This window comes from Delphinus delphis, chromosome 3, assembly GCF_949987515.2.
Source record: "Delphinus delphis chromosome 3, mDelDel1.2, whole genome shotgun sequence".
In the NCBI taxonomy this organism is placed as follows: domain Eukaryota; kingdom Metazoa; phylum Chordata; class Mammalia; order Artiodactyla; family Delphinidae; genus Delphinus; species Delphinus delphis.
The window spans coordinates 49,083,334-49,227,512 of record NC_082685.1 but is presented as its reverse complement, the minus strand read 5'-3'; the positions used below and the strand labels follow the sequence as shown (position 1 = coordinate 49,227,512).

General features: G+C 37.4%; 1 protein-coding gene and 1 long non-coding RNA gene across 3 annotated transcripts; one reads left to right on the top strand and one right to left on the bottom strand.

The window, feature by feature from the left end:
• Positions 1 to 70,463: 70,463 nt before the first annotated feature.
• SPINK5 (serine peptidase inhibitor Kazal type 5) lies at positions 70,464 to 140,319 on the top strand. 2 transcript variants are annotated; one of them, XM_060006858.1, is made up of 25 exons: positions 70,464 to 70,589; positions 71,896 to 71,921; positions 77,141 to 77,268; positions 79,122 to 79,191; positions 90,070 to 90,197; positions 91,919 to 91,985; positions 95,471 to 95,598; positions 96,986 to 97,067; positions 99,199 to 99,326; positions 100,800 to 100,881; positions 101,995 to 102,119; positions 102,557 to 102,638; positions 102,985 to 103,112; positions 106,090 to 106,138; positions 113,936 to 114,063; positions 114,714 to 114,774; positions 117,105 to 117,232; positions 118,797 to 118,908; positions 120,370 to 120,497; positions 124,338 to 124,410; positions 125,311 to 125,438; positions 125,592 to 125,670; positions 131,954 to 132,084; positions 134,529 to 134,616; positions 140,016 to 140,319. In XM_060006858.1, the coding sequence occupies exons 1-25, from the start codon at positions 70,535 to 70,537 to the stop codon at positions 140,022 to 140,024; spliced, it is 2,343 nt and encodes a 780-aa protein (XP_059862841.1). In that variant the 5' UTR covers positions 70,464 to 70,534; the 3' UTR covers positions 140,025 to 140,319. The 2 variants fall into 2 exon arrangements, with proteins under 2 accessions (XP_059862841.1, XP_059862842.1); XM_060006859.1 differs by lacking the exons at positions 77,141 to 77,268; positions 79,122 to 79,191 and having other exon boundaries at positions 70,465 to 70,589.
• On the bottom strand, positions 117,123 to 120,243 carry LOC132422017 (uncharacterized). The gene is made up of 3 exons (XR_009518802.1): positions 120,182 to 120,243; positions 118,544 to 118,659; positions 117,123 to 117,256 (listed from the first exon to the last, which is right to left on the bottom strand). It is a non-coding gene; the product is annotated as an uncharacterized lncRNA (long non-coding RNA).
• Positions 140,320 to 144,179: the final 3,860 nt, after the last annotated feature.

Below are 144,179 nucleotides of genomic sequence, written 5' to 3'. Positions count from 1 at the left end.
GAGTCTCAGTAATCGTCAGTATGGTTGTATTACTTTATTTGGGTCTAGGAAAGTTACTTAAACATTCTGTGCCTCAGCATCCTCATCTCTAATACAGGAATCACAATGTACCTACTTTATAGAGTTGAGGCGATGTATGGAAGGTACTGCACATTCTGTGTAACTGTTCGCTATTTTTATTGTGCTCCCACCAACAATGTACACTAATGCCATTTTTCTTTTTTTTTCTTTTTTTTTTTTTTTCCGTACGCGGGCCTGTCACTGTTGTGGCCTCTCCCGTTGCGGAGCACAGGCTCCGGACGCGCAGGCTCAGCGGCCATGGCTCACGGGCCCAGCCGCTCCGCGGCATGTGGGATCTTCCCGGACCGGGACACGAACCCGTGTTCCCTGCATCGGCAGGCGGACTCAACCACTGCGCCACCAGGGAAACCCATTAATGCCATTTTTGTGGCAAGTTTGACAGCTCTTCCTTTTGTTATATATTAAAGAATACTAGCTTAATGGGTAAAAGTTATCCCTTTTGTTTGCACTTTGATTACTAGCAAAGGTTGACATTTTATTTTGTATTTGTTTAGCCCCTGTAGTTCTTTTTCAAGAATTTTATTTATTTGTTAACTGGATTCTCATTTTTTTTCCCCATCAATTTTATGAGCTCTTTTTATGGTGACCCTTTCCTATCTGTCATCTATGTTACAGGTATTTTTCTGGTTTGTAAGATACCATTGTTTTCCTCTAGTTATATTTGATTGTGGGTCAAAAAGGACTGAGAAGCCCTCAGGAAAAAAGTCACACTTGGTCTGCCTGTTGAGCAGAGACAAATGGGTTTTGCAAACTGCAGGGGCAGTGACAGTAGTTGAGGAGAAAAAGTCCTGCACTAGGGATCAGAGACCATAGTTTTACTCCAGATTCTGTCCCTTGGACAAGCCAGTTAACAAGTCTGAACTCACATACTGATCTATAAAATGGCTCTTATTAATGATTACAGAGTTCCCATCAAGATCAAATGAGTTAGCATATATTGTTTCTGCATAAATTAAAGGAACGCCAAGTAACTGAGCTTAATGCCATTTAAAAAATTTTTGATATCTACATATATAAGAAGTCAACTTTGCATTTTAAACCTCCTCTGTTTTGTCACAATGGGCTTTCTAGCCCCTCTGGCCTGGTTAGCTTGTTATGCAGGTATCAGATCAATTGACCTTCTGCTGGAATCCGCCCCCCAACCCTCCTCAAATAGGTCAAATCTCACATTATTCTCTTATGGTGTTACCGGACTCTTTCCAGATTCTTGGACAGCAATACCATAGAAATGAATATTGCTTCCAAAATACACTTAAGCAAGCAACCTTTTTTTTTTTTAACATCTTTATTGGAGTATAATTGCTTTACAATGGTGTGTTAGTTTCTGCTTTATAACAAAGTGAATCAGTTAAACATATACATATGTTCCCATATCTCTTCCCTCTTGCGTCTCCCTCCCTCCAACCCTCCCTATCCCACCCCTCTAGGTGGTCACAGACCACCAAGCTGATCTCCCTGTGCTATGCGGTTGCTTCCCAGTAGCTATCTATTTTACGTTTGGTAGAGTATATATGTCCATGCCACTCTCTCACTTTGTCACAGCTTACCCTTCCCCCTTCCCATAGCCTCAAGTCCATTCTCTAGTAGGTCTGTGTCTTGATTCCTGTCCTACCCCTAGGTTCTTCATGACATTTTTTTTCCCCCTAGATTCCATATATAGGTGTTACCATACAGTATTTGTTTTACTCTTTCTGACTTACTTCACTCTGTGTGACAGACTCTAGGTCAATCCACCTCACTAAAAATAGTTCAATTTCGTTTATTTTTATGGCTGAGTAATATTCCATTGTATATATGTGCTGCACCTTCTTTATCCATTTTTCTGTCAATGGACACTTAGGTTGCTTCAATGTCCAGGCTACTGTAAATAGAGCTGCAATGAACATTTTGGTACATGACTCTTTTTGAATTATGGTTTCCTCAGGGTATATGTCCAGTAGTGGGATTGCTGGGTTGTATGGTAGTTCTAGTTTTAGTTTTTTAAGGAATCTCCATACTGTTCTCCATAGTGGCTGTATCAATTTACATTCCCACCAACAGTGCAAGACGGTTCCCTTTTCTCCACGCCCTCTCCAGCATTTACTGTTTGCATATTTTCTGATGATGGCCATTCTGACCGGTGTGAGGTGATACCTCAATGTAGTTTTGATTTGCATTTCTCTAATGATTAGTGATGTTGAGTATTCTTTCATGTGTTTGTTGGCAATCTGTATATCTTCTTTGGAGAAATGTCTATTTAGGGCTTCTGCACATTTTTGGATTGGGTTGTTTGTTTTTTTGTTATTGAGTTGCATGAGCTGCTTGTAAATCTTGGAGATTAATCCTTTGTCAGTTGCTTCATTTGCAAATATTTTCTCCCATTCTGAGGGTTGTCTTTTGGTCTTGTTTATGGTTTCCTTTGCTGTGCAAAAGCTTTGACGTTTCATTAGGTCCCATTTGTTTATTTTTGTTTTTATTTCCATTTCTCTAGGAGGTGGGTCAGAAAGGATCTTGCTGTGATTTATGTCATAGAGTGTTCTGCCTATGTTTTCCTCTAAGAGTTTGATAGTTTCTGCCCTTACATTTAGGTCTTTAATCCATTTTGAGCTTATTTTTGTGTATGGTGTTAGGGAGTGTTCTAATTTCATACTTTTACATGTAGCTGTCCAGTTTTCCCAGCACCACTTATTGAAGAGGCTGTCTTTTCTCCACTGTATATTTTTGCCTCCTTTATCAAAGATAAGGTGACCATATGTGTGTGGGTTTATCTCTGGGCTGTCTATCCTGTTCCATTTGTCTATATTTCTGTTTTTGTGCCAGTACCATACTGTCTTCATTACTGTAACTTTGTAGTATAGTCTGAAGTCAGGGAGCCTGATTCCTCCAGCTCCGTTTTTCGTTCTCCAGATTGCTTTGGCTATTTGGGGTCTTTTGTGTTTCCATACAAATTGTGAAATTTTTTGTTCTACTTCTGTGAAAAATGCCAGTGGTAGTTTGATAGGGATTGCATTGAATCTGTAGATTGCTTTGGGTAGTAGAGTCATTTTCACAATGTTGATTCTTCCAATCCAAGAACATGGTATATCTCTCCATCTATTTGTATCATCTTTAATTTCTTTCATCAGTGTCTTATAATTTTCTGCATACAGGTCTTTTGTCTCCTTAGGTAGGTATATTCCTAGATATTTTATTCTTTATGTTGCAGTGGTAAGTGGGAGTGTTTGCTTAATTTCACTTTCAGATTTTTCATCATTAGTGTATAGGAATGCCAGAGATTTCTGTGCATTAATTTTGTATCCTGCTACTTTACCAAATTCACTGATTATCTCTAGTAGTTTTCTGGTAGCATCTTTAGGATTCTCTATGTAGACTATCATGTCATCTGAAAACAGTGACAGCTTTACTTGTTCTTTTCCAATTTGGATTCCTTTTATTTCTTTTTCTTCTCTGATTACTGTGGCTAAAACTTCAAAAACTATGTTGAATAATAGTGGTGAGAGTGGGCAACCTTGTCTTGTCGTGATCTTAGTGGAAATGGTTTCAGTTTTTCACCATTGAGGATGATGTTGGCTGTGGGTTTGTCATATGTGGCCTTTATTATGTTGAGGAAAGTTCCCTCTATGCCTAATTTCTGCAGGGTTTTATCATAAATGGGTGTTGAATTTTGTCAAAAGCTTTCTCTGCATCTAATGAGATGATCATATGGCTTTTCTTGTTCAATTTGTGAATATGGTATATCACGTTGATTGATCTGCATATATTGAGAATCCTTGCATTCCTGGAATAAACCCCACTTGATCATGATGTATGATCCTTTTCATGTGCTGTTGGATTCTGTTTGCTAGTATTTTGTTGAGGATTTTTGCATCTATGTTCATCAGTGATATTGGCCTGTAGTTTTCTTTCTTTGTGACATCTTGGTCTGGTTTTGGTATCAGTGTGATGGTGGCCTCGTAGAATGAATTTGGGAGTGTTCCTCCCTTTGCTATGTTTTGGAAGAGTTTGAGAAGGATAGGTGTTAGCTCTTCTCTAAATGTTTGATAGAATTCGCCTGTGAAGCCATCTGGTTTGGGCTTTTGTTTGTTGTAAGATTTTTAATCGCAGTTTCAATTTCAGTGCTGTGATTGGTCTGTTCATATTTTCTGTTTCTTCCTGGTTCAGTCTCGGCAGTTTGTGCATTTCTAAGAATTTGTCCATTTCTTCCAGGTTGTCCATTTTATTGTCATAGAGTTGCTTGTAGTAATCCCTCATGATCCTTTGTATTTCAGTAGTGTCAGTTGTTACTTCTCCTTTTTCATTTCTAATTCTATTTGAGACTTATCCCTTGTTTTCTTGATAAGTCTGGCTAATGGTTTTTCAATTTTGTTTATCTTCTCAAAGAACAAGCTTTTAGTTTTATTGATCTTTGCTATCGTTACCTTCACTTATTTCTGATCTGATCTTTATGATTTCTTTCCTTCTGCTAACTTCGGGATTTTTTGTTCTTCTTTCTCTAATTGCTTTAGGTGCAAGGTTAGGTTATTTATTTGAGTTATTTCCTGTTTCTTAAGGTGGGATTGTATTGCTATAAACTTCCCTTTTAGAACTGCTTTTGCTGCATCCCTTAGGTTTTGGGTTGTCGTGTCTCCATTGTCATTTGTTTCTAGGTATTTTTTAATTTCCTCTTTGATTTCTTCAGTGATCACTTCGTTATTAAGAAGTGTATTGTTTAGCCTCCATGTGTTTGTAATTTTTACAGATCTTTTCCTCTAATTGATATCTACTCTTACAGTGTTGTGGTCAGAAAAGATACTTGATACAATTTCAATTTTCTTAAATTTACCAAGGCTTGATTTGTGACCCAGGATATGATCTATCCTGGAGAATGTTCCATGACCACCTGAGAAAAATGTGTATTCTGTTGTTTTTGGATGGAATGTCCTATAAATATCAATTAAGTCCAATTTTTTTAATGTATCAATTAAAGCTTGTGTTTCCGTATTTATTTTCATTTTGGATGATCTGTCCATTGGTGAAAGTGGCGTGTTAAAGTCCCCTACTATGATTGTGTTACTGTCAATTTCCCCTTTTATGACTGTTAGTATTTGCTTTATGTATTGAGGTGTTCCTATGTTGGGTGCATAAATATTTACTATGGTTATATCTTCTTCTTGGATCGATCCCTTGATCATTATGTAGTGTCCTTCTTTGTCTCTTGTAATAGTCTTTATTTTAAAGTCTATTTTGTCTGATATGAAAATTTCTACTCCAGCTTTATTTTGATTTCCATTTGCATGGAATATCTTTTTCCATCTCCTCACTTTCAGTCTTTATGTGTCCCTAGGTCTGAAGAGGGTCTCTTGTAGACAGCATATATATGGGTTTTGTTTGTGTATCCATTCAGCCAGTCTGTGTCTTTTGATGGGAGCATTTAATCCATTTACATTTGAGGTAATTATCAATATGTATGTTCCTATTCCCATTTTCCTAATTGTTTTGGCTTTGTTATTGTAGGTCTTTTCCTTCTCTCGTGTTTCTTGCCTAGAAAAGTTCCTTTCGCATTTGTTGTAAAGCTAGTTTGGTGGTGCTGAACTCTCTCAGCTATTACTTGTCTGTGAAGGTTTTAATTTCTCCATCAAATCTGAATGAGATCCTTGCTGGGTAGAGTAATATTGGTTGTAGGTTTTTCTCCTTCATCACTTTAAATATGTCCTGCCAGTCCCTTCTGGCTTGCAGAGTTTCTGCTGAAAGATCAGCTGTTAACCTTATGGGGATTCCCTTGTGTGTTATTTGTTGTTTTTCCCTTGCTGCTTTTAATATGTGTTCTTTGTATTTAATTTTTAATTGTTTGATTAATATGTGTCTTGGTGTGTTTCTCCTTGTATTTATCCTCATGGAACTCTCTGTGCTTCCTGGACTTGATTAACTATTTCCTTTCCCAATTAGGGAAGTTTTCAACTATAATCTCTTCAAATATTTTCTCAGTCCCTTTCTTTTTCTCTTCTTCTTCTGGGACCCCTATAATTCGAATGTTGGTGCATTTAATATTGTCCCAGAGGTCTCTGAGACTGTCCTCAGTTCTTTTCATTCTTTTTTCTTTATTCTGCTCTGCAGTAGTTATTTCCACTATTTTATCTTCCAGGTCACTTATCTGTTCTTCTGCCTCAGTTATTCTGCTATTGATCCCATCTAGAGTATTTTTAATTTCATTTATTGTGTTGTTCATCATTGCTTGTTTCCTCTTTAGTTCTTCTAGGTCCTTGTTAAATGTTTCTTGCATTTTCTCTATTCTATTTCCAAGATTTTGGATCATCTTCACTATCATTATTCTGAATTCTTTTTCAGGTAGACTGCCTATTTCCTCTTCATTTGTTGGTCTGGTGGGTTTTTGCCTTGCTCCTTCATTTGCTGTGTGTTTTTCTGTCTTCTCATTTTGCATATCTTACTGTGGTTGAGGTCTCCTTTTCGCAGGCTGCAGGTTCGTAGTTCCCATTGTTTTTGGTGTCTGTCCCCAGTGGCTAAGGTTGGTTCAGTGGGTTGTGTAAGTTTCCTGGTGGAGGGGACTAGTGCTTGTGTTCTGGTGGATGAGGCTGGATCTTGTCTTTTTGGTGGGCAGGTCCACGTCTGGAGGTGTGTTTTGGGGTGTCTGTGGACTTATTATGACTTTTGGTAGCCTCTCTGCTAATGGGTGGGGTTGTGTTCCTGTCTTGCTAGTTGTTTGACATAGGGTGTCCAGCACTGTAGCTTGCTGGTCATTGAGTGAAGCTGGGTCTTGGTGTTGAGATGGAGATCTCTGAGAGATTTTCCCCATTTGATATTACGTGGAGCTGGGAGGTCTCTTGTGGACCAGTGTCCTGAAGTTGGCTCTCCCACCTCAGAGGCACAGCACTGAGTCCTGGCTGCAGCACCAAGAGCCTTTCATCTACACATCTCAGAATAAAAGGGAGAAAAAATAGAAAGAAAGAAAGAGGATAAAATAAAATAAAGTAAGATAAAATAAAGTTATTAACATAAAAATAATTATTAAGAAAAAAAATTGTTTAAGTAAAAAAACAAACAAAAAAACCGGACGGACAGAACCCTAGGACAAATGTAAAAGCAAAGCTATACAGACAAAATCTCACACAGAAGCATACACATACAGACTCACAAAAAGAGGAAAAGGGGAAAAAATAATATATCTTGCTCCCAAAGTCCACCTCAATTTGGGATGATTTGTTTTCTATTCAGGTATTCCACAGATGCAGGGTAGTCAAGTTGATTGTGGAGATTTAATCCGCTTCTCTTGAGGCTGCTGGGAGGGTTTCCCTTTCTCTTTGTTCTCATAGCTCCAGGGTTTCAGTTTTGGATTTGGCCCCGCCTCTGTGTATGGGTCCCTGAGGGCATCTGTTCTCCGCTCAGACAGGACGTGGTTAAAGGAGCCGCTGATTCGGGGGCTTTGGCTCACTCAGGCCCGGGCAGGGGAGGGGAGGGGGGAGGGGCACGCAGTGCGGGGCGGGCCTGCGGCAGAGGCCGGCGTGACGTTGCACCAGCCTGAGGCGCGCCGTGTGTTCTCCTGGGTAAGTTGTCCCTGGATCAGGGGACGCTGGCAGTGGTGGGCTGCACAGGCTCCCCGGAAGGGGGGTGTGGATAGTGACCTGTGCTCGCACACAGGCTTCTTGGTAGTGGCAGCACCAGCCTTAGCGTCTCATGCCCGTCTCTGGGGTCCGCGCTGTTAGCCGCGGCTCGCGCCCGTCTCTGGAGCTCCTTTAAGCAGCGCTCTTAATCCCCTCTCCTCGCGCACCAGGTAACAAAGAGGGAAGAAAAAGTCTCTTGCCTCTTCGGCAGGTCCAGACTTTTCCCCGGACTCCCTCCTGGCTAGACGTGGTGCACTAACCCCCTGCATGCTGTGTACACGCCGCCAACCCCAGTCCTCTCCCTGCGCTCCGACCGAAGCCCGAGCCTCAGCTCCCAGTCCCTGCCCGCCCGGGCTGGTGAGTACTGGTCGGCACCGATCCTCTGTGCAGGAATCTCTCCGCTTTGGTCTCCGCACTCCTGTTGCTGTGCTCTCCTCCGCGGCTCCGAAGCTTCCCCGCTCCGCCACCCGCAGTCTCTGCCCGCGAAGGGGCTCCTAGTGTGTGGAAATCGTTCCTCCTTCACAGCTCCCTCCCACTGGTGCAGGTACCGTCCCTATTCTTTTGTCTCTGTGTTTTTCTTTTGCCCTACCCAGGTACATGCGGGAGTTTCTTGCCTTTTGGGAGGTCTTAGGTCTTCTGCAAGCGTTCAGTGGGTGTTCTATAGGAGCAGTTCAACGTGTAGATGTATTTCTAATGTATCTGTGGGGAGGAAGGTGATCTCCGCGTCTTACTCTTCCGCCATCTTTCTCTCTAGCCGCAAGCAAGCTTTTTATTAAAAGCGATCGCTTGTGCACAAGGGAGAAATGCCAGTTCCCTGAATAGGAGGGACGAGTTGCTTTAATACCAGTAGGGAGGGTTTCTCTCATTGATCACTGATAATTTTCAGAAATCATCAAACGTTTTTGATCAGCAGCCTGTGGCTCCATGGTAGCTATCAGGAATAGGGACTGATTTTCCTTGGGAAAAGAAATGCATGAGAATTTTCTTCTAGAGAGCATAGGAATGGATAAAGTTAAAATCTGTAGTTGAGCTTATTGTCTTGTGGCAATTAGGTATACTCCTTATTGCAACAGAGGTAAAGTTAATCTTTTACTCCTTCGAGCCCGTTTTTTTTTTCCTCTGGGGCTCAGGCCCCGTGGGCCTTTGTTTTTTTAGCTTCCAGGGCCTATTTTGTCCAAGGCCATTCCCTGGTCCTTTTCTAAAATGGCTGCATTCTTGTCTGCCTGTCTCAATAGCACAATGTGCCTCTTAGTTAGAGTACTCGACAGAGCTACAATTTCACATTTACTTATGGGACTACTTGAGAAATGTCCATTTCTCCCTCTAGGCTGCCAGCTCTGTAAGGGCAGAAACCATGCTTTTTTTTTGCTCACTATAGTGTTCTATGTGTTTGCTATGTCTGAGTGGGCCTTTGATTAATATTTCCGAATGATTTGTGGGATGGTTGGATATGCATAAAAGCATTTCAGAGGGCATAACAATGTAAGAAACATGTAAGGAATGAATATGTCATGCTAGAGTGTTGATGAGGAGAAAAGAATGTCTGGATCAGAGAGTAGTATATGGAGGAGAGCCATAGGAGATGAGACTGGAAAGGGGGACGGGTTTGATCATGGAGCGCCTTGGGTACCAGGTGGAAGCGTTTTAGTGAATGACTCATGTGGTTGGGAGCCATCAGAGCATTCTGAGCAGGTGTGGAGCATAAATGATTTGTGTAAAGAGGATGCATGTGGCATGTAGAGTGGATTGGAAAAGAAAGGCTGGAGGGGGGAAACCCAGTTAGGAATTTGTTGCAATATTACCTTTTAAAAACCATCAAGCACCTGCTTCGGTCTGCTTCCATTGGGACAGGGGAAGAGTGGGCAGATGTGAGTGATATTTCCAGAAAAGAATTGACATTACTGTTGGCATTATCTGGCAGAGAGAGAGAGAGAGAGAGAGAGAGAGAAAGAAAGAAAGTAAGTCTCACTACAAGTGATAAAATATTAGTTCTGGAAGGAGCCTATAGGATCATCTCAGGTAACATTCTCAACTTTACAGTTGGGAAGTTGAGGCCAAGAAAAGAAACAGAACTGCTAATGCTGCACAGCATACACCATATTAGTAACAGACAGGAATCATGAAGACAGTTTTCCTGAATCACACTCATTGTCTTTCTTTTAACTCAGTAACTAAGGGAATGTGTCTTTGCTACAAACAATGAGGTGAGTTAGTAAGGGGATTATGAGTTATATTTTATATAGGTTTGGTTTGGAAAAATGGTGAGACAATCAAATGAAAATGGCAGGCATGTGGTGGGAAGGGAGTCTGGTAGGGAGGTCAGAACTGAGGTTACATATTTTAGACTTGGTAGCAGAGATGGTGACTTCAGATGAGCTGAAATTTTTCATTGTGAATTCATTTATTGTCCCTTCAGTTTCCCATTTTTGAAAAAAAAACTGATGATATTCAATAGAGGTTTATTAAACACTTACCATATGATAAATAGTTAACCAGCATCTTTTTTTTTTTTTGCGGTACGCGGGCCTCTCACTGTTGTGGCCTCTCCCATTGCGGAGCACAGGCTCTGGACGCGCAGGCTCAGCGGCCATGGCTCACGGGCCCAGCCGCTCCGTGGCATGTGGGATCTTCCCGGACCGGGACACGAACCTGTGTTCCCTGCATTGGCAGGCTGACTCTCAACCACTGCGCCACCAGGGAAGCCCCAGCATCTTTTTTAAAGTTGTCATGAACCCTATGAAGGAGATACTGTTGCTCTTATTGCTCCATTTTACAATGAGGAAGCAGGGTCAACTTTCCCAGTGTCTATCAAATTCCTGGCAATCATTTAAAGCAGGCTTTCTCAATCTCAGCACTATAGACATTTTTGGCTGGGTAATTGTTTTGTTGGGTAAGGGTTGAGGGAAGCTGTCCTGTGCTTTTTAAGATGTTTGGCAGCATCCCTGGCCTCTATGCATTAGGTGTCAGTAGGACTCCCCCTCTAGCTGTGACAATCAAATAGGTCTACAGACACTGTCAAAGTTTCCCTGGTTAAGTTCAATTTACCTCCTCTATTAAAAATGTTGCCCAGAAGTTTCAACCTTAGGTGATATATTCTTCCACTGTATTCTTGTACCACTTACTGCCAAATTTTAAATAATTTGATTTTGTTTTTTATACACCTTTTCTTCCCAAGAAGCTTATGAAGTTTTTGAAGACAAAGTCTTTTATATTTAATACAATGTTGGAAGCAAGCATCTTTCATCTTTGTTCTCTCTTCTCCATTCCTAATGTCATCCACTCCCACCCCACCCCAGTTTAGATCCTCATAAGTCTTACCCAAACTGTTGAAATAACTTAGCTCATCTCCCAGCCTATATTCTCCCCTCTTCAAACTACATCATTCATTCCCTAGTTGAAGACTCTCCCTGAAACACAAATATGATAATATGATAATGCATTTCTTTCCTGCGTAAAACTTTACTCAGAAGCCATCCTTAGCCTAATATTAAAGGTATCCCACATTCTGGTCCCAGTATTTCTTTCAAAAGTGTTTTTTCATCAATTATTTATGGGTAAGCTTGGCTCCAGTCAAAAATAAAGATGTTCACTTTATATGTCCTATGGCTTCCTATCTCCATGATGTCCCTGCTCTTTTTTCTGTCCTAGTCCTTTGATTTCTCTCCATCCTTCAAAGCTAAGCTCAAATACCAAAGATGCACATTCCCACTTTCTCCCTTTAAGCGGGAAGGTGTTTCATTCTTCTTTAGACACCTACAAACTTCTACCAATACTACTCTTATGCCTCTTAGTAATACCTATCTATGTCAGAATTAGGCATGTGCGTGTGTGTTTTTTCCTTTTTCTTTGTGGGTTTTAAAGTCAAACAGAACAGTGTTTGAATCCTAGTACTCACTAACTAGCCGTGTTACCTTGGGTGAATTAATTTCACTAATTTAACTCACTAGCCCTCTGTTTTATTTCTTCACTCTTAAAATGGGGATAAAGTGGTAGCTACTGCCTAGTGTTACTTGAGAATTAAATGAAAATGAAGGAAAAGGGCTTGACATAGAGCTTGGCAGATTGGAAAATAGTGAGTGTTTATAAGTATTACCTACTAATTTTCAACATAACCGTTATCATTATTGTCAACTTTCTCTGAAATAGGCAGGCTAGATCAATTTGTTTTATACTTTGCTTGGTGATGATGAATAAGAGATTTACTCGTGAAGACTGACAAGGGAAGTGTCAGGAATTTAAAGTTACTGATTATAGAACTAATACAGAAATGATACATGCCAGTTCTAACCCCTCAGAGGGAAGTAGCTTCTGAAAGGATTTTTTGCAATAGAAATTAGGGGACTTAGTGTATAATGAGGCCAGCCCTACTGAGAGCACTCATAGGAGCTCATTGGAAGTTTCCCATGACACAGAGAGAATGCTGTGTGCTAAAGCAGACGGCACAACATCAGAGAGCAGTGGGTAGATGAAGAGCATGGAGCTGAAATGCAAAAGACTGAATGGGAATGCGCGGTTCAGGGAACGTGAACTAAAACCCTGCTCTTTCAGTCTGAAGTAAACAGTTCCACTTGGCTGCCAGAACCTGTTTCGGTACAAAGCCCAGTTTGTCAGATAGATGATGTCAATTTGTGGTCAAAGTCATTACCAGGAGCCCAGCTGATGGATTCATCACAGACTTATGTCAGAACCAAGGCTAATGCTCTCAGTGAAACAGGGTAGAGCAGGAAGAGGTGAGATTTTGAGACTTAATATACCTGTGATGAGTTGGGCACACAATCTAGGAGGGCCGCAAAGGTAGTTTAAAAGAGGGCTCTGATATGTCTAGGTGCTCTGGCCACATACAGGGTGTAGAACTATACTGAGGTTTGTGGGTAGCTTCAGAAGACAGGGCTAACCAATATGAGTTGACATGTGGGGGAAAACCCTGGAGAACAGGTAGTCATAATATTAATAATGGCCAACATTTATTGAGCAAATACTATACACCAGCCGCTGTGCTAAGAGCTGTGTATGCATTGTGTCTTTTAACCTATATAGTAACTCTATGAAACAGGTGCTATTGTTATCCTCATTTTAAAGATGTATGAAGCAAGGTGCAGATGTTAAATAATTTGCTCATCAACACATTTGAGTAAGTAAGTAGCAGAGGTGAGGTTTGAATCCAGGTTGTTTTTATTTTACTGTAGCACATCTACTCTTAACTATTAGAAATGTTGCAGTTCAGAAGAGACTGAAAGACCATGTGGTACAATTTTCTGATTCTATAGAAAAGCTAACTAAAGTTCAAATGCAGGAGTTACTCATTAAGTTCCATGGGGAAGCAAGCAATGGCAGAACTGGAGTGGAAGGCTCAGACTTCCCTTATATTATGCTCTACTAGAAATGAGCCTAGGGTTGTAGGAGCAGGACGGCTCCCTTGGTCCCTTAGCCTTATACTTCTCTTGACTAGGACAATGACTGGCCCAGAACCTGGGCAGGATAAGCCTGAAAGAGCACCTGTGTGACCACTACATACAGATTCAAGGGCTGCATGTGCAGAAAGCCAGATAGCTTGCCCCTCTGCGATGGCCAGCCCAACAGAAGTGAGACAGAGGGGCAGACATGCCACTTGCCCCTGTGATCCTTTCATTCTTTTTCCTTACTTGAGCAGATTGCCTCATGAATGATCAATCAGACCTTATTTTACAAGAAAATGGATGCATTGCAAACTTTAAATGTGCCGTCATTTCCCAATTGGAGAGAAATTTGAGTGCCCTTTGCAGGTGGATCCCCGTCAGATATGGGAAAAACGTACTGATTTAAAATGCAAAATACACTTATATGAGAAATCATCCATCAGAAAGAAAGAAAGTAAAAGATTATCATAAGGCGTGATAAATGAGATTAAAACTTTTGTTTTTTCAACTTCATGTTCAAGAAATGCTCAACGAGCATCTTCCTGAGAATGTGATGCCTATTAAAATCATTTTCACGGAATAATTATTGCAATTACAGTGAAAGAATTGTATATCACGTGGTTAAAAGCAGGAACTCACCAGATGCCTGTGTTATTTTGGTGGGTTGGACAAGAAGTGAAGGAAGCTCAGCAAAAGTCTAATGATTAATTTCTGTTGCTAGCATTGTATGTTTCCCAGTGCACTGTATTCCCCAAATGTCTCCACAGATGGGATAACATTTCTTAATATTTAGTTTCAATGGTGGATACCAGATATAGGACTTGGATGTCTACTTTCTGAATGTCTATATGAATGGTCATAGAGAAGTATGCCTTATAATATTTTTGTTCTTATTGACCTTTTTCTTTAAAATGTCTCCTGTCCCAACCAGCACTGATATTGTCATTATTACACTGCATTATAATTCCAATGACATTTCTGTTTAATTACCTATATCCAACTCTGAGCAACTGCAAGCCCTGTGGGGACAGAACCAGGTCCCTTTTGTCTCCTACAAAAATGAATTTACTTTTCAAACTCCAGCTCTAACTTAACCTGCACTGTGAAGTTCTCATCAGATTTGATTTGATTTAATTGTTACCTCCCTTTGTTTCTATTGCACTCTAAGCTGTTAGAGTAATATTTATTACATGGTATTATAGGTAATTGGATGTGTCATGCTTTTTGCCATATGTTGAATTCATTTTTGAACAAAAACCTTCCTTATTCATATTCCTAGTATAGCACTTGTAATATTTTGGTGTTGTGACTTAGTAACTAGGCCTATCTCAGAAATCTCTCATTCAACCTTTCCAAAACTGATAATTTTACCCCTAAAATATGCCCTTCCTTGTATATCCCTGGTGTTGTTGTGGATCTTTATCTACTCATTCTAACTTGCCAGAACTCTGGAATTTAATCTTTTCTGCCTTTTCACTCCCCACTCTCTACATCCAATTAATCACTAAATTCTATTAAATTTACCTTCTGAATAACCATTGTCTCTATTCCTTCCATTTCCATGGTTACTTGACTTAATTGAAAGTGGTCTGATCTATTGCTTTTCGCCTGGGTCTCCAGCCTCACCCTTCCTCTTTAATCCATATTTGGCAAAGTTGTCAAAGTTAAATTCTAAAGAAAATAAATAAAATCAGGTATTTTTCTTGCTTAGATTTCTTAAATACTCCAAATCCCAACCCATTACCTATAGAATGCACCTAGGATTTCAAATAAAGATCTTTATGGTTCAGGTACTTCTTTGGATTAATGCCATGGACCCCATTTTTTCATTCCACAAACATTCACTGGATGTTTTGCTTGTATCCATTCATTACGAGCCACTGGGCAAGGCACTGTGTATAATATATAGGAAACATATTATAACACATATACTGCATATCATATATATGGGTATCACATATATTGGGCAAGATGATGAAAAGGACATAGTGAAGACTTTGAGAAGCTAATACTAGTAAAGAAGACCTCTATATACACTCACACATGTGACTAGGTGTCATATCACTAATATCATGTTAGAGAAAACACACAATTTTATGGGCATGAGAAGAGAGATGTCTCTACTTCAGAAAGTCAAGAGGCATCAAAGAAGACGTTTGAGTAGTTAAGCAGGAAATGGACAATTTGTCAAATGGACAGAGGGGAGGGAATCATTCCAAGCACAGGTGATAGCACAAACAAAGACAAGGAGACCTGTAAGAAATTACTGGATTTGGGGAAAGACTAGTGTGAGGGTGTAGCTTGTTGTTGTGAGGGACAGTTACTGGAGAGGAGACTGGCAGGGTCTCCTGGACTAGATTAAGAGGAACATTTATGCAATCATAATGATTGTGAACTTTCCCTTACTTCAAGACCTTTACAGTTCTTTATTACTCAGAAAATAGTGAAACAATAATATTTTCATGTCAAATAGATGACCCTGTGTGTGCTTCTGTGTGTGATGAGAAGGGGGAGAGAGACTGGAAGCACAGAAATCAGTATAGACACAATTGAAATGACCCGGGTTTGAGAAGAATGAGGATGTGAACTAACGTGGTGTTGATGGCAGTAAAGAGTAGGTGCTGGATTCCAAAGAGAATCTTAAGTTTGAGTTAACAGGACTTTGTTAAATTGAGGTGTGCTCAAAGTGAAAGAAAGGAAAGAATGTTATATGGTAGGTGAATGAAACTGGTGACCAACATGAAAGGGAGGCATGATTCTTCATCAGTATACACTAACCCTGAAGGTCCCTGACATTCAGTTCAATAAATGAGAATTTTAGTTTTTGAACAGTGAAGCTAAACATAATGAAAAACAAAACACAGCAAACAAACAAAAACAGAAGGCTATCTTCTCTTTGCAGTACTCCTTTATCATGACAGATAAATGAGGATTATTGTGAACTATTTCAAGAGCAGTCCAAAAATATTAAATGGAAAATTCCATAAATAAATCATAAGTTTAAAATTGCAGGCTCTTCTGAGTTGTGTGATGAAACCTCACAGTCCTGCTCTGTCACGCTCTGGGTGTGAATCAGCCCTTGAACTTGAGTGGGACCTTACGCCTTAGCTCCTCTGTCTAAAGAGTTTCGAGTGGAGATGAGCTTTGTCATTTCTGGGCTGAGCATTTCACTGTAAGTTCCCTCCAGAGCACCCTGCCTGGGCATTACCTGGCAGCATTCAGTATTGTGAGTCCTCTTCAGCCTGGGTCACTGAGTCATAAAATAAGTGGAGTCCCTGATCCACAATGGCCATGTGATGTTTTAAAAAATAACTTTTATAGTTCAAAGATACTGAGATTTTAGGATTGTTTGCAATGCAGCATCACCTGCCATATCCGCATTGATACATGTGGTTTCTATATAATCTAAAAAGTGAGAATGGTAGTAACAGATATATGAAACAAGGTCTAATTTTGACATGAGTCATAAATTATTTTTAAAATTTTATCTGTTTTTATAGGTGTTCCTTGACAGCCAAAAAATGAGGATCTTCTTGATCCTCTGCAATAAAAATGAAAGGCTTTTTAACTGGCACTGGATCAATTGTTTTATTTTTTAAAAACTTGATTGAGGCATAATTGATAGACAATAACCTGCACATAGTTAAGAGTACATAATTTGGTAGATTTTGACACATGCATACACCCATCAAACTGTCACCTCAATCAAAACAATGAATATTTCCATAACTTTCAAACTTTTCTGTAAGGCCCTTGTAACTTATCTCTCCCACTCCTCCCTCCCTCCCCAGACTACTGATACATTCCGTCAGATGTTGTTGGACATTTGAGTAGATTCCAGTATTTGGCTATTACAGTAAAACTGCTTTGAGCAGTCCAGCACAAGTCTTTACATAAAAGTATGCTTTCATTTGTCTTGAGTACCTAGGAGGAGAATGGCTAGAAATAGTAGGTGTAAGCTTAACTATTTAAAGAAACTGCCAAATTATTATTATTATTATTATTTGCGGTACGTGGGCCTCTCACTGTTGTGGCCTCTCCCATTGCGGAGCACAGGCTCCGGACGCGCAGACTCAGCGGCCATGGCTCACGGGCCTAGCTGCTCCGAGGCATGTGGGATCTTCCCACACTGGGGCACGAACCTGTGTCCCCTGCATCGGCAGGCGGACTCTCAACCACTGCGCCACCAGGGAAGCCCCCAAATTATTTTTTTTAAGTGGTGTTCCACTCTGCAGTACCACTGTGCATCATGAAGCTGTATATGAGAGTTCCAATTCCTTCACATCTTCTCCAACACTTAGTATGGTCAATCTTTTTAATTACAGTAAGTCCTATACATACGAATGAGTTCCGTTCGGAGAGTGCGTTTGTAAGTCCAATTTGTTGGTAAGTCCAACAAAGTTAGCCTAGATACACACCTAACACAATCAGCTATATAGCACTGTACTGTAATAGGTTTATAGTACTTTTCACACAAATAATACATAAAAAACAAACAAACACAAACAGTAAAGAAAACATTTTTAATCTTATAGTACAGTACCTTGAAAAGTACAATACAGTACCAGCTACATCACTGCTGCTTTTACACTTGCTTCCAGACATCCTGGGCTTGAAATAAAGATACTATATTATTGCACTCTATACAGTATGTACAGTAAAGTACACAAAAGCACAACCATTTGTAGAGGATGCACACATGTGACAATGTACACCAGACACATGAACCAACTTATGTGATTGGACATGTGAACGCACGTTCGCATCTTTGAAAGTTCACAACTTGAAGGTTCGTGTGTAGGGGACTTACTGTATAGTCACTCGATTAGGTGTGTGAGAGTATCTAATTGTGGTTGTACTTTTCATTTCCCCAGTTACTAATGATGCCAAACATTTTTTCATGTGCTTATGTGCTAATTGTTTCTTTCTGGTCGAATATCTGTTCAAATCTTTTCCCCACTTTTCAGTTTGGCTTGAAATCCTGTTTCTATTATTGAGTTTTGAGAATTCTTTACAAAGAGGCACGAGAAAATTTGGGGAGTGATGGACATGTTTATTTCATTGATTGTGGTAATGGCTTTACATATGTATACATATGTCCAAAATTATGAAATTGTACATTTAAAATATTTAGGGTATGCCAGTTACATCTCAAAAGAAAGAGTAGGGTGTGCATATTTGTAATTTCATATATTTATAATAAACAAGGAAGTTTAGTTAATTGAAATTATAACCTCATAAATAGATTTGAAATGGTTAATTGAATAATTGATTTACATTTATCCCTTCATGTTGATATTTTGCTATATTATTCTCAGAATTGCAATATCTAAGACAGATAAGTTTATCAATTTTGCTAAATTTATGAAAATTCATTAGTACTGAAAAATTATTTATTTGTTAAATCAAACAATTAAAATACTTGAAAGGGAAATTAAGTTTGTAAATGTAGTTTTAAAAATTTTAGGGTATTTAATTGACTACATTTTAAAAAGTTATCAATCAAGTATTTTTCAGAGGCTGTTTTAAAGCTGTAAAATAAAGAATGTTGCCCACCATCCAGTTCTGCAAGGATTAAGTCATAAGCTATTGCAGTCACTGACAGACAGTGCACCCTGAAAGGAATTCAAAATGAAAAGCAGAATGAGGCACTCCGTGCTTTGGAAAAACAGGCCCCTTAGATAGTTAGATGTATATCTCAGGAAGAATTTTAATAAACCCAAATTCATTCATCTTCCCATACATAGAAAAGAACTGAAATCATTGACTGAGATATCTGTTCCTTGTGACTAGCAGTTTTCTTTTACCAAGATGTGTGCTTGACTGAGTGTATTCCCTAGCCAGAGATCATATATATACTGGCTTCTCCCCCTACCTTTTTGGAGCAATTCCCTCAGAGCTACTGAGAGGCTGTTTCCCAGCCTGTTGTCCTCAGTAAGCTCCTTGAATAAAGCTGAAACCTACAGCTCTTAATATTGTGCATTTTTCCTTCAGTTGACAAAGTGATTTTTAAAATATGGGTAATTTAAAATGTTTTATAAATGGAACAACAGATTTGCAAATTAATTGCTTCAAAGGTAACCTCTAAGATTTTACTGCCTGAGGCAATTTTAATTTAGAGAGAAAAGCTATTATTCTGTGGCCTCTATAGCAGATCTCAAGGTACTGCCAATCAAGGTTTAGTGACAGAACAAATAACTTCAGGACTTGTGGTATTGATCAGGAAAAGCACAAATCTAATAGCACCAAAGACAGATGGTTTTTCCTCACTTCTCACTATGTCCATCTCCTCCAATTGTCCCTGTAGGAGAACCAAATTTGCCAGCCCAAATTGTGCCTCTTTGGCATGAGGATTGATTTAGGCTGATTATTTTTAAGAACCAGAAGACTAAGGAGGCCTTTCTTTCTACCTCCCCCTTGGCTGCCTAACTAATTTAGATAAAAGGCCTGTTCCAGGAATAGAGCTATCATCAGAGATGTCTGCAAAGAATATGGGCTAGGTGTGGTGAGGGGGAAACTCAGGCAAGACCTAGATATCAGAGTCCAGTCTGTGTCCAATTGTCTCTGCACGGCCAGCAAACATTTTTTTACTTAACATTTGCTTTTCCATGTAAATTACCTTCCTCCCCTTTGAAGTCCCAAACTACAACCCCGAACATCCTCTTTTGCCTTTAGCTAAAGATGATATTTAAGGTGCGGTCTTTGACCATTTGGGCAAGTTACTCATTTTACCTGGGTCTCTCCTGTATATTCATGTTTTTCGACTTTTGTTTGATGTTTCTCCTGTTAATCTATCTCATGTCAATTTAATTTTTAGACCAGCCAAAAGAATCTAGAAGGGAAAATTTCTTCTTCCCCAACACATGCAGACATATGAAACGCAGGCTATTCCTCCTTGTTTTCAAAGAGGAAAACAAAATCCTAGAAATGGGATTGGAAAGAATGTTGCTTGAATGCCTGATTAAAAGTTTGGACTTTAAAGGAGATATATTGTAGGTATTTAAGCAGGAGAGGTACCTGATCAAAATTGTTTTTAGGAATATTGGTTTGGTGGTAGTTTGACAGGATTAGAATTAGGAGGGACCACACGCAGATGAGAAATAACGTGACATGAACTACTGGTAGTCTGAACTGGAGTGATATCATAGAAATAGAAAGCGGAGGATAGGTTTAAGAAATAACTCAGAGGGAAACACTAAAAAGATTTGGTCACTGATTGAATCTGGATACCAGAGACAGGAGAGATTCTCAAGTGTTCATGCTTTGTTGATTGACCCTAAGAGAGCTCAGGAGTCAGAGGAGGACCTGACTGGGATGATGAACAATTATATCATCACTATAAAATTGATAGCCTAGTGGACATATAGATGTGAATATGTTATTGTATATCCACAGACCGGTGAATCACAGAGAAAGCAATCAATCCATCAGCCCTGCAGAATATATGACAGTGCCTTTTGTCAATAATGAGGGGGGGAGTGGTTGAGGGGCTGGAGTTTAAAGTCCCAACTAAAGATATATCCTTAATAAATACATTTAACCCTTGAACAATGCAGGGGCTGGGGTGCCAACCCTTCACACTGTCAAAAATCCATGTGTAACTTTACCGTTGGCCCTCTGTATTCGTGGTTCTGCATATGCACATTCAACTAACCTCAGATTATGTAGTATAATTTGTATGGAGTACAAATTTAGTGAAAAAAATCTGCATATAAGTGGACCCATGCAGTTCACACTCTTGCAGTTCAAGGGTCAAATGTAATGTAACCCTTTTATAGATCATAATTTTTTTTCCAGATAAATTCACCATTTCTTCCAAATGTATATTAGCAACATTTCCAAGGACCTCTTTGAATTTTGCTGCTCATGGCTGCATGGACCTCCTTCCTCTCCCTTTTCCCAGTGTCATGCGGTCTCCTTTACTTTTGAGTCCATTAGGGCCTCTTCTCACCTCTTGGCGAAAAAGGCAATCTCAGAGGAATATTTATAATTGTGTGTGAAAGTAAGTCTGTAACTTTAATATTTTAAGGAACTCAAATAAGGTGGTTGGTTCTCATCCCTGGCTGGTGAGCACTGACTTTCATTCTCCCAGCAAAGCAGTTAAAAAATAATTTAATAGGAATTCCTTGGTGGTCCAATGGTTAGGACTCGGTGCTTTCACTACCCAGGCAGGGTTCAATCCCTGGCAGGGGAAATAAGATCCTGCAAGTTGCACAGTGCGGCCAAAAAAAAAAATTAATAAAGGATACAATTCTTACTGTAAAATTCTAAATCTGTGATCTTACTTGCCACCACTGAAACTCTGAATAGTTGAGCAACATAAAGTAAATCATGGGGGAAGTTTTAGTTTAATGAAAAAAAAAAAAAAAACACTGTGCTTGGGATCTGTGACAAGAGAGTGTCCCTGTCTGGACATCAGTTTCTCCATCTGGGCAAAGAGGGTGCTAAGGACAGATTTAGCACTGTCATTCCTTGACCCTGATAAAGAAAACATAGCTGCATGGGGAGGAGGGGTGCCTATAAATTTTAACTGCATTTAGAGATTCTCAAATTGGTAGAGAGCAAAATAGGGTAGAAATTTGAGATTTGCATGGAATTGGAAGACCTGAATGAGGAACTCTGAACACCCTTTTGAATCTGAAGTCTATTCATTACAGGAAACAAATTACTCTCCTGCTTGTTTTATTTTTGTTTTTGGTTTAAGCTACCAAAACTAAGACTTGGGAAGGTAAGAATTCACCACTAAACCTTTACCTTTTTGACTAAGACCGCTAAGGGTAGAGGAAGGATTATAGTAAAGCTAACTCAGTCTCCCTAAGTGATCTAGACTTGAAATCAAGTCCTAGTCACAAGGCTCAGCAAACTTTTTTGTGAAGGATTTTTGGTAAATATTTTTGGCTCTGCAGTTTACAGCTACTCAACTCTGCCATGTTGGCACTGGAGCAACCATCAACAGTACCTAACTGAATGAGTGTGGCTCTTGTCAAAATCAGACAAGAGGCCAGATTTGGCCCGTGGGCCATAGTTTAATGATCTCAGGAAATTGAAAGAGCATTGACATAAAAATCAATTTGACAGTGAGCTGGCCTTAAACTTGCTCTTCGACAAGTATGTGACTTCAAGAAATACCCTTTCCTTCTCTGGAACTTATAGTTAATATTGATTGAACATTTCTTATGTTGCCATACCTTTATGAGCCTCACCTATTTAATGCTTAGAGCAACCTGATATTCAGGTGTTATTATTATCTTAGAACACAGGTTGTGAGTTTCTGAGTGACAATTTAAACCCAAGTCTTTTTATCTCTAAAGCTCATATTTTTAATTATAACCAAAGTGTTTCCTAGTAAAGTGGAGGATTTGGACTTAATGTTCCCTAATTGCTCTTCTGTCGTAAGTTTTTGGTGGAAATAAGAGAGTTCTCTGTAGGATGTTTCCGTTTTTTTCTGGTCTGGTAACTGGGGATTTTCTTAAGAGATTTGCTGAATTTCTTTTGTTTGTTAGCTCTAAGCTTGTTTTTGCACTTGGTCAGCCACTGGAATGACAGACTTTGAGGAAACACTGATGCCTCTCTACTAAAACAAGGTTAACCAAGCTTCTCCACCCTCTGCAGAATGCCTTGCCTATGATGACCTGCGTCTTCCTAGTTATGACACTTCTATTAACTCAGAATTTTTGTGTTCCATTTTGTAAGAAAGAGCATTACATTTTTTTCAGTATTACATTTTTATATTCCTAAACTAATGAGAGATAAGGCACAGATATTCATTAAGAAAGGAGGTCACACATAATTCTTCTATCCAAGAACTACAGGTAGTCAAGGTTCCCTAACAGGTAGTAAAAATGTAAATGCTCTAATCAGCCTGCGCTCACTTAAAAACAATATTTCCCATGAAACATCTTTAGAAATCAGATTACGTGTAAAGATAGATAGGAAAATCAAAGGCTTTAGAATTTGAGTAATATATTGAACGATGTGTACATAGTAAATGCTCAAGAAATGACAAGATTAATTTTCTTTTTGTGCCACTGCTTGTTAGGCTTTAATTTAAAGAGAACTATGTTTGATGAAATTATCCATTTAGAATATATGCAAAATTTATAAAGCCAGCTGGAAAATAATTTGCAAGATTACATTACTATGTATGTGGTACAATTTGTTTTTTAATCTATTACCTTTAGATGAAATAAAATATTTTGCTATTTAGTTGAAAGATCTATTAGGGGGAAAAATGTGCTCTAAATAAATTTTTTCCTTTATAAAAATTAAAGGGAATGGATGTCAGAAAGTAAGTGATACAGAAGGTAAAACTTGAAGGATAAGCAGAAGTAGGACCAGGGAAAGAGGAGGAAAATGGTGTCCAAAATAAAGGTAATTAATTCTTCTAGAATCTAGTTGACAAAGAGAGAGAGGGAAATGAGACAGAAGAAAAAAAATTCAGAGAGAGATACTGGAACCTGTTAAAAGGCAGGAGGAAGGGTAAGAAACAAAAGTTGAGAAAGAAGGAAGATGGTAGAGGAGAAAGGGAGATGGGGAGGTCAGAAAAGGGAACAGAGAAGAAATGAGAAGCTGCTGCAGAGAGAAAAGGTAAACAAAGACTCAAAAGCTGGAATGAGATGGGCAGAAGGGAAAACAATCACAGAGAGAATTAGTAAGAAGGAAAAAGAAGAAACTCAAGGGAAGAAAGGAAAGGGGAGGAGGAATGTGAGAACAGGTTACAGGGGGCCCTCCCTAACATCCTCTTTTTGAAGTTTCCCCTTCCATGCAGCTTCCTTACTTCCTCCTCCTACGCCTCTTCACTTCTCTTAGTTTCAATCCTGACTCCAAAAGGGAGGAAGCAACCTGGTGAGATACTTGAAAGTACGGCAGAAAGGCTTCTAGGAGGAAGGCAGTATTCGTTGTGTCACATGACCTCCTCTGGGTTGGCAAATGCGTTTCACTTTAGATGCTGGCTTTGATTGATGACAGTGGCGCTGGCGTGGAGGAGTCTCCTGGGCCCAGCAGAAAAGGGTGCAGAGATCAAACGGGGATCTCATGCCCTTGGTAATAGGTAGTGGTGCCGTCTAAATAACTGTCATCCTTGGGCTAGAACCAGAAATAAACTGACATCCCTGTTTCTTAAGACCCTCATTTTGTCTTTTTCTTCCCTTGGGTTCTTTTATGGTTTGAGAATGATTTTCCCAATTCCTGATATCACACATCTGAATATAAATAAGTTACAAGTCCTGTTTTTCAGGGATTTTGTCCCTGGGGACCTTCTTAACTCTGTCATTCACCATGTTTATTTACCAAATATTGATCTTTCAGTAGATGTCAGACACATGGTAGAGAATGGTATTAAAATAAAAAAATAAGGAGTTTCTGCACCTGAGTAGTTTGTAGTCAAGTGACATAATCTGGCCAGTAGTAGGGTAATTACAGCACTGCCTTGGGAGGGGAAAGCCTAGTGTGCTATGGGGATGGGGTGTTGGGGTGGGATATCTCACCCAGCCTTGCAGGGATGAAAGTTAGAAGGCAATGAAGGTCAGGAAGAAAGCCATACAAAAATTAAAACTTGAAACATTCATAGGATTAGAGCCAGGGAAAGAGAAGAAGGAAAATAGTGTTCTAGGCAAAGAAATAGCATGGCTTATTAGGGAACAGAAAGTAATTCAGCATGGATGAAAATAAGAGGGGGGGTGTGTGTTCAAATGATGTGTGCTACAGAGCAGAGGTGTGTTGGTAAATTTCTTCTCAAAAAAAAAAAAAAAAAAGAGAGCCTTCGTTTGTAACTTTTGCCAATTTCTGTGGTGTAAATATTCTCACCAAGGCCAAATTCAAGCTACCAACAGTTTATCAACTGACTTGGAAATTCGTGAGTATTTAACAATCATTTCTCAAAGGCCAGTGGAGCCAGCTGTAGCACAGCAGAAGTAAGCAGTAGCCAGATCAAGATGGATCTCTTAAGCCCTGGACTTTTTTGCAAAGGTTCTGAAAAGATAATGAATCTGAAAGTGGCATGATCAGATCTTTCCTTTAGAAAGACTGTGCCACCAGCTCTGTAAGGGGATGGATTGAGGCAGGGCAAGGACAAAGTCAGAGGCAGCCTCTTAACTAGCCTTCCTGAGCTCAAACCTTGACTCTGCTCCTTTTGGCTTCATGAATTTGAACAAATCACTTAATTTTTCTGGTCTTTTATTTCTTTAACAAAAAAGTATTGATAATATTACACAGGGTTTGGGGGGAAGCATGAAAAGCTATTCTATGGAAATCGTTTGTTAAATGTAAAATTATTAATTTATTCTTCCTTTTCTGTCTCTTCTTCCGTCTACCTCCTGTTCCCCAAATCCTCTTCTCTGGTCCTGAGTGCTAGAGAGAGCATTCGATTGGAAGCAAAAATGCCTTGGATCTGCACATTGCTTGACCACCAACCTAACTCTCTTGTCCTTTGTTATGTCATGAATTAGGTAACTGCCTCCTAATTTTGAAAAGAGAAAAACATTTGTTGAAAAAATAAAATTGATTTAATTAGCTACATGTCTTTTGCAGAGAAGGTGTGTTAGTTAAGATGATTGAAAGCTGATGCTCCCCCCACACCGCTTTCTTCTTGTCGTTAGCAATACAAGTGATGTGTGAGCAACAGTGAAGCAGTATTCGTTCTGACTTAGTAGATAAGTGGCTTGTAGACAGAGTATGCTATGAAATAGAATGAAATCTTGCTACTTTGATTCACTCGGTGATTTAAATCTTGGAAATTCAGCCACCTATGTTAATATTTTTCTTGGCTGGTAAATCAAATACTTTTGCAAGGTGTATATCAGAATTAGTTTCTGTTTTTCAGAAATTTGTTTTAGCACAGTGGTTTCTGTTTCTTCTATAACCAAGGAGAATTTGTTGTCTATGGTGTTAAGGGCTCACGGGGCAGATAAGAACTGGTTTTCTCTGGAGATGGGGAATCTCCCAAGGTGTGCAAGTGGACTGCATCGACGTTTCTTGGCAAGGTGATAGAGCAGGGGTCTTTAAACTTTTTGTGTGTGCTATGGACAGCTGAGGCAGTGTGATAATGCCGGTGGTTTTCTTCTCAGAATGCTTGTAAATGCATAACATAAAACGCATAGGATTACAAGGAAACCAATTATATTGAAATGCAGTTATCAAAGTATTATAAGTTTGTGATCTAGTAATAAATTTGCTTCTTTTTAATATGCTAATAATCAGATGCTCTAATAGCGATCATAAATCTCTAAGTGGCAAAGAATATAAATATTTCAAGAGATGTAATGTGAAAATGGCTGTGATTTCTATTAGTGACAACGTCAGAGTACTGCATATACTACTGCCTATATCATAATTAAAATGTATGCTAAATTTTAGTTTAAGATTAATAAAAGCATTAAAAATATTTAAAACAAATGAAAAGTCATAAACCATAAAGGTTAAAAACTCCTTTAGAGGAACTTTAAGCCTCAGGTGGTGGGGTCTGGGGAAGGTTAGATTAGAGAAACTTTAGAGGTTGTTTGTTTTTTAAAACTTTTTAAACAGATATTTTTCTTATTCATTGGTTAGCTTAAAAGGAGACATGCTATTCTAGAAAACATGTTGCTTTTATTTTTATTTTTTAAAAGTTTTTATTGGAGTATAGTTGATTCACAATGTTGTATTAGTTTCAAGTGTACATACAGCAAAGTGAATCAGTTATACATATATATATATATCTCTCTATATATATCCATTCTTTTTCAGATTCTTTTCCCAAGTAGGTTATTAAATAATATTGAGTAGAATTCCCTGTGCTATACAGCAGTTTCTTGCTAGTTATCTATTTTATATATAGTAGTGTGTATATGTTAATCCCAATCTCCTAATTCATTACTTCCCCCGACGTTTCTCCTTTGGTAACCGTAAGTTTGATTTTGAGATCTGTGAATTCTGTTTAGTAAATAAGTTCATTTGTATCATTTTTTATTAGATTCTACATATAAGTGATATCATATGGTATTTGTCTTTCTCTGTCTGACTTACTTCACTTAGTATGATAATCTCTAGGTCCATCCATGTTGCCGCAAATAGCATTATTTCGTTCTTTTTTATAGTTGAGTAACATTCCGTTGTACATACGTACCACATTTTCTTTATCCATTCTTCTGTTGTTGGATATTTAGGTTGCTTCCATGTCCTGGCTATTGTAAATAGTGCTGCAGTGAACATTGGGGTGCATGTATCTTTTCGAATTATGGTTTTCTCTGAATATATGCCCAAGAGTGGGATTGCTGGGTAATATGGTAGTTTTATATTTAGTGTTTTAAGGAAACTCCATAGTGGCTGTATCAATTTACATTCCCACCAACAATGTAGGAGGGTTCCCTTTTCTCAACACCCTCAGGTGGTGGGGTCTGGGGAAATTTAGATTAGATAATCTTTAGAGGTTTTTTTCTTTTATATTCCCTAGGTTTTATAATCTGTGATTATAGGAAATAAAATGTATCAACATTCCTCAGCCAAGGTAATGTTGGCGCTGCCACTGCTGATAAAATAGCAATTGGCAGTTGCTGGCCACTCACCATAGGCCAGGCCCTGTGGTAAGAACTTGACAGTGATCATTTGGCTAATCCTCACAACAAACCATGGGTAGGCATTACAAATGTCCTCATTCTGCCAACAGTAAAAGTGAATCACTGAAAGGATATATAACCTACTCTACATCTTAGACATCTAGAAGATTCCGCACATTGGAATCCCATGTGTGTTTGACTCCAGAGTCTGTATTTTGAATCATTTCATCATTTTAATCATTCTCATACAATTTTTATCATGTCCCTTATAGTATTATTAGCTTAATACTCTTCTTTAAGTTGATTGATTTTAAAAGAAAAGTTCACATCATTATCATATTTGGAAAGCTTATATCACTTGCCATAAAGAAAAGGTGATCAACTGCCTACTTTGAATTTCTTAAAAAGGGAGATTACCAAGTCACAGAGCTACTAAGCCTGTATTGGAGTCATCCTGAGACTTTCTCTCTGAAGTAAGTAAAAAGATTTTTTAAATTGATAGAGGAATTATTTTTCTATTATGTGATTCAGTATTACTTAAAACCAACTAAATCTTCTTGTAGTCGACCAGAGTAGGGAGTCCCAAACTTTGAGAAATACTGCCCTGCCCCAGGGCAACAGGCTAAGGTTACTGTTATAAAAAAACACACAGCAGCTATAGCAACACTAGCACTGCTTTGAGGAAGCAGAGACTAGAAGCATAAGCATTCATTAGGTGTAGTGGAATAACACAGGAGTATTCCACTGGGTCCATTCACTGGCTGGTTTTATCACCTATAAAAATCAAAGAGGGTTAAAATAAATATTTTTAAGGTCTCTTCTTTATCACTTTAAAAAATTGGGGGAAACTTTATTAAACTTGCTACTTTTTGTGGCCATATGGAAGAAATTAGGAGAGACATTTATTTACATGTTATATTCACTTCTACTCTTGAAAGAATTTAGGGATAGTGGGAAATGATAATAGGAAAATGTTTTCAAAGACATTGAAACAGAGAAGTGAAAAGTGATATTTTGTTGCCTGGCTTTGTTGAACATATCTTTGCCCTCACTAGAAATTCTGGAGCATTTGATTCAGCTATATAGTCTGAGAAAGTTCCTTCTCTGTGTGGATCTTGGGATCAGCCTTGTGAAGCATAGGTCAGCTCACCAGAGCTAACAGCAAAGAAACCAATGCCCAGGCATAAAAATTGACCTCTTCAAAGTCATAGAGCAAATTGGAGTTGGAAAGGAGGGGAAAAGTTCCAGAATTCTCAGGTATCAGCAGGCCTTCCCACTCATAGTGTAACTTTAGGATTGTTACACAAAGCTTAGACCCTATACTTTCTAGATGTTGGGTTTTCCTATCTATTCGGTGAAGGCTTCTAGATGGGATAACCTTCAGAAGGTCTTTGGTCATATGCACTTATTAGTAAGATTTTCATCTTTTTGCCATAATGGTGTCTTAAATGTCAGAAGGCAGAGTAGCTTAGCAATGTGTTAACAGTCAGTAGGCAAAAAAACACAAGGAAATGCACAATTCTTGGCTACATCTCAGCAATACTGATTCAGTGGGCCTGGGTGAAACTAAAGAGTTTGCATTTTTAACAAGCATCTCAGGTGGTTTTGATGTAGGTAGACCATGGACCACGTTTTGAAAAACACTGGTTGAATCATTAACAGCACAGGCTTTGGAGAAAAGAAAGTCTGGGATCCGTCCTTTCATCTGTCATTACTCATATACCTGGAGCAAATTGCTGAACCTCCTCTGATTTTCAGTTTCAACATCAGTAAAATGGTAGTGATAATAATAATAATAGTAGTAGTAGTAGTAATAATACCTACTCAGGGGCTTTCTGATGATTAAATAATATTGTATTTGTATTCTGTCTACGTACTTAAAGCATGGGTTCATATTTATTATTATTATTTTTTAAATAAGACTTGAGTTCCACTTTTATTTATTTTATTTTATCTTTTTTTACATCTTTATTGGACTATAATTACTTTACAATGGTGTGTTAGTTTCTGCTTCATAACAAAGTGAATCAGTTGTACATATACATATGTTCCCATATCTCTTCCCTCTTGCGTCTCCCTCCCTCCAGCCCTCCCTATCCCACCCCTCCAGGCGGTCACAAAGCATCGAGCTAATCCCCCTGTGCTATGCGGCTGCTTCCCACTAGCTATTTACCTTACGTTTGGTAGTGTATATATATGTCCATGCCTCTCTCTCGCTTTGTCACAGCTTACCCTTCCCCCTCCCCATATCCTCAAGTCCGTTCTCTAGTAGGTCTGTGTCTTTATTACTGTCTTACCCCTAGGTTCTTCATGACATTTTTTTTCTTAAATTCCATATATATGTGTTAGCATACGGTATTTGTCTTTCTCTTTGTGACTTACTTCACTCTGTATGACAGACTCTAGGTCTATCCACCTCATTACAAATAGCTCAATTTCGTTTCTTTTTATGGCTGAGTAATATTCCATTGTATATATGTGCCACATCTTCTTTATCCATTCATCCAATGATGGACACTTAGGTTGTTTCCATCTCCGGGCTATTGTACATAGAGGTGCAATGAACATTTTGGTACATGACTCTTAGTAAATTATGGTTTTCTCAGGGTATATGCCCAGTAGTGGGATTGCTGGGTCATATGGTAGTTCTATTTGTAGTTTTTTAAGGAACCTCCATACTGTTCTCCATAGTGGCTGTACCAATTCACATTCCCACCAGCAGTGCAAGAGTGTTTGCTTTTTTCCACACCCTCTCCAGCATTTATTGTTTCTAGATTTTTTGATGATGGACATTCTGACTGGTGTGAGATGATATCTCATTGTAGTTTTGATTTGCATTTCTCTAATGAGTAACAACGTTGAGCATTCTTTCATGTGTTTGTTTGCAATCTGTGTATCTTCTTTGGAGAAATGTCTATTTAGGTCTTCTGCCCATTTTTGAATTGGGTTGTTTGTTTTTTTGTTATTGAGTTGCATGAGCTGCTTGTAAATCTTGGAGATTAATCCTTCGTAAGTTGCTTCATTTGCAAATATTTTCTCCCATTCTGAGGGTTGTCTTTTGGTTTTGTTTATGGTTTCCTTTGCTGTGCAAAAGCTTTGAAGTTTCATTAGGTCCCATTTGTTTATTTTTGTTTTTATTTCCATTTCTCTAGGAGGTGGGTCAAAAAGGATCTTGCTGTGATTTATGTCATAGAGTGTTCTGCCTATGTTTTCCTCTAAGAGTTTGATAGTTTCTGCCCTTACATTTAGGTCTTTAATCCATTTTGAGCTTATTTTTGTGTATGGTGTTAGGGAGTGATCTAATCTCATACTTTTACATGTACCTGTCCAGTTTTCCCAGCACCACTTATTGAAGAGGCTGTCCTTTCTCCACTGTACATTCCTGCCTCCTTTATCAAAAATAAGGTGCCCATATGTGCGTGGGTTTATCTCTGGGCTTTCTATCCTGTTCCATTGATCTATCTTTCTGTTTTTGTGCCAGTACCATACTGTCTTGATTACTGTAGCTTTGTTGTATAGTCTGAAGTCAGGGAGGCTGTTTCCTCCAGCTCCGTTTTTCATTCTCAAGACTGCTTTGGCTATTCGGGGTCTTTTGTGTTTCCATACAAATTGTGAAATTTTTTGTTCTACTTCTGTGAAAAATGCCAGTGGTAGTGTGATAGGGATTGCATTGAATCTGTAAATTGCTTTGGGTAGTAGAGTCATTTTCACAGTGTGGATTCTTCCAATTCAAGAACATGGTATATCTCTCCATCTATTTGTATCATCTTTAATTTCTTTCATCAGTGTCTTATAATTTTCTGCATGCAGGTCTTTTGTCTCCTGAGGTAGGTTTATTCCTAGATATTTTATTCTTTTTGTTGCAATGGTAAATGGGAGTGTTTTCTTGATTTCACTTTCAGATTTTTCATCATAGTGTATAGGAATGCCAGAGATTTCTGTGCATTAATTTTGTATCCTGCTACTTTACCAAATTCATTGATTAGCTCTAGTAGTTTTCTGGTAGCATCTTTAGGATTCTCTATGTATTGTATCACGTCATCTGCAAACAGTGACAGCTTTACTTCTTCTTTTCCAATTTGGATTCCTTTTACTTCCTTTTCTTCTCTGATTGCTGTGGCTAAAACTTCCAAAACTATGTTGAATAAGAGTCATGAGAGTGGGCAACCTTGTCTTGTTCCTGATCTTAGTGGAAATGCTTTCAGTTTTTCACCATTGAGGACGATGTTCATTGTGGGTTTGTCATATATGGCCTTTATTATGTTGAGGAAAGTTCCCTCTATGCCTACTTTCTGCAGGGTTTTTATCATAAATGGGTGTTGAATTTTGTCGAAAGCTTTCTCTGCCTCTATTGAGATGATCATATGGTTTTTATCCTTCAATGTGTTAATATGGTTTATCACATTGATTGATTTGCATATATCGAAGAATCCTTGTGTTCCTGGAATAAACCCCACTTGATCATGGTGTATGATCCTTTTAATGTGCTCTTGAATTCTGTTTGCTAGTATTTTGTTGAGGATTTTTGCATCTATGTTCATCAGTGATATTGGCCTGTAGTTTTCTTTCTTTGTGACATCCTTTGGTATCAGGATGATGGTGGCCTCGTAGAATGAGTTTGGGAGTGTTTCTCCCTCTGTTATATTTTGGAAGAGTTTGAGAAGGATAGGTGTTAGCTCTTCTCTAAATGTTTGATAGAATTTGCCTGTGAAGCCATCTGGTCCTGGGCTTTTGTTTGTTGTAAGATTTTTAATCACAGTTTCAATTTCAGTGCTTGTGATTGGTCTGTTTATATTTTCTATTTCTTCCTGATTCAGTCTTGGCAGGTTGTGCTTTTCTAAGAATTTGTCCATTTCTTCCAGGTTGTCCATTTTATTGGCATAGAGTTGCTTGTAGTAATCTCTCATGATCTTTTGTATTTCTGCAGTGTCAGTTGTTACTTCTCCTTTTTCATTTCTAATTCTATTGATTTGAGTCTTCTCCCTCTTTTTCTTGATGAGTCTGGCTAATGGTTTATCAATTTTGTTTATCTTCTCAAAGAACCAGCTTTTAGTTTTATTGATCTTTGCTATCATTTCCTGCATTTCTTTTTCATTTATTGCTGATCGGATTTTTATGAGTTCTTTCCTTCTGCTAACTTTGGAGTTTTTTTGTTCCTCTTTCTCTAATTCCTTTAGGTGCAAGGTTAGGTTGCTTATTTGAGATGTTTCCTGTTTCTTGAGGTAGGATTGTATTGCTATAAACTTCCCTCTTAGAACTGCTTTTGCTGCATCCCATAGATTTTGGGTCGTCGTGTCTCCATTGTCATTTGTTTCTAGGTATTTCTTGATTTCCTCTGACTTCTTCAGTGATCACTGCGTCATTAAGTAGTGTATTGTTTAGCCTCCATGTGTTTGTATGTTTTACAGATCTTTTCCTGTAATTGATACCTAGTCTCATAGCGTTGTGGTCGGAAAAGATACTTGATACAATTTCAATTTTCTTAAATTTACCCAGGCTTGATTTGTGACCCAAGATATGATCTATCCTGGAGAATGTTCCATTAGCATTCGAGAAAAATGTGTATTCTGTTGTTTTTGGATGGAATGTCCTATAAATATCAATTAAGTCCGTCTTGTTTAATGTATCATTTAAAGGTGGGTTTCCTTATTTATTTTCATTTTGGATGATCTGTCCATTGGTGAAAGTGGGGTGTTAAAGCCCCCTACTATGAATATGTTACTGTCGATTTCCCCTTTTATGGCTGTTAGTATTTGCCTTATGTATTGAGGTGCTCCTATGTTGGGTGCATAAATATTTACAATTGTTATATCTTCTTCTTGGATCGATCCCTTGATCATTATGTAGTGTCCTTCTTTGTCTCTTCTAATAGTCTTTATTTTAAAGTCTATTTTGTCTGATATGAGTATTGCTACTCCAGCTTTCTTTTGGTTTCCATTTGCATGGAGTATCTTTTTCCATCCCCTTACTTTCAGTCTGTATGTGTCTCTAGGTCTGAAGTGGGTCTCTTGTAGACAGCAAATATATGGGTCTTGTTTTTGTATCCATTCAGCCAGTCTGTGTCTTTTGGTGGGAGCATTTAGTCCATTTACATTTAAGGTAATTATCGATATGTATGTTCCTATTCCCATTTTATTAATTGTTTTGGGTTTGTTATTGTAGCTCTTTTCCTTCTCTTGTGTTTCTTGCCTAGAGAAGTTCCTTTAGCAGTTGTTGTAGAGCTGGTTTGGTGGTGCTGAACTCTCTCAGCTTTTGCTTGTCTGTAAAGGTTTAACTTTCTCCATCAAATCTGAATGAGATCCTTGCTGAATAGAGTAATCTTGGTTGTAGGTTTTTTCCCTTTCCTCACTTTAAGTATGTCCTGCCAGTCCCTTCTGGCTTGCATAGCTTCTGCTGAAAGATCAGCTGTTAACCTTATGGGGATTCCCTTGTGTGTTATTTGTTGTTTTTCTCTTGCTGCTTTTAATATGTTTTCTTTGTATTTAATTTCTGACAGTTTGATTAATATGTGTCTTGGCATATTTCTCCTTGGATTTATCCTGTATGGGACTATCTGTGCTTCCTGGACTTGATTTGCTATTTCCTTTCCCATGTTAGAGAAGTTTTCAACTGTAATCTCTTCAAATATTTTGTCAGTCCCTTTCTTTTTCTCTTCTTCTTCTGGAACCCCTATAATTCAAATGTTGGTGCGTTTAATGTTGTCCCAGAGGTCTCTGAGACTGTCCTCAGTTCTTTTCATTCTTTTTTCTTTATTCTGCTCTGCAGTAGTTATTTCCACTATTTTATCTTCCAGGTCACTTATCCGTTCTTCTGCCTTAGTTATTCTGCTATTGATACCATCTAGAGCATTTTAAATTTCATTTATTGTGTTGTTCATCATTGTTTGTTTCATCTTTAGTTCTTCTAGGTCCTTGTTAAATGTTTCTTGCATTTTGTCTATTCTATTTCCAAGATTTTGGATCATCTTTACTATCATTATTCTGAATTCTTTTTCAGGTAGACTGTCTATTTCCTCTTCATTTGTTACATCTGGTGGGTTTTTATCTTGTTCCTTCAACTGCGGTGTGTTTTTCTGTCTTCTCTTTTTGCTTATCTTACTGTGTTTGGGGTCTCCTTTTTCCAGGCTGCAGGTTCGTAGTTCCCATTGTTTTTGGTGTCTGTCTGCAGTGGCTAAGGTTGGTTCAGTGGGTTGTGTAGGCCTCCTGGTGGCGGGGACTAGTGCCTGTGTTCTGGTGGATGAGGCTGGATCTTGTCTTTCTGGTGGGCAGGTCCACGTCTGGTGGTGTGTTTTGGGGTGTCCGTGGACTCATTATGATTTTCGGCAGCCTCTTTGCTAATGGGTAGGGTTGTGTTCCTGTTTAGCTAGTTGTTTGGCATAGGGTGTCCAGCACTGTAGCTTGCTTGTCGTTGAGTGAAGCTGGGTGGTGGTGTTCAGATGGAGATCTCTGGGAGATTTTTGCCGTTTGATATTATGTGGAGCTGGGAGGTCTCTTGTTGACCAGTGTCCTGAAGTTGGCTCTCCCACCTCGGAGGCACAGCACTGACTCCTGGCTGCAGCACCAAGAGCCTTTCATCCACATGGCTCAGAATAAAAGGGGTGAAAAATTAGAAAGAAAGAAAGAAAAAGTAGAAAGAAAGAAAGAAAAAGGGAGAAAAAGTAGAAAGAAAGTAGAAGTAGAAAGAAAGAAAGGAAGGAAGGAGGGAAGAAATGAAAGAAGGAAAGAAAGAAAGAAAGGAGTGAGGGAGGGAGGGATGGAGGGAACCAGGGAGGAAGGAAGGGAGGAAGGAGGAAAGGAAGGAAAAAAGAAAGAAATAAAATAAAATAATATAAAGTAAAATATAATAAAGTTATTAAAATAAAAAAAATAATTATTAAGGAAAAAAATTTTAAAAAACGGACGGATAGAACCCTAGGACAAATGGTGGAAGCAAAGCTATACAGACAAAATCTCACACCGAAGCATACACATACACACTCACAAAAAGAGGAAAAGGGGAAAAAATAATAAATCTTGCTCTCAAAGTCCACCTCGTCAATTTGGGATGATTCGTTGTGTGTTCATGTATTCCACAGATGCAGGGTACATCAAGTTGATTGTGGAGCTTTAATCTGCTGCTTCTGAGGCTGCTGGGAGAGATTTCCCTTTCTCTTCTTTGTTCTCACAGCTCCCAGTGGCTCAGCTTTGGATTTGGCCCCGCCTCTGCGTGTAGGTCGCTGGAGGGCGTCTGTTTTTTGCTCAGACAGGACGGGGTTAAAGAAGCCGCTGCTTCGGGGGCTCTGGGTCACTCAGGCCGGGGGGAGGGAGGTGCACGGAGTGCGGGGTGAGCCTGCGGCGGCAGAGGCCAGCGTGACGTTGCACCAGCCTGAGGCGAGCCGTGCGTTCTCACGGGGAAGTTGTCCCTGGATCCCGGGACCTTGGCAGTGGCGGGCTGCACAGGCTCCCCGGAAGGGAGTTGTGGAGAGTGACCTGTGCTCACACACAGGCTTCTTGGTGGCGGCAGCAGCAGCCCTAGCGTCTCCTGCCCGTCTCTGGGGTCCGCGCTTTTAGCCGCGGCTCGCGCCCATCTCTGGAGCTCCTTTAAGCAGCGCTCTTAATCCCCTCTCCTCGTGCACCAGGAAAGAAAGAGGGAAGAAAAAGTCTCTTGCCTCTTCGGCAGGCCCAGACCTTTTCCCGGACTCACTCCCGGCTAGTGGTGCACTAACCCCTTCAGGCTGTGTACACGCTGCCAACCCCAGTCCTCTCCCTGCGCTCCGACCGAAGCCCGAGCCTCAGCTCGCAGCCCCGCCCGCCCCGGCGGGTGACCAGACAAGCCTCTCGGGCTGGTGAGTGTCGGTCGGCACGGATCCTCTGTGCGGGAGTCTCCCCGCTTTGCCCTCCGCACCCCTGTTGCTGTGCTTTTCTCCGTGGCTCCGAAGCTTTCCCCTTCCGCCACCCGCAGTCTCTACCCATGAAGGGGCTTCCTAGTGTGTGGAAACCTTTCGTCCTTCACAGCTCCCTCCCAGGGGTGCATGTCCCGTCCCTATTCTTTTGTCTCTGTGTTTTTCTTTTGCCCTACCCAGGTACGTGGGGGAGTTTCTTGCCTTTTGGGAAGTCTGAGGTCTTCTGCCAGAGTTCAGTAGGTGTTCTGTAGGAGTTGTTCCACGTGTAGATGTATTTCTGGTGTATCTGTGGGGAGGAAGGTGATCTCCGCGTCTTACTCTTCCGCCATCTTCCTCCTCTGCAGCCTTTTGAACACTTAGGCTCTAGGCTTCCATCCAGAGAGTGCCCATCCCGGGTCCTGTTACTGTTTATGCATCTCTCCCTACCCCCGACCCTGCACTGGTTTTGGGAGGTGGCAGGCACTGAGGTGGCCCCCAGGTGAGACCCTGGTATCCGCAGGGGATCAGTGAGGGCCCGCGTCTGGGGGGATCTTAGAGGGTCTCTGAGTTCCACTTTTAAATTATTATTCTTTATAGAGAGTTGTCTGTAATATCTTTAGCAAATACATCTTGTAGTTAGTTAGCTGTCAGCCTGCTGGACTTGTTAGAACTGCACTTCGGAAAGTAGCCGTGCTACCTATCTATATCTGTATGCAATTTCATTTTTCAAGTAGAATTAATACCTATAATACCTAGGGTCTATGTAACAGGGTCAACAATAAAGATCCTCCATTCTGTTGCTACTAAGATGAAAGTAAGCATATGCTTATTTATTATATTTATTATTTCTCATCGTATATGTATATACTTGACCCAGTGTATTGGACCATTTTTCCATTCTACTTTGTATAGAATAGGAAGAAAAATGTTGCATTGTGATAACTTACATGTTTGTCACCATTCCCCCCACCCCTAGACCACACACATTGATGAATTTATGTTGGTATACTCACTGTCTAGAACTCTATCCAGCATACAGCACTTGCTCAGTGACTGCTTGTTAAAGTAATGAACTTTGTGAATGAATGACAAAAAATAGCATGCCGTTACTTTAATTCTTACATCCTTCACAAATGATTATTTTCTGTCATTCAAGTTAATAAACCATGGAAATGTATTTATTGTATTGTCACTCTAAAATATCAGGTCTTCAATTTTAAAGGAATTTATGAAGCAAATGCTATCATCTAATCTTGGGACTGAAGCATTCCTTCAAGTGGGTCCTGTTGCCACACTGGAGATAAGCCCATGTATTGGCCTCTAGTGACCAGTGCTGTTTTCTACTCAGCATGTGTTCCACGCTTCTCCTAACAGAAGGCTGATTTTGTTCTCTATTCATTTATGTGTTCTTTTCCACATTGGCAGACACACCCTAGGCCTCATCATGACATGGAAATCCTCAGTCCCCAAGATGCAAAACTAAAGTGCCTTTTCTGATCAGATCACCTTCTTTCTTTCCCACTAACTACCACTTTCTGCATCTCTGTTCAGTGGCCAAAAACCCATCATCCTCATTATCACTACCGTTCCCAACTAGTGAGTGCCTACTCTGTGCCAGGTCCTGAGTTATAAGCACTATAGATATTATCAGCAATCCTTATGTTACCATCACCGTTTCACAGATGGAGCTAGATTAAGTGAAATGTGTAGGGTCCCATGGATATGAAGTGGCAGAGCCTGAATTCAAACTCAGTTTGTGTCTAGCTTTAAAATTCTTACTCTTTCTACAGTGCCAAGTGGAGGAATAAGAAGATATATTCACAAGCCAGGATGTTGTCAAAGTCCAAGAACTCACATAGATTCAACATATATTCCAATAGGTAAGTCATGGCTAAATTATGTGAACTTTGAAAGCAGAGATGAGTAGGAAGATTTTTATTCTGAAGCTGGGAGGAGTCATTGGAAGACTTTTGAGGCTGGAAGTCACAAGGTAAGATTAATTTAAAAATCTTTTTAAATTAAGACAGTTTTTTAGAGCAGTTTTAAAATAGCAGCAAAATTGAGGGGAAGATACAGATATTTCCCATATACCCCCTGCAACATCCATATGCATAACCTCCCCGTTATCACCATCCCCTATGGGAGTGGCACCTTTATTACAACTGATGAACCTGCATTGGCACATCATAATCACCCAAAGTCCATAGTTTATATTATAGTTTACTCTTTGTGTTGTACATCCTATGATGTACCTATGGGTCTGGACAAATGTGTCATGACACGTATCCTTCATTATGGTATCATACAAAGTATTTTCGCTCCCCTAAATATCCTCTTTGCTTGTATTATTCATTCTAAACACCACCCCACACCCAACTCCTGGCAACCACTGACTTTTTTTTTTACTATCTCTACAGTTTTGCCTTTTCAAGAGTGTCATATATCAATAGTTAGGATCCTACAGTGTGTAGCCTTTTTAGATTGGCTTCTTTCATTTAGTAATATGCATTTAAGGTTTCTCTATCTATCTTCATGGTTTGATAGCTCATTTCTATTGAGACTGATTAATATTCCTGCTTCTGGATGTACTACACTTTACTTATCCATTCACCTACTGAAGGACATCTTGGCTGCTTCCAAGTCTGGACAGTTATGAGTAAAGCTGCTATAAACATCCATTGGAGGTTTTTGTGTGGACATACATTTTAAACTCCTTTGGGTAAATACCAAGGACAGTATTGTTGGATTGTATTGTAAAAGTATGTTTAGTATTGTAAGGAACTGCCCAACTCTCTTCCAAGGTGGCTGTACCATTTTGCATTCCCACCAGCGATGAATGAGAATTCTTGCTGCTTCACATTCTCACCAGCAGTTGGTGTTTCCAGTGTTCTGGATTTTGGCCATTCTGATAGCTGTGTAGTTTTAATATGTTTTTTTATTCATTGTTTTCATTCACTGTTGTTTTAATTTGCATTTCCCTGATGAAATATGATGTGGTGCATTTTTAAAATATGCTTATTTGTCATCTGTATATATTCTTTGGTAAGGTCTCTTTTAAGGTCTTTAGCCCATTTTTAAATCAGGTTTTCTTATTGTTGTTTTAAGAGTTTTTTGTATATTTAGGTTAGCAGCCCTTTATCAGATACCTTTTGCCAATATTTCACCCAGTCTGTGGTTTGTCTTCTCACTGTCTTGACATTGTCTTTTGCAGAGCAGAAGTTTTCAATTTTGGTTATCTACAGCTTATCAATTATTTCTTTCATGGATCATGCTTTTGGTATTGTATCTAAAAAGTCATCACTGTACCCAAAGTCATCTAGGTTTTCTCCTGCTTTATCCTCTAGGAGTTTTATAGTTTTGCATTTTACATTTTAAGGTAATCTTTCTATTGAGTTAATCTTTGTGAAGGATGTAAAGTCTATGTCTGGATTTATTTATTTTTTGCTTGTGGATGTTCATTTGTTCCAGCATCATATATTTAAAAGACTATCTTTGTGCCATTGTATGCCTTTGCTTCTTTGTCAAAGATCAGTTGACTATATTTATGTGGGTCTATTTCTGGGCTCTCTGTTCTGTTCCATTGATCTTTTTGTCTTCTTTTGCCAATCCCACATTGTCTTGATTACTGTAGCTTTATAGTAAGTCTAAGCTTTATAGCATCTCTCTTCCAACTTTGTTTTACTTCTTCACCATCGTATTGACTATCCTGGGTCTTGTGTCTTCATACAAACTTTAGAATCAGTTTGTCAGTATCTACAAAATAACTTGATGGACTTTGATTGGGATTGCATTGAATCTGTAGATCAAGTTTGGAAAAACTGACATCTTTTTTTTTTTTTGCGGTACACGGGCCTCTCACTGTTGTGGTCTCTCCCGTTGCGGAGCACAGGCTCCGGACGCGCAGGCTCAGCGGCCATGGCTCACAGGCCTAGCCGCTCCACGGCATGTGGGATCTTCCTGGGCTGGGGCACGAACCCGTGTCCCCTGCATCGGCAGGTGGATTCTCAACCACTGCGCCACCAGGGAAGCCCCTGACATCTTGATAATATTGAGTCCTCCTATCCATGACTATGGAATATAACTTCATTTATTAAGTTGTTTAAAAAATTTCATACATCATGGTTTTATAGTTTTCCACATATAGATCTTGTACACATTTTGCTATATTTATACCTAAGTATTTCATTTTTATGGGTGCTGATGTAAATGATATTGTGTTTTTAATTTTTTATAACTTCTTTACTGGAGTATAATTGCTTTACGATGTTGTGTTACTTTCTGCTGTATAACAAAGTGAATCAGCTATACGTATACATATATCCCCATATCTCCTCCCTCTTGCATCTCCCTCCCACCCCTCTAGGTGGTCATCAAGCACCGAGTTGATCTGCCTGTGCTATGCGGCTGTTTCCCACTAGCTATCTCTTTTACATTTTGTAGTGTATATATGTCAATGCCACTCTCTAACTTCGTCCCAGCTGACCCTTCCCCCTCCCTGTGTCCTCAATTCCATTCTCTACGTCTGCATCTTTAGTCTTTATTCCTGTCCTGCCCCTAGGTTCTTCAGAACCTTTTTTTTTTTTTTTTTTAGATTCCATATATATGTGTTAGCATACATTATTTGTTTTTCTCTTTCTGACTTACTTCCCTCTGTATGACAGACTCTAGGTCCGTCCACCTCACTACAAATAACTCAATTTTATTTCTTTTTGTGGCTGAGTAATATTCCACTGTATATATGTGCCACACCTTCTTTATCCATTCATCTGTCAGTGGACACTTATGTTGCTTCCTGGCTGTTGTAAATAGAGCTGCAATGAACATTTTGGTACAAGACTCTTTTTGAATTATGGTTTTCTCAGGGTATAGCCCAGTAGTAGGATTGCTGGGTCATATGGTAGTTCAATTTTTAGTTTTATAAGGAACCTCCATACTGTTCTCCACAGTGGTTGTATCAATTTATATTCCCACCAACAGGGCAAGAGGGTTCCCTTTTCTCCACACACTCTCCAGCATTTACTGTTTACAGATTTTTTGATTATGTCCATTCTGACCAGTGTGATGTGATATCTCATTGTAGTTTTGATTTGCATTTCTCTCATGATTAGTGATGTTGAGCATCCTTTCATGTGTTTGTTGGCAATCTGTATATCTTCTTTGGAGAAATGTCTATCTAGGTCTTCTGCCCAATTTTGGATTGGATTATTTGGTTTTTTTTATATTGAGCTGCATGAGTTGCTTGCATATTTTGGAGATTAATCCTTTGTCAGTTGCTTCATTTGCAAATATATTCTCCCATTCTGAGGGCTGTCTTTTCATTTTGTTTATGGTTTCCTTTGCTGTGCAAAAGCTTTGAAGTTTCATTAGGTCCCATTTTTATTTTTGTTTTTATTTCCATTTCTCTAGGAGATGGGTCAAAAAGGATCTTGCTGTGATTTATGTCATAGAGTGTTCAGCCTATGTTTTCCTCTAAGAGTTTTATAGTGTCTGGCCTTACATTTAGGTCTTTAGTCCATTTTGAGTTTATTTTTGTGTATGGTGTTAGGGAGTGTTCTAATTTCATTCTTTTACATGTAGCTGTCCAGTTTTCCCAGTACCACTTATTGAAGAGGCTGTCTTTTCTCCATTGTATATTCTTGCCTCCTTTATCAAAGATAAGGTGACCGTATGTGCGTGGGTTTATCTCTGGACTTTCTATCCTGTTCCATTTATCTATATCTCTATTTTGTGCCAATACCATACTGTCATGATTACTGTAGCTTTGTAGTATAGTCTGAAGTCAGAGAGCCTGATTCCTCCAGCTCCATTTCTCTTTCTCAAGATTGCTTTGGCTATTTGAGGTCTTTTGTGTTTCCATGCAAATTGCACAATTTTTTGTTCTAGCTCTGTGAAAAATGTCATTGGTTGTTTGACAGGGATTGCATTGAATCTGTAGATTGCGTTGGATAGTATAGTCATTGTCACAATGTTGATTCTTCCAACCCAAGAACATGGTATATCTCTCCATCTATTTGTATCATCTTTAATTTCTTTCATCAGTGTCTTCTGGTTTTCTGCATACAGGTCTTTTGTCTCCTTAGGTAGGTTTATTCCTAGGTATTTTATTCTTTTTCTTGCAGTGGTAAATGGGAGTGTTTCCTTAATTTCTCTTTCAGATTTCTTATCATTAGTGTATAGGAATGCAAGAGATGTCTGTGCATTAATTTTGTATCCTGCCACTTTACCAAATTCATTGATTAGCTCTAGTAGTTTTCTGGTAGCATCTTTGGGATTCTCTGTGTATAGTATCATGTCATCTGCAAACAGTGACAGCTTTACTTCTTCTTTTCCGATTTGGATTCCTTTTATTTCTTTTTCTTCTCTGACTGCTGTGTTTAAAACTTCCAGCACTATGTTGGATAATAGTGGTGAGAGTGGGCAACCTTGTCTTGTTCCTGATCTTAGTGGAAATGCTTTCAGTTTTTCACCATTGAGAATGATGTTGGCTGTGGGTTGGTCATATATGGTCTTTATTATGTTGTGGTAAGTTCCTTCTACGCCTGCTTTCCAGAGGGTTTTTATCATAAATAGGTGTTGAATTTTGTTGAAAGCTTTTTCTGCATTTGTTGAGATAATCATATGGTTTTTATCCTTCAATTTGTTAATATGGTGTATCACATTGATTGATTTGTGTATATTGAAGAGTCCTTGCATCCCTGGGATAAATCCCACTTGATAATGGTGTATGATCCTTTTAATGTACTGTTGGATTCTGTTTACTAGTATTTTGTTGAGGATTTTTGCATCTATGTTCATCAGTGATATTGGCCTGTAGTTTTCTTTCTTTGTGACATCCTTGTCTGGTTTTGGTATCAGGGTGATGGTGGCCTCGTAGAATGAGTTTGGGAGTGTTTCTCCCTCTGTTATATTTTGAAAGAGTTTGAGAAGGATAGGTGTTAGCTCTTCTCAAAATGTTTGTTAGAATTCGCCTGTGAAGCCATCTGGTCCTGGGCTTTTGTTTGTTGTAAGATTTTTAATCACAGTTTCAATTTCAGTGCTTCTGATTGGTCTGTTTATAGTTTCTATTTCTTCCTGGTTCAGTCTTGGAAGGTTATGCTTTTCTAAGAATTTGTCCATTTCTTCCAGGTTGTCCATTTTGGTGGCATATAGTTGCTTGTAGTAATCCCTCCTGATCCTTTGTGTTTCTGCAGTGTCAGTTGTTACTTTTCCTTTTTCATTTCTAATTCTGTTGATTTGAGTCTTATCTCTTTTTTTCTTCATGAGGTTGGCTAGTGCTTTATCAATTTTGTTTATCTTCTCAAAGAATCACCTTTTAATTTTATTGATCTTTGCTATTGTTTCCTTCATTTCTTTCATTTATTTCTGATCTGATCTTTATGATGTCTTTCCTTCTGCTAACTTTGGGTTTTCTTTGTTCTTCTTTCTCTGACTGATTTAGATGTAAGGTTAATTTGTTTATTTGAGGTGTTTCTTGTTCCTTGAGGTAGGCTTGTATTGCTCTATACTTCCTTCTTAGAACTGTTTTTGCTGCATCCCATAGGTATTGGGTTGTCATATTTTCATTGTCATTTGTTTCTAGGTATTTTTTGATTTCCTCTTTGATTTCTTCAGTGATCTCTTGGTTATTAAGTAGTATATTTTTTATCCTCCAGGTTTATGTATTTTTTACAGATTTTTTCCTGTAATTGATATCTAGTCTCATGGCATTGCGGTCAGAAAAGATACTTGATACGATTTCAATTTTCGTAAATTTATCAAGGCTTGATTTGTGACCCAAGGTATGGTCTATCCTGGAGAATGCTCCATGAGCACTTGAGAAGAAAGTGTATTCTGTTGTTTTCGGATGGAATGTCCTATACATATCAATTAAGTCCATCTTGTTTAATGTGTCTGAAAGCTTGTGTTTCCTTATTTATTTTCATTGTGGATTATCTGTCCATTGGTGAAAGTGGGGTGTTAACATCCCCTATTATTGTGTTAGTGTCGATTTCCCCTTTTATGGCTGTTAGCATTTGCCTTAGGTATTGAGGTGCTCCTATGTTGGGTGCATAAATATTTACAATTGTTACATCTTCTTCTTGGATGGATCCCTTGATCATTATGTAATGTCCTTCTTTGTCTCTTGTAATAGTCTTTATTTTGAAGTCTATTTTGTCTGATATGAGTATTGCTACTCCAGCTTTCTTTTGATTTCCACTTGCATGGAATATCATTTTCCATCCCCTCACTTTCAGTCTGTATGTGTCCCTAGGTTTGAAGTGGGTCTCTTGTAGACAGCATATGTATGGCTCTTGTTTTTGTAAACATTCAGCCAGTCTATGTCTTTTGGTTGGAGCATTTAATCCATTTACATTTAAGGTAGTTATCGATATGTATGTTCCTATTACCATTTTCTTAATTGTTCTGGGTTTGTTATTGTAGGTCTTTTCCTTCTCTTGTATTTCCTGCCTAGAGAAGTCCCTTTAGCATTTGTTGTAAACCTGTTTTGTTGGTGCTGAATTCTCGTAACTTTTGCTTCTGTGTAAAATTTTTCATTTCTCTGTTGAATCTGAATGAGATCCTGGCTGGGCAGAGTAATCTTGGTTGTAGGTTTTTCCCTTTCATCACTTTAAATATATCCTGCCACTCCCTTCTGGCTTGCAGTTTCTGCTGAAAGATCAGCTGTTTACCTTATGGGGATTCCCTTGTATGTTGCTTTTCCCTCAACCTCTTTTAATATTTTTTCTTTGTATTTAATTTTTGTTAGTTTGCTTAATATCTGTCTTGGCGTATTTCTCCTTGGATTTATCCTGTATGGGACTCTATACACTTCCTGCACTTGACTGACTATTTCCTTTCCCATATTAGGGAAGTTTTCAACTATAATCTCTTCAAATATTTTCTCAGCCCCTTTCTTTTTCTCTTCTTCTTCTGGGGCCCCTATAATTCGAACGTTGGCACATTTAATGTTGTCCCAGAAGTCTCTGAGATTGTCCTCAATTCTTTTCAGTCTTATTTCTTTATTCTGCTCTCTGGTAGTTATTTCCACTCTTTTATCATCTAGGTCACTTCTCCATTCTTCTGTCTCAGTTATTCTGCTATTGATTCCTTCTAAAGAATTTTTAATATCATTTATTGTGTTGTTCGTCATTGTCTGTTTGCTCTTTAGTTCTTCTGTGTCCTTGTTAAATGTTTCTGGTAATTTCTCCATTCTGTTTCCAACATTTTGGATCATCTTTACTATCATTACTCTGAATTCTTTTTCAAGTAGACTGCCTATTTCCTCTTCATTTGTTTGGTCTGGTGGGTTTTTACCTTGTTCCTTCATCTGGTGCGTATTTTTCTGTCTTCTCATTTTGCTTAACTTACTGTGTTTGGGGTCTCCTTTTCTCAGGCTGAAGGTTTGTAAATCACCTTGTTTTTGGTATCTGCCCCCAGTGGGTAACGTTGGTTCAGTGGGTTGTGTAGGCTTCCTGCTTGAGGAGACTGGTGCCTGTGTTCTGGTGGATGAGGCTGGATCTTTTTTTCTGGTGGGCAGGACCGCGTCCGGTGGTGTGTTTTGGGGTGTCTGTGAACTTAGTATGATTTTAGGCAACCTCTCCTCTAATGGGTGGGGTTGTGTTCCTGTCTTGCTAGTTATTTGGCATGGGATGTCCGGCACCACACCTTGATGGTCCTTGAGTGGATCTCGGTCTTTGTGTTGAGATGGAGATCTCTGGGAGAGCTCTCGCCAACTGATATTACGTGGGGCCGAGAGGTGTCTGGTGGTCCAATGTCCTGAACTTGGCTCTCCCACCTGAGAGGCTCAGACCTGACCCCCTGCCGGAGCACTGAGACCCTGTCAGCCACATGGCTGGTTTTGTTACCACCCTCTGGAGTCAGTCCCTAACAACAGTCCTCCTGCCCAGTGCCTCTCAGGACAATAGAACAAAACTGAGCTCAGTTCAGAAGCAAAGGAAAGCTTCATTCTTTGATTGAAGAATGGAGAGGCACAAGCTTATGCTCTAGAGCACAAGCTGCCCTGTGTTTTTAATTTTAAATTCAATTTTTCATTGCTAGAATATAGAAAAGTGATTGATTTTGTATATTAACCTTGTATCTTGCAACCTTGCCATAATTGCTTATTAATTCTGGGAGTCTTTTTATGATTGTTTTGGGTTTTCTACATAGACGATCATGTCATCTGTGCACAAAGATAGTTTTATGTTTTCCTTCCCAATACCTTAATTTTTTATGGAACTAATAGTTACCGTTTATTAAGTACCTACTAAATCCTAGGAATTTTCAAATATTTTCTAATTAATCCTCACAATAATTCTATGAAATAGTTTAGTCTCAACCAAGTCTCAGAAATTTTAAGTAATTTTCTGGTTTTCATGGCTGGTAATGGTGGATTTAGGCCCCATAACCTAATCTGTATTGTTCTTTACTTGTCGTGCTTCCCTGCTTGTAAAATGTTCTAGAAATGTAGATCAGACATAACTGTGCAAGATTTGAGGTTATTGGAGGCAACAAATGTAATAATTAAGGTGAAAGTGGTTTATAATGTCTGAGACCAATGTTAATGACAGAAAATGTTCTGCATGGACCAGGGAGTATTCATAATTGTAAGCGGATTAAAGAATTTAAATTTTGGGCAAATGGAAAGTTTCCCTTATCAGCAGGCAGTCACTGTCTTTTGATACTTTATCATGTATTGTGGTTATGAAAATGTATAAGGTACTGTCTCTGTTCTGTTAGATATACAGCTATGAAAACAAAAGCAAGTCATAATTTAATCCTTAAAATAATGTGTCAAATGGGTGATCAAGTCAATATATATATGCTAGAGGAGGTTAGAGGAGGGAGTGTTTCCTGAAGCCAGGTGGACAGGGAAGGCTCTTTGTAGCAGCTGGCACTCTCCTGCACTTCAATTTTAAGGTAGTGGGCAGACTCCATGATTGATGCTCTTCTTCCATAATGTCATTACATCATAAAATTGGGAAGAAAATGAAGGATCAACTAATCCCACTTTCTCATTTCACCAATGTGGAAATTAGGGCTCAGAGAGGGCAAATTTTTAGAATGTAGCTTTTTTGACGATAAAGTCAGTACTCAATTCTAAATGTATGTGGCTTTCAGATCTTTGTGCCTTAACACGTCTTTCCTTTTCTATAGGCAATTGTTTCCTTGGAAGATCTCAGAAAGAATGAGCTCTTTCATATTTATGTCACTGTTTATATCTAGGAAATTTGATTTAGGAGTTGAGTTGTCTGCCTCAAATACTTTTTAGAAGAAGGTGGGGTGGAAATAAATTAGCAAGTAAGCATAAATAGACATGAGTAGTCCTGGATAAAATGACATTCTTTAAATCTAAGGAAATCCTATATGATGAATCATACTTCATGCATTTCACATTATAATTTGACCTTGAAGAGTTTTGTGGCTATTAAGGACAGTGTGATTTCGTTCTTAAAAAGAATTGGTGGGTGGGATCTGGAATGGAAGAGGAAGAGAACAGTCATTTATTGAACACCTTTTATTTGCCCATTATTGGGCTAGATTTCATTTAACTTTAATCCTCCCATTATTCTGTGAGATCAATGTCATTATTTCTCCTTCTCTACTAAAGAGGTGCAGAAGTTCATGTACCTGTTACGTGGAGCAGGTTGGCTCTAAAGCATGTGTCTTTTGCTCTGCAGTAGTTTACTTTATACAGTCTCCAAATTGGGTGGAATCTTAGGGTTCCTCATCTGTAAATGAGAATGTTATTACCTTTTTCATTTATATCCTACATAGGAACAAGTAAAACAGTCTTATTATCCAATTGGCTAAAGATATGAAAGTATTATGAAAAATATTACACTATTATTGTCAGTTAGAAGTGTGAGATCACAGCCTGCTGGCATTAAAAAAATTTTTTTATTGAAGTATAGCTGATTAACAACATTGTATTAATTTCTGGTATACAGCAAAGTGATTCAGTTATACATGTATAAATATATTCTTTTTCATATTCTTTTCCATTACTGTTTATTACAGGGTATTGAATATAATAGTTCCCTGTGCTATATAGTAGGACCTTGTTGTTTATCTATTTTATACATAGTACTTTGTATCTGCTAATCCCAAACTCCTAATTTGTCCCTCTCTCACCCCCTTTCCCCTTTGGGAACCGTAAGTTTGTTTTCTATGTCTGTGAGTCTGTTTCTGTTTTGTAAATAAGTTGATTGGTATCTTTTTCTTAGATTCCACATATAAGTAATATCAATGTGTCTTTCTCTGTCTGACTTAGTTCACTGAGTATGATAATCTCTAGGTCCATCCATGTTGCCGCAAATGGCATTATTTCATTCTTTTTTATGGCTGAGTAATATTCCATTGTATATATGTACCACATCTTCTTTATCCATTCATCTGTCAATGGACACTTAGGTTGTTTCCACGTCTTGGCTATTGTAAACAGTGCTGCTATGAACACTGGAGTGCATGTATCTTTTCGAATTATAGTTTTTTCCGGTTATATACACAGGAGTGGGATTGCTGGGTCATATGATAGCTCTATTTTTAGTTTTTTAAGGAACCTCCATACTGTTCTCCATAGTGGCTACACCAATTTACATTCCCAACTGTTGGCATTTTAAGTCTGGAAGGCAGCACAATAGCATGGCCTCTGTGGTCACACATTTCTAGGTTTGAATCCAGTCTGTGCCACTCTCTAGTTTTGTGACTTAGGTTAAGATTCTTAGCCTCACTTTCTAAGTTTAAAATGGAGATAAAATATCACATAGGTCTATGGGGAACATTAAATCAGATGACAGGTGAAAAACGTATTAGTTCTTTAGGCTCTGAGGAGAAGAGGTTTTACCCAAGCTACCTCTAGTAATGGGAATGAATTGTGAGGATATCATGTGGCAGTAAGAAAGAAGGATGATAGACAGAAAGTGTGGTATATACATACAGTGGGATGTTATTCAGCCACAGAAAAGAAAGCAGTCCTGTCACATGCTACAACATAGACAAATCTTGAGGAAATTATGCTAAGTGAGACAAGACAGACACACACGGACAAATACTACAGTTCCACTTTTTAAAATATTTATTTATTTATTTATTTTATTTATTTGGTTGCACCAGGTCTTAGTTGCAGCACATGGGCTCCTTTGTTGTGGCTGCAGGGCTCCTTAGTTGCAGCAGGTGGGCTCCTTTTTTTGTGGCTCGCAGGCTCCTTAGTTGTGGCATGCGAACTCTTAGTTGTGGCATGCATGTGGGATCTAGTTCCCTGACCAGGGATCAGACCCAGGCCCCCTGCATTGGGACTGCAGAGTCTTATCCACTGTGCCACCAGGGAGTCCCTATATGATTCCACTTGTATGAGGTATTTACAGTAGTCAAACTCAGAAACAGAAAGTAGAATGATGGTTTCCAGGGGTTAGGGGGAGGGGGAAATGGGGAGTAATTGTTCAGTCATGCATGTTTTAGTCATGCAAGATGAAAAAAATCTGAAGAGATCTGATGTACAACATTGTGCTTACAGTTAATACTGTACAGTACACTTAAGATTTTTTTAAGAGGATAAATCTCAAGTTATGTAGTTTCTACCCAATTTGAATACAAAAGAAGAAAGAAGGATCCTAGGGGAACCATCAAAAGGCTTTTGGAAGACCAAAAGTAGTTCAAATAAATGATCCGATTGGAAAACTGACAATGTACTTAAGGGACCTACAAAGCTGAGGTGCCAGAGTTTTATTTTTTAAGGTTTTAATATTACGTTACAATCAGTGCATAGTCATAAAGGTAAAACTCAAGTGTGTGAACTGCTATAGACATGTTTTGGTGTTAAGTAATTTTATAGTTTTTTTTAATTGCAGTATAATTGCTTTACAATGTTGTGTTAGCTTCTGCTGCACAGTGAAGTGAATCAGCCATACACATACACACACCCCCTCCCTCTTGGACCTCCCTCCCCACCACCATCCCGCCCAACTAGGCCATCACACAGCACCAAGCTGAGCTCCCTGTGCTATACAGCAGGTTCCTACTAGCTATCTATTTTACACATGGTAGTGTATTTACGTCAAACCTAATCTCCCAATTCATCCCACCCTCCCCTTCCCCTGCCATCCACACAACTGTTCTCTACATGTGCCTTTCTATTCCTGTCCTGCAAATTGGTTCATCTGTACCATTTTTCTAGATTCCATATATATGCGTTAACATACGATATTTGTTTTTCTCTTTCTGACTTACTTCACTCTGTATGACAGTCTCTAGGTCCATCCACATCTCTACAAATTACCCAATTTCATTTCTTTTTATGGCTAAGTAATATTCCATTATATATATATGTGCCACATCTTTATCCATTCATCTGTCAATGGACACTTAGGTTGCTTCCATGTCCTGGCTATTGTAAATAGTGCTGCAGTTAACATTGTGGTACATGTGTCTTTTTGAATTATGGTTTTCTCAGGGTTTACACCCAGTAGTGGGATTGCTCGGTCACATGGTAGTTCTATTTTTAGTTTTGTAAGGAACCTCCACACTGTTCTCCATAGTAGCTGTATCAATTTACATTCCCACCGACCGTGCAGAAGGCTTCCCTTTTCTCCACACCCTCTCCAGCATTTATTGTTTGTAGATTTTCTGATGATGGCCATTCTTACCTGTGTGAGGTGATGCCTCATTGTAGTTTTGATTTGCATTTCTCTAATAAGTAATTTTACAATTTTGAATTCCATATTTTGTAGACAACTGTGTCAATGTAATTGCAATACTTCGAACCCCTGCCTTCATCTCTGGGAACAATAGATTTTCTTGCCAACCCTTTCATTAGATATACAAGTATATTTTAAAACCACAAGCTTGCAGTATCCTTTTTAAACAAATTTGATGATTTTTCTTTTTACTTTTTTCAAAATATTACACATAAAGCTTGGCTCATTTCCAGTAATATTACCTGTTCAATTTCATTCTAAAATGTCATTTGTGTTACCTTCGGCCAAGTTTTTAAATAATATTTCCTTATTGATTATATGTAGGTGATAAGTTTCCACTTATTATATTCTCTAACTTATGAAGGTATATCAGATTACTCTTCAATTTGGCATGCCAAAATTTGTCCATATCAGCAAATACTTAAAGCAGAATAGGTAACCAAGATTTTCTTTAATAGAACATTAATCCAGTATACAGACTTCCTATAAAATATTTGATGTTTAAAAAAATCATGTAGAAAGAGCCACGAGAGATAAAGCAGAATGAGACCCAAGATCCAGGTATTGTGCCCTTTACATTTTGGTCCCAATATCCTTTTATAATTGTATCTATCAGTATTTTCAGTCACCTTTTGTCACAGTTGAATTAAGCGCTGCAATATTACTTTTCCTCCAAATATAGTTCTCCTGAGCCTCACCCATATATCTATGTGTTCAGACCATTCATCTCTCAAGGCTTTTTTTCAAATTTCATGTCTCCTATAATCCTTTTCTTAATATTTCAGCTGATAGTAATTTTTTTCCTTCTAAATTCCCATGCCACTTTATGTTTCGGCAGTTATCACTTTTTATTTCAAAGTAAAGCTATATTGGGCATATGCCTTGTCTACTCTATTACAAGACCCTTGAAGGCAAGACTTTTATCTGATTCATCTTCAGTAACTTCCACTGACTTTGAAATTGATGCTCAGTAATGACTCAGCGAATCGATGAGTTTGACTATGCGTGCTGCCAAAGCAAGCACAATGAGTGAATGGTTTTGGTAGAGCTAATGGAAAATGAGAAGTGGTCTTTTTTTTTTTTTTTTTTTTTTTTTTGCGGTACGCGGGCCTCTCACCGCTGTGGCCTCTCCTGTTGCGGAGCACAGGCTCCGGACGCGCAGGCTCAACGGCCATGGCTCACGGGCCCAGCCGCTCTGCGGCATGTGGGATACTCCCAGACTGGGGCACGAACCCGCGTCCCCTGCATCGGCAGGCGGACTCTCAACCACTGCGCCACCAGGGAAGCCTGACAAGTGGTCTTTAAAAATGAAGAAAAGGGGCAGCAAATCTGAATAATGCGTTCAATGAGGATAATACAATTCTTCACAACATGAGGAATTTTCAACAGATACAAGATTTAGGATACCTCCGAGCAATTGAGATGCAGGGGGAAAATAGGGTGAAAAGTCCACACTTGGCATCGTTGTTATTTTCAAACTGTTTATACTTCTTCCTTCTTTCATTTTGATTAATAAGATAAGTACACACTTCTTTGCAGGTACCCCTGTCCAAGATTTTAAAACTTATGGTTTCTGCACTTGTAATAAAAGGGGAGGCTGGGTGAGGCATATTAGTCCTCCCATCTCTGGTTGAAAACAAAACACTTTTATGTATTATGTATGTTATGGTTATATTCAAGATCTTATTTTAACAAATTTTATTTTTTTTAAATTGAATTACATGTTGCAAAGACAGAAATGTTCCAATCTCCAAAGAAAGAACAGAAGACACTTAGGAAAGTTCTAAAGAATCAAGAAGAATGGAAGATAGGAAAGCATTCTCTGGAATGCAAATTTAAGGTAGACCATGGTTTTAACAGTGAAGAGAATCAGAAATAGAAATAAACCTTTAGTATGTGACCAGCTGTGAACTCCTAGGTAGCTTGGTGAAGTTTCATCAAAGGTGAAAAGTCACTGAAAAAAGATCCTTGGATGGAAAGGGTCTTGAAGTTAGATCTAAGAGAAGTTCAGTTCTGGAAATGCTAATGACAAAATAATGATTGGAAAACATGGAGGAAACAGAAAGAAGGACAAAGTAAAATGTCCAGTATTCTACATCTTTTTTTGAAAGTGGTCCTTTCTCTGGCAAAAATGGGTTATTGATAGATTCAACATTTGTTCATGTACTCTACACCCAGGTGAGGATTTGATTTTTTAAAATCAGAAATAAGAAAGTTTCCAATCCTGTAAGACATTAAAAAATAAGTATCACTTGGCTTTTCTATCAATACATTATACCCTCTGGGGGCATAGCAGAATCCCTTGTTCCAGAATCAGCTGTATAATCACCAAGATAATTAATGAAGCTTTGAAGCTAATTCTGGATAATAATTCTAGAGTAGAGTCTCTGAACGCTCTGTTGGCATTTTTGACTGGCTAATTCCTTGTTGGGGTGGGGAGTGTTGTCCTGTGCATCGCAGGATGTTTAACAGCATCCCTGGCCGCTATCCACTAGGGGCCGTAGAACATCCCTAAATGTGACAACCAAAAATGTCTCCAGACATTGCTGAGTGCCCCCTGGGGGGCAAAATTGCCTTTATTTAAAATAGATTAAAACTAATAAAAATGTAAACTAGCGGTCAAACCCCATTATATAAAATACTATATATGAGTCTGAGTTTGTTCCCTGGAATACAGGGTGATTAAAAAAAAGAGTCAATCCCCAAATCAGGCATGAGTGAGTGATTGAAAAAGTTGTGGTTTGGGAAAAACACATGGGGCTAGGAGTCAGGAGAAGTGAAATGAGTTCCAGCTGGGCCAGTCTCTAATTTTTTGTCCTTGAATCTATGGCTTCCCCTTGTCAGGACTTACTGATAAAATGAAGATATTTGGGGGCTTCCCTGGTGGCGCAGTGGTTGGGGGTCCGCCTGCCGATGCAGGGGACGCGGGTTCGTACCCTGGTCCGGGAGGATCCTGCGTGCCGCAGGGCGGCTGGGCCCGTGAGCCATGGCCGCTGAGCCTGCGTGTCCGGAGCCTGTGCACCGCGACAGGAGAGACCACAGCGGTGAGAAGCCCGCGTACCGCAAAAAAAAAAAAAAAAAAAAAAAAGAAGATATTTGAATATACTAGAATACACCAAAGCCCATTCCTGTTCAAAGACTATGATAAGTTTGTGACTATTCATAAATGTACACACACCTGGTTCTTTGGGTATTGAACTCTCTCAAAGACTGGACACTCAACAGAGCTAAGTGTGTTTTCTTGCCAGGGCCTGACCTGAAAGGTTTTCAGTCTTTCTTTCTTCCTTTTGCAACAGGATTCAGCCCATGTCTACGCTCACTGTTTACTTCCACGAGAAATGGAAGGAAAGAAGTGTGCTCTGGCAAAGGCATTTATTTGGCCCTAAGATGATATTCACATTTTCCACCTCTGGAGAAGAGGCCTGGGGCTAGGCTGTCTGGGTTATGCAAGCACCTTTTGCTGAGCTCAGAAACATAAGCCAAGTGGGCAAGGAATCAAGAGTGAACTTCCACGGGAATTTCAGAGCCCATTTCTGTCCACTTGCCTCTCTTCCCAGAAAACCAACATCAGAGGATGTTCTGCATTTCTGCCCTAAGTAGGCTGCCATTTTCCCATTGCATCACAACTCTAAGAGGAGAGATTATTCTGACTCCCAAGAGTTGTTTTCAGAGCACAGCAGTTAATTAGGCAACAAGACAACAGGGTGGAGTGCTGCTTTATTACTCCGGATGTCTCCACACCCACAATGGACTTGGCCTGGTGCCCCTGCCAGCCACCTTCACAGCAGTGGCATCTTATAATGCAGCCACACCCAGGTGATGACAAATTGTATTTTTTAAGGACTAACTAATTTAAAAATTGCATATAGTCATTAATCTAGGGGCAAAAAAATGTGTTAGCTCTTCCCTCTCTTCTTTCCCAAACCCCACATAATTGTTTGAAATTTTGAGATGTAATGAGCTAGCCTTTTAAGTGAATATTCCTGATAAAATAGGAGTTGAGGCAGCTTGAGGCACATAATACCAATCTACACCAAGAACAGCAACTAGCTTCTGCTCAGCACCTTATAGCTCATGAGTCCGTCCACTAGTACTGTTTAATTATATCTTTATATAATTAGCTCTTGATATTGTACATTCTATGGGTTTGGACAAATGTGTAAATGTATTATACAGAGTAGTTTCACTATCTTAAAAGTCCTCAGTGAAGATATCTTTATTATATTGGTTGATACACTTCATCAGTACAGTGTAACTGGCCTACCTTCTTTTCATTCCCTTTGTTCATTTCCCAATGTGCCTCACATCATGAGTAGTTTAGGAATGCAATCTGTCTCACTTCAGCTAAAAGTGAGGACTGGAATTAAAACACAGACTTCCTAATTCCACATCAAACACTATTTTGACTTCATTCATGAACTTGCAAATGAGCTAAAGGCATAAGAGGGACTGGTAATGGTAAGAAAAGGCATTCCCTCCAGTCTCATCCCCTGCTGGATAATAAGACATTTCCTCTCTTTTAAGGAGGGAAAATGTTTGAAAATTTAAGAGCTTAGAATGAGCTCTTTGATTTTCTGAACTATTTAAAAAGGTGTCACTTCTTTTTTTTTTTTTTTGCGCGGACCTCTCACTGTTGTGGCCTCTCCCGTTGCGGAGCACAGGCTCCGGACGCACAGGCTCAGCGGCCATGGCTCACGGTCCCAGCCGCTCCGCGGCATGTGGGAACCTCCTGGACCGGGGCACAAACCTGAGTCCCCTCTGCATCAGCAGGCGGACTCTCAACGTCTGCGCCACCAGGGAAGCCCAGGTGTCACTTCTTGATGGCTCAGATGACCTGTCAGTCCATCCAGCCATGTGTGGTTGTCGTTCACTGAGGGTGACCCAACTCCTTACAAAAGCTGCACCACCTGAAGTACAATATGTTGTCCAAAGGAAGGGGCACTAATGAGGAAATGACTCCTTCACCCTGGAGGCTATTAGTTGTACCCCTAAAATTAGCACTGGTTTTTAGCACTTCCCACAAAATATTCAATACTTTAAAAGACCCGGAAGTGGATTTCCCTATTGTGATCTCTGATTCAATGTAGCCAGCAGGCTAACAAGAAGACCTTTCTAGCAACAGATAACACTGTGCACTCTCCATACGCCAGGTACTATCTAAAGGCTTTACATAAATTACCTCACGTCATCCTCATGGCAATCATGTTACCCTTCTCAGGTTAGTGGTGAAGAAATTGAGACAGAGTTTAGGTAAATTGTCCCTGGTTACACAGCAAAAAAGCCAGTTTTTAAATCCAGGTAGCATTGCTCCAAAGCCCAACACAGTTCTAAGTTACATCTCCTTTGGCTCTCAAGAAGGACTTCAGCATGTATAACTTGAACAGCTACCAATAATAATAGTTGCTTTAGCCTTTTCACACAATCATGTCAATCTGCTCAACAGTTCTGTCAAGTGAACGGTACTCTTATCATGATTTGTCTGAGATCAAAATGCTAGCAAGTCACACATTTCCAAAAACCGCTTGTCTCCTGTGGTGCAGATTGGAGAAGTAATCTTCTCTGTCCAGACACTGTTGGGATCCACCTCCAGGAGATGGTCCAGGAAAATCCTGAGACACTTTGCTTCAGCATTACAAAGTGGGGGTTTGGAAGGATGAAAATCTCCCCCACCCCATCAAAGTAAATCATGACATTTACAGTTAGATCATATCGCTTAGGGGATGAAGGTACTGAGGATGTGTGGTTTTAATTGAAATAATTAGGAAAAATCATTCTATTTGTCTTAGCCCTCATATCTTCATCTGTAAACTAAAGGGGGGAGTTGGATGACTTTCAGTGTTCTATCTAGCCCTAAAAATACCTAACGAATTTATAGAAATAGCATTTTTATTCTTAAAAATAATACCTACTTGGTACAAAAAACTTATCAGACAAGGAAAATGAAAGGAGAACATTAAAAAATCATAAGTAATTCCACCAGAGATAATAAATGTTAGGATTTTCTTGTAAATCCATTTCTATCTTCCTTAATACTTAAGTGTATAAATGTTTTAAAAATAGTATGATATTTAATGTCAATTTTTTTCCAAAGTTAAGTTTATTGAAGTGAAATTTATAAAGGCAAAATTTAAACTTTTGGGTGTACAGTTACATAAGTTTTGACAATCACTTATGTAACTACCATCACCTCAAAATATTTTCATGTGCACCTTTGTGGTCAATCCTGTATCCTCTCCTTTGATTCATAGCCCCTCGCACCCTCTGATCTGATTTCTGCCCTTGTAATTTTGTCACTTAAAAAATGTCATATGGGGACTTCCCTGGTGGTCCAGTGGGTAAGACTCTGTGCTCCCAATGCAGGGGGCCCGGGTTCGATCCCTGGTCGGGGAGCTAGAGCCCGCATGCCACAACTGCAACTAAAGATCCTGCGTGCTGCAATTAAGGCTTGGTGCAGCCAAATAAATAAATAACTATGTATTTATTATGAATATTAATAAATATTTCATAATAAATATTTATCATTTCATACGAATGGAATTTTATATCTGGCTTCTTTCATTTAGAATAATGTTCTTGATGTTCACCCATGTTGGAGAAGGTTCATTTCTTTTTATTCTTGATTAGAAATCCACTGTAAGGATGTACAATATTTTTTTTTTAATCCATTCATCAATTGATGTACATTTGGGTCATGTCTGTTTCTCAGTGATTATGAACAAAGTTGCTATAAATATTCTTTTGTAAGTTTTGTGTGAACATATGTTTTAATTTTCTTTTGAGTAAATACTTAAGAGTGAGATTTCTGGGTCCTATCGTAAGTACATGGTAAACTTTATAGAAAGAACATAGGATTTTGTAATCTACATTTTTAAAAACTTTGTTTGGAATTTTGCAAAGATAGTACAAAGAAGTCCTGTGTACTCTTTACCCAATTTCTCCCAATAATTAAGTCTTACATAATTATACTACAAAATCAAAACTAGGAATTTGATTTTGATGAAATGTGTGTGTGTGTGGTTCGATATTATTTTATCGAATGTGTAGTTTTGTGTAATTAACACATCAATCAGGATATACAATTTTCCATCACCACGAAGACCTCCCCCATGCTACCTCATTATAGTCACATCTACACCCCCCACTCCCCATCCAACAGCTATCATTAACCCCCGGCCAATATTAATTTGTTTTCCATGTCTGTAATTTTGAATGTTATATAAATTGAATTACAGTATGTGCGTTTTGGAGATAGCCTTCCTTCAATTAGCATAATGCCCTTGAGATCCATCCAAGTAGTTACATGTATACATAATTCATTCCTTTTTATTGTTGAATAGCATTCCGTGGTGCAGTGTACTAAAGTTTGTTTAACCATTCACCTACTGAGGGACATTTTAGTTGTTTCCAATTTGGGGCTATTACAAATAAAGCTACCGTGAATGATTGTGTGCAGATTTTTGTGTGGATATAAGTTTTCATTTTCCTGGGGTAAATGCCAAGATGTGCAACTGCTGGGTAGTATAATTCGTACGTGTTTAGTTTTTTCAAGCAGCTGCCAACTTATTTTCCAGAGTGGTTGCACCATTTTACATTCTTACCAGCAACGTATGAGAGATCTGGTTTCTCCAAATACTTGCCAGCATTTGATGGTCACCATCGTTTATTTTAGCTACGTTCTCACCTCCCACTCTTCTAAAATTACTTTCTGCTCTTTACTTTCTCATATATTGTTGCAGTCAAAAGGTATTACAGGGCTTCCCTGGTGGCGCAGTGGTTGAGAGTCCGCCTGCTGATGCAGGGGACACGGGTTCGTGCCCTGGTCCGGGAAGATCCCACATGCTGCGGAGCAGCTGGGCCTGTGAGCCATGGCCGCTGAGCCTGTGCATCCGGAGCCTGTGCTCCACAACGGGAGAGGCCACAACAGTGAGAGGCCCGTGTACCACACAAAAAAATAAATAAATAAAAGGTATTACATAGTCTTTCATGGAGACCCCACATTATTTTGCTCCTGGAACTTTGCGTATGTCATTGTGCTAAAATATCAGTTACATTCCCATCACCACATGTTCAAATATTCTCAAGCCTCAAGGCCCACCCAATCCAAAGTCCACATCGTTCAAAAAAATCATTACTATCTTCCAGATAGAAATACTGTATCTTTCCTGGACACTTCATTTGTACTTATTTTAGGACACTTTAATATTTTGTTTGGGACTTCCCCAGTGGCGCAGTGGTTAAGAATCCGCCTGCCAGTGCAGGGGACATGGATTTGATCCCTGCTCCGGGAAGATCCCACATGCTGTGCAGCACCTAAGCCCATGTGCCACAACCACTGAGCCTGCGCTCTAGAGCCTGGAGCCACAACTACTGAGCCCATGTGCCACAACTACTGAGCCCGCATGCCTAGAGCCCGTGCTCCACAACAAGAGAAGCCACTGCAATGAGAAGCCCGTGCACCGCAATGAAGAGTAGCCCCCGCTTGCTGCAACTAGAGAAAGCCCACGCACAGCAACGAAGACCCAACGCAGCCAAAAAATAAATAAATAAATTAATTAATTAAAAAAAATTTTATATTCTATTGAATTATTTCTGAGGCAAGTATTGTCTTCCTTACCAGGTTGCTAGATTCCTTAGCGTAGAAAAATTTTTTATTTTTTTCTCCTTACTTCCAGCACCTATGGTTTTCAAGCTTTCGACTACTGAAATTCAACATGACTCCTACAAATTGATATTGATCTAAATTTTTGATTGGCATTAATATCCTTATAGATAAGTATACAAGAGGAAAATGCTTAATTTCAAATCTCTGTGTTGAACATTTTCTTAATCCTATACCATCTTTATCTTCATTGCATCTAGTTAATTTCTACATAGCATTCAAATTTTATAGTTTAAAATCCACTTATTCTACCCTAGGCCCAGATAGTAGCAGCCCATGCATGTGATCTATTAAGTGTTACTTATGGTTTTTCTGCCATCCCCAGAGGCATAAAAGACAGTCTCTCCAAGGCAGCCATGTGCTTTATATCTGGACAGATTTCTTTGTTAGAGAGCTTTCCCTTTCAATGGAGTCATAACAGCCTCTTACTAACTTCAGTCAGGTTCTAGCTTTACTTTCTTGGGTTACATGGAGTAAAACTTTTTTTTTTCTGCTTGATCATAAAGAATTTCAAGACTTTCCTAAGTATTCAAAATGCCAGTGAGTAACAATTCTGGCTTAAGGTGAGTTATAAACAGATACTATGATTTATAAACATATGAATGCTTGGTTTTCATCTAATGAAACAATAAGAAATATTCTCTCATGTAATTTCTATAACTCTTGACTACCTCTCCTTTGTTAGGTACAAACACTTTGAGTGGTAAAAATGTCCTCTTGGTGAACTGATATCTTTGTCATCATGAAATGATTCTCCTTATCTCTGGTAATATTCTTTGCTCTGAAATCTAGATTGTCTGATATTCATATAGCCAATCAAGCTTTCTTTTGATTAATGTTAGTATCATATATCTTTTCCCGTCCTTTTACTTTTAACCTATTTCTATCTTTACATTAAGGTGTGTTTCTTGAAAGCTGCAAATAATTGGATTTTCCTTTTTTTATCTAATTTGACAATCTGTCTCTTAATTTACATATTGACATATAACACACATGTTTATGTCTAATACATTTATATAGAATATATTTACATTTAATATATATTTTACATAAAATATATAGGTTTAAATATAATACAGATTATTGATATGGTCAGAGTTGAGTCTGCCATCTTTTTGTTTTCTATTTGTCCTTTCTGTTTTCTTGTTACCTTTTTCCTTTTTTCTGCTTTTGGATAAATCAAGTATTTTATGATTTCATTACATCTCCTTTGTTAATTTACTACCTATAGATCTTTAGTTCTTACTATTAAAGCAGTTATTTTTAAAAGAGATTTAAATAATAAGAAAAATTCTCATATATTTACCCATGTCGTTATCCTTTCTAATGATTTTCTTTCCTTTGTGTAGATCCATATTTTCATGTGGTATGTTTTATTCTCTTGCCTGAAAGTCTTCCTTTAATATTTTCTCCAGTAAATGTATGGAGTAAGGGATGAATTCTTTTAACTTTTATACATAAAAAAGTCTTTATTTCACCTTCACTTTTAAAAGATGTTTTTATTGGGCATAGAGTTCTAGATTGACAGAATTTTCTTTCAGTACTTTAAGGATGTTGCTTCACTGTGTTTTTACTTGTGTTATTTCCAAAGAGAAAATCTGCCGCTTTCCTAATCTTTATTATTCTGTATATAACAGAGCCTTCTCTCCCTGCCCCACTCACCCACCCCCTGCAACTGCTCTGAAGATTTTCTCTTTCTCACTATTTTTGAGCAACTTGATAATGATGTGCCTTGGTATAAGTTCTTCACATTTCTTGTTCTTGGAGTTCATTGAGATTCTTGACCTGTTGGTTTATAGTGTGGAAAATTTGGGGCCATTACTACATCAAATATTTTTTTCTGCCTTCCCAGGCCTACCTTTGGGGGCTCCAATTACACTTATATCAGTCTTCTTATATTAGTTGTCCCACAGCTCACTGATGCTCTTGTCTTCAGGTTTTTTTCCTCTGTGTTTTATTTTGTATCATTTATATCATATGTCTTCATATTCATTCATCTTTTTTTCTATGACATCCAATTTATCATTAATCATATTTAGTATATTTTTCATTTCATACTCCAAAGTCCAATTTGTATTTTGCTTTTATGTCTTCCATATCTCTACTTTATATTTTCGAATATATGGAACACATTTATAACTGTTTTAATGTCCTTGCATTCTAACATCCGTAACAGTTTTGAGTTAGTTTTAATTGATTGATTTTTCTCCTCACTATTTTCTTGCTCTTCATATTTTCTTGCTTCCTTAGCATGCTTGGTAATTTTTTATTGAATACCAGACATTGTTAGTTTTATATTATTGAGTAGTGAATGATTTTGTATTTCTATAAATAATTCTTAATTTTGTCCTGGGACACAGTTCTGTTAGGCAAAGTGTATGTATCCTTTTGGATCTTGCTATTACCATTTGTTAGGTAGGACCAGAGAAATATTCAGGCTAGAACTAATTATCCCCTACTACTGAGACATAGCCCTTTTGAGTACTCTATCCAATGCCTTATGAATTTTGAGATTTTTCCAGTGTGGTTGATAGGAACAGGTACTAGTCCTGACCCTGTATGAACATAGGGTGCTATTCTCTCTAATTATTTCAGGTGGATCTTTCTTTGGTCTTGAATAGTTATGTCATGTGCCTTTGGTGATCCATACTGTGCTGAATGCTTAAGTGTTATTCATATTTCTAGGGTACCCACTCTGTTCCAGCTCTCTCATCTCCAGTATTCTGTTTTGGTAAATTCCAGCTGCCTTCATCTCTCTGGAATCTCAGCTGTCTCCTTAACAGAGTCTGTATGGCTGTGCCTGAGTTTCTACTTCATTCTCTGTGACTTGGAAATTTTCTTAAGACAGTAAGCTGGGGCAGCTTACAAGTCGCAGCTTGTTTGTTTACTGTCTCTCATGGATCACTTGTCTGCATTTCAAGAGACTGTTGTCCAGTATCTTGAAAACCATTGTTTCATGTATTTTATGTTTGTTTTTATTTGTTTGTTTACTTATTGCAGGCAGTAATATAACTCCAGTTCCTATTACTTTCTTTTGGCTAGAATCATGAGTCCAGTCAATTCTTTTGACTGATTTTTCTTCTTAACATAAATTCTATTTCCTGTTTCTTGGTTTGTCTGATAATTTTGGATTGTATGCTAGTCATTTTATGTTTACTTTGTTCAGTGATGAATATTTTTCTTTCCTCTAAATGTCCTTGAGGTTTGTGCTGGGACACAGTAAAGTTACTTGAAAATACTTTGATCCTTTCTAGCCTTGCTTTTAAGCTTTGTTAGGTGGAACCAGAGCAACTTTTTGTGGTTAATTTTTTCTCACTACTAGGGAAATACCATTCTCAGATCTCTAACTAAATGACAGGTTTTTCCCTTTGATTGGTGGGAACACAAGCCATCTCCTCTCCTGTTTTACTCTGGATATTATTCCCTCTACTTCTTAGCACCCTTTTTTCCATAGCCTTGAGTAGTTTTCTCACACACAGTTACTGACTATCACTCAGTTGAAGACTCTAGGTGGACAATTTGCTGCAAATCTCTCTTTGAAGTTCTCTCTTCTTGGTATCATGCCATGTAAATTTTACCTCCCTTGGTCTCCTCAACTCTTAGCTTTGTATCCTCATCTCGGGGAGACTGCTGTGCTCTACCTGTGTTTTCTCTCTCTATTCAACAGACTGGAAACTATAGACAGTAAGCTGTGGCAATGTAGAGCTAACTTGGGTTCTATTCCCACTCCCAAGGATCATGACCTGCATTATCTAATGTCCAGTGTCAGAAAACTCTTGTTTCATGTAGCTTTTTTTTTTAACTAATTTTTTTCTTTTATTGTTTCAGGTGGGAGGAAATATTCTTTCCTTGTTACTGCATCTTGGCCAGAAGTGGAAATCTTATCATTAAAAATGAAACAAAACAAAACCTGGTATATCCTGGTAAACATATTTTTTTGTTTCTCTTTTCAGAAAATAACTCAGTTATTTTAGTTTTCTTATTTGCCTTCTCATCATTTTCTTCCTAATGAAATTATGAAAGCCTCAAGCATCTTTCACAGTGTTCCAGAAGGTTTATTCTGTATAAACTACATGTTAGTCTTCAGTAGAGTATCTTTTCCTTTTCTTTTCTCCCCCTTTTTTCTTTCTTTTTTCCCATTTTTCCGTTATTATTATTATTTTTTTGATTTTGGTTGTTTGATGTGCAATATGTTTTTGTATGCAGGTAGTAAATAAACTTTGATCTTCAAAAAAAAAAAAAAACCAAAGGGCATAGGGAAAAGACAATGGAATCTTGATTGAGTAGACTTCAGTCTGAGTCCAGCTTTCACCACTTACTGTTTGTATCTTTGGGAACGATCTCTCTAAATTTTAGTAAAATGGGGATGCTAGCAATAATGTATGTCCAACCTACTCAGAAGGTTGTTCATGAGGCCCAAATGAGAATATTAAAAATTGTAATTTGTAAAGCATTTTACATGTTATTATTGCCCTTCATCACCAAGATTGGTTCAAACTTGATTTTTTCTCTCTTTCAGTATATTTGGTGTCCTTCTGTTCCTTTATTTTCTTTCTGAATACATGCCTCTCTTTTGTACTCTTTCCATGTTTTCTTCTTTCCTATCCTAATCTCACTGAATTTGTGTTTAGACCTCTGTTAAATATGGGAGAGTGTGAAAAAAATATATCAGAACAAATACATATATATATATATCAGGAAACTTGAATTCCTGTCACAGCTCTTGCACTTATGGCTAACAGACTTGAAGAAAATCATTCAACCATGCTGATTTTCAGTTTTACTGACCATGAAATGGAAATAAGATATTATTTGCTTACCTCAAAGAGTTAATGTGAGGATCAAATATATAAAATATAGACAGTATATAAATATTTTTATATATACATATTGTGTACAAATTAGTATTGCATTCTATTATTATATAAATATCCTATTATAAAAATAAATTTTATATGCAATTGCTCTATAACTACAATAATAATAAGTATATTAATAGCCTTTATTAATGTTAGTAACTGCATAGAATTCTTAAATAATTTCCTATACAGTTTTACAATACTTCTCAGAAGCATAAGTAGTATTTTCTATCTAGAAGTGACAGAAAAAATAGACTAAAGCTGGTTATTGCATTTTCCAAGGTTGTGTATGTAGATAACAAATGTCCACTACTTACAGCTTCTTGCTCAGAAATATTAAAATTACTTTCTGGAAAAATACCTTCTTAAATAGAGGTGTTTTATAGTAAGGACGTGGTGATGAAGTGCATTAATATCATGTGGGAGGTGTCACTCAAAATAAACAAAAAACCCACTAAATGCAAAATAATTTCTATATTCACTTTTAAATTTCTGTATTCACTTTTAAATTCACTTTTAAATAACTCCTGCCCCCATCCCCAGTAGTGTTAGTTAACTAACTAGTAATATAGTGGAAACTAAAATTCAGGTAAAAGAAATGACTACAACACAATTTCATTCTCTGATTCATTTAAAATATATATTTTTAAATTTTTATTGGAGTATACTTGATTTACAATGTTGTTAGTTTCAGGTGTAGAGCAAAGTGAATCTGTTATACATACACATATATCTCGTCTTCTTTTTTTTTTTTTTTTTTGTGGTATGCGGGCCTCTCACTGTTGTGGCCTCTCCTGTTGCGGAGCACAGGCTCTGGACGCGCAGGCTCAGCGGCCATGGCTCACGGGCCTAGCCGCTCCACGGCATGTGGGATCTTCCCGGACTGGGGCACGAACCTGTGTCCCCTGCATCAGCAGGCTGACTCTCAACCACCGTGCCACCAGGGAAGCCCCCATTCTTTTCTAGATTCGTTTCCCATATAGACCATTACAGAGTATTGAGTAGAGTTCCCTGTGCTATACAGTAGGTCCTTATGAGTTATCTATTTTATATACAGTAGTGTGTATGTGTCAATCCCAATCTTCCAATTTATCCCTTCTCCTGCTTTACCTCCCCCCCCCCCAGTAACTATAAGTTTATTTTCTACAAGGAATGATTCATTTGGATTAACTGAATTTTTCAGATGATTGAAGGCTATACACCTTTTTAACCCCAGCTTATTTTTTTAAGAATTGAGAGTATCATCAGGGAATTCCCTTCTAGAGGCCAAATATCTGTATTATATGCTAGTTTTACTCTATGGACATTGTTTTTAAAAGATTTTCACAGAGTCAGGTGAACAATGATTTGTATGATTATTTTCTGCTTCTTCCACTAGAGTATAATTTCTTAGAGATTAGAGACCACATCTATTTTATTCACAAGCTTAATGCTGGGCTCTCACATGATAACAGATAATTGTATGCATTCAGTAAATATTTGTTGTATTCATGTGGGGAGTATTATAGAATCTATTGGAATACCATAACATCTAACTTTGGACTTATATTTTAACTTGTTAAACCACATTTTGGTAATTTGGTCCCATACCTGAGGATTCTCTGATTTATTTTTCATTCTTACTGCTTTTTTCTGTCTAGTGAATCAGGATTGTTGTATGACACAATGGTTGGTGCTATTTAACTTGCTACTTGTTTGAATGAAATTTTTAAGTCTTAAAACCTAGATGTGAGCCACAGCTTGACTGCTTACAGACCATGTGGCCTGGTGTAAGTGACTGTGCACAGGCATCCCTGGTGTCTCTCTCTACATCCAAATTTCCTCCTATAAGGGCACCAGTCAGTTTGGGTTAGGGCTCAACCCTAACGGCCTCATTTTAACTTAATCACCTTTGTAAAGGCCCTCTCCTCGAACACAGTCACATTCTGCAATACTGGGGTTTAAGACTTAAAAATCTGAATTTTGGAGGGACACGGTTCAGTCTATAACAGGAAGTGTCTGAGATAAACTAGTTATAGGTGTAAATAATATGGTCACTACAGTGTGTGTTATTTTAGAGCTTGGACTCTGGATTTCACTGCCTTTATTTTCATTGAGTGTTATCATTTGCAAAGACCACTGCTTACAGGCTGTATGACCTTGGAAAAGTTATAGAATCTCACCAAACCTCCATTTTTTAACCTGTAAAAAAAGAAAAAAATGATACTCTTTATTGTTGTACCTGTCACTTAGTAAGTGTACCATAAATGATAGCAAATTTTATATTTCTTTGCAAATAATTTAATAAAGATATATATACCACCTTTTTCTAATTTTGCTTATAAATCTAACAGTTTTCTTATTGTATATACACACACATAAAAGTATTTCACTGTAAAATATGCGTTACTTTTTTGCCAAAACTCATTATACTAGCTACTTCAGAATTAATTCATTGTGATTTTTTTCCCAAAGGACTGTAGCTCCACAAACTTGTTTTCTACAGTCAGAATGAATCCTAGGAGACTCGAGAATGTACAGAATTTTCAAGTGATGGATAGTGTAGGGTCATGGAATAGGAGTTCCAGTAGCATCAGCTGTAGGGAGAAGCTGGATATTGTATTTAAGAACAAAATATAACCTGATACATAAAATTTAATACAGTTAAAAATTAGGTATTAAAACATTCCTGTTTTCTTAATCCTAATCTAACATAAGCAACAATTATGTCTATAAATAGTAGGGTCTGTATGCTTAGTGATCAAAGAATGCCCATCTCATCCTGTTCTTAGATAAAATGACATGCTTATCTTTATAGTTTCTCAGCCTTTCTAGACAAACAGAAAGGAACTCCCAGAGAAGGAGTAAAGGTACCTGTTAATGGGACATTTCAAGATAAGAAGGGGGGTAAAATCTATTTTCCAGTTAGTGTCTTTTAAAAAAGGAGAATACAGACATGTTCAATTAATGGGGGAAAACATGAGAATTTTAGGAAAGGAAATTAAAAATTAAGAAAATAAAAAAGAAATTAATTCATCTTCTAAGAACTGTTAGGACATATACTTTTTCAGTCATGGTCACAACGTAATTCTTTTTGTCATTATGGGTTTACGGTTGTGTGTGTGTGTATGAATGTGAGAGCAGCGGATAAACATAAAGGACTGCGTTAGCAGTAGAATGTTGAACCTAGTTTACAGCACTGTTAATGTCTGGATTCTCTTTGAACTGTCTGAAATGCTATGCGATGGCCACATAGGGTGTAAAAGGTGAGAAAGTGGCAAGGCTGGTATTACCATCCAAGCTAGTTCCTACTCTGAGGTTTATTAATGGCGCCATTTTGGGCAGGTGAGGAAAGGACAATAACACCTACTCTGCTGCATCACTGCATTGCATAAACAAGTCATGAGAGCTAATGGATGACAGATTGTTTGGAAAGATGCGGAAGGTGATTTAATTGTAAGGGACTATAATTATTTATTATTGTGATCATCAAGGATATCTCAGCATAGAAAAAGAGAAGATCTGAACAATGATCTGCTAACTTTGGATTTTGGAAATAACCTTTGTCTTTAGTAATATTACTGATCTACAAAATCTTGTTTACTTTATATTTTTCTTATCTCTTCCCTCTGTGTCAATATCCTTGATGTGAATTCAGATTCTGGGCCACTCGATACATGTTTTGAATTGTAAAGCTTATACTTTTTACAACCTAACTCCATTCCTTTTTAATGAGAAGAAAAAGGGTTTTACACGTTTGATGAATAATTGAAAGAGCTGGCCACCCCCCCAAAAAAATAGAATTTAGAATTTCAGGAAAGTACTCTGATAACCTAATATAAAAGTACTCTATTAACCCAAAACTCAGTTCTCTAAAACCTCAGTCCCATTCATTTGAATTTAAAGTCCATGGTTTTCAAAAATAAGGAGTGATTAACAGAGTGTATGATTAATCACCTCTGGATTTACATTTCTAAAATGAAATGCAGAAGTAGGTCTGATGACAAGAGCCGGCTGACATGTACTTCCAGTATTGGGGGTGCTCACTGAATCTTCTCTTGGCCATCTTATTCTGCTGGAAGAGGTTATCAGTCTGAATCCTCTTATTCATCATGTCAGAAGGTTCTGGGTGTTAGTAAGGAACTCTTCTTCAGTAAGAAAGAAACCAACTCCTTCAACCTTCCCTCATAGCAGGGATACTTTAGAGATGCAATCATCTTTTGGTTCTTTTGTTACACCCTATCACTACTTCCACTCCTGGAAATACTGTCCATTTGGGCTAGATTTGGTGTTCATCAGAACATAGTACACAGTCACCAATTCTATTGTAAGGCATTAAACTTTTCTACCGTATGGTTGGGACACATTTCATATGGTCTAACAGAGCAAATGGAAGATTAAAAGATTAGTATTGGTATGTCATTATGCAGAGGAGGATTTTTATAGACATCAGTGATGACCGAAACCTAGCAATGACTTTGACAAAGTTTAGATGGTTAATACTTTGATCTATTTCAGGTGTCATGGTTTAGAACACAATGATAGGATGAAAAAGAGAACCTATATCCTGACTTTTTGATTTCACTTCAGAATGTTTGGGGATTGTTATTTCTATGCCGAGTAAACTTAAATCTGTCATTGTGGACCACGTTTAAGAGATGTTGACTTTTCTCGGAGTCTTAGAAATTACCTAGTAAATCACATCATTATAGTGAGATAAAAATGCAAGGCCAGCTATCATTAACTATAAAACTTACCACATATGCTTGGAATTGTTCTAAACAGTACATGCACACACGATTTACCTCTAACTCTTACAACAATTGTGCAATATAGTTTTACTGTCTCTATTTTACATATTAGGAAACTGAGGCTGAAAGCAAATAAGTGACTTGCCCAAGACAACATAGCTAGTAACTCGTGAGTCAGGATTTGAACCCAGATCTATAAATGCATCAAAGCCAGGTTCATTTCCATTACACTGTGTAGTTGCAAAGACAGGAATAGAAACAAATTTTCTGACTCCCTGTCCCATTCTTTTTCCATTAAGCTAAGACAGTCAATTTTCTAACCTGTGATAGTCATGCAATTTGAACTTGTTTTCCATGGGCACTAATTTCACTAACCCACTGGAAAGAAATAAAGCTTATAGCACAGACCTTAAGACCAATGATTATATTTTATAGGAAAGAAATTAATTCATAAAAAAAAGAAAGGGAAATATTCTAGCTTTGATGGGATTCAGAATATTGACACAATCTCAGCGTTGGATAGCCTTAGATCAGTTTTCTGGAACAATATTTAAAAGGGCTTTGATCCCATCAATTCTAACTTATATATGTGTCTGTGACACTGAATTGAGACACTTTAGAACAGATGCAGATGGAAGCAAACGGAATCCTAGGTGCTCTTGCTATATGCAGCTTTCTTCAGATGTAGAAATCTTTAAATCTTTACTTGGCTTGTAGGACAACCCATCTGTCTTCTTTTTCCCTCCCCTCCCACTTATGAAGGGAGCTGAGTTAGAAACATGTTTGTCTATGAGGAAATGTGTCTGGTGTTGGTGAGGAATTCAGTTCTGATATAGGATTATGGAGTACTAAACTTTGAGCAGGGTCCTTGGACATTATCTGTTGCATTCTAGGGGAGGTATCATGAAGACACATTAGAACTACTTTAGAAATAATATCTGTTCAAATCTGCCACCTTGACAGGATCCTAAAAGATGGAAACTAAATTGATGTGGTATATTAAGTTTAGCATGACCTTGAACAACTGGTTTTACAGTTTGGCTGTTGTTGTGGGTGTCACCCATAGTATACTATAAAAATGAGCTGCATCTCCACAGGTTCAGTCTTAGAGCACCAGCTGGTGAGCAATGCAAGGAGCAGTCGTGTAACCAACTTACATCGTCTTCAACATGAAGATAGCTGCAGTGCCAATGCTTCTGACCCTGGCTCTTTGCCTCATACAAGGTGAGCAATTTACCTGTAGTCTAAGCCTCTTGCCAGACATCCTAAAGCTCTGGACAGGGACTTGTCTCTCTCCCTCCTTCTTCAGTGTGTGTGTGTATGTATGTATGTATGTATGTGTGTATATATATATATCCCTGAAATACCTTGCCAGATGTAGAGTTTTGAAGAATTACATACGTGGTTTTATAGCTATGTTATCTTTAGAAATGACAAGTAGTTTGAGATAATCTGAATTTTTATCCATCAGAAATCCTTCCATTAATTCAACATTAATTCTGAAAAGCTAATAGATTCTTTTCCATATTCCCCTCACCAAACATAAAAGTTCATAACAATATGAATTATATATATTATACATATGTAGGATATTAAGCCTATGAATTGATGCTGATATGAATTATGTGTATAACAGATATTTAAAACTTACATGTACTTAATATGTATATTTTAATACTATATTTGTAAATAAAACATTAAAAACTCAAATTCAGTCATCTGTTTTTATTTTAAAGCAGTAGTGCTTTCTAGCAAATTTTATTTTTGTGTTTTCAAATCCTAAATGTATTGAAAATATTTCATCTAATTGGTAAGGGACTTCTGTGGGAGCTAGGAAGTAGGTTTTTGCTTTTGCTATTTGAATTTGAAGGGAACACAAGATTGCCTAGACTTAACCTGCTATGAAGCATTTACATATTTTAAAAGGAAACCTGAGAGATGGAGAGTGAGGAGACCATTATACACAAATGATGCCCACTTTCCTAAAAAAGTGTATAGGTACAAAAAAAGTCTGTTAATGAGAGAGTATATTAGTCTGTGAGTTTAATCTTAATATTTACCAGATCTCTAATTTTTGTGGCTATAATGAGGAGGCGGAGCTACCAGAATTCAGAAAATTTAATTTTATGTATATATATGATATAAACTTTATGCTACACTATACCTTAAAACTATAATTGATATATTTGATAGGTGTACTATGTTATAATTTTAAAAGAGGCCTGCAATACTTTGTTCTGAAAGGATCTTTTAGAAATTAGATATTTTGAGGGGGTAAGAAAGCATATGAGTAAGTATTATTTTTCAAAGTAATTGGAACTTTATGAGCGAGAGATCTTTCTGACTGTATATACTGCCTGGTGCAGTGCCCTCACTTCATTTGCCGTGGTAAATTTTAATGTGTTCAAATCAATTTGTGGTTTTAAAATATACTGCCATTAAAATAAGCAAGATACTACACTCAGTAAATTGTTTTACTTATTAAATGTTTTACATTCCCTTAACTTTGGTTTTTGTATTTTTGTCCCAGATGCTGCCAGTGAAGGTGAAAATCAGGTTAGTCCTGCTTTTGCTCTTCATTGAATTCATTCCAAGATCCCTAAAGAAAAATGTTCTGTGGCCAACACCTTCATATTATAATACAGATATATTATACTCATGGGTACTAATAGCTTTTGTTAAAAACACAGAAACAGGTCTTTATGAATCAAGACATGAATCACACACACACACCAGTCAACGTCTTAATGATAATGGATATCTGCAAGAGGCAATCTACCACACTAAAGGAGTGCTTTAAAATTCCATAAACAAACACACTAGTGAATTACTATTGTTCAGTTTAACAGCTGAAAAGTCATGATACACATAGGAAGCTGAAATAACTTTTCTTGTGATCATTATGCAAAAAAGGGCTGTCTGTATCTTGTATATAGTCAGTGTATATATTTCATTCAATACATATTTACTGAGCATCTATTGTATGTCAGATCCTGTTTGAGATGCCAGGGATATAAAAACAAAAAAGAACGCTGCCGTCATGGAGCTTACATTTTAGTGGAAGAAAACAAACAAGTTAATAAGTAAATTAGTAAAATATATACAACATTAAATAATGATTAGTGCTAGAAGAAAAATAAAGCAGGATGGAAGACAGGAATTTCTGGGGATGGAGGTGGTATCAGTTCTTATGAGATAGTCAGGTAAGTTCTCTCTGAGAAGATAGCATTAGAACATGGATCTAAAGGTGAGGTGGGAGTGAATCATGAAGTTACTTGTAACTCTCAGCAGACCAGGCAGAAGCACCTGTGATGGCAGAGGCCCTGACTCTGGAAGGGTCTGCACCAACTCTAAGGGATCTTTTGATTGAGAAATGAAGGAATCGTTTTCTATAGAAATTAAACATTTTTTAATCTATTTGAAAGACACGTTGAAAGAGCCAATTATACACACACACACACACACACACACACACACACACACACACACACACACAACTGTGCCATTATTTCAGATTGAAAATATTTCTACTTATGTAGCAGATATTTGCTATGTTTCTCAAAGACCACGAACATTGAAAGAATAAAATAGTAAAAAGATTCTTTTCTACACCAAAACTCTTATAAATGTGGTTAAAATACTCTTGCTGTATTTTATTGTTACTTTTTTTTAAAGAAACAGGAATATTCTAGAGAATTCCATTATAGTCTCTATTATTTCATTTAAGTTTTTTTTTTCATTTTAACATCTTTATTGGAGTATAATTGCTTTACAATGGTGTGTTAGTTTCAGCTTCACAACAAAATGAATCAGTTATATATATACATATGTTCCCATTTCTCTTCCCGCTTGCGTCTCCCTCCCTCCCACCCTCCCTATCCCACCCCTCCAGGCAGTCACAAAGCACCGAGCTGATCTCCCTGTGCTATGCGGCTGCTTCCCACTAGCTATCTACCTTACGTTTGGTAGTGTATATATGTCCATGCCTCTCTCTCGCTTTGTCACCGTTTACCCTTCCCCCTCCCCATAGCCTCAAGTCCATTCTCTAGTAGTAAGTCTGTGTCTTTATTCCTGTTTCACCCCTAGGTTTTTCATGACATTTTTTTTCTCTTAAATTCCATATATATGTGTTAGCATACGGTATTTGTCTCTCTCTTTCTCACTTACTTCACTCTGTATGACAGACTCTAGGTCTATCCACCTCATTACAAATAGCTCAATTTCGTTTCTTTTTATGGCTGAGTAATATTCCATTGTATATATGTGCCACATCTTCTTTATCCATTCATCCAATGATGGACACTTAGGTTGTTTCCATCTCTGGGCTATTGTAAATAGAGCTGCAATGAACATTTTGGTACATGACTCTTTTTGGATTATGGTTTTCTCAGGGTATATGCCCAGTAGTGGGATTGCTGGGTCATATGGTAGTTCTATTTGTAGTTTTTTAAGGAACCTCCATACTGTTCTCCACAGTGGCTGTATCAATTTACATTCCCACCAACAGTGCAAGAGGGTTCCCTTTTCTCCACACCCTCTCCAGCATTTATTGTTTCTAGATTTTTTGATGATGGCCATTCTGACTGGTGTGAGATGATATCTCATTGTAGTTTTGATTTGCATTTCTCTAATGATTAATGATGTTGAGCATTCTTTCATGTGTTTGTTGGCACTCTGTATATCTTCTTTGGAGAAATGTCTATTTAGGTCTTCTGCCCATTTTTGTATTGGGTTGTTTGTTTTTTTGTTATTAAGCTGCATGAGCTGCTTATAAATTTTGGAGATTAATCCTTTGTCAGTTGCTTCATTTGCAAATATTTTCTCCCATTCTGAGGGTTGTCTTTTGGTCTTCTTTATGGTTTCCTTTGCTGCGCAAAAGCTTTGAAGTTTCATTAGGTCCCATTTGTTTACTTTTGTTTTTATTTCCATTTCTCTAGGAGGTGGGTCAAAAAGGACCTTGCTGTGATTTATGTCATAGACTGTCCTGCCTATGTTTTCCTCTAAGAGTTTGATAGTTTCTGGCCTTACATTTAAGTTTGCTGATTAAAGAGAGGTTCAGAAACTTCTATTGCCTAAGTAGAGTGGGATGGTAGGGTAGAAAAAAAGCCTGGATTTTTGAGAATCGAAGAGCATGCTCATTTGGATATTTCATACTGGAAAAAGAAGGGTATTGTGTAAATCTTACTGAGCATGAAGCCATGATTTTGTTTTTTCAGTGTCTATGATAATGGGTAGTAGTTTTGGTGGATATTTCAAGTTTTGCACTGATATTTCTCATACTGTTGAACTCTATTTCACTGAAAAACATTTTAAAAACAAATTTAGCCACCTCTCGTGTTGGCATAAGCAAAAAAGAATATAAAACATAATTATTTATCTGGAAATATTTCTGATCATAGTCTTTGGATATTTTGTCAGAAATGAAAACTATTAATTTAGTCTTTCTTATAGTGCTGGAGATTTTATTTTCCAAGTTCAGTAGCTCAAGTTCTTTCTAGTACAACATAAAAACATGTTGAATTTTACAAACATGAGCCAGAATAGCACAGAAAAGCACTGGAACAATCTGCAAGGATCTTTACCATATGCTTAAATTTGTCATCCCAGAAGAGTTAATACGAAGCCATGGCAACCTTGATGATGCTCTAACACAGAGCAGGGGTGATGCCAGCTCCTGAGGGGTTTATGGTGATGCCTGGGGAGGAAAAATGGAAAACACTGGGCAATATCACAGCCAGTGAAGGAAAACAGAAAGAGCTTGGCCCTACAGGGCTCCAGTTTCTCTGAGACAAGTGGAGAAAACACAAAGAGCAACTAAAGCAAACAAAACAAAACAAAAATGAGCCAAAGACTGGAAGTTAGATTGCAAGTAATCGGTTGCTGGGAAGTCATCTCACCAACTCAGGATTCCTTTATGGTCCAGACATGTTCCTGTTTCAGCCCTCTCTATTATGGTCATTGGGAGGTTATTTCCTTTTTCCCAGAGAAAAACACAACTGCTGATTTCAATTTTTATGGCCTTTTCCTATTTCCCAAAAGAACACACTGGATAACCTCATAACTCAGAAAAATAGCATCGAGTTCCATCTTTACTAATTACAAACTGTGAACAAATTTCTTACCTGTTCTCTGGGACTCAGTTGTCCATTCATATAAAAATAAAAGTGTGTCTTTCTAGGATTTAGGTATTTTTCTAATTATGACACAGGAGAAGTCCAATTCAGGAATTATCTTGATTGAGAATGTTCTTTTTCAGTTGACCACTAAAAACTATTTAAAGCTTTATTCTAGTGTTATGAATCTTTGTTTTCAGCACTTTCTTTAAGACCTGCCTCACAAGGGATATATTTCTATTACAGAGTCACCAGGCTGTTCTCTGGTTCTATGACAATGTTTTTATCTGGACTTTATAGAATCAGTTATATCCAGCCAGCTAAGCAGTAACTTGCAATACTGGCATAAGATACTATAGAATCAGAGACCAGACACGGATCTCAAGAGGCCCAGTTGTCAGTCTGTTGCCAGAGATTATTGCTCTGCTACTCAGATAAGATCACTGGGTGGTGGTAATACTCTTAGAGATGTTTTAGTAGGTCACCCTTAGCGAAATTTCCTAGGGCTGGTCTCTGAAATTATTTATTCTTCTTCACCATTAATCATTTATTCTGCAAGTGCTACCAACTGCCTCCTGTTTATAGGATGCTAGGTTAGTTACATCATTATCCATTAGATGGTAAGCACCATTTAGGCAAGGATCCTTCCTGCCTTATTTATTGCTGTATCCATGACACCCAGGAAAGTATAGCATCCTCATAATAAGTGTTTGTTGATTAACTGAATGATTATTATGAAGATATAGGAGGCTGAATAGAATTCTATAATCTGTCCTTTGGAAGAGGTTGCCTATGTCAGAGTTGGAGCAAAGGCTTGATTGATTTACTTATATTTTCTGGTGCGAGGATCTTTATGCTTTGTATTTTCAAAGTCAAAACAAAACAAAAAACCAAAAGAAAAAAAAAAGAAAACATAGATTACAAAGGCTTTAAAGGACCAGTGGATTTCCTAAACTAATAGGTAGTATAACATTTTAAATCAGTACTTTACTAAGTAGTGCAAATGCACCATTAATGTTAAGCTCCTAGAAAAAAAGTGAGTGACATATAGCAGGCCTTCATCAAATATATTGCAACATTTTCATATACCTTTTAATGGCCAATATTATTGAACTGTGTGCTAGGTATTTTATATGCATCATCTTAGCATATTCCAATAATAATGGCAATAGCAACAACAACTATAATAATAAAGCAGGAGGAAGAGGAGAGGTAGAGAATCTAATTATTGAATATCTGCTATGTATCAGGCACTCTTTGAGGGATTTACATGCTTATGATATTTAATCCACACGAAACTTATGAAACACATATACTTATATCCTCTGTTTTTACAGATAGAGTAAATGAGCCTTTGAGAAGTTCATTTTCTATGGCTATTGGGCTTGTAAGTGAGAACCCTGGAAGATAAGCTCAGATCTTTTGACTCCAAGTCCCTTGTTCTTTCCATTTCACTAATGACTTTAGATGAATGCTTTTAGGTGAATTTTCAATCTCCAACAGACAATCCAGATTCATTACTTTTATTTTGTATTATCTGTATCACCTGAGTGAATGTCTTCCATACAAAGCGGGTGGTGGTCATGAAATAATATTGTTCTTAGAAGGTAAAGTCTTGCTTTGATGAGATTTCTGTAAGCACTTTTTTCATATTTTCCTAAGGAAACATGCAATGAATATAGGGCACTGATGAAAAATGGAAAACTGTTCTGTTCCCGAGATAAAAACCTTTTTCAAAGCTCTGATGGAATAGTGTTCATCAACAAATGTGCCACATGCAAAATGATATTGTGAGTAAAGTTCAATCTTTCTTTCAAGTGTTTTGAGTTACAAGTTATTCTCTGAACTACTAAATGTATTATTTTTATTTTCTGTCAAATATACTTTTCTAAATCTAAGTGGGTAAATAAAAATGCTTAGCAGATCACTGTGATAGCTACCATCAAGTAAAGTTGGATAAATGCCACCCACTCTGAAAGATTTTAATAATAACTCATGGTATTCCAAAATATCCCAGAGGGCCTGGTATCAGTACCTCATGCAACACTTAATAGTTTTTTGAGGATGTACTTCCAAGTTGAGTTTTCTGACCCTGGGAGAAAAGAATTCTTGAGCCTGTTAAGACCTGACTCTGTTGTACCCCTGAGAATGATGCCAGACTCTTCTTGTGAGAGCCAACCAGGAGAATCAGGATACACCCTGACTCTGTGAGCTGCCAGTGTCTTCAGACATCTAGGATTATGCTAGCATGAGACGGACCCTAGGATTGACTGTGGCTTCCAACTCCCCACAACTCAGAAAGAATTAATATCCTGGAGGTTTACTGACATCTTTGCAATGCTTCTTAACTATTTCCTTCTCTCCAGTGACACTCCATAGGTGGTAAAGGCTTGAGTTATCAGTTGCAAGTCCTCAAATCAAAGGGACCGAATTTGGTTTTGAACAGGGAATTCATTCTCGGTTTCTGACCACCATCAAAACTTCAACTCTGGGGGCTTCCCTGGTGGTGCAGTGGTTGAGAGTCCGCCTGCCGATGCAGGGGACACGGGTTCGTGGCCCGGTCCGGGAAGATCCCACATGCCGTGGAGCGGCTAGGCCCGTGAGCCATGGCCACTGAGCCTGCGCGTCCGGAGCCTGTGCTCCACAACGGGAGAGGCCACAACAGTGAGAGGCCCGCGTACCGCAAAGAAAAAAAAAAAACCTTCAACTCTGGTACCAAGCCAACACAAAACTTACCCACTGAAGATAATTATATTATAATCAGCTTTTAAAATGCCAAGTTGGTAATGTGTCAAGGCATTTAATCTGACATAGTCATTGATATCGGGATAACAAAGCTCTGATCACATGTGCTGCTCCTAATGAAGACACTGTAGGAAGATGAAGGAAGGCAGGGCAAAATTTAGGGAGGAAGGACTCCCAGGGCAAGTTGAACAATCCTTTCTTAGCCTCTTGAAAGCTGAATGTAAGCCAGCAGGTGTAATATTTACTAAAGAGTTTCCTCCTTGTTACATAGGATGTTTTGTTAGGAGACTGAAACTATAAATAGAATAAATTTATTGAAAAATAATTTAAAATAAAAATTAAATGCCTTTAGACATACAAGGCGGGTTATTTATCACTTTGAGGTCACTCACGCAATTATTATCTTTATTACTTATGTAAATTATATTGGGATAAACTTGGCTTCTTAACCTGGAAAGGAGGAGACTGTATGAGGCATTAAAGTTATCTTTAAATTGCTGAATTTGCTCTGTGGGTCCTTAGAGATTGGAACCTCAGACCAGGACAGGTGGGTAGATTTTGGATCAATCTGAATATGGTCTTTCAAAGAGAGCATTCCAAAAATGATATAAATGGCTTTTAGAGTTGGTGACCACCTGGGTGATGGAAGTATTTAAGGTGGGTAATCAGTTATACAGTTAACAGTAAAGATTCTTGCCTTTAATAGAACCACATTTGAGATATATTTCAGCCCTGAGGAGAGATTTACAGTACCTGTGGTTATTTCCAGACATACCTCCACTTCTGACAAGCTAGATTAAGCTGAGAAGAATAGCCAAAATTAAGTTTACCATGTATGATGTTAGACCTAAAATTGGTCAAGCATATCTGAGCTATTCTGTTCTTTGCTATCTTCCAGAGAAAAAGAAGCAAAATCCCAGAGAAGGGCCAGGCATTTAGCAAGAGCCAGGGCTACTGCCCCAGCAAAGGTGAGACTATTTGGAGTCAACTTGTCATATTTGCTTTAGAGATTATGTTCAACTCTATTCAGATCTCTTTATTTCTTAATTACTAGGTCATACCTGTTGTGAGGCCAGCTACTTAGAAGGGAGGGAACATGGCGTAGTCCAGGGGTAGGCTAAATATCTGGTACAGCTTGTCCATAGGTCCAACCCATGACCCAACTCTCTGAAAACATCTGGGGCACTGACAGATGCTAAGAGGTGGTGTAAGCCAGTGTGATGTCTGCCTTCCACGGCCGTTTCTCATTTCTACTGTCCTGTCTTAGCTCCAACAAGAGAATTCACGGGACTGTAGAACTTAAGTTCAAGTCTCAGAATTCGGACAATTTATGTATACCTGGGTCTCAGTTTTTTCACCTGTGAAATGGAATGTGGATCAAATGAGAAACTAACTTTTAAAAGCCAGCTACAATGTTTAACATGTGTTAGCAGACATTTGACTCATTTTATTTCCTTTCTCTTTTCCTCTTTCTCTTCTGACTGAACATATTTTCTAATACTTGGAGATTTCTCCTAATTCAAGTAGACTTGCTTATTTATATCTGTTTTGCAAATTGGGATTCAGGCTAATATTTGTTGGAGAAAACTGTTCTGTGGTAAAAAAAATTTTTAATTAAATAAAATGAAAGAAACTATACAGATGCAACCCAACACATAACCATTTCCCTTTATAAATAATTTTTTATTATACAAAAATTCTTATTTATACAAAAAAATAAAAGTTATAGGCCCAGACTTGTTGAACTCTCTGTCTACGATGTCTTACAATAAGTTATTGACAAAGCTGGGGCTATTGCCAGGTATTCTGACAACTACTCATATTATTCCAGGTCTCCTATGTAGCTTCTTCTCCAATATCTTCTTTCTCTTCCTCCTCTCCTGCCTCTGACACATAACTAAAATGATCAGTCAGGGAGGGCACACCCAAATTACATGAATATCCCTGGTCTAACCAAGCTACCATTCTCCTTGTCAGTGTTACTCAGGACTGTCTGAGCACCTCAGCCTCCGCAGTAGACCGAGTCAACCAAATCTTTGCCCGGGCTCAACCAGTCTCACTTTTAAAACAATAACATAGTCACCACACAATTGGTCAATAACTACAAACTCTTTGAGCAAAAGGGAGCTGCTTCTATGTTCCCCCAAATCTGTGAGGGTCAGAAAACTTTACTGATACTTTTCAAATCTGCCTTTCTTTGTGACATTTAGAGAGAGGCTTATGCTATAAAATCCATTCTCTTCCTCCTCCTCTTTTTTCTTCATGAAAAACTGATATATCATTGGTGTTTAAAAATATAAAATACAAGAAAGTGACAAACAAAAATCCCCCCAATACATACACACACACACACCATTCTTAAACCTACTGTTTTAAAACATTACTAGTGGTACGTTTTCATATGTAGACACACATTTACTGAATTTTAATGAAATAGGATTTTTAAGAAATAAAATGATAGAATATTAAGACATTATACTTCTCTGTTACCATTTTATGCCTGAATTATAATTTTGACCTCTAGATAAAGTTCCTATGGTTACATGTTTTGCTACCTAGGAAATTATTTACTTATAAATTAAGGCAGTTAATATTTAGCTGTTTGCCTTCAAGTAATTTCTGTCTAGATGTTTACTTGTCTGTGAATAGATTAATGCAATTATAGTATATTTTTATTGTTGTTATTTTCCTCTTAACTGTAAAAGAAAACAATCTACTTTCTCTGCTTAGATTTTTCCCATCAAAAATTAACCCTTTTCTCCACACCCTCTCCAGCATTTATTGTTTGTAGATTTTTTGATTATGGCCATTCTGACTGGTGTGAGGTGATACCTCATTGTAGTTTTTTTTTTTTTTTTTCTCATTGTAGTTTTGATTTGCATTCCTCTAATGATTAGTGATGCTGAACATTCTTTCATGTGTGTGTTGGCAATCTGTACATCTTCTTTGGAGAAATGTCTATTTGGTCTTCTGCCCATTTTTGGATTGGGTTGTTTGTTTTTTAGATATTAAGCTGCATGAACTGCTTGTAAATTTTGGAAATTAATCCTTTGTCAGTTGCTTCATTTGCAAATATTTTCTCCCATTCTGAGGGTTGTCTTTTCGTCTTGTATCCTCTTGCACTGTTGGTAGGAATGTAAATTGATACAGCCACTATGGAGAACAGTATGGCATTTCCTTAAAAAACTAAAACTAGAACTACCATACGACCCAGCAATCCCACTACTGGGCATATACCCTGAGAAAGCCATAATTCAAGAAGAGTCATGTACCACAGTGTTCATTGCAGCTCTCTTTACAATAGCCAGGACATGGAAGCAACCTAAGTGTCCATTGACAGCTGAATGGATAAAGAAGATGTGGCATATATATACAATGGAATATTACTCAGCCATAAAAAGAAACGAAATTGAGTTATTTGTAGTGAGGTGGATGGACCTAGAGTCTGTCATACAGAGTGAAGTAAGTCAGAAAGAGAAAAACAAATACCGTATGCTGACACATATGTATGGAATCTAAGAAAAAATTGGTTCTGATGAACCTAGGGGCAGAACAGGAATAAAGATGCAGAGGTAGAGAATGGACTTGTGGACACAGGGAGGGGGAAGGGTAAGCTGGGATGAAGTGAGAGAGTGGCATGGACTTACATATACTACCAAATGTAAAATAGATAGCTAGTGGGAAGCAGCCGCATAGCACAGGGAGATCAGCTCAGTGCTTTCTGACCACCTAGAGGGGTGGGATAGGGAAGGTGGGAGGGAGACTCAAGAGGAAGGAGATATGGGTATATATGTATATGTATAGCTGATTCACTGTTGTAAAGCAGAAACCAACACACCACTGTAAAGCAATTATACTCTAATAAAGATGTTAATAAAAAGAAAATTAACACTGCTTCTTACTCTCAGAATAAGATGCTTTGTTCAAGAAGTTTCCTCCTATAGACATCCTCTCTCTCTTGCATCATCAATTTATTCTTCATTACTATGTATGTCATCCTTTAACCTTATGACTCTGATATGCAATCCATCAACAAGTCTTGGTTTTGCATCCAACGTATATTCCAATTTGACTCCTTTTCATGATTTCCATTCCTACCACCCAAGTTTTCTGAAATCCTCCATAATTTCTAATCACTAACATCTTTGGCCTATGTAGAAACTTTTGTTTTTTAATTGATCAATTCATTCATTCAGTGTTTCTCATTGATTTCAGTTGCCAACTTTGTAGGATATTAAATTCATAGGTGTGTATGTGTTTCTAAGTTCCCTTTTTTGTTCATATTGTTCATTTCTTTAATAACTAATAAGACAAGTCCCCTTTCTTATCTCACTTTTTCAAAGTTGACTTACCTATGCACAGATATATATTTTTCCACATATATATTTGAAATAAAAAATTTACTAAGTTTATTAAAAATCCAACTTGAGTTTGAGAACTCAATGTGGTAAAGGCTACAGAGAATTTATAAATTAATTTGGGTAAAATTGACTTTCTACAATAGTAACGTGCCCAAGTCAAAGGCATAGAATATCTTATTAATTCATATAACTTTTGTGTATCTTATGAAATCTATAAAATATTCTCCACAGGTATTTTTTGCCAATACCTAGAAAATTTGTAATTTTATTGCTCTTTTGAGTGGTATTTTGTTGTTTATGGTATTTATATCTGATTATTGTTGGCATAGACAAATTCTATTGATTTCTATAGGTTTATGTTCTGTTAAAAACCTTTATGATATCTTGTTAATTCTTATAATTTATCTTTTAATTCTGTTGTCTTTTTCTTGTAAGTTGATCACATCATCTGCAAATAATAGAAGCTTTATAACTTCCTTTTCAATCTTGTCACTTCTTTCTTTTTCTTTCCTTATATCATTGGTGAGGATCTAGAGTTCAATACAGTAGTTCAACAGTAGCAATGATAATGGACTTCAATCTGCCCTTTCTCTGCCTATATTAAATGCAATATAGCCAAAGTTTCTCCATTAAGTATATTGTTTACCATAGGTGTTTTTCTATAAACTTTAGTAAGTTTAGAAGTTCCTTTCTGTTTTTATTCTTCTGAATATGTTTTGATCATTATCACATGCCTTCTCTGCAACTATTGAAATAATTTTACAATTTTTCTCTTTCAGTCTATTAACATAATACATTTTTTGATAACCATGCTAAATGTTAAATCATTATTATTTTCTTAGGGTAAATCATAATCGTAATGCATTTTTTAATACACTGTTGAATTTGCATAGTTATTATTTAGAAAATTTGAAACTATTTTTGTAAGTAAAATGAGTCTATACTTTCCCCTTGCTAATTATTCTTATCTGGTTTGGGAATCAATATAAAATTACCCTGAGGGGGTGGCACTTCAGACTATTGCTGAATAAGGAGGTCAGCTAATTCCCTCCCCAAAGAACAACTATAAGGCTACACAAAATTGAGTAAAACAACCATTTTAGCATTCTGGAAATTGACCAGCAGCCTATGTTAATCTGACAATCAGTTATGCTTGAAAAACTGTTGAACTCTGGGTAAGAGCAATGGGATTCTATGATGTTCTTGCTTAATGATAGTCCCATCTCACTCCCATGGCTTGGTTGATATGGAGGGTCTACCAAAACAGAGCAGGCTATGTGGATCAGCAACTGCACTGCCAATGTTGAAAGGGGTTTATTTAATTTTGAGTAGTGGGCAACTGACATATCCAGAGATATTTTTGGTTCCTCCAGTAAGGAGAATGATCTTAGGTTATAGCAGTAAGCATATTTCTGGCTACGTCTTCATAACAGGGCAGCAGAGACAAAAAGGGACTAAGCAATTCATAAAGTCCTGGACAATCATAGGGATGTGTGCAAGCACTTAGAAGACACAAGAAAATCCCAGTGGAAAGCAAATGCTAGGGTAGACGTAAAAGTAGCCTGAAATTTGAATACCCTCTCCTACATACACAGGTCCATCTGTGGAGGATAGACACCTTACTAGCTTGGGCATAAACTCTGTCTAATCATTGGCCTACTGCTAAGTTACACAGATCCAGGGAGAAAAAACCTAAAAAGTCAGGCTTAAAAAAACCAAAAAACTACAGTCATCCCTCCATGTCTGTGGGTTCCACATTCATGGATTCAGGCAATCACAGACCAAAAATATTAAAAACAAACAAACTCCAGAAAGTTCCAAAAAGCAAATCTTGAATTTGCCCCATGCTGGCCACTATTTACATAGTATTTATATTGTACTTACAACTATTTACATAGCACTTAAATTGTGTTAGGTATTGTAAGTAATCTGGAGATAATTTAAAGTATACAGGAGGATGTGCATAGTTTATATAAGGGACTTTAGTATCTATGGATTTTGGTATCCATGGGGGTCTTGGAACCACTCCCCCAATGAATACAAAGGTATGACTGAATAAACATTTTCTTAGCATACACATCAACAGCTGCACACTATGGGAGAGCAAGAGATCAGAGATTTAGCTCAACCAAAGAAGCAAACAATAAAACAGCGAAAATCATCTTTGGAATAAATTGAGTTGCTAAACTATATTATCCATAATGTCCAGTTTTCAACAAAAATTATGAAATAGGCAAAGTAAATAGAATATATGAACCATAGTTGGCATGAAAAAATGTTAATGGAAACTGTCTGAGTGGTTCCAGATGTTAGTTTGACGGACAGAGACTTAAAGAAGCTATTTATAAGGTGTCCAACACTAAAGAAAACAATATTTGAAGAGTTAAAGGAAAACGTAATAACAATGAATAGAGATTTTCAGTGAAAAGTTATATATAACACCCTCATATACACTTGTATATGTGTGTGTATATATATATATATATATATATATACACACACACATATATATGTATGTATATATATAACCAAATGAAAATTCTGGAGATGAAGGGCACAATAACTCAAGTTTTAAAAATTCAGTAGAAAGGCTCAAAAGCAGCTTTGAGATTGTATAGTAAAAGAAGAATTAGTAAACTTGAAGAAAGATTAATAAAGTTTAACAAAAGAAGTACAGAAGGAAAAAATATTGACAAAAATTGCACAGAGTCGCAGAGTCCTTGAGACATCAAGAATGCCAGTATATGTGAAATAGGAATGCCAGAAATAGAAGACAGAGACTGGATAGAAAAATTATTTGAACGAATAACAGCCTAAAATGTATCAAATTTGATGAAAGAATGAATCTTTATATTCAAGAATTTCAACAAACTCTAAATGGAACAAATCAAAGAGATCTACACTTGGGCTCATTATGATCAAAATGTTGAGATCAAGAGAAAGTTTTAAAAGTAGCAAAAGAAAAATAACCCATTATATATGACTGGCTTCTCATTTAAAATAATGAAGGTCAGAAGGCAATGGAAAGAGATGCTCAAAGGGCTGAAAGAAAAAAAATGTTAACCAATATTCTATATCCACAAAAATTACCCTATAAAATTAAGGCAAAATGAAGATATTCCCATATCAATGAAATCTGAGAGAATTTGTTGCTAACAGATCTGTCTTATAAGTAATAATAAAATTCTTTAAAGGAATGACCACCAGATGGTAACTTGAAATTAGAAAAAGAAATAAAAAGCACCAGAAATGGTAAATATAGGGGTTAATATGAAGTACTCTATAAATATATGTCCCTTATTTTCACCTAGCTTCTTTTAAAGATATAATATTATATATAGCAATGATTATAATGCTGTTTTATTGGGTGTACAAATATAACATGTATGATAGTTACAGTACGAAAGGAGACAGAGAAAATAGAGCTACAATTGGGGCCAAGTTTCTATATTTTACTAGAATTAAGTATTAATTGGTAGTAGATTGTGATAAATTAGGATGCTTATTGTAATCACTAGAGTAACCGATCAGAAAATGACATGTATAATAAATGCATAAAATCAGCAGGAGAATAAAAAAGACGCACTAGTAATATTTAACCCAAAAAGAAGGCAATAGTGGAAGAATAGAGAAGTAAAAAGAACAAGAGTATATTAAAAACAAATAGAAACATAGCATATGTAAATACAATCCTATCGATAATTATATTAAATGTAAATGGTTTTAACATCCCAATCAAAAGGCTGAGACTATTATATGCTAAAAAAAAAAAACCCCAACTATGTCTCCAGTACATACTCCTTAAATTCAAAGATTTAGAAAAATGTATTTTAAGTCTATTAGAAATGGGGCATTTTGGGGAGAGAATATCTTAGACCAGTATATCAATTAGTTAATATACTTATTGATACGTTCAACTTTCCTCCTGCTTAGGACACCAGCGGAGGTATTTTCTACTTTTTTTGTAGCCATGTCTCCATTTTGGTTTTCAAATGCATTAGCATATGGATACTCACAATATGCTTTCATTGTATTATTTCTTAATGTTCAGTTATTTCCAATATCACTATATATATTTTTAAATTGTCATCTTCTCTTTCTTTTTTTTTATCAGTTGTACTAGAAAACTCTTAACATTAGCTTTTTTATTAATTTTCTCTGTAGTTTCTGTTCTTTATGTTATTCATTCCTATTTGCTCTGCTGCTCATTTTACAGTGAATTGAGCAATACTTAGTCTTTAAATTTTAACTTTCTAAATTTCATGACAAGTGTATTTGAAGGTATCAGTGTTCATCTGTCTCAGATTTGTACTTGAAGTGTTTTCATTTGTCATTCTTTGCCAAATATTTCTTAACTTTCCTCCCTCCCAAATTTATTTAGTAACACATTATTTGATTTACAAATATGTGGTACTTTTTTTCCATTTTAAATTAACTTGTTTATTGAATTGTGGTCAAAGAACATGGGCCATATGACACTGATCCTTTGGAATTTCCTAAGACTTTCTTTGTGGCCTGATAAATATTCTACTTTTATAAATGTTTTATATCTTCTGAAAAAAGGTTTATTTTCTGTTTCTTGGATGTAGTTTTCTATTAAAATCTAATGACTTAAGTACCTTAATTTTTTCCTTTGATATATCAGCTTCTGAGAAGTGTGTGCTAAAAACTCTAACACCAGTTATTGATTTATTTAATTATATTGGTTATCACTTGACATATTTAGAGCCTGTATTATTGAATGTATGCTCATGATTATTATACCTTCTTGTTCTTTTCTTCCTTTTACTTTATGTAGTGTCCTTCTTTGTTACTTATGATGCATTTGGGACTGAATTCTATATATTAATATTTTTGCTTCTGCTCTCTTCTTATTCACTTTTGCCTTGTATCTTTTCTTATCCTATTATAATATTTGTGGGCTTTTTAATTTTTCTGTAGTAAATTTTTTTCTGCTAAGGTGAGTTAGAAAATACTGAAGCCAAGCTTCAGCCTCTGCCTCTCCTGGTAAGTGTCAGGAGAGGACAATGGATAAGACTCAGAGCTGAAGGTTCTAGAACCAGTGTTAACTCCAGTTTGCTGCCACTTCACCATGTCAAGAATCCATCTGTAAGCTCTCAGAAATTGTCAGCATCAGGAAGAATTGTTCACTGTAGGCTGTGATCCACCAGCCCTTGGGGTTTGGAGGAGGAGGAGGTGGAGTAGTAAACGCTTACACCTGTTTTCATCACCTCCCAGCTGGGCTTTTGATCTGTCCATCACCCTGCCAACATCTGTGACCTAGTAGGCTGCTGTTGGTTTCACTGGTGAAGCGGGAGAGGAGTGATGGCCCCAAGTTGATTGCTTGGATCCTTATCCCCATGCTTCTGCAATTTCTCCAGAAATGATTTTTGAGAGAAAATCAGCAGCTTTTCCTTACGCTCCTGCTTTTTCCTTATGCTCCAAACACACTTCTCTTCTTTCTGCCCCTTAAACAGGAGAATCTAGTTCCTATCACAAATCTTTTGCAACTGCAGTTCTCCATGTCTGGAATGTTCTTTCCACAAGTCTTTAATGCCCGGCTCCTCCTCATTAATGCCATCTCACCTCAAATGTTACCTTTGCAGAAAGATCTTTCTTGACACTATATTTAAAATAGCCCCTATTCTGGGTGCTATCATATCGTGCAGTTTATTTTTCATAGCACTTGTTATAATTTAAAGTTTTTGTATTTACTGTCTATCTCTTCCCCTATTTAACGAATGTAAATCCGTTAGAGTACATATTCCTTTTCTCTTTTTTTGCTGTGTCACAGTCTAGTGGAATGCCTAGAGCCTAGTAAATGGGTAATGGGTTTTGAGGAATAAATGAACAACCAAGTGAATGGGGTAGCACATATGGCCATGACTTAACCTGTTTTCACTCTATTTTTAACTTCTTCCTAAATATATGACATGAAGAGTGGGGTATGTTTCATAGATTTTCTTTTCTAGTTTAAATTCTTTTTCCTTTTTAATTGTCTTCTAGGAGAGTTCCTCAGTGTAATCTTCTGGTTCAAAAATTTATTTTACATTTGTGTCTCTCCTACTTTATTCTTGATATTGTGTGCCATACTAAGTCACAGGTCCATATCCTAAGTTTTCCAAATCTATAATAAAGACATTTTTGTTATGACAATAATGACATCAAAAAATTTGTTTTGCAATGTTCTTTGGTTTTAGATAGAAATTAAGTTCTGAACCATATTCTTTGGTTTTAGATAGAAATTAAGTTCAAGTTAACTCTGAATCAGAATATCTGGCTTATGTCACAATGATGAGTTGCCAAATAACGTTTCAGTTGGGCTAACACCTTCTTTCTATGCTAAAATTCTGTGAGCCTGTGATAATAGGGGAAGTGAGTGAGGTTACCCCCATCAAGACATTTAGCACATTGTATTTTTTTCTTTAGATTTATTTAAACTATATTTTTTGTCTTTCTTAATTGAAGTATAGTTGATTTATAATGTTGTGTTAATTTCTGCTGTACAGCAAAGTGATTCAGTTATACATACACACACACATTCTTCTTTATATTCTTTTCCATTATGGTTTATCATAGGATATTAGCACATTGTATTTTTTTTAGCTGTATAGCATTATTTTTATGAGAAAAAGATAAATATATGTGTGTAAATATGCTTTTGCTTTTATATGCTTAGGGAAAAAAGGGAGATACCTAAAAAATCACAAATACATTTATCCCTGGAAAGTAGGATTACTCTAGGATAGTGGTTTTCAATGTTTTTTGTCTTAGGACTCATTTAAACCCTTAAAAATTATTGAGGACCCCAAGGAGCTTTGTTTATGTGAGTTATATCTATAGATATTTATTGTATCAGGAGTAAAAACTGAGAACTTGAAAAATATGTTTATTTTTCATTTTAAATTACAATAAACCCCTTACATGTTAACATAAATAACCTATTTATATAAAAAGCCACATTTTCCATAATTAAAGAAAAACAGTGAGAAGGTAACATTGTTTTATCTTTTGTAACTCTCTCTTTTATTGAAGTATAGTTGATTTATAATGTTGTGCTCATTACTGCTGTACAGCAAAGTGATTGTTATAGATATACATTCTTTTTTTTAATATTCTTTTCCATTATGGTTTATCATAGGATATTGAATACAGTTCTCTGTAGCACGTTGTATTTTAAATGTCTCTTTGTATCACCCAGTAGATTGTGAGCAAGTTGAGGGCAAGGATTGTGTTCTACCTTTGTTCTAACACATCATAGGTTATCCACGTTTACTAATAAATGAATAAACAAGTAAACGAGTTCTATAGTTAACCATGTGAATTATACAGTACTTACTGACCTACTTTTACATGACTGGCATTGCTCTGGTAGCTAGTGTGCACTAGGCAGAGGGGCACTGGGCTCTATAAAATTTCTGAAAATGGTGTTGTAAGCATTACCATCTGGATGGTAAATGTGAAGTTTCTTTCCCTGTTCTTCAGGATATATGTAGTGATTTTCGGCCTTATGTGAAGGATGGAAGACTTGGATGCACAAGGGAAAATGAACCAGTTCTTGGTCTTGATGGAAGGACACATGTCAATAAGTGTGTGATGTGTGCTGAGCTATTGTAAGTATCATCACCCCCAAGCTGGCCAGCAGGTGGACCTGATGAGAATGTACTTGGTTGCTATCCTGAGAACCACTCCACAGAGAGATAAAGTCCTTTTCCTCAAGCATGTTATCCTTTGTCTTTATAAGGTGAAATGGGCCTTGCTCCCAGAGTGGCTTCTTCTCTTTTTAATTCATATTATCTGATAAAGTTTCTTTTCTTTTCTTTTTTTTTTTTTGCGGTACGCGGGCCTCTCACTGTAGATAGGGCTTCCCTGGTGGCGCAGTGGTTGAAAGTCCGCCTGCCGATGCAGGGGACATGGGTTCTGCCCCAGTCCGGGAAGATCCCACGTGCCGCGGAGTGGCTGGGCCCGTGAGCCATGGCCGCTGAGCCTGCGCATCCGGAGCCTGTGCATCTGGAGCCTGTGCTCTGCAACGGGAGAGGCCACAACAGTGAGAGGCCTGCGTACCGCAAAAAAAAAGAAAAGAAAAGAAAAAAAAGGAGTAGATAAAGCGGTTATGCTAGTTATTTAATTTATTTAATTATAATGACTTGAAAATGCACAGTGTTTTATAAGGCATAATATTTCAAAATTTAAAAGGTGCTCTCTTGTGGAATAATCTAAGTCAGTCATTTGACATGTACTGCTTCATTCAGGCATGTATAGATACTCTCACTGAAGATGACAGTCTAATTTAAAATAATGTCATGTGGCTGGATTTATTAGTTGTATAAAAGGTGGGACTTTATGAAAGGGAAGAACTGTTGGGTTAATCTTTCTCTCAGTGCCTGACACTGCTCTGAGCACTGAGACACAGATATGAGTAAGATCCACAGAGTCTTTAATATTCTGACTGTTAAAGCATAGATTCTCTAATCCGTTTGTCAGCAAGCCTTAAAGTGCTCTATTTATATCACTGGATTTTTAAAATCAGGAGAGAGAAAGATTTAACAGATTAAAGGACTTCACATCTGTCTTTGAAAATTATAGTATGCTGTGTGGAATTCAAGGGCATGTCCTCTCAGGTTTAAAAATAGTTATTATAACTGGTTTCCAGACAGGAAATCATCCTCATTTCCACTTTCTTATCTAGGAGGCATGCACTTTTAGTGCTCAAACCTGCCCTAATTCTATGATTCTGTGTTTCTTTCCATGTGCTAGCTAAAAAAGAGAATCTGACCTCCCTGACTCCTGGTTGGTTTTTTCCTCTGTAGAACTAAGATAGTCTTGTCTATCTCCAAGTTGAACTGCAGTTAGATAATAGATCTGAAAGGACTTAGAAGCTCAGTTCAATGTAGCTTTTATTGACAAGGGTGCTTTTACATGAAGGCAAACAAGTACTTTACAAGGTTTAAAAAAGCTATACATAAGGGTGTGGATGACAACATGTACTTCAAATGCTTAGTTTGGTTTCATCCTTGTCACAGCATTGTTTTAAAGCTCTTGGTTCTTCCTGTTAGAGCAAGTTTTCCTGACAATCTTGTGTGTCAATCAAGGAGTCACACCCATCCAGTTTTACAGAACAAGGCTTCTAATTGATTGTCAGTGAGTCAGTTTCACACCCATCCTTATCTTTGGCAATTTTCTGGCTCAAACATTCAAGACAGGCAAAGCTTGTCTCATGTAAGTGGATGGGTTGAGCAAGTTGAGCAAAGGATATGGAAGTGCTTAGCACAGAACTGGACACTGAAGATATGATAAAGTCATAAACCGACCAACTATTTTCCTTTCTTAACAGCTTAAAAGAAGCTGAAGAAAATGCCAAGCGAGAAGGTGAAACCAGAATTCGACGAACTGCTGAAAAGGTAAATTTCTCATCAACACAATTTGGTTCTTGTGGACATAAATATTAACAATTTATACTTGAACCTTTAAGGTAATTCAATCATGTCATTGTTCTTCATTATTACATTGAACTTTTCTCCTTAATTTTAAAGTTTCCCAAGTTGAATTCCTAGTACAGTATTCCTAGTATAATATTCCTAAGTATATTAATCACTAGATTCAAAGTTAAAATAGCATTTCCCACCTAAAGCTCAAAATACTCTGCTTGCTTAAAAAAAACAAGAGAAGACAAAGTTTATGCAACTTAAATTCTGCTTAGTTTCCACCAGACTTCTCTTTGACTTAGTGTAAATTACTTTTGCTTTGAATAAATTAGTTAAAAAAGCAACTTAATATAAATTTGACAGGACTAACTTGAAAATAATTCCAGAATCTTTTAAACAGTATATCCACTGGTGTATTTTATGTATATTCCCACTGATGCAAATTAGTTATTCATTTTTCCATTATGGTTATTATGTTCAGAGAGGCATGCAATTATAAAGGTCATGCTTCTGATTAAACAAAAACCTCAAACAATTACTGATACTGTTTTTAAAATAACCTTAAAATTAAGGTTTTTCAAATTATTCGATGATTTAGTTTTTCAATCTAGTATAAAAAATTATTCCTTTCGTTAATTGAATATGCATTGTAGATAACACAGCCTGGATTTCTTAAATCACCAAGGTTATTAAACCCTACTTTCAATGAAAGTGATAGCAGCTACTTTGGTAATGAGTAGTCTTTTGTTGAAAAGTCAGAACACCTGAGTTTTAGTCCTTCTCTGGGTGTGTGAAACTGAGCAACTCATCTCTTCTGTCCAGGTCTCAATTTTCATTATTAGTAAAATAAGGAGGTTGGGTAAATGATCTCAATTTTACCCTCCTGATGGATTCTGATTCTGTGTCCTGCACCCTTTGGTGCTAATAAAAAGATACTATTTTGGTGGATTGTAGGGCATATGTTTTCCTAAGGGGAGACACAGGTGCAATTTTTGGTATTTAAGAGCTGAACTTCCACTTCATAATGCCATTCAATGAAACAAATGTCCCACCCTAAATAGGGCATTCAGAATTTAAATTAAGAAACACAGAGCATTCATAATTATCCGTAATGTGTTCAACACTCACTGAGATTTGAAAAGCAATTTTGTTGTGGTGGTTGTTAAATTTCAGTATAACACTTTGGGTCATCTTGTGATATTCAACATTTTATTACTTCATAAACAGGGAGTTTCTTTTCCCTTGTCTTTCATCATGCCTCAGCTACTTTTCCTTCTTTTTGTCTGTGGCTGGGATCATTGTTTTGGTGGGGTCATTGGACATGATTATGTTGAACAGGACTGCATTATTGTGATGGCTCAATATTTGCCCCATAATTAACCTGTCAGTGGGTTGATCACACAGCAGCATTTCTTTAGAATCTCCTTGGATGAATCACAACTTATAAACTGAAATTATCATTGTTTCTTTTATGGGAACCATTGAGCATCAATTTTATTACCACACTGTGATTATCAGGTGACTGTCTTCTGCGTCTGTATTCCTAGATTGTTACAACCAGGAAGTTCGGAACACACCCATTACTCCTCTAAAGACAAATATCTCCTCATTAGATTCTCTTTTAAAGTGTCCTAATGAAGTGTGAGTTATATATTTTTTAAAATCAGAGAATACTAGATCTAGAAAAGGTCCTAAAGAGCAGCTATTCTGAAAACTGCCTTTGTGTTGGTAGTGAGACTGAAGTCTCAAAGGTGATGTGACTTTGCTATGGTCTCCCAGTGAGTTAGAGCCACAGTTTAATTTCCCTTCTGACTCCAAACCACACTCTTTTTTAAAATAAAATTTTTAATTGAAGTATAATTGATATGCAATATGTTAGTTTCAGGTGTACATCACACTGATTTTGTGTATATATATATATATATATATATATATACATTTCAAAACAGTCACCATGATAAGTCTAGATACCATTTGTCACCATACAAAGTTCTTATAATATTATTGACTATATTCCCTTTGCTGTACATTACATCTCCATGACTTATTTATTTTATAATGGGAAGTCTGTACCTCTTAATCCCCTTCACCTATTTCCCCTACCCCACCCCACTCCCCTCCCCACTGGCAACCACCAGTTTGTTCTCTGTATCTATGAGTCTGTTTTATTTGTTCCTTTGTTTTGTTTTTTTAGATTCCACATATAAGGAAAGTCATACAGTAATTACCATTCTCTGTCTCACTTATTTCACTTAGCATAATACCCTTTACAACCCATCCATACTGTCACATGGAAAGATTTCATTCTTTTTCGTGACTGAATAATATTCCATCCATCCATACATACACATTGTATATATGTATATATCAAATCTTCTTTATCCATTCATCTACTGATGAACACTTAGGTTGTTCCACGTCTTGGCTATTGTAAATAATACGGCAGTGAATAAACCATACTCTTTATGCTCACGTTTTTTTAGCTGAAATGGGAAGATGAGGGTCATACAGTTGAAAAAGGCCACAGAGAAGGAAGCATTTTTATAGATTATATTATAGTAATATATGCTATCAAGTAGTGTTTTGGTATAGTGTTTTAAAGTTTATATATATATTTATCATATATAATTAAATATAACTTTTGTATACACACATACCCACACACACATATATATGGCCCTTATCAAATAGAATTTTCAAAACACAGAGAGAAACTTGAAAATACTGAATTCAAGAATCAATCAGGAAATTTGTGTGTATAAACCTCTTCTGAATTTTGGGAGGAAGTCACAACATTTTTAGGTTTTCTAAATAAAGATTAGTCTTGATGGTCTGCATTTCTAAGTGGGTAATGAAGGAAAATTAGGTTCACTCCTGAGGTTTCCACCTGCAGTGTTAGAAATGAACATTGATAAAGGTGGCAGAGTATATATAAAAATGGTCCACAGATCCACAGAGGAAACAAATAGAGTAAGCATAATGCTGTTGGATACCATCTTATTCCTTTTTCCTTGCAAACTAAGTAAAATTGTTCTTGACTTGTTCCATATTAAGTAGCTCTTAAGTATCTCATCTTACAGATTCTATATTCTGCTCATTGGCAACACTTTTATTTTGTCTTGGCTGCTGTGTTTTGTTATGTCTTTGTTGGAACCTCATGACAGATCTTTTATTTATTATCTTTTTCCATAGATTTGAAAGTGAACAAAAACTATCTGATTTTAGAAAGTATTTGCTCAGCCTTATTCTTTCCTAGGATCTTTTACCTTTTAATAAATACACGACATAGTATATACAGGTACCGAGTAATTTGACAATGTAATTACTATTTCTCATTAATACGTTGTGTGTGTTCACCAACACTTTCTAGATATGACATTCTTTGACTATAAATCCATGATGCACATTTTCTAGATTAAAGAATAGAAAAGTGCTAAATGTAATTACTTGTCTTTTTAAAGGATTTCTGCAAGGAATATGAAAACCAAGTGAGGAATGGAAGACTTTTTTGTACACGGGAGAGTGAGCCAGTCCGTGGCCCTGATGGCAGGATGCATGGCAACAAATGTGCCCTGTGTGCTGAAATTTTGTAAGTATAGATGTGGTTTCTTTGGAGTTACTCAAAAGGTGAAGTGGAGAGTGACTAAAATGATGAATAAGAACAATGTTCATGGGAATATTTGTTGTTGAGAATTTTTGAGCTGTTTTATGTCCTCTACAAATCATAATACCACCTAATAAGTAGGCTCTAATGCTATACATTTCTTTTTTAATACAAATGGATTCTAATTTCCAGTAGGATGACTGGATTACAAAATACTTGTTTACATTTTCTCCCATGACCTTTGTAGGCCTTTTTATGAGCTAGTCATAGTACAGAATGAGGGTTAAAAGCAGGCACTAGGACTTTGATTCTTTTCCTTCAGTAATTACCCCATTGTGGCAGAATAGATGGGATGCCCACAAAAAAATCCATGTTCATATGTGAACTGGATTAACTCTATCTTTTCATCTTGGACATCTGACCCTGGGGGAAGAGCAAATCCCACAACATATAAATTATGGCACTTATAAAGATGGCTCAGGAAAGGTCTCATCACATTTTTTTTTAGATCCTTGAACTCTATGAGCTCTTTCCTACACTTTCTGACTGCCAGTTCTTGTTTTGGCCAGCTAATGTCTCTTCTATGGTTTGCATTTCAAGATTATCCTTCCTTGGATGAAATCTCCTAAAATCACTAACTAAATTCAATCTTTATAACACTTGATAATTTTATTTTATACTAGTCATCATAGTTGGTATTTGTATAATTATTTCTAGTACTATTTGTTGACTGTCACTCTTCTCTACTGGTCTGTAAGTTCTAAGAAGATAGGGTATGTGTTTATATTGTCAACTACTGAACTATATGCCCAGAGTGCTTTCCAATGCTTGCTGAAAAATAATTACTAACCAAATGTTGAATAAATAAGTGAATGAATGAATGTATGGACAAAGATCCCTGCTCTCAAGAAGCTTAAGGCTAATAGCAAAAATCATCCTTGGATGTACACACACACACACACACACACACATTGCAAGACAGAATGAAAACTGTCCTATAAGAGAAGAATATACAAGTATGAAAACACACTGAAAGATGTAGAACTCATTTCCACTTTGAGGTATGGGATGTCTTCTTAAAGAAGGTAGAATTTAAGCTGGGAAGGTTTAAAAGGGAAGATGACAAAAAAGAAAAGAAAAAGATTGTTACAGTGGAAGGAAATGGCAAACTTAAAGGCAAAATGCAAGGGGTTCTTTGGGGAAATGGTGAAGATTTCAATTTCATAAGGGGCTTTAGGGTGGTTTGAAAATGTTTGTTCTAAAACTCAGGAACACTTAGCTGTTTTTTTCCACTTGCATCTAAATGACCATTTTGTAGCTTGAAGATTCAAAACATCTATATTCACTTCCTTATTTTTGTTTCTTACTCCAGCAAACAGCATTTTTCAGAAGAAAAAAATAAAGCAGATGAACGCCTGAGAAAGGCTAAAGAAAAAGTTAAAAGAGAAACTGAGGTGAGGATTAGTTTGATCAATTCAGTTACGACTTTTGTAGGGTGTGCATGTGTGTACTTTACTCTAGAATGCATTTTCAATATTTATTTATTTTTCCTCCACTACTAATGGGTTTCTGGAGACTAATTTTTAGTTACTATTTTATAAGATTTAGAATACTTATGACATTACAATTTTCAGCTCTATTTGGAGGAAATTAAGGCACATTAATAAAAACAGTTCTACACTCCTGAATGAAGGTGATATATCAAGGCTTATCTGAATTCAAAGCTGATATACATTCTTCAAATGTGTGACAGTTGTTTTGGGGTTTTCATTTTGAAAGCAATAGCAATGTAAAATTTTAGTATGATCCTTTTAAAATCATATGACATTCTACTTTTAAAACACCTCTTAACTAGTCATCTCCCTTTTTTCCACTGCTGTCATCTTAGCACAGATACCTAATAGCTTTCTTTTGCATTGATACATTAGCATCCTGCCTGTTCTCTATACTTCTAGCCAACATCTTCCTCAATCTTCAAGATTCAATTATTCTTCCATGTTGTTTTCACAGAGTAGGAAATACTTCCATGAACCAATGGCATTATGAAAATCTAATGTTTACAGGTATTCTAGAGTGTATTTGGACCATTTCACTCCATTAAAGAGACCCTATTTAACTTATTCCTTAGAGTTATCCCACCTTCTATGAAGTGTAGTTCAGTTTCATAAAATAGCTCATTCCCGTAGTCCACCTTCTGCCTTCATGTAACTATATCTTAATTGCTAAGGCCTGTTTCAACTGCTTTCTTTCCTTCAGTCCTAGGTTACACAGTCCTTTTAATTTTAGCTGTTAAATGTCCCTCAACTATCCTATCTTTCACTTTCAATTTCTTCCTTCCTTTCTCTCTTCCTTTTCTTTTTCTCCCTTCCTTCCTCCCTCCCTCCCTCCTTCCCTCCCTCCCCCCTTTCTCCCTTCCTTCCTTCTTCCCTCCTTCCTTCCTTCCTTCCTTCCCTCCTCCCTCTTTCCCTCTCTCCCTCCCTCCCTTCCTTCCTTCTCTTCTATAGTTTCCCTAGCTTCAGTCTTTAGTCACTTAAACCCTCCACACATCCGACTGGATAATCTTTCTAAAACAAAGATTTGATTAGGTCCTTCTCTGCTATAAATATTGTTTTCCATTTCCTAAGAATAAAGTCCAAAGTCCTTTCAAAGTTTAGTAGTCTGATTTTGACTTTCTTCAAGGTCTCCTTTTAACGAGTTCCCAAACCTTCCTCTTTGTGTCCTGCTAATTCTTTAGCCACTATACTCCTGACTGTAATAGATTATCTCAAAATAACATATTCTTTTACGCCTGTGTCTTTGCATATCATAATTCCTCCTGGAGGACTTTTTTGCCACATTGTTCTCCTAGGCACATTCTAAAGATACAACTCAAATATAAGCTCTTCTCTGAACTTCCTTGGATCATTCTTTCCTATATGCTAGTGCATACTTAATTTAGACATGTGTCATATCCCTTAGCTTTTTATATTGCAATTCCTTATCCTTTTCACTTGACATAAAAGCACTAAATCACATTCATATTTAATCCCTTTAACTTAATATATTTGTTGAACACTTAAATGGATGAATCTTAATTTATTTTTTAAATTATTTTTGGCTGCACTGGGTCTTCGTTGCTGTGCACAGGCTTTCTCTAGCTGCAGCGAGCCGGGGCCACTCTTCATTGCAGTGCACGGGCTTCTCATCGTGGTGGCTTCTCATGTTGTGGAGCACGGGCTCTAGGCGTGCGGGCTTCAGTAGTTGCAGCATGTGGGCTCAGTATCTGTGGCTCGTGGGCTCTAGAGCGCAGGCTCAGTAGTTGTGGCTCATGGGCTTAGCTGCTCCACGGCATGTGGGATCTTCCCGGACCGGGGCACGAACCCGTGTCCCCTGCATTGGCAGGCAGATTCTTAACCACTGCGCCACCAGGGAAGCCCCAAATGGATGAATCTTACAAGAAGAGAAATATCACAAAACTTTTGGACAATTATACATCCTAAATGTTTTATTTTTTTATCCTTAATTCCTCTTTTCCAATATCTTTGATAAAGAGTATCTAAAGTTTATAGAGAACCATATCTAAACTGTCTTATTTTCTTTATTCAGAAACTCTGCAGTGAGTATCAGGATCATGCAATGAATGGAATCCCTTTCTGTACCAAAGAAAATTACCCTATTCGTGGCCCAGATGGGAAAATGCATGGCAACTTGTGTTCCATGTGTCAAGACTTCTAGTGAGTACAGAGTTTTAGAATGTCGAAGAGAAAAGGGAACCTACAGTAATCTAATAGAACCAGCTTGTTTCATAGATGGGCAAACTGGGAAGGGAGTTCAGGAAATTACATGGAGAATGTAAGTAATAGAGCTGGGAATAAGTACCTAGAGCATTTATGCCAAGATGTCTGTTAGCCCCGACACTCATTCTTTTAGCACTGGAACATCCTGACTTATGCAAATATCAAATTCTCCCTACTGCTGAAGCTTCATATTGTGAACCCGTTGTACAAGTTTATAGGCATCTCATCTTCCAGAGAGGCAAAGACCCAAAGTTAACACTTACTGCAGAAACTGATTATTGAAGTTGCCCATGAAACAACCATGAACTCTTATTAAATTACAGTAAATGTTACTTTATATAATGTGACGTTTCTCAGTAAGTTATAACTGAGTTTGGTTTCAAAATTTGGGACTGTACTCAGTTTATCTGATTGAGTTCAGATTAAGTAGTTGACTACATTTAGAATCTTTGGTCTTTTGTAATTTGATTGACAACCGGGTATGGTTGAAATACCATCAGTTAACTGTACATACCATGCAATTCCATTGTACAAAGCAAATTTGGCTCATTTGGTTTATCAATGTACGGAAATTATTATTTTTCCACCCATCCTACATTTTCTTACAGATAACACAGCCATGAGTAAGCAATACAGGTAAACTGAATTAATAAAGCTACGGCATACACGACGTGGTAGACAGAACATAGACTTGAGAGGAGAAATTTGGGTTAGTTGTTGTCATATCCTGAGATTATAAGCAAAGCCCTCACCACCTCACCTTGTCTCTGTGAAACAAGGGAACCAGTCAATGTGCTTTATTAAGGCCACTTTCAGGCTCCAGGTGTAATGTCACCACAGTACTAGTTCTTTTTTGTTTTTTTTTTTGCGGTACGCGGGCCTCTCACTGTTGGGGCCTCTTACTGTTGTGGCCTCTCCCATTGCGGAGCACAGGCTCCGGACGCGCAGGCTCAGCGGCCATGGCTCACGGGCCTAGCCACTCTGTGGCATGTGGGATCTTCCCAGACCGGGGCACGAACCTGCGTCCCCTGCATCAGCAGGCGGACCCCCAACCACTGCGCCACCAGGGAAGCCCACGGTACTAGTTTTGATATCTCCTTGATGAACACTGATGATGTTCCTTTTCTGACCACAGCCAAAAAAGGTAATTTACAGAAAGCAAGTCTCCCAAATCCACAAGTAATGCTATCTTTATTTCAGTGTTATGCAGAAACTATGAAGAAGTTCTGGTATCTTATACTGGAGGCTGTTTTGTTGCTTCTCATTAGTATGTAGTGATAAAGGGGCAAAGTTGCTCCTTCTTCAGGAGGGAGGACAGATTAGCAATGCAGAAATGTAGAGAAACCATTGACTGTGTTTGGTCCTATGGATCTGTCCTGTTTTTGTTTTGTTTTGTTTTTTCTAATTCAGCCAAGCAAAAGCTGAAGAAAAGAAAAAGGCTGAAGCAAAAGCAAGAAGTAAAAGAGAACCTGGAAGAGTAGACTCATATGCAGTGAGTAGACCGTAATTTGAACACACTTCAAAGAGCCTAAAGGCTGGAATATTGCCCTGCAAAAATCCCCAGAAAACCTTAACCTTTCAATCTGGAGATGACATTGAGATGAATGATATGGGAGTGGATCAATTCTTGCTGCTTCGGAGACTAACTCTGTACAGTAAAAAGAACTTATTTGCAGTCTGAAAAAAAATGATTTCTAGTTCTAGTTTCATCATTCACAGACTATGCTAGCTTTTGCTTACCACTTTCCTGAGACACTTAGTGTATATTTTCTACATGTGAATTTTTGAAATTTCACATCTGAGTTGGGTTCAAAATACATTGTACACACACAGAAAACATAGTTTTTACCTTTGAAATATTACAATATTCATTTTCATGGCTTTATATAAGTTACCGTTAACTTCTTCTTTAGATGATGAAAGTCTCCTAATCTTCCCTCTAAGTTCTATTCTTTTTCTTATCCAACCATCCTCCCTAACACAGCTGGAGTAGTTTCAAAATATTAACTAGATCATAATACTGCTCTTCTTAAAATGCACAAATAACTCATTATCAACTAAAGGATGCATTTCAGTCTCCTTAACTCTCTTATTTGGCTCCTTACCGTCATTCAGAAATTCATGTTCTGCTATAGGCCATGTAGTTTCTGACATGTGCTTCTCAGCTTATTTTAGCAATCTAAAATGTGTATTTCTGAATCCATTTCTTAACCAGGAAAATCCTATTTACTCTTCAAAGTCTCACTCAAAGTATCCTAGTTCCCTGACATCTTCCCTGATTTCCACAATCAGATTTCATGGTCCCAACCTCTGAGTTCTCAGATTTTCTTGTACCTGTATGTTTGCACTTATTTTATTCTATTTAGATTATAGTGGAGTTTACTTATCTACCTCTTTTATTATACAAACTATTATGTCTTATTTGTTTCCATCTCTTAGCAAATCACGAGGGTTTTTTTTGTTCAATTGAATTTTATATGTGAGAGAAAACACAACTAAAATCCTGGGCTCAAAGATTAGTTTCTACCAATGTAGATGCTTCAAACTTCTGCTCTGAATGGGAATAAAACGTGTGTCCAAATTACCTTCTCTATCTTGGCAAAAGCCGTGCAGACCATACCTCAAGTTTATGACAAATGGAATACTCCCCTGCACCAAAGAGATTAACCCCACCAAGGGCCCAGATGGGAAAATGTATAACAGCCCCTGCTCCATGTGTGCGACTATGCTGTGAGTAGAGCTGCTGCTGGGAAAATGAGGGAGGGTTTTGTCCTTTCTGCTTCATTTCTCTTTTTTGGAGCTTTATTCTATTTTGTTTCTTAAATTGTGTTTGTTTCTTATCAATGGCATTTTTTTGTGACACATTTTTGCACAATGTCATAATTGTCAAAGAATGATTCCTGCATATCAATCACTGGTTGAGTTCCCGTGAAAGTGTAAATGACATGAAACAAGGATCATACCCTTGCAGAGTGGGATATGAAATCATCTGAAAACACGACAGATCACTAGCAAACATATCAATATGCCAAACAGTACATCAGTTCATACATGGTTCATAATATATATAACTGTAATAACTGAATGATATTTGAGTATTTTAGATCACTTTCAATCTGGAGATTCTATGATTCTTACTCATCTCTTTTTAAATCACTCTTTTTTAGCCAAGCAGAAAAAAAAGAAAAGAAAAACAGGGAAGATGAATCAAAAAATAAAAGGCAATCTGAGAATACATCTTCCTTTGAGGTGAGGGGACCTTCTTCAACAAGTCAGAGGCATATGGACCTGGGATCCATAGATGGCGTTCAGGGAACCCATAAATTCCCTTAAACTGTATGAAACATTGATACAGTTTGTGGTTTGTGTATTTGTTTATATGTGTGCATGTACACATGTGCATATGTGACTATTTCTAGGTTGAGGGTCTGTAACTTTTATCATTTAAAAATATTCACGTCTTCAAAGTTAAGAACTATTCTAAAATTTGCTAAGTGCTGACCGCCATTTAAGAAAAATGTATAAACTTGAGCAGTTTTTGCAATCTGATCCAACCCGTGTTCAACACCTCAAACTTCCCTCCTTGATTTCACAGGAGTTGTGCAGGGAATACCGCAAATCCATGAAGAATGGACATCTTCTTTGCACTAGAGAGAACGACCCCATCCAGGGCCCAGATGGGAAGGAGCACGTCAACCTCTGCTTCATGTGTGAGGCTCTCTTGTGAGTAGAGCTTGGGGCTTCTGAGGCAGTGGGGACAGGGAACTGCTAAGGGCAGTTTTCCAACAATTATGAATAATGCGTTTTCCTCTTCAGTGTAAAACTTCAGTGTAGTTTTCCTCTTCTTTTTTTTTAAATTTTTTTTATTTTTTGCGGTACGCAGGCCTCTCACTGTTGTGGCCTCTCCCGTTGCAGAGCACAGGCTCTGGACGCGCAGGCTCAGCGGTCATGGCTCACGGGCCCAGCCGCTCCGCGGCATGTGGGGTCTTCCCGGAATGGGGCACGAACCCGTGTCCCCTGCATCGGCAGGTGGACTCTCAACCACTGCGCCACCAGGGAAGCCCAGTTTTCCTCTTCTTGTGTGTCACATTTAAATGAACTAAAAAACAAACAAACACACAAAAAACTCCAAAACCAAGTGGAGAGCTTTCAGATGATAACTACTGTGATATAAAAAATGCAGAATAATTTCAGGACATTTCAGAAAGAACTCCGAATCCTTTTTTCAGAGAAGAGAATACTCTATGACAACCATACTAATTGCTTTTAGTTTTCTGAAGGATTATCAGCTGAAAGAGGAAATGCATGAGATTACATGTAATATATTGATATCATTATGGTGCATGGCAAATTTTAGGAATTTTTGTTTTGTGTTGGTTCATGATTTTTATTTCTACTCGTTCTGTGTGACCTCAAGGAACAGAATTAAAATTGATGAGAGATACAGGGAGACAGATTTGGGCACAACATGAAGATGAACTCTGCAATAGTTAGAGAAAGGCTGCTTCAGGAATGATGATTTTGTTGTAAAGGAGTTGAATACCTCATTTACAGGGGACTAAAATATGACTTGAGAATAGACAACATGGTATGTCCTCTCAAACCAGAGTCTGCTGTATTCCTTAAGTCTTTGTCCCAAGGGATACTCTATTTTCTAGATGCCCAGAATCTCTGAAAGGATTCAGTCATTCCGTCTTCCCTAGTGGAGAGCAATACAACCCAGCAGATTTGTCCCATAGTGTAAGTGAGCCATGGAAGCATTAAAAAATCTGTTAGATGGAAGTCATGACGATGACCATATAATTATCATAACCAACATTTATTGGCATATAATCGGCATATACTTGGGTTTTGCTACCCAATCTCATTTAATCTTCACAACAACCGTATGAAATGGGTTCTGTATTATCCCAAGTTATAGATGGAAAAAAATTAAGGCCCAGAGAAGATGAGAATGATGGAAATTTCGGCCCAGGAAAAATGAAGAAAATGATAAGATTTCTCAATGTAGGGTGTAGACAGGGTATAATTATTTAGCAAAGCCATTATCAACTTCTGGTAGTAACATCTGCCTGTTACGCTCATCTCAGTCTGTTTTTCTTTACCTTAATCTTTCAGAGATGAGGAAGTAAGTCTGCCACCTAGTGGTCATCTCTGCTGTTTCCTCTGACAAGTTTTCATTATGCAAAGAAAATGCTTCTTAAATTTTATAGTCAACTTAGACTCACAGTAAAGTTTGGATCAGTATCCATATAAAGAAGTATAAGAAACCCCACAATTTTGGAGCTATTTTAGTTTGTTCCATCAATATAAAAATTCCTTATCCAACTAAAATTTTATTGCCTCATATTTTATGGATATGTTAGCAAAGGCTATTGTCTTTCTTAAGAACCATACTTCCCTCCATAGTCATTTCTTAAACACTTTAATATCATATACAAATAGTGTTTTCAACTTTTAAAAAAGTTTTAAGTTGATCAATGAGCAGTTTTTACGTTGACTGTAACGTATGAAAACGTTTTAGCAAATTATTTGTCTCTACAACATGATTGAATTATCTGCATTATAGATCTAATTATGCTGCAGACTGAGTATATTAAACTCAATTTCTAACACTGTTACTCATCCAAAATGGTTAACAGCTATTACTCTCATTTCATTTTCATCATGTGCCTGTTTTTTTGTTGTTTTTATTTATTTATTTTATTTATATAAATAAAAGTTATTTATTCATTTTTGGCTGTGTTGGGTCCTCACTGCTGCACACGGGCTTTCTCAAGTTGTGGTGAGCAGGGGGCCACTCTTCCTTGCGGTGCACGGGTTTCTCATTGCGGTGGTCTCTCTTGTTGCAGAACACGGGCTCTAGGAGCACGGGCTTCAGTAGTTGTGGCACGTGGGCTGAGTAGTTGTGGCTTGGGGGCTCTAGGGTGCAGGCTCAGTAGTTGTGGCACACGGACTTAGTTGCTCTGCGGTATGTGGGATCTTTCCGGACCAGGGCTCGAACCCGTGTCCCCTGCATTGGCAGGCGGATTCCTAACCACTGCACCACCAGGGAAGACCAATATGCCTGTTTTTGGAGTGTTCACTTTCAATAATGCTTACAATGCTGATGATGACAATCACTTTTATCAATCACTTTATTATGTACCGGATACTAATTCTAACTGCTTTACATGTATCAACTTATTTAATGCTCACAACAGTCCTATGAGAGAAGTATTCTTATGACCTCTTCTATCCCTCCACTCCATTTCCCCATTTAAAGATGAGGAAAACACAGAGAGGTTAAGACACTTTTTGTGTTCCTTATTCTATTTGGCTGCTGAGTCTTTCTTCTTAACTTTCTTCTTAATCACCATGCTATACTGCCTCCCAGAAGCTAAATATCACCACTTTATAAAGAGTTCTGCACCTTTTGCAGATGTAAAAGAATCAGCAAATAAGAAAGTCCTATTCCAGGATATTTGCTGGGAAGCTAAATAGGTTTACTCATTAATTAAGGGGTTTTCCCTTGAACACCATTCTCTTGAGATGTGGTAAATCATTCTAATTATTACCCAATAAAATTACACCTACTATGAGTGGATCTTTGGAGTTGCTTGAGAATAATCAAAGCAATGAATGATCAACCTGTGACTGTTAAGAATCTATACTACTGTATTAAGATTCTTCTGTCTCTCTTTTTTCCTGTTTCTTACAGTCAACAAGAAGAAAGAGCAAGAGCAAAGGCTAAAAGACAAACTGCAAAGGTAATCTTCTCACAAATTCTTATATTATACCCTGACATTTTTTCTCTGCAATAACATTCTAGATATCTCATTAGCATAAATGTTTTCCTGTTTTTTTGGGACAGGAGAGATAAATATCATATGATATCGCTTACATGTGGAATCTTAAAAAATGGTACAAATGAACCTATGAAACAGAAATAGAGTCACAGATGTAGAAAACAATCTTATGGTTACCAAAGGGGAAATGGGGGTGGATAAACTGGGAGACTGGAATTGACATATACATAGTACTATATGTAAAACAGGTAACTAATAAGAACCTACTATATAGCACAGGGAACTCTACTCAATACTCTGTAATGACCTATATGGGAATAGAATCAAAAAAGAGTGGATATAGGTATATGTATAACTGATTCACTTTGCTGTATAGCAGAAACTAACAAACATTGTAAGTCTATACTCCAATAAAAATTGTAACTATACTCCAATAAAAATTAATTTAAAAAATTAATAAATATAACCTTTAACCTGGAAAAAAAGTCTTAAGTACAAGTTTCCTGAGTATCAATTTTATTTCATGATAATTCAGAATTTAAGGTTTAGTTCATTAAAAATGGAGTTTAACTTATTTGGCTTTTCTTAAGATTTCTGTTGTCAGGCACAGGTTATTACTATCAATTTTTACAATTTACTAATTTCAGGTTACATAATTCCTACCTCTTAGCTATTTTAAAGAGAGTACAACATCCCTATCATTCACATTAGTTCAATTTACAAAACAAAGAGCACATATATTATCATAGTTGATCTTTGTCAGCACCCAGCTATGGAGGAATACTAGTATTTTCACTTTCAATTATGACTATTAATTAAATCCTTTGACTTTCTAATTATTTTTAATCTACTTCACATTTCTATAATTTTACAATTTTATAAGTAGCAGAGCAAAGTCTGTCTTTACATAGATGTAGGATTACTCTCACATAGCCTTACACAAGGTTTACCTTTATTTATTCTGTTTCCTAACAACAGCTTCAAAAGTATAAGCCTAATAATTTGGGGGGGGAAGTTGACAGTTTAAAATGTTGCCTTTAAACTGATTCATTTTCTCAGTAACTTTCTGTTACCTGTTACCTGGAACCATCTTTTTATTAGTAATTCAGAATTGAAAATTTGTTTTATCCATAATGTTTGATCAGTTTCTAAATCCTATTAGATTTTTCAAATGGTCTTAACACATTCCTCCTCCTCTCCACTCCCATTGTTACTCTTCTGTTTCAAATATGCATCCCCCATCCCTGGACTTTATCAAGTAACTCCCAGAAAGGTGTCAGTTTCTCCAGGCATCATACTTTCATATTTGTTCTCTCCCCCATATCTTTGTTTCAGATATGTCTTTCTTTTTTTTAATAGATCCTTATTGGAGTATAATTGCTTCACAATACTGTGTTAGTTTCTGTTGTACAACAAAGTGAATCAGCCATATGCATACATATGTCCCCGTATTCCCTCCCTCTTGAACCTCCCTCCCATCCTCCCTATCCCACCCCTATAGGTTATCACAAAGCACTGAGCTGATCTCCCTGTGCTATGCGGCTGCTTCACACTAGCTAACTATTTTACATTTGGTAGTGTATATATTGTCAATGCTACTTTCACTTCGCACCAGCTTCCCCCTTCCACCCTGTGTCCTCAAGTCCATTCTCTATGTCTACATCTTTATTCCTGCCCTGCAACGAAGTTCATCAGTACCATTTTTTTTTTTTTAGATTCCATATATATGCGTTAGCATCAGTATTTGTTTTTCTCTTCCTAACTTACTTCACTTGTATGACAGACTCTAGGTCCCTCCACCTCACTACAAATAACTCAATTTCGTTTATTTTTATGGCTGAGTAATATTCCATTGTATATATGTGCCACATCTTCTTTATCCATTCATCTGTCAATGGACACTTAAGTTGCTTCCATGTCCTGGTTATTGTAAATAGTGCTGCAATGAGCATTGTGGTAAATGTCTCTTTTTGAATTGTGGTTTTCTCAGGGTATATGCCCAATAGTGGGATTGCTGGGTCGTATGATAGTTCTATTTTTAGTTTTTTAAAGAAACTCCATACTGTTCTCCATAGTGGTTGTATTAATTTACATTCCCACCGGCAGTGCACAAGTGTTCCCTTTTCACCACACCCTTTCCAGCATTTACTGTTTCTAGATTTTTTGATAATGGCCATTCTGACTGGCCTGAGGTGATACCTCATTGTAGTTTTGATTTGCATTTCTCTAATAATTACTGATGTTGAGCATCTTTTCAGGTGCCTCTTGGCCGTCTGCATGTCTTCCTTGGTGAAATGTCTATGTCTTCCACCCAGTTTTTAACTGGATTGTTTGTTTTTTTGATATTGAGCTCCATGAGCTCTTTGTATATTTTGGAGATTAACCCTTTGTCTGTTGTTTCATTTGCAAATACTTTCTCCCATTCTGAGGGTTGTCTTTTTGTCTTGTTTATGGTTTCCTTTGCTGTGCAAATGCTTTTAAGTTTAATTAAGTCCCGTTTGTTTATTTTTGTTTTTATTTCCAATACTCTAGGAGGTTGGTCAAAAAAGATCTTGCTATGGTTTATGTTATAGAGTGTTTCTTCTATGTTTTCCTCTAACAGTTTTATAGTGTCTGGTCTTACATTTAAGTCTTTAATCCATTTGGAGTTTATTTTTGTGTAGAGTTAGGTAGTGTTCTAATTTCATTCTTTTACATGTAGCTGTCCAGTTTTCCCAGCACCACTTATTGAAGAGGCTGTCTTTCCTCCATTGTATGTTCTTGCCTCCACCGTTGTAAATTAGGTGCCCATATGTGTGTGGGTTTATCTCTGGGCATTTTATCCTGTACCACTGATCTATATTTCTGTTTTTGTGCCAGTACCATACTGTCTTTATTACTGTAGCTTTGTGGTATAATTTGAAGCCAGGGAGCCCGATTCTTCCAACTCTGCTTTTCTTAAGATTGCTTTGGCTATTCGGGTTCTTTTGTGTTTCCATACAAATTGTAAAATTTTTTGTTCTAATTCTGTGAAGAATGCCACTGGTAGTTTGATAGCGATTGCACTGAATCTGTAGATTGCTTTGGGTAGTATAGTCATTTTCACAATATTGATTCTTCCAATCCAAGAACATGGTATATTTCTCCATCTGTTTTTGTCATCTTTGATATTTTTCATTAGTGTTTTATAGTTTTCTGAGTACAAGTCTTTTGCCTCCTTAGTCAGGTTTATTACTAGATAAGTTTATTCCTTTTGTTGCAATGGTAAATGGGAGTGTTTCCTTAATTTCTCTTTCTGATTTTTCATTGTTGGTGTATAGAAATGCAAGAGATTTCTGTGCATTAATTTTGTATCCTGCAACCTTATCAAATTCATTGCTTAGTTCTAATAGTTTTCTGGTGGCATTTTTAGGATTCTCTATGTATAGTATCATGTCATCTGCAAACAATGACAGTTTTATTTGTATTCCTTGTATCAGTTTTATTTGTATTCCTTTTAGTTCTTTTTTTCCCTCTGATTGCCATGGCTACGACTTCCAAAACTATGTTGAATAAGAGTGGCAAGAGTGGACATCCTTGTCTTGTTGCTGATCTTAGTGGAAATGTTTTCAGTTTTTCACCATTGAGTATGATGCTTGCTGTGGCTTTGTCATATATGGCCTTTATTATGTTAAGATAGGTTCCCTCTATGCCCATTTTCTGGAGAGTTTTTATCATAAATGGGTGTTGAACTTTGTCAAAAGCTTTTTCTGCACCTATTGAGATGATCATATGGTTTTTATTCCTTAATTTGTTAATGTGCTGTACCACACTGATTGATTTGCATATACTGAAGAATCCTTGCATCCCTGGGATAAATCCCACTGGATCATGGTGTATGATACTTGTAATGTGCTGTTGGATTCTGTTTGCTAGTATTTTGTTGAGGACTTTTGCATCTATGTTCCTCAGTGATATTGGTCTATAGTTTTCTTTTTTTGTGATATCTTTTTCTGGTTTTGGTATCAGGGTGATGGTGGCTTCATAGAATGAATTTGGGAGTTTCTCCCCCTGCAATTTTTTGGAAGAATTTGAGAAGGATGGGTGTTAGCTCTTCTCTAAATGTTTGATAGAATACACCTGTGAAGCCATCGGGTCCTGGACTTTTGTTTGTTGGAAGATTTTTAATTACGATTTCAATTTCATTACTGTTTATATTGATAGGTCTGTTCATATTTTCTAATTCTTCCTGGTTCAGTCTTGAAAATTGTACCTTTCCAAGAATTTGTCCATTTCTTCGTGGTTGTCCATTTTATTGTCATATAGTTGTTTGTAGTAGTCTCTTATAATCCTTTGTATTTCTGCAGTGTCATTTGTGATTTCTCCTTTTTCATTTCTAATTTTACTGATTTGCATCCTCTCCCTTTTTTGCTTGATGAGTCTAGCTAAGGGTTTACCAATTTTGTTATCTTCTCAAAGAACCAGCTTTTAGTTTTATTGATCTTTCCTATTGTTTTCTTCATTTCTATTTCATTTATTTCTGCTCTGATCTTTATGATTTCTTTTCTTCTACTGACTTTGGGTTGTCTTTGTTCTTCTTTCTCTAGTTGTTTTTTTTTTTTTCCGCACGGTACGCGGGCCTCTCACTGTTGTGGCCTCTCCCCTTGCGAAGCACAGGCTCCAGACGCGCAGGCTCAGCGGCCATGGCTCACGGGCCCAGCCACTCCGCAGCATGCGAGATCTTCCTGGACCGGGGCACAAACCCGTGTCCCCTGCATCAGCAGGCAGACCCTCAACCACTGCACCACCAGGGAAGCCCTCTCTAGTTGTTTTAAGTGTAGGTTTAGATTGTTTACTTAAGATTTTTCTTGTTTCTTGAGGTGAGATTGAATGCTATAAACTTCCCTCTTAGAACTGCTTTTCCTGCATCCCATAGGTTTTGCGTTGTCGTGTTTTCCTTGTCATTTGTTTCTGTGTATTTTTTAATTTCTTTGATTTCTTCAGTGATCTCTTGGTTATTTAGTAGCACACTGTTTAGCCTCCATGTATTTGTGGTTTTTACAGTTTTTTTCCTTTAATTGACTTCCAGTCTCATAGCGTTATAGTCAGAAAAGATGCTTGATACGATTTCAATTTTCTTAAATTTTCTGAGGCTTGATTTGTGACCTAAGATGTGATCTATCCTGGAGAATGTTGTATGTGCACTTGAAAAGAAAGTGTACTCTGCCACTTTCGGGTGGAATGTTCTATAAATATCAATTAAATCTATCTAGTCTATTGTGTCATTTAAAGTTTGTGCTTCCCTATTTATTTTCTGTTTGGATGATCTGTCCATTGGTGTAAGTGGGGTGTTAAAGTCCCCTACTATTATCATGTCACTGTCGATTTCTCTTTTCATGGTTGTTAGCATTTGCCTTATGTATTAAGGTGCTCCTATATTGGGTGCATAAACATTTGTAACTGTTATATCTTCTTCTTGGATTGATCCTTTGATCGTTATGTAGTGTCCCTCCTTATCTCTTGGAACAGTCTTCATTTTAAAGTCTATTTTATCTGGTACAAGTATTGCTACTCCAGCTTTCTTTTGATTTCCATTTGCATGGAATATCTTTTTCCATCCCTTCACTTTCAGTCTGTATGTGTCCCTAGGTCTGAAGTGGTGTCTTGTAGGCAGCATATATATGGGTCTTGTTTTTGTAAACATTCAGCTAGTCTGTGTCTTTTGCTTGGGGCATTTAATCCATTTACATTCAAGGTTATTATCAATATGTATGTTCCTACTACCATATTCTTAATTGTTTTGGGTTTGTTTTTGTGGGTCTTTTTCTTCTCTTGTGTTTCCCACCTAGAGAAGTTTCTGTAGCATTTGTTGTAAAGCTGGTTTGGTGGTGCTGAATTCTCTTAGCTTTTGCTTGTCTGAAAAGCTTTTGATTTCTCCATCAAATCTGAATGAGATCCTTGCTGGGTAGAGTAATCTTGGTTGTAGGTTTTTCTCTTTCATCACTTTAAGTATATCCGGCCACTCCCTTCTGGCTTGCAGAGTTTATGCTGAAAAATCAGCTGATAACCTTCTGGGGATTCCTTTGTATGTTATATTTTGGTTTTCCCTTGCTGTTTTTAATATTTTTTCTTTGAATTTAGTTTCTGTTAGTTTGATTAATATGTGCCTTGGTGTGTTTTTCCTAGGGTTTATCCTGTATGTATACTCTCAGTTTTTCCAGGAGGCTTCCCCTTCCAGGCCTGTTGAATCTCCTCACCTTGATCTTTCCTAGCTTTTATAGACTGTGATGTGCAACACATCATAAACATATATATTTTATATTGCTCTCCACCAATTTTATGAGCCTTCTCCTGCACCAATATTTAAGCACCCTCAAAAGAATGCTGATGGTAAATATTTACAGATCCACTATAGTGACATCACAATTCTGAGTCTATGATAGAAGCCTTTTATTTTTTTATTTTTTTAATTTAATTTATTTATTTATTTTGGGCTGCATTGGGTCTTCGTTGCTGCACACGGGCTTTCTCTAGTTGCAGTGAGGGGGGGGCTACTCTTCATTGTGGTTCGCAGGCTTCTCACTGCAGTGGCTTCTCTTGTTGCAGAGCACGAGCTCTAGCTGTGCAGGCTTCAGTAGTCGTGGCAGGCGGGCTCAGTAGTTGTGGCGCACGAGCTTAGTTGCTCCGTGGTATGTGGCATCTTCCCAGTCCAGGGCTCGAACCTGTGTCCCCTGCATTGGCAGGTGGATTCTTAACCACTGCACCACCAGGGAAGCCCCGATAGAAGACTTTTAAATGCTTACTGACTTACTGCTACATGTAATCACTTTTCTTTTTACTTCTTACTCTGCATTACTTGTCTTCATAATAGACAAAAGTGTAGGGAGGATAGGAAACCACTCTGAGAACATATTTTCTTCATTTTCCAGGAACTCTGCAATGAATGTCTCTGCTTTTTCTAGCTTCTAGAGGGCGTTCATGTTCCTTGGCTCCTGGACTGTTTCCATCATCTTCAAGGCCAACAACATTGCATCTCTAATTGTTCTTCTGTAGTCATATCTCCCTCTCACTCTCTCCCGTCTTACTCTTCCAGTTTTAAGGACTGACCCTTTTGATTTCATTGGGCATACTAGGATAATCCAGGATAATATCCCTATCTCTAGGTCCTTAACTTAAACACATCCGCAAAGTCCCCCCTGCCCTGCAATATATTCACAGGTCCTGGATATCAGGACTTGGACAAATTTGGGGGCAGGAGCTATTATTCTGCCAACCACAAATTGCTTTACGAAAGGGACAATAAATCATTCTTTTTTGTATCTCTCACAGTGCCTAGCCCAGAATAATATTCGGGTAAATTGAAGGTTTTATAATTAGATAAGTGACAGCAATCTCATATTCCAAACAATGTGTGACCTAGGCCTCTGAACAGCATCTGGCTAATACTAACCTTCTGCATCGTCTTCTTGATGCATCCATTACGTTTGGGACATTATATCATAGTTTTCAGAGGGGTAATGTGGAGGAAGCTTTCAATATTTAGTTACCTGATTCTATTTTTTTGTGTGTGTGTGGTACACGGGCCTCTCACTGCTGTGGCCTCTCCCGTTGTGGAGCACAGGCTCCGGACGTGCAGACTCAGCGGCCATGGCTCATGGGCCCAGCCACTGCGCAGCATGTGGGATCTTCCCGGACTGGGGCACGAACCCATGTCCCCTGCATCGGCAGGTGGACTCCCAACCACTGCCCCACCAGGGAAGCCCTAGTTACCTGATTCTTAAACCCTCCCTCACTTGGCAGGAGCTGTGCCGTGAATACCGTAACTATGTGAGGAACGGACGTCTTCCCTGCACCACAGAGAACGACCCCATCGAGGGCCCAGATGGGAAAATCCACGGCAACACCTGCTTCATGTGTGCAGCCTTCTTGTGAGTAGACCTGCAGTCACTGCTCCTGCTGAGTGTCGGAGAAGACAGGCGTGTGGTGGGCAAGAGAGATGATATTGAAGGTTTTTTCTAGGAGGCAGATGGCTATCTTTGCACTGAGTTTGGGGATTTACTCTTACAAAGCCATATACTCGGTGCATTTCTTTGTAGTGTTCTCAGTGTTCTGAAAGGTACCTGAATTGCCATTAAGGGAGGACCATGTGCTAAGAGGAAACTCCTCCAGAGTTAATGGCATATAAGGATTGGAATTTTTGTTCTCTGCGTACATACTGTCATGAATAATCCAAAGATGTAATCACTGGGTGCTAGCAAATTAAAAATTTGCTAATATTTAGTCATTTTTTAAGTATCCTAGTTGCTTTCTGAGGAGAAGGCCGATACCTTTGTTTTCCAAAATAAACAGAGTAGTGAAAATTTATTTACTGTCTGGCCATGGCATATGTGTCTTACTCTTTAAGCAATACTAAAAACAAGAAGAACAATATGGAGAGGTGTACATTTACTTTTCTACTCCCAAGCTAAGTTGGTATAGGTGTACAAGTAATGGAATATATCTATCAAGAGAGATTCCCCTTTAGGATAATATGTATTGGGTACTAGGAATGATTGTTCCCCCTGCCTTTCTCTTATAGCCAGCAAGAAGCAAAAGAAGAAGAAGCTGAATCCAAAAGACCTAAGAGAGGAGCTGAAAAGGTAGTTATCTTGGAAGCTTCATACCACAATGCGGTTTGCAGTTTCTCTTTAAAAATAACTCATGGAATCACTGAAGGCCTATGTGAGAGAACTCAAGGTTTAGTTAGTCCAGGGGTTGATAAAATTTTCTTAAAGGGCCAGACAGTAGATATTTTAGGTTGTGACCATTCAGTCTCTGTCACAACTACTCAACTCTGCTATTGTAGCTCTAGAACAGCCATGGATGATATGCAGATAAATGGGCATGGCTGTGTTCCAATGAAACTTTACTTACACAAAAAAGGTGGTAGGCCAGATTTTGCTCATGGGCCATAGTTTGCAAACCTCTGATTTACTCCATGCCCTATTTTTAAATGAAGATTTAAAATCCAGAAGGAGGAAGAACTTGCTTACAAAGGTAGTGAGACTATTGGTATCAGAATCTTCATACTGTTTCAAAGTTCTCACAGCTGCAAAACAGAAACAATTCAAACTTAGACTTCCTGACACCAAATCTAGCATTATTCCTAACACACTATGTAGCTTTGGATGAGCACATTTGGTCAAACCAGGTGTGTTCCTTGCTTTAACTTTAATTCTCTCTGGTGTCAGCAGTTGGCAGAAAAATAGAAGAGCAACTTTCCCCAATAATATTTTCTTGGTTTCAAAATGAATGACTCCAGGTAGATTTTTCCAGGTTTGTGGATATTTCCTTGCCCCCATCAAAAAACTATTGATATTAAAAATAATCTATAATGAAGTATCACTTGGAATTCTGTATGATTGGTTTGTTTACAGTTATTTTCCCCACAATTGTGAGCCTGAATTTAAAAATAATATGAGCTCATATGCTTCCCTTTTCAACATCAATAAGAAAATATTCTTCAGTATCAGACGATTTCTGATTTCACATTAGCTACTATCCATAAACTATCCTCTCATATCATATTTCTTTTGCTAAATATGACCAGTTAGGGAATCAGGCAGTGAACCTTGAAGGAAAGCTAGGAAAAAACTCACTCTTGTCCTCACTGAGTTTTGACTTGAACTAAAAGATACAGAAAAAAACACAAGTTCAGTCTTACTTGCCACCAGTAATTAATTATATGATCTTAAGTGATTTGCTTATTCTATCTCAATTCCTCATAACTCTGAAGCTAAAATTTATTGAGTACTTCCTAGATGTCAGTCATTGTAGATATAGTAGATATACATTATTTCACATTATTCTCATAACAATTCAGCACATATATTGAATACTTAATAGATATTGGCCATTATTATTTTAACTGTGTGAAACAGATACTATCATTATTTCCATTTTATAGAAGAGGTAACTGAGGCACAGAGAGGCAAGACCCCCTCATCCAAGGTCTCTTGGTGACAGAATGGAATTCTAACTAATGATATTATATAGCTGTCAACATATTGGGCTTGTCTGGACATACCTGGAATATTATGTTGAAAGGGAAGAATTAAGAATGCAAAATGGTGCAAATGACTGAAACAGATTGGAACAGAAAGACTGAAGTATCTGGGGATGCTTTGCTCTTGGAAAAGCACATAGGGAGCTATGGAGAAGGACAAGAAAGCTTTCTCCAAATATATGAAGGACTTTCTGCGTGCAGGAAGGAAAATATACTCAATTTTTCTGAGGGAAGTAAAATATGTTGACTTTGCTTACTGGTTTGAAAGAACGTATTCATCCCATGCAGTGACATCTTAGAAAAATAAAACTCTAAGGATAAGGATCCTATAGGGTTGATTAGAGATATTTTCCAAGATCCTCCCAAAGTAGCACTATGGCTAATCTGTGGGAATGATTTAAGAAATTTTGGAATGAACTATCTGGAGGGTAACGAACTCATCACTGCAGGTATTCCAGTGCAAATTAGACCACTTTTTGGCAGGCATGACATAAAGGGGATTGAGACGTAGTACAGATGGTTGCACCAGGTGAACTTCAAAGTTCTACCTAAACCTTAATTCTTTAAACTTCTATGCCATGTGCAGTGTTTTTATTGCATTATAATATAATAGAGAGGGACAATAAAATCTTGACTAAGGACTGTGACCAGTCTGCAGAGAACCCAGTTTATTAAGAGGTTCTTGCTTGTGTGTGACTGCAGGTTCAGTCTGGATTTGGAGGCTATATCTCAAGGACAAAGAAACAGAAACCTCTTTTTAAGTCCTGTGTGCTTACTAGGATTTGAACAAAACAGTTGCCAGAAAGAAACATTCATAGGTCATTTTCTTTTTTTTTTTTTTTTTTCCAGGAAGCACTTAGTAGGGACCCAACAAAGTAATTTCCAAGAAAATACCCAAGCTCTTGCCTTTTCTCCTCCTTTTAGGATACATGCAGTGAATTTCGGCGCCTTCTGAAAAATGGAAGTCTTTTCTGCACTCGAGAAAATGATCCTGTGCGTGGCCCAGATGGCAAGACCCATGGCAACAAGTGCGCCATGTGCAAAGAAGTCCTGTGAGTGCACAGATGAAGCCCATGCTGTGGGTGGCAGAGCCGGGAAGATAATATAGATTGTGTTTGTCCTTTCCTTACATGTAAAAATGACAAATGATGATCTCTAAAGCATTTTGGGGTGAACCTCTCTTTACAGAGGCTAAGATTCACAATTCTAGAAATAGGCAATAGGTGACTAAGTTATTACACTACATTCTCCATTAGTTCTGGGGTAGCACCTTACAATGATCACACCATCTTTCTTGGTAAAATCTTAAGCCCTTTGCTGTCAGGTGGATCCCTTTTCTGGATTATTTTGTAATCCCCATCGGGAAGAACATACACAGATTTTACTATCAATCTAACGCCTCTACCTGCATTTTTGGAAAAAAAACAATCACACTTCTAGGAAACTAAAAATAGCTTTACACAAAGTTTGGAAGTACACCTAAAATATTTGTCATTAACAGTCATTTGCTGAACATGTACAATGTATAATGTGTATAACGGTTGGTTATACAAAGTTGAATGAAACAGTATTACCAAAAATCATATAGTTCAGTAAGGTTTAGACATGGGCATAAATTAATATAACACAAAGGAGGAATTGCTAAGTGAAAAATGATATATACAGTGTGTTATGGTAGTTTAGGAAAGGGAGCGTTAATAGAAAGTTTTATGGAAGAATAGAACTAGATCTGGTAATTTGGATCATATGTGAACAGTATGGGAAGGAATGAGAGGAAGAAGGAACAGTGTAAGTAAAATCTAAAATTAAAGAAACTGTACTGTATGTACATAAAGAGAGCAAGTCATTTTAGTTTAGTTAGAGCTTACCCACTTCACCAACTGTGAATGCCAGATCATGGATTTTGAAGTCAATTCTATATACAGTGGCAAGCTGCTAAAATTTTTCAGCTAGGAGAGTAAGTGGCGTAAATATGGTTCCTTTCGGAAGATTCATATGTCAGCAGTAAAAAGGAGAAAAGAGGAAGGGACTAAAATTCAGAATACCGCTGGCGGTAGTAGGGGATTACAATAATCCAGTGAGAGGTAACTAGAGCAAGGGAGCTAGAATAGAAGGTGAGTGGGTCAACATAGGAGACACTGAAAGTGAAACCAACGTCCTGTGGCAACAGCTATGCGAGCTGAAGGAGAGGGAGCGGTTAGGGATGGCTCCAATGTTTTGTTCTTTGTGAAAGAGAATCCAGGAGGAAGAACACATTTGGCAGAGAAGATAATTATTTTGGGACCTTTTGAACATGAGGTATTTGAGAGAAATCCAGCTGGAGGTTCACATGAGCATTTACAAAATGCTAACTAATTGCTCACCTAGTCTTGCTTGAGGTTATGTAAACGCTGGTTTTCTTCTACTGCAATGAGAGCTCTTCCAGGCAAAAGGATGTGACATAATTCATCTTTCTATTGATAGTTTCAAAGAAGAGGACCTGCAATGTAATAGGTGTTCAATAAATGCCGGTGAATTCCATACAAATCTAATCTGGTCATATGATGAGAAACTCACAGAAATGCATTCCACTCTCTGTAATCTATTATTCCCTACCTCCCACTTTCCAATTTCCAGCCAGAAAGAAGATGAAGCAAGAAAGAGAAAAGAAAAGGAGAGAAAAGAAAAGGAAGATCAGAGAAAAGCTGTACGGAGTGGTTGCAAACGTGGCAGAAGAGGGAAAGCTGAGGTGAGAGCAGCCTCTAACTTCCATAACCAGAGTGGGCTCAACTCAATGGCACTGGACCCCGGCAGACCCTATGGTCAAAGGCTATGAATGTGTGTAGTGCTGAGTTGGAAAGCATCCTTGGAAGGACAGGGGATTTTCCCCTTAAGACTGTAGAGTAATATCTGAGCAATTTTTAGTTTCTCTAGGGCTCACTTTGACTTCTTTAAACTTGGAAATAATTAACATGAATACCAGACCCCAGTCTCTTGACTCCTCTTTATATCATCTAGCTTTCAGGCCAATAAATGATCCTAGGAGAGTAAGTGGTATAAATGTGGAGATGTTCCACATCAGCATCACATGCTCTTCATTTCCTTTCATTATTCTCTCTTTCCCTGAATGGAGCCACTTTTTGGAAGTATATTTTCTATTGTTCCTAGGCAGAATAATATGGTGAAAGAGCACAGGTTTTCGAGTCAGATAGTTTGAGGTATCATCCTACCCATGCCACTTGGACTTGCAAAGCACTGAATAAATCACTTCATCTCACTCAACTCTAGTTTTTCTTACTTAGCACTACTCTTATAGGGATACAATAAAATAATTTAGGCAAGTGTTTAGCACATTTCCTGAGACTTTTTTTTTAAGTGTCAGCATGACAGTGTTGCATGTAAGCTCACTCCTCGTGCATGTGAACACAACTGCCTGAGATCACAGCCACCTTATTTCTATTCTTATGACCTGGGGATATCAAGACCATCTCTTTGCCTCCAGATCTGACACAGGCCCAATATCTGCCTTTGATAAATTTTGGCTTTTCTGTTTTTCCATATTTTCTCCTGTAGGAACCTGAGTTCTCACTCTCAAATGATAGACTTGTTAAGACCCTTTTTCTATCTTCATAATTTGCTCAAGCCTGTCTTCCTTGGCATTTTGCATGATTCTGTGCTTTCTCCCAGCACTTCTTTCTCCCTTCTATCTACATTAGAGGTCAGCAAAATTTTTTTTTTCTGTAAAAGGCCAGATAGCAAATATTTTAGGCATTACGGGTCACACGGTCTCTGTCGCAACTATTCAACTCTGTTGAATAGCCACTGTTGTGGGAAAGCAGCCATAAATAATATTTAAATGAATGAGGGTGCGCTTCAAGTTTTATATATGAAACTTCTTATGTAAGAACAGACAGCAGGACAGATTAGTCCTGTAGGCTATAGTCTGCTTACCCTTGATTTGTGCGATTACATCCCAACCAGCTTTATCATTTCCCTTTGTAGAACCTTAAAAGCAACATTACCCATGACAACAGATGTCTTAGAATATGGATGATTCCAGCCCCTCCTCTTCTGTAGACAGCAATCCTAGATGTTACATGCCTTATAAGAGAACATAGACAAGAACTTCTTACTCAAATTATTTAACAAACTTAATAACAATACAACAGACCAAGTCATCCAAGAGGCCTGCTCTCTTCTTCCCTTTCAGGACCAATGTGCTGAGTATCGGAAACAAATGAAAAATGGACCACTCAGCTGTACTCGGGAGATTGATCCTGTACGCAATGAAAATGGCAAATCATACAACAATAAGTGTGCCATGTGTAAAGAGAAACTGTAAGTAATTCTCTCAACCTGCATGTTTAAAAGATAGCCACCTGTTCCTCCTGAATTAATGGTTATTTCTCATTTGCCTATAGCTCCTTTCGTGAACACTACCCTTTTTGTTAATTCTCAAATATTATCTCTTTCTCTTGCATCCCCTAAGGAACAGTGAGCCCTAGTAAGGGCAGCTAATCAGTGGCTGATTCCTACTCTATTTTCTATCATAATTCTGTGAACTGTGTCATCATGGTAGATAATTGCTCTTTAGAACACATCATGGCTAAATCCTAAGGATGGTTTGCAACGGTCATTGGAATAGTTAACCAACATAGTTTAAGAGGGTGGCTTCATGTCGTATGTATGGGACACATTTATTGCACAATCCAGGGTTTGTTCCTTCTATTTATTTTCTTTTGGTGAATGGTACTGATTGGAGTGGTTAATGATCCAGCTCAGCCACTCTTGATTTGTGTTACTGCAGCAAGTAACATAACCACTATTGGTCCCATCTGTATACTGAGGTAGTTTTCTAGGTAACCTTGATGGGTACTTATAGTTCTAAAATTTGATGCATATATCACAGTGTTATTAATTATGGTATTTAACTGATATGCATTTAATGAGCACTTAATGCTTCTCCACACACATTTTTTTTCTCCTTGAAAAAAAATCACAATCTTGTGATTGTGGTACTACAGGCCATGTGATAAAATCTAGTTATTCCAAGTGCTGCATTTTACAGATGAGAAAAACTGAATTTTTTTTCTTTAAGTACAAGGTCTCATGGGGGAGTGACTTCAGAGCTGAAACTAGAATCCAGTTCTTCTGAATACCAGCCTAGTATTTATTCCATGTCATAATATTCTTTAATAGAAGCAGGGTGGCAGAATGGGGCAGTGCTAGGGTATTAGCATCATATGGTTATTTCAGCTCCATGTTCTTGGACATGTTATTTCACGTCCCTAGGCTTTAATCTGCTCATATTTATAGTGGGGGTGGGGCAGCCATAATCATAGTAGCCACATGATGTTTCTTTTGAAAGTTAAATGAGAAAAACTATGTAAAACTCTTAGCACAGTGCCTAGCACAAAGGAGGTGCACAAAAAATGTGAATGGTCACTATTAGCACTGTCATTAGTGTTCAGCAAATAACAGGTGTCGCCATTAATAGCAATAAAAGAATGACTATTATGATCTCTTATGCTACCCTATGTTGCCCCTTTGCACACCTCATACTTCGTAGGTATGATGTACATAATTGAGATAGCTCTTCACATATGACTATTTCTTTCTGCATCACATATTAATAGTGGGTAATTTTGTGAAGGAACAAATGATGAATCTCAGATGCAAACAATTATTAAGATAAAACTTTGCTGATACAATCCATGTCATCTATGTTATAAGATACTTAACTGGGGCTTCCCTGGTGGCGCAGTGGTTAAGAGTCCGCCTGCTGATGCAGGGGACATGGGTTCGTGCCCCGGTCCGGGAAGATCCCACATGCCGCGGAGTGGCTGGGCCCGTGAGCCATGGCCGCTGAGCCTGCGCGTCCGGAACCTGTGCTCCGCAACGGGAGAGGCCACAACAGTGAGAGGCCTGCATACCACAAAAAACAAAACAAAAAGATACTTACCTGGTACTCCAGGTAACAAAATATTTAACAACATAACAAAGTATTTAACAACATAAATCAAATAATTTTACAATCTTTGGAACCCATGCATCTGACAATAAATGGTTTTTGATGGCCTACTATATAATAGGCAGTCTTCACGGACAGGTGCTCTTCAAGTGAACAAGACAAAATTCCTGCCATATGGAACTATAATATAGGAAAGACAGATTATAAACAAAGAAGTAAAAAGCTACATAACAAGACCAGGTGTTGATAAGTAAAGCAGAGTAAGGCAACAGAAAGGGATTGGAGGTGCTACTTTATGGTGTTTGGGGAAAGCCTGACAGTAAGGGAGACCTGAAAAAGGGAGTGAAATGAGCCAGCTGGCCGTCTGAAGGAAGAAAGTTTCAGGCAGAGCAGGAGCCACTGCAAGTTTCTGTATATATATATGAAATTCACAAGCTCAGGAAAGAGAGAGGAGGTCATTGTGTCTCAAGATTACTGCGTGGAAAATTGCAGAAATTAATTTGGAAAGATCATGTAAGGCTTTTTTGGGCCAAGAGAAGGACATTGGATTTTATTCTATGTGTGATCAGAAGCCACTGGAGATTTTTTTTTTTTTTTTTTTTTTCCGGTACGCGGGCCTCTCACTGCTGCGGCCTCTCCCGCCGCGGAGCACAGGCTCCAGACGCGCAGGCCCAGCGGCCATGGCTCACGGGCCCAGCCGCTCCGCGGCACGTGGGATCCTCCCGGACCGGGGCACGAACCCGCGCCCCCTGCATCGGCAGGCGGACTCTCAACCACTGAGCCACCAGGGAAGCCCGCCACTGGAGATTTTTGAGCAGAGCTGTGATTGTAGATTGAATTCCACCAGACTGAATCATTACAGGTGGTCTCTTTTTCCTAGTATTTGATTAAGATGTCATGACTTTATTATATTTGTTTGAATCCTCAGGATACATTTACTACCACTTCCCTATTTCTTATATATGAAAAGGGAGCTCCGTAAAATACACACACACACACACACACACATTCATGTTATATACATTCATACACGTTTCTTTTAAGCATAAAGCCAAAAGAAACTTTTTTTTTTACATCTTTATTGGAGTATAATTGCTTTACAATGGTGTGTTAGTTTCTGCTTTATAACAAAGTGAATCAGTTATACATATACATATTTCCCATATCTCTTCCCTCTTGCATCTCCCTCCTTCCCACCCTCCCTATCCCACCCCTCTAGGTGGTCACAAAGCACTGAGCTGAGCTGATCTCCCTGTGCTATGCGGCTGCTTCCCACTAGCTATCTATTTTACGTTTGGTACACAGACCTACTAGAGAATGGACTTGAGGATACGGGGAGGGGGAAGGGTAAGCTGTGACAAAGTGAGAGAGTGGCATGGACATATATACACTACCAAATGAAACTTTGAAGGAGAAATACGTGTACTAGAGTTCTGCAGTATTTGGATCTTGGGTCAACTGCATCAGAATCACCTGGCTTGCTTGTTAAAAATCAGGTTACTGAATCCCAATGTAGATCTTGTCAGTAAAATTGTTGGGATTGACGGTGAATCTGATTTTAAAAATCTCGTAGCTGATTCTTAATGTACATGAAAACTTAGGAACCACTGGCATAAATATTTTATCAGAAAGGTGAAAGGTTAAAAAAAAAAAAACTCAAAAAACCATGATCCTAAGGTACTTCCTATATCACTTGTCTTCTTTCTATCTTGGGCTCCAATGATATTATAATGAATTGAAATAGTACTATAATAGATTGACCTACAAATTGAGGAATAAGAATGGTGAATTGGTAAAGAATTAAAACCACAGCTTATGATAAAAAGGTGAAAGAACTGAGGAAGGCGGACTTGGAGACCTGAAACTTGCCTTTAGATATCTAAAGGATTAATATCAGGAAGAGGTAATGGATTCAGCAGGCTTGTTCTGTGTTTTCCTGAGAATGTGAAGTAAAACTAAAGGATGAAAGCTATAGGGAGATGAATTTGGTACAAATAAAGGAGACTCTGAGATTAATTTGACTTGATCTGCCTAGAATATCTACCCTGTAATGAGGGAGCTTCTTAATAACCAAAGTCACTGTCCATCTGTGAGAGGTGCAGAGAGGTTCTCTGTGAAGGAGGTGGTTTAGTATACATAAACTCTAAGGCCCCTTCCAAATCTGAGTATGTGTCTGCAAGATGACTACTGACTCTTTTCTTTTCCAGGCAAAAAGAAGCAGAGGAAAACAAAAAGAATTCTCGGAACAGATCAAATGGGAATGAATCAGCATTAGGAAAGGTGAATCATTAACTAGGTTTTGGCAAGAATGGTCTTTCTGTAAGTCATTACTTAACTATCAAAAATGTGGAAAGAGGTTGTCAATGTTACCAGTCAGGATATTGCCCTTAGAACATCAGAAGTCATCATTAATGGGAATATCTATCCCTGATAACTTTTTCAGTGTAGAAATTTAACACCAGATGGAAATCTTTTGGTCTAACACTTTATAAAACAGTTTTATAAATAGTAGTTTAAGTATCTCAATAGCCTGGTCAACTAAGTTTTTTTTCAACCTCATTGTATAGATGGGGAAAATGAGGTTCGGCTGCTGTAACAGATTACTACCAACAGTGGTAAAGCAACCCAAATTCATCATCATACATTTCTGGAGTTCAGAAGTCCTAAATGGGTCTCACTGTGTTACAGCCGAGGTGTCAGTAGGGCTGCTTTCCTTTTTGGAGGTTCTGGGGAAGATCTATTTCTTTGCCTTTTTAAAAAATTTCTAGAAGTGCCTGCATTCCTTGGCTTGTGGCCATCTTTAAAATCAGCAGAGGCCAGCTGATTTTTTTTTTTAAGCTGCATCATTCTGACACTGATTTTCCTGCCTTCCTATTTCACTCATAGGAATCTTTGTGATTACCCTGGGCCCACCCAGATAATCCAGGATAATCTCTCCATTCTAAGGTCACCTGGTTAGCAACCTGAATTCCATCTTCAACTTTAATTCCTGCTTGCCATGTGAGGCTACATATTTTCAGGTTCCAGGAATTATAACTTGGACACCTTTGTGGTCCGTTACAGAGCCTCCCACAGCAAGGTTAAGTGGCCGCCCAACTCCTGAGTCAAAATCTTCCAATTTTCAAGCTCAAATACTATGTGAAAATAGCCATTTCCAATGTAATCCTTCCTTCTTTTCAGGATGTATGTGATCAGTTTAGAAGTCAAATGGAAAATGGACAACTTACTTGCACCCAAGAAAGTGACCCTGTCCAGGGTCCAGATGGCAGGACACATAGCAACATATGTGCTATGTGTAAGGAAAAACTGTGAGTTATTTTTCAAAAATGGGCCTTTAGTTGTGAGTCTTAAAGGAAATAATCATTTCTCATCAGCTTGAGAAAATGACAGTTATTTTTAAAGCACACCTGAGGTGTTTGTTCACTTTAGTTGAAGCGTTTCTTCTCATGTTTTTCTTCAAGGGGAAGGGAAGCAGCCAAAAGAAAAACGAAAGAGCAGGACAACATGACAAACACAGTTGAAAAGAACAATGGAAAAGAGGTAATATATGTTAGATGTGCTTATACTTAAATTTGGATGATTGGTTGCAAGATTGATTCATTCAACAAATACTTATGGAATGCCTACTCTGTCCCAGTCGTTGTGGATATAATGATAAACAAGAAAGACACGGCCAGAACTTCAAAGAAACAGCATGGAATTCAATGCCCTAAGAGCAACTCTGATGCAATTACCACACATTTGCAGGAACAGTGGTAATTGTAAAATTATTGTTATTATCAAGTGGATTTTTTTCCTGAAGTTTTAAAACAATTAAGCAAATAGATGCCAAAATTACACACAAGAAAAAAAAGTATCAAAAGCTTGGAGCTCCAGATGATAAATTCTTGACTTGGCATTCTAGTGCCATCTTGTATTCAATTGGGGGTTTTAAAAATAAGGTTCAATGCTTTATGATAGCAGCACATAGAATATGACAACAGCACAATCTCTTCTAATCCATCTATGGACTTCAATTAGAAAAGTGAAATAGTGAAATTTCCCCAGGAAAGTTTTCCCATTAATGAGGCAACTTTTCATTAGTTCTATACTGACTACACAAAATGAAACATTAATAGTAATGTTCATTTTTGAAAAGCACGTTGGGAATTATGCATTTTGGTAGATGAATAGCTTTGAGAAAAGACTATTGTACAACTTCAAATGATCTCTACTGGATATCTATTCTATTTCTAATATTGATCACTTTTTTTCAAGTTTTAAAATATCTATTTTAGCAATTTCAAACAAGAAGAAATACTCTTTCAGCAGACCAGAAAGGCTCTTCACCCAACTTCCTCCCACTCCCCGTCCAAACCAAGTCCTTTTCCCAACAGCCTGGAATGCGATGCTGAACTTACTTATACTGATTATATACGTATGTAAATATAAATATGTAATTTTATACTTATTATATTTACATTGAGCCTAATGGGATTGCTTTTTTAGAGCTTTGCCAAGGTCAGGAGTAGAAAGAAGTAAAGAAGATATGAGAGCATGAAGTATATTCATTCACAAAGTGCAATCTTGAATTGGGTCCTAGAAGGGAGACTTTAGCACCTAATCTGATGACCCAAAAAAAGAAGAAAGAAAGGTATCAAACATGAATTTTATCTAATTATTTTCCCAAATCAAGTAGAATAATAGATGAGTTACACTAGTGAAATACATAGTAATTACATATTTCTAGTAAATTAGGCACTATACTAGGGATCCCTAAGCATGGAGAAGAGCTGTTCACAAAATCTGCTATTTTCCCCCCAGCTTTATTAAGCTATAGTTGACATAAAACATTATGTAAATTTGTGTACAACACATTGATTTGATAGACTTAAAGAATGTAAAATGATTACCATTATAGTGTTAGCTAACACCTCCATCACCTCACATAATTACCATTCCTTTTTTGTGGTGAGAATATTTAAGATCTACTCACCAACTTTGAGTATATAACACAGTATTATTAGCTATAATCACCATACCATATATTAGAGCCCCAGAACTTATCTTTTAACTAGAAGCTTGTACCCTTTGACCAATGTCTCCCATTTTCTCCAATACCATCCCCTGGTTAACGACCCTTCTATTCTCTGTTTCTATGAGTTCAGCTTTTTTAGATTCCACATATAAGTGATGTCATACAGTATTTGACTTTCTTTGTCTGACTTATTTAACTTAGCACAGTGCCCTCAGGATTCATCCAAGTTGTCACTAATGGAAGGATTTCCTTTTCTCATGACTGAATAATAGTCCATTGTCTGTGTCTGTGTGTGTGTGTGTGTGTGTGTCTTGGCTCTTGTGAATAATAAAATCTGTTTTTTTTTCAGATTTTTATTGGAGTATAGTTGATTTACAATGTTGTATTAGTTTCAGGTATGCGGCAAAGTGAACGAGTTATACATATATCCACTCTTTGTTTTTAGATTCTTTTCCCATATAGGCCATTACAGAGTAGTGAGTAGAGTTCCCTGTGCTATACAGCAGGTTCTTATTAGTTATCTATTTTATATATAGTAGTGTGTATATGTCAATCCCAATCTCCCAATTTATCCCTCCCAAAATGTGTTATTTAAAAAAAAACATTTTACTGAAGTATAATAGTCATATAGAAAAAGTGTATATATCATAAGTGTACAGCTATTACTAAGTGATCATATCTGTGATATTAACACCAGATCAAGAAATAAGATATCACCAGCAGACCAGAAACCCGATCATGCTTCCTCCTGAATAACCTGGTTTTGAGCTGAGCTTTCTCTTGGGGAAGAAAACAACATTCATTATTCATTTTGTCATTTATTTAGCTATCATTTATGCATTCTACAAATAATTATTAAGCACCTACTATTTTCCAAGCATTACTGTGCATATGAGAACAATAGCCATAAACAAAACAGATACAACTCTCTACACTTATGGAGTTTATACTGGAAGAACACAGATCATAGATGATGCGAATAAATAAAATGTAATAGCAAGGGGGAAATAAAGTAGAAAAATGCTATAGTAAATGCTGGGATACAATTTTAAGTAGCTTGTACAGGAAAGAGCTCTCTGAGAAGGTGACATTTGCACCTCCTAAAGGGATCAATTCCATACATGTAAGTGAGGGGAGAACATTCCAAGAAGAGGAACAGCAAAGCCTTGAGGCAGGGATCACAGTACAGCAAGGAGCCCAGTACAGTTGACAGAGTGACCACAGAGACAATTATAAAGGAGGCAATCATTAAAGTAACAGGAGGCCATCTTATGTAGGATTTTGTAGACCATTTTAAAGGCATTAGCTATTATTCTGAATGAAGGTTTTGAAAAGAGCAGTGACGTGATGTGATTTATGTTTTGAAAGAATGCCTCTGCCTGCTGAATTGAAAATACACTGCAGAAGGACAAGAGAAAAAGCTAGACAGCTAGTTAGCCACAGCAGTAATCCACAGAGGCTGGTTTATACTATGGTGGTAGTGGTGGAGGTCATGAGAAGTGGATGAATCCTAGGTCTGTTTTGGAGGTGGAGAATTTGTTCAGAGTTGATGTGCTATGTAAGAAAAGAGAAGCATAATTCTGTCTTTGTTGCTTCTTTATAATCCTTTATTTTAGTAGTTCAATCTTGGGGCAGCAGATACCTGAAAAATACTAAGGATATACCTGGTTCAGTCCTACCTTTACCAGTGATTCTTAGAAGGGGCTTGTCTAAACTCTCCCTGAATTATCTCTATTGATAAGGAACTCACCAGAGTCTAAAACAGTCCCTTTAGATGTTTGAATTATTTAACAAAACAAATTAGAAAATACTTCTTTATGCCTCTGAAATAATTATCAACAGACTACTATTACATTTTCTATTTCTTCTCAGAAAGTGGTTTTCAAGGAATTTGTTAATTCCATCTAAGTGGTCAAATTTATTGGCACACAGTTATTAATAACATTTCCACATTATCCTTTTAATAACTATATTTATATAGTGTACCACTTTTTATTTTTAATATTGCTAATGTGTGTTTCTTGCATTTTGTCAATTTTGTAAATAGTTTATCGATTTATTAATCTTTTCACACAACCAATGTTTGGCTTTGTTCTGTTTTCCATTTCATAAATTTCTTTTCTTTATTATTTGTTTTCTTCTATTTCCTCTGAGCTTAATTTGCTTATTATTTGCTAGTTTCTTGAAATGGAGGTTTATTGATTTTAAAACTTTTTATGTATTTACTTAAAACTCTCCTTCAAATCACTGAGTTAGCTACTGAGTTTTGATATTTTGTATTTTCATTATCATTCAGTTCAAAACACTTCTACATTCCATTATGATTAGAGTCATGAGTTCTTTAGAAGTGTGTTGCTTAATTTCTAAATACTGAGGAATTTTATAGCTATCATATTTATTACTATAATTATTCCACTGTGATCCTAAAACTTACATTTTATGACTTCAATTTTGAAATTTATCAACACTGGCTTAATGACCCAGAATATGGTCTATTTTGGCAACAACTTCATGTCCACTTGAAAGGAATGTATAGTCTGCAGCTGTCAGATACAGAGGTCTATAAATGTCATTTAGGTCAAGCTGGTTAATTTTGTTTTTCAAATATTATACATTGATATTTTTTGTCTGGGGTATCAATTATAAAAAGAAGTATGTTAATATTTCCATTTATGTTTGCAAATTTGCCTATTTCTCCCTCAGTCAGTCAATTTTTGCCTCAGATATTTTGAAACTATAGGTACATAAATGTTTGGGATTGTTAATTACTGAACTTATTATTTTATAATTAGAAATTCTCTTCTTTATCTCTGCTATTACTTCTTGTCCTAAATTCTACTTTGTGGGATATTAATATAGATATACCACCTTTTGTATGATGAGTGTTTGCATGTATATATTTTCCATCCTTTTACTTTTAATCTACTGGTTGAAATATAAAGATATAGTTAAAGAATCATTAGAGAAATGCAAATCAAAACTACAATGAGGTATCACCTCACACCGATCAGAATGGCCATCATCAAAATATCTACAAATAATAAATGCTGGAGAGGGTGTGGAGAAAAGGGAACCCTCTTGCACTGTTGGTGGGAATGTAAATTGATACAGCCACTATGGAGAACAGTATGGAGGTTCCTTAAAAAACTAAAAATAGCACTACCATATGACCCAGCAATCCCACTACTGGGCATATACCACGAGAAAACCATAATTCAAAAAGAGCCATGTACCACTATGTTCATTGCAGCTCTATTTACAATAGCCAGGACATGGAGCAACCTAAGTGCCCATTGACAGATGAATGCATAAAGATGTGGCACATATATACATTGGAATATTACTCAGCCATAAAAAGAAATGAAATTGAGTTATTTGTAGTGAGGTGGATGGACCTAGAGTCTGTCATACAGAGTGAAGTAAGTCAGAAAGGGAAAAGCAAATACTGTATGCTAACACGTATACACATATATATGGAATGTAAAAAAAAAAGGTTCTGAAGAACCTAGGGGAGGGACAGGAATAAAGACGCAGACGTAGAGAATGGACTTGAGGACACGGGGAGGGGGAAGGGTAAGCTGGGACGAAGTGAGAGAGTGGCATGGACATATATACACTACCAAATGTAAAATAGATAGCTAGTGGGAAGCAGCCACATAGCACAGGGAGATCAGCTCGGTGCTTTGCAACCACCTAGAGGGGTGGGATAGGGAGGGTGGGAGGGAGATGCAGAGGGAGGAGAAATGGAGATATACATATAAGTATAGCTGATTCACTTTGTTATATAGCAGAAACTAACACACCATTGTAAAGCAATTATACTCCAATAAAGATGTTAAAAATAGTTATTATTAAAAAAAGATATAAAGTATACTTCTTGTTAATATTATAAGTTGAGTCATTTTGTTTCTCCAGTCTGATAATGTCTGTTCTTTAACTGAAGTACTTGGTCCTATTAATATTTAATGTAATTATTGACACCACTGAATTTTAGTCTTTCATAATCCTATTTTTAAAATTTCTCTGTGTTTTTTTCCCTTTGGTCCTACTTTAAGATTAATAAAGTTGTTGTTATTATTATTATCATCATCATCATTATTAAACTCACACTTCCAAAAGACTAGCAACAACAAATAATCTTCCTTCTTCTACATGAAAAATTATGTATTTTTCACCTTGGGAAACATACTGACAACTAACATATACTGAGCACTTAGTGTGTGCCAAACACTGTATTATGTATGCATATAAATGCATTATCTGATTTGATTCCCTAAAACAAATGAGGCAAGAGCTATAATTATTCATGTTTTTCAGATGAGAAACTAAGGCTCAGAGAAGTCAGATAAATCACTTCTCTAATTAGTGGCAGAGCTGGGACTCAAAAACCCATATGGTTACCCAGCATTTACCTCTGAGTCTCTCCTTTCTAGATTGTATATAACCAGTGTCTTCATTTAAGAAAAAAAAAAGGGATATTATTTCTTGCATGGTAGTTTTTGTCCTATGGGCATACCTCAGTTTATCTGTGCCCAGTATCATGTAGGATTTCTGTTTTCTTATTGCTTTGTTTTTCCTTGTATCTTGGTTTAGCTACTTAACTTCCCTAGTAAAAAGAAGCCAAATCTAGGAGGTTAAATCTACCTAACAGTGGTGTGAAACGAATATGTGAGTTTGTATAACCTATGTTACAGTTCCTTTACTAACCATTTATTCATACATGATTGAGGAAATCAAGAGGTTTTCCCCAAGCTCATATCTCTTGAGTGCCATTGAGCAAATGTACTTTATGTTTTGCTTGTTCAGAACTCTGAGATGTGCAAACACTACCGAGTATTACCCAGGATGGGTTACCTTTGTCCAGTGGATTTACAGCCTGTCTGTGGTGATGATGGCCAGACATACGGCAATCCTTGCAGGCTCTGTCATGAAAATCTGTAAGTATACAAGTCCAATGAGTCCATCTTCCAGTGTAGAGGCTCTTGATGACAGTGCTGACCCACAGCAGTGTACTGATATGAATGTGAGGTGTGTTGCAAACAATTTACTAATCGTAGCAGTTAAAATTCAAATGTTGTGAATGATCTTATTCATGCATAAAATAGAGAGGATTTAAGGTTATCCCTTTAATAAAACTGTTCATATAGTTTACTGAGTGGAAGAGAAAGGAAAAAGTGGTGGGGTTACAATAATTAGGGAAAATCTAAGCCCATGTGCACTCATGGGAGCGTGAACATCATCTACCCTTCGTGTAAAGAGAAAAAAGTTGAAAATCATTGCGATACAGAGTCAGCCCAGCCTCTAATCTCTAATGGCCTTATGACTACCTGATAGTCACAGATTTCCCATCCTCTCCAAGTCTTCTTGGAGCAGGAAGTGCTATCGTGCAGAAGAAAGCACACTGGAGCAACCGGCAGACCTATTCTCAATTTATCACAATCTATCTGCAGGCATATTATCTCATCCTGAGATTCACTTTCTTCCCTGGAAAACTTGAGATAGTTCTCTGGGCCAGCTGACTTCACAGGATTATTGAGAAGAATAGCGATTTTTATTTTAGTTAAATACAAGGAATTTGTTTTAATACTTTAATTATTGGTTGTAGATTTGTTGTTGCTTTTCTGCTCGAATGCTATTTACTCTCACCTCCATTCACATTCTTCACCCTGTTCCCAGCCTTCATTTGACCAGCTTTAAATAAGGGCATGGTGGCAAATCTTGACTTTTCTACCCCACCCCACCTCAAACTTACATTGCAGTCCATATATGTTCATTCTCTCCTTCTTAGAACACTGTAAGCAAGGCCCAGAATTTGAGGATGGGACTGATATCCTGCTTTTCAATCCCAGGAAAATATCTGAATTTACATTTATTTCCTTTTAAATCAACTAACTCACAAAAGCAAGAGCCATTCTGCAGTTCATATACATAGACTAAAATCTGAATATGAGTGCTTTATGTGTTATATCTGTAAGTCAGTCACTTTCATATTCACAGTTTCACTGAATCCTCACTGCTCACTACAGAGTGGTATCATCTTCATTGCACAGATGGTTAATCTGAGGCTCAGAGTCCAGGTAATTTGTTTAAAATGACAAAGCTAGGAAGTAGATCAGACTGGATTTTAATCTTGTTGATTTGGGTCTAAACACAGTTTTCTTTTCTCTCCACTACACTACTGTTATATCCAAGGCAGTAGTTCCTTAAACATTTGGGGAGCAAAGATTCCTTTGATAATATAGAGAAAGTTACCTCTTTCCACAAAGGAAAAGAAAATGCTGAAACATTAAAAATCTGTATGCATAATATCTGTGGACACATAAATCTCTTGAGATCTATCCATGGATCTTACAGAGTTTTAATAATTAAGGAATCTTAATTCTTAAATGTCTTAAATGTTTAAGGAATGAGTACAACCATTCATGAATCTGTTGCTATATATGTCTTATTTTCACCGCAGAAATCCTTCAACTTCTCTTTATTGTAAATGTCAGGCCCTAAGTTATCCACCCAGTGCTCTACAAGCATTCCATTCACTGTATAAACCCACAGTAAGTTTACTCAAGGGAGCTTCAGAAATTACAGAAATGCCCATAATAAAAATATTGATAAAGGATTGTTTAGCTAAAGAACTGTGAGTATACATTAGGAAGAGAAGATTCAGGCTAACCCAGGCAAGATGGAACATTATTGGTTTCCATGGTCTTAGAGGAAGTTATAGGGAAGCAGTTTCAACTTGCACAATGTTCAAAGACAAAATGAACTGTCCTGATAGACAGTGAGTTTCCTATCACCAGAGGAAACAAGTAGATGTTTGCTATATAATATTTCTTACGAGAAAGGCATTAAAATTCATCTTTTAAGATTCTTTCCAACTATTGATATAATATTCATACTCTATGATCATATATTGTTATATTTTATAACATACATATAGAATTTATATATATTTATATAAAGTACATTTTATAAAATATATTCTATTTTATAATCTCCAAGTCACATTATAGGTATCCAATAAAGTCAAACTTCTCTCTGGGATCCAGTTTTCCCATCTATAAAATAATGGCTTTTGCTCTAGATGATCTCCAAGTTTATTTCTGGCATTCAGCAATTCCATGACTGTATAGTGTACAGGAGAATGAAATGTGATGAAATAGATCCAGGCCTGGAGCACAAATCTGGGGCTCAATCAGGAGAGAGAGAATAAACCTGAATGATGCCTGCTGGAAAATAGTTGAATGCAGATCCCGGCCCCTACCCCTAATTTCAGTTCTGGTTTGATGCCCAAATGTCATATTGATCCTTGGTTGTGTTTTGTCTTTTTTTTTCATTATAACTTTGAGTTTTCCCATCTTTGAAACTTCCTCTTCTGTTTTAGAATACGCCAAACTAATATACGCATACGCAGTGAAGGAAGGTGTGAGGAGAGCAACACAGAAACAACACCTCTCAGCATGCCAGCATCTGTAAGTACACCGGTGTTCATGATTACAGTGTCAGAACCAGGTGGTTCTGCTTCTGTTCTCTTGAACTGAGTGATGGACAGTTCTCTGGCCAGGGAAATGATACTAGGTTAGATAACCCCAGAACTGGTCAAATCTTCATTGTGAAGATAAGTGATTACTGAAATATGTGGAAATAAAAATATAGTAGTTAACATTTTTAAATGTTTACAGTTTACTGGGATCAATGACAGACTATGAGCAATGTACATAATGTAACACTTCTGCAGAGTTGATTTTATTTTCTGTGATCTGCAATACAAAGATGAGACAGAGACCAAGCGAGGTCAGATACTGAAAGAAGCGGACTTAAACGTTATATCCTCGTATCAATACTTTGCATTAAGCTGTTTACCAACATGAAAAGTTGCCTTTTTCATTTAAATCCCTACAAGGATGTTATGACACACATTACAGTACTTTCACCTTATCTGAGGTTTTGCTTTCCATGGTTGTAGTTACCCAAGGTCCAAAAATACTAAATGCAAAATTCCAAAAATAAACAACTCACAAGTTTTAAATTATGTGCTGTTCTGAGTAGCATGATGAGATCCTGTACCGTCCTGCTCCATCTCACCTTTTTCCAGCATAGCCCACCTCTTAGTCACTTACTAGCCATCTAGGTTATCAGATCAACTGTCATGACATCACAGTCTTTTGTTCAAATAACCCTTATTTGAAGGAATAATGCCCCCAGAGTGCAAGAGTAGTGACACTGGCAATTTGTATATGCCAAAGAAAAGCCCAAAAGTTCTTCTTCTATGTGCAAACTAAAAGTTCTCACCTTAATAAGGGGGAAAAAAAATATTGTGTGCTGAGGTGCTCAGACCTTTGGTAAGAATGAATCTTCTATCCACGAAATTGTGAAGAAGGAAAAAGAAATTTGTTAGTTTTGCTGCTCCACCTCAAAGTGCACAAGTTACAGCCACATTGTGTGATAAGTGCTTAGTTAAGATGGAAAAGGCATTAGATTTGTGGGTGGAAGACATGAATAGAAAATGTGTTCTGACTGGTGGCAAGGTGCTGGGCCAGAAAGCATCAAGCCTCTACCAAGACTTCAGCAAGGGATGCCATGAAATCAGTGACACCAAGCCATTTACTACAAGTAAAGTATGGTTACAGAGATTCAGGAATAGGTTTGGACTGAAAAATATAAAAATTACTGGAGTGGCTGCGTCTGCCAGTGAAGAAGCTGCTGCCACACTTCTGACAGAGTTGAAAAGGTTGATTAAAGAGAAAGGATGTCATACAAAACAAGTCTTCAATTACAATGAGGCTCCTCTGAAAGAAGATACCCAACAGAACCTGCATTCATAAAAGTGCAAAGGAGGCACCAAGGCATAAAACATGGAAAGCCAGATTAATTCTGGTACATACCACAGGGCATATGATTAAGCCAGGCATAGTATACAGAGTGAAGAACCCACTTGCTCTCAAAAACAAAAATTATCTGCCTGTGTTCTGATACCATAATCAGAAAGCATGGGTGACAGCCATCTTGTTTATGGAATGATACCACCAATGCTTCAACCCAGAAGTGAAAAAATACTTGGAAGAGGAAGGCTTGGAATTTAAAGTCCTCCTAATAACAGACAATGCACCTGGCCATCCTGAATCTATTTGCTATGAAAATGAAAATTTCAAGGTTGTATTTTTGCTTCTATATATAACCTCATGACTTCAGCCCCTTGACCAGGGCATCATTCAATTTGTCAAGGTCACATACACCCGCCTGGTATTTGATTACATTTGATCAGCAATTGATGCAGACCCTAATCTGGACAAAATGCACTGCTGGAAACCATTCACTATTGCTGACACAATAACATTCCTCGAAGCTGCAATGGATAAATTAGACCTAGAAACTGTAAATGCCTGCTGGAAAAATGTATGAAGTCATGAATGATTTTAAAGGCTTCCTGGGGATCAATGGAGAAGTTAGGAAAATCATTCACAGGGCAAGACAAGTTGACGGAGAAGGATATTCTGACATGCTCGATGAAGTGGAAGAACATATTGAAGGCCACTGAGAAGTGTTAAAGACTGAGGAATTGGAAGAACTTACTGAGTCATCTACAGAGGGAGAGGAAGATGAAGAAATTGAAGCAGAACCAGCAATGTGAACATTACCAAAATTTGCCAAAGTGTTTCAAATTGCACAGATATTAAAGGAAAAAATTATGGAATACGATCCTTGGATGGAACACAGCATTAAAGTCACCCGTATGATCACCAAAGGATTACAACCTTTGCAGCAACACTTTGATGAGTTAGAAAAAAAGAGTGACACCTTCCGATTACAATGTCCTTCCAAAAGTTTTTGGCAAAAAAACCCTTAAGCTATCAAAGACTCCCAACCATTGACATTATCTGCTCCTGTCATCCAGACATCAACATCGTCATAGTTTGATGGATTACCTGAAGCAGATGATCCTCCTTGTGACCTATTCAGAAGGTCAATGGTAGCCTAATGCTATGTCACAGTACCTATGTCATTCACCTCAATCTCATCACATAGGCACTGTATTATCTCATATCACCACAAGAAGGGGTGAGTACAGTGCAATAAGATATTAGAGAGAGAGAGAGAGAGAGAGAGAGAGAGAGAGAGAGAGAGAGAGAGGACCACATTCACATAACTTTATAATTGTTTATTTTATTATTGTTGTTGTTAATCTCTAACTGTGCCTAATTTATAAATTAAACTTTATCAGAGGTATGTATGTATAGGAAAAAAGCATAGTATATATGGGGTTGGGTGCTATCTGTGGTTTCAGGCATCCACTGGGGATCTTGGAACATATATCCCGAGGGTAAGGAAGACCAATGTGTTGAGTTTAACATTCTCCCTGGTGATGGCATTTGAGGAATCTCTTCCTCAGGCAAGATGATATGTGACCTGGGGAAAAAACTAGGAATTTTCAAATAAGAGAAAACTTTTTGTCACCAGATAAATATGGGTTCAGAGTTTTTGATGTTTTTCATATGTGAGACCTTTGGCAAATCACATAAATACGTAAACCAAAGCTCTCACTGAGTTATTGAAAATATTTAATAAATACTTTTAAGCATTTGGCCCAGTGTTTAAAAAGCAATGGCATTTATTATTATTATCAGGCCTAGGAGCCTAAAGTATGAATGTAGAGAAACAGACCCTGGCACAATGCTTATTTCTTTTAAATAATTTTAATAAATTTATATTTGGTATTAAAATATACTTATCTTTAATAAAACAATATTTTAGTAAGATTTGATAGCTAGTTATTATTATTCACAACTGTTTTTACTCTATTCCACTGGCACAGAAAGCTTTGGCAATAATGGAATTAAAAACAGTTCTGCCAGACGTGAGGATCTTAAGCAATACTAGATGAGACCATATTCAGAAGAACTCAGCGAGCCTTGATATGGGAAAGTGGAAAAACAAGAGCTATAAGCTAGGTGTTTCTGGTTTCACACTGGCAGCTGGAACGCAGGGTAGGAGGCAGGGTACTGGAATGAAGTCAGGAGACCTTCACTGTTTTCTCATGTGGGTTAAAAAAGTCATATATCTACTCTGGGCATTACACATATATAAAGAGAGGTTTTAAACTTTTGCTCTAGTCCCTATGTTGTGTTGGCTATCTTCTTAATCTTATTAGATATAAACTGTTAGTGGTCTGCTTCTCATTTTATTGCCAGAATATCCTGTCTCCCCATCTTAAAAACATACCTGGTCACGTACATCTCAAACAGGGAGGTAAAAATAATCTTTATGCAAGTCTTATAGACCACACCTTAGACTATGCCTTGCTGTAATCTCATGTAGACAACATGATGCAAACTACTTTATGAGGAATCTGCCATAGAATAATACTAATAAGATGTATTTATTCAAATAATGAAGCATCTTGCCAGAGCTAAGAACAAAAGGTTTTGCAACTTCCTTCCTTTCATTTTGGGGTGTTTTTTTTCTCGCTAGAGTTATATAACAGGCATTATTAATGACAGGAATTATTTATGGTTTTATCTGATGGAACAAATCATTAGAGCAAGAGGTGTCCTGGGCATGGGTTCAATTCCTGCTGTATGATTCAATTATGTGATATTGGATACCCCAAGGTGATATGGGTGGGTCATGGCTCAGGACTGCTCTGAAAACCATTATGGGTGTAAATCCTGGAGGCTGGAAACTATTGCCTAAACCTTGTTCCTCTGTAGAAGATTCTCTAAGAGAGTCTGGAATCCCAAGAATGAATAAAAGGCCTGGCAGTCACAACTTTCCTGGAAAAATAGACTGAAAATCCTACTTTTACTTCCTATTCTACGAGGTACTTTTCATTATCCAGTAACTACTAAGATTAATTTAATATAGAGCTTTATCTGCTCTTTCCTTCTGCGTCCTCACAGTAAATCTGTTTTTAGGGCAGGGATCATTATCTTTCCCACTTTACAGAAAATCAGCCTGGGAGAAATCCTGCAATTTACCAAAGTTAATCAGTATTTGTTCGGGGTCCACTGTAGCCCTGACTTCATTTCTTGTGCTCTGCCACCATCCTTTAGTTGTCAGGAGATTCTGAAAACCAAGGGCTCTAGAAAAGGCATTATCTCAATTAAATAAAGATTAGCTACACTGGAAGGAAATTCCTATGTTAAGAAAAATACCAGTACTATTTTCTGAGATGAATAAATGACTATTCTCAATTCCATGACAAAGATTTTCCAGGATTCAACAAGACCATAGCTTGCCAACTCAAATCAAAGGAAGCCTGATGGGGTTAATGTGAGAACTAAAGTGGAGGTTTGAGTTTGGAATAATAATGCTGCTAGTGTTCCAGGTAGTACCAGCAGACAAGATGCAGTTACCTTTTTTAAAAATTTAAACGTTGATTTAATGTTTTAAATGTTGATTTCAAGAATATACAACTACATGGATGAGTCAGGCAGGAAGACAGCTGATTAAAATCTCATGGCCTAAAACAAACTATAATAGTAAAGCATTAACTGTTAGAGGAATTAGACTTAAGTCCTGACCAAATGTGACATCTTGGCAAGTCAGTGAACTTCTCTGAAGTTTAATTTATTCCTTTGTGAAAAGATGTGAATGACACCTTCCTTTTTTCATTACCATGACGGTCTCATGTAATCAAGAGCAGAGTTCATTTTTGTATCCACCTCAACAGGTAGTATATACTAGATACTCAATAAATACTCACTGAATCAACTGAATAAAATGTGAAAGTGATTTGAAATTGTGCATTCTTAGCAGAATGCAGGAATCTATGGATTTCTTTGACTATGTTATTACCATCATAAATGTATAGCCTGCATTTCTACAACGTCTTTGAGTTTCTAACATCTAACCTACCCATCTTCTCTTGTAGGTCAAATGATGAAAGAGTTGGTGAAAGCCATGAGGGAAAAATGTGTATTCCAATTCTGAATTGCCTACCTTCACCATCTGTATATACAAAGAATTCTTCAGAGCTCGTCTTATTTACTATAGAAAACAATACAGAACTGTTGGGGGAATGGACTCACTGACTTTCAGTCTTTTCCATCTCTTTCCTCCTAGATTCTGTGATCTGAGGGCACAGAGACATCTTCACCCAGTCTGTGCTGTAGAAACCTCCTGATCACAATGCTGTCTGTCCAACTGCTTGTTCAATAAAAGTAAACCCTGCAGAACGCCATTTCTGGGATTTCTTTGTCACTGCCTGGAAAATAGGAACTTGTTTTTGCAGAAGCTGAATGAACTCTACCTTTTTGTTTTTCTAAGCCTATAGGTGGATGGAGAATGCTTTCTTCAAATTCAAGTTGCTGTCACGGCTGGGAAGGAATGTCTAGAAGAGAGGTGGGGATGTAGGGGTACCCAGGCAGCCAACAGCTATATAAAGCCAAACCAGATATGAATCAATAATTCATAATTTCCTGTATCAGGGCCTTGGACCCATACATAGTCTGGGGGAAGACCAAGGCAACAAGAGTTACCAAGCCCCATGTCAAGTGCTCAAGAGCTACATGTATTATAGCTAGAGGCTACTAAACTAGACAACGACCTGATACACATGAGAAATCCACCAGAGAATATAAGCACTAGATAGTGGATGGAACACGTATAAGCTCCTGCCTCAATGCTGAAACACTCTCATGCTCAGAACCTTGCTACCGGTGTCCTGTGACAGTATCTAGTTACATTGTTCACTTGCAGATTCCAGGCTAATGCTGAACACACTGTAGATGGAGGAAGCTGTGGGGAATCCACCATGCTTCTAGTTGTTCTCAGCTCTAGAACTGTGCTGGGAATGGCAGGCCTACTTGGATTTGGGGAGTTAATTTTGTATTGATTCCTCTGCCCTTTTTCTTTTAGATAAGTTGCCACTAGGCCCATTATAGTAGGATTTTATGATCTTTGTCCTCTTTAACTGAGTGAAGATAAATCATTCCCTATGTTTTTTTTTTTCTTTTTATGTTATCATTAAGAAAAAAGAAAGAAGACTTGTAAATCATTTTTCAAGCAGGAAAACACAGAGCCATTTCAGAAAAAAAAAAAAATGAGAAAACAATGTTGCTATTTTCTTTGGTAATTCCAGGACATACAGAATGGGTTTACAGATACTATAACATCTGAGATTGTATCTCCTTCTTGGTTATTTCTAGGAAATCCAGAAATACCATTTTCCTGGCCAAGACATATGATTTTTGAGAAGTAGTCACTTTATGTCATTTTGAATATTTTATTGAGATAACAACAACAAGCCCCCTGGACTGCCTTCCTCATTATTATTTTGATTATGATTATCAGGTAATATGCACAGAAGACTATGTTCTCTCACACTCAAGGCTTAAGCAACCCTTGATAATAATTCTGAGCACCAGGGAGAAAGTGTGGCTCAGGGATATGGTGAGGTGAAGGATAGGGTGGTCTAGAACAGGATGAGACACAGGAATGGAGAAAATTCCAGGGACCAGTCAAAGTCAAGGGTGAAGAGGGGGACAGAGGTCAGGGATGAAATGAGAACCAAGGAAAATAAAGCAGGGAATGGACTGAGGCTCTGGGATTGGGGTTAAGAGTGTGAATGTGTTGAACACATTACTTGAGATTAAAAAAAAAAACAACTGAAAGTTGTTTATTTTGGAGACACAATCTGGAGGCAAATATAAAATGTCATCTGTGTCAAATGGTCACAACAAAATAGCTGTATTAACTATCAAGTAAACTGATTTTTGAGTTGCTTCCTGAGTTACATCTTGACATCCGAATGGGAGGTAAATGAAAACCAGACCCATCTTACTGATGTTTCACAAACCAGCCCTAAAATTCTAAACCGGGAAGTGACAAATGATCCTGAGATGGACCTAAAGAAGGCCAGACTATTTCTATCACCTCTTCCTGGTCACTACCACAGACTTACGCATTTCTCTATAACTATACTTCAGATTCCACTTTCAGAATGTGGGTTTTCATAGAAGTACCACTGTTAAACTCCTTATTTTTTCATGTCAGGAACTCACCTGAAGTCTCCCTCTCTCTCTCAAGGCTTCAGAAACAAGTACAGAGAGCACTTGTATAGACTACAGGTCAGAAAACTTTTTCACTAAAGAGCTAGATAGACTTTGTGGGATAAACAACCTCTGTCACAACCACTCAATGCTGCTGTTGTGTTAATATAATGAATTTACATTATGTAAATTCATATGCATAGCTATGTTCCAATAAAACTGTATTTATAAAAACAGGTGGTGGGCCAAGTTTGACCTGTAGGCTGTAACTCAGTTATAGTTAAGAATCTGTCTCTTTAGCTACATGTAAATCAATGAAATTAGAACATTCCCTCACACCATACACAAAAATAAACTCACAAAGACATGACACCATAAAACTCCTAGAGGAGAACATAGGCAAAACATTTTCTGACATAAATCGTAGAAATAGTTTCTTAGATTTGGCTTCCAAGGAAAAGAAATAAAATTTAAAAAAAATCAAATGAGACCTAATCAAACTTAAAAGCTTTTGCACAGCAAAGGAATCATCGACAAAACAAAAAGACAACCTACCGACTGGGAGAAAATATTTGCAAACGATGCAACTGACAAGGGATTAACTTCCAAAACATACAAACACCTCATACAACTCAATATAAAAAAAAACTCAATCAAAAAAAGGGCAAAAGATCTAAGCACACATTTTTCCAAAGAAGACACACAGATGGCCAACAGGCACATGAAAAGATGCTCAACACATCACTAATTATTAGGGAAATGCAAATCAAAACCACGATGAATTATTACCTCACACCAGCCAGGATGGCTATTATCAAAAAGAACACAAATAAACAAACGTCGGCAAGGATGTGAAGAAAAGAGAACCCTTGTACACTGTTGGTGGGAATGTAAATTGGTACAGCCGCTACAGACAACAGTATGCAGGTTCCTTAAAAACTAAAAATAGAACTACCATATGATCCAGTAAATCCACTCCTGGACATATATCCAGAAAAGATGAAAACCCTAATTCAAAAAGATATATGCATCCCAATGTTCACAGCAGCACTATTTACAATTGCCAAGACATAGAAGCAAACTAAGTGTTCATCAACAGATGACTGGTTTAAGATGTGGTATATATAGGCAGTGGAATATCAGCCATAAAAAGAATGAAATATTGCAATTTTCAGCAACATGGATGGACCTACGGAATAGCATACTAAGTGAAGTCACAAAACATAAACAGACTCACAGACATAGAAAACAAACTTATGATTACCAAAGAGGAATGGGAGGGGTGGAGGGATGAGGAGTATGGGATTAACAGATACAAACCACTATACATAAAATAGATAAGCAACAGGGATTTACTGTGTAGCACAGGGAACTATATTCAATATCTTACAATAACCTATAATGGAAAATAACCTGAAAAAATATATCTCTATATAGATAGATATAGATGTAGATAGATAATGACTGAATCACTTTGCTTTACACCTGAAACTAAGACAATATTGTAAATCAACTATATTTCAATTTTAAAAAAAGAATCTCCCTTATCCTTCTTCTTTGTAACTTAATTGTCTTCTTTGCTCCCTTCTGTACACTTAAACACCAACCACACTTCTTATTCTATGATAATAATAGAAGATAATAAATGTTGACATCTCTAAACATTAATATGTGCTTACAAATGAGAAAAGCACATTCAAAATGCACATTTGTACTCCAATCCAATACTCTTTGTGGCCTTGCTGGTTGACTTTGTCCAAGGCCAGTCTCATATATAGCACAATTAGATCATGGTAAATGAAGGGAATGTGCCCTCAAATAGCACTCCCTGTGGCCTTTACCAATGATGGATAATACTTGTTTCCCTCATAGTAAAAAGCATAACAAGACATCTTGTTCTTTCTCTGTTACCATCCTGGCACACAAGTCCCTTTTTCTTTCCAGTATTGAAATTAAAGTTAAATATAAATAATATGTGACTATAAATCATTCTTCAAGCATGAAGGGAGAATAGAAAGAAAGACTCGGTCATTTGAAAATCAGTC

Bases quoted from the DNA above. Each gene is read 5' to 3' on its own strand.
- SPINK5 (XM_060006858.1), top strand. From the start codon at position 70,535: ATGAAGATAGCTGCAGTGCCAATGCTTCTGACCCTGGCTCTTTGCCTC. The intron at 77,269-79,121 runs GTGAGTAAAGTT...GCTATCTTCCAG, and splicing joins GCCACATGCAAAATGATATT to AGAAAAAGAAGCAAAATCCC. The intron at 102,120-102,556 runs GTGAGTAGAGCT...ACTCTTTTTTAG, and splicing joins TCCATGTGTGCGACTATGCT to CCAAGCAGAAAAAAAAGAAA.